Raw genomic sequence first — 117,090 nt, 5'->3', positions numbered from 1 at the left:
ATTCAGTCAGAGAGCCTAGCACATACAGGAACGGTGCAGCAACATACCTCGGGCTGCTTTCACACTGAAAACTTGAAAGCTTTTGAAGGTTCAATTTCTTCCAAAATTATGAGCAAGTATAAAAAGTAAAGGAGAGGAACAAGTCTTTCTGGCACACAGAAGTATTTTAAAAGAAGTCCTCAAAAACAGCCGCCAGTGAAAGGGTTTGTTCTCCATCAGACAATCCTTCAGGCATCCCTAAGGTCTGTCTCACAGTGGATGTCCTCAGGGGTGAGACACCTCTGTGGTTGGTGCCTCTAGTCCACTCACTACCAGTTTTTATTGCCAAGAAGTTCAACTGATTTTTTTCTTTTTAAACAAGTATTTATTCATTTTACTAATTTATGAGTTTCTGATCTGCTATATGTGTGTAGCGTGTATGTAGCTGGTGTCCACGGTGTCTGATCCCCTGCCACTGGAGTTACAGATGGTTGTGAGTCACCATGTGGGTGCTGGGAATTGAACCGGGGTCCTCTGGAAGAGCCACAAATGCTCTTAATTGCTGAGCCAACTCTCCAGCCCTCAACTGTTTCAACCAGAGATTTCTTCTCATCTTGTATTTCTTCCCTTCACTCGTAATAGCTAAGCAAGCTTCCACCCTCCTTGGTCTTTCCTTTGCTCACATTTGTGAGCTGGTATCACACCCTGCCCTTGGGAATCATCTTACCAAACCTAAGGCTTCTTAGAGCTGCCTAAGTCAACCATTCATTACAGTATCTCTATGTCCGTTTATTTCCATCCCAATGAAGTATCTTGAACAGACCTGTGTCTTTCATACTACAGGTGTCATATTCTAAAAAGTGAATTATAAAGTAACTTGGAGAAAAAAGGTTAACATTGGGTAGTTGATTAGTACTTACTTGTCTGTTTTTAACTTATGCAACCCTGTTTTCTTTAAAGATTAAATTTTAATTATTTGTATGTGGGGGGTGGGGCGGCTGGTATATGCACATGAGTGCAGGTGCCCAAGAAAGCAGGAGACACTGGATCTCCCTGGGGCTGGAATTACAGACAATTGAGATCCGCCTGATGGTGGTGCTGGGAACCGAAATTAGTTCCTCTATAAGAGCAGCCCACTGTTGTGGGAATTTGATCCTTTTAGCCAATGGTATTGGGGTGACTAGCCCCATGGGTGTGGTCTTCTCTGTGTACATGACCCCATAAGCACTGAGGAAGATCCCACTCTTCTCTTGGACGTGGAAGGTTTCCTGATGCTATAGCTCGGTGACCAGGTCCAGAGCTTTCCCCATCCTTCCCTGGTGGACAAAGAGGCAGAGGTGCCGCTTCATTCTGTGTTCGTGAATGTATTATTTCCGTTTCATCCTTTAATAAAGGGTAATCCCAGGCTTCTGTGGATTCTCGCTTTAGCCCACAACCTTAACCATTGAACCATCTCTTCAGTCCAATTTGGTTTTTTTTATTTTAATTTTTTTTGCAGTGGTGTGATCAAACCCAGGGCCTTGCACATACTAGGAAAGCATTCTATCATTAGGCTACATCCCCAGTCCCTTTGCCTGCAATTTAAATAAACAGCACAGTATAATTAACTGCCCCTACTTAATTGTCCCTAATGAATGTTATGGCCATAAATGCAGCAACTGTAGGTCAAACATTTGCCATGTCTACATACTGCTGAAAATAGTAACATGAATATTGGAAGTAAAGACTTACGAGAACTAACTTATATGACCTCCACTTTGGGCAGTAAGTTTTGGATTTTCTTTCTTTCTTTCTTTCTCTCTCTCTTTTTTTAAATAGTTCTTCAAGAAGTCTGGCTAAAATCCCATACCAGATAAAACATCCAGCCAGATGGAATCAGACTCCACACTTCTCAAGGGCCAGAAATCTAGCCCAATATTCTCTGCTCTTACCAAGAATTAAAGAGCTGTTTGTTGCAGCGGTCTCCAGACACATCTAAGATTGGACCATTCCAGAAGATTTTGTAACTCTCTATTGAGAAAAACTCTAAAATTTGGCCAGACTTGGCTGTGGTTCCTATAGCCCATAAATCTTTCAGGCCCCTCTTTGGCTGTTTTGTACAAACCCCTAATTCTTACCAGTGTGGGTCCGACCCATGGACTACATGGAGGCACAGCCTGGCTGATTTCTTCTCTGGTCAACAGTATCTGTGGACGTTGTTATGTTCAGAAAGCAGCTGTTGCATAGGTCAACTAGAACTGCAACATTTGGCAAAATCTAAGCCTCTGAATGTCATACCAAATAATTCTATATCTGTTCATTTAGTTACTGTTTAGTTATAGAGGCAATTACATTTGAATGGTTCTTAGTCAGGCTTGGTGATGCATGCCTTTAATCCCAGCACTTGGGATTTAAAGAGTTTAAAGCTAGCCTGGTCTACATAGAGAGTTCCAGAACAGCCAGGACTACATAGAAAGACCCTATCTTTAAAAAACAAACAAGCCGGGCGGTGGTGGCGCACACCTTTAATCCCAGCACTCGGGAGGCAGAGCCAGGTGGATCTCTGTGAGTTCGAGGCCAGCCTGGGCTACCAAGCGAGTCCCAGGAAAGGCGCAAAGCTACACAGAGAAACCCTGTCTCGAAAAACGGAAAAAAAAAAAAAAAATAAAAAAAAAATAAAAAAATAAAAAAACAAACAAGGCCAGGCGGTGGTGGCGCACGCCTTTAATCCCAGTACTTGGGAGGCAGAGCCAGGCGGATCTCTGTGAGTTCGAGGCCAGCCTGGACGACCAAGTGAGTTCCAGGAAAGGCGCAAAGCTACACAGAGAAACCCTGTCTCGAAAAACCAAAAAAAAAAAAAAAAAAAAAAAAGATGGTTCTAAAGGAAAGTGTAAGAATACATATGGTCAATAAAAGCAAACTGCTCTCAATCCTAAACCTAACTGGTTATCTGAACTCAGAGAATTCTCAGAATATCCCAAACCAGTAATTTCTTCATATAAAGAAACTTTTCTCAAATAACCTTACAACAATCTACTGAGTGCTAACGTACACTTGACATTTTACAGCTACAACTACTAGCCTCACACACCTAGGTCAGGCACAATCACTTCAAGATTTATTATCTGTATGCGTGTGTCACGTGTGTATGGGTAGCCAAGGAGGCCGGAAGGCAGCACTGGATCCCCAGGAACTGGAAGCCACCCAACATGGGTGTTGGGTTCCAAACGTGGGTCCTTGGTAGAGCAGCAAGTGCTTTTAACTCCAACTTAAAAAAAAAAAGTGTGTGTGTGTGTGTGTGTGTGTGTGTGTGTATGTTTGTGTGTTGCCTACATGTATGTATATGAACCACGTGTGCCTGGTGCCTGCAGAGGTCAGAAGAGGGTGTTGGATCCCCTAGAACTGGAGTTAAGGATGGTTCTGAGCCACTGTGTGGGTGTCGGGAACTGAATCCAGGTCCTTTCCAAGAGCAACAAGTACTCTTAATGGCTGAGCCAGCTCTCCAGCCCCTCAACTTTTTCTAAAAAAGATGTATTATTGTTTTCATTTGTGCATATGTCTGTGTGAGTGAATGCCACATGTGTGCACATACCCTAAGAGGTCAGAAGAGAGTGTCTGATCCTCTGGAGCTGGAGCTATAGGCAGTTACCAGCCACCAGACGTAGGTGCTGGGAACTGAGCTTGGATCCTCTGTAAGAACAGCAGGCGCTCTTAACCAATCTATCTCGTCTCCCTTCTTACAGAAGGTCAAACTGATCTTCACCTACTATTAGCTCAAGGTCATAAAGCTGTGAACTGCCACAGTGAGGACCAAACCACACACCTGACAGACCCCTAACTTTCCCAAATACCATGCTCCTCTAAATGTCTACAAGTCGCAGAAGAGAAAACCGTTAGCTACGGCTTTATGTTCCTGTTTTATTCCCTTAAGGTGACACACACACAGAGAAAACCAGAACACTTAGGAACTACCTTTTACGAAGTATTTCACACTCTAAAGAGAGCTCTTAAGCTGGATGTGGTGGTGCATACCTGTTCGTAATCCTAGCACCTGGGCTGTGGAGGCAGGAAGATCAGGAGTTCGAGGTCATCCTCAGCTACACAGTGAGTTAGAGCTAGCCTGGGCTACAGGAGACTGTCTCAAACAAACAAACAAAAACTTTAATTACTATCTAATCTTCATCACTTCAAGAAATAGTTATTGGGGCTGGAGAGGTGGCCCAATGGTTAAGAACTTATACTGCTCTTGCAGAGGACCTGGGTTCAGTTCCCAGCACCCACATCCAGTGGCTCACAATTGCTTGGTTTAAAGTTTTTTGTTTTTTTTTTTTTTTTTAATTGGCCTTAAAAACAAATTACTATTGGCTTACCTCTAATGGATACTATACTGACACTAGAGATGAGATGAGTTTCTAGAACATTCAAGATATTTGCAGTCTAAGGGACCTGGTTTCTTCTTTGTAAAGAAAGAAACTGAAAGCCAGCATAACTTGAATGCCTTATGCTAACTTGGCTTACAGGAGGCAGAGACCACCTGGTCAGGTACCAGTGTCTCAGCCCGGAGGCCTCTCTGCCTCCAGCCTCTTCCTACCCAGATTTTCCACTGTTCCTCTGCTTATCCAATGCAGATGGTAGGAATCTATGTGAAGTCATCTGGAGCAAACAGTGAGGCTAATGATTAATGCATCGACAGCCCTGGGGCCGCCACTTTTACCCCCAAAAGCGCTAATAAACTGATCTTTCTTACTACTTAATTCAGGATTCTGTTTTTGGTTGAAAGACTTAGGAGATTCCAAATGTTTTCAAAGATCAGGACAAGTCAGGCTAAGGAAGAATCCCTAATGTTTGCTTTCATCATTAGGGTTAACAGATGGTCCATTTTAACAGACTACGATTCTGTGACTAGGTTTCCACCCTCAGACATGCCCTTCTGTTGAAACTGTTGGTGAGTTAGCTTCCTCCCTCCCTCCCTCCCTCCCTCCCTCCCTCCCTCCCTTCTTTTTCTTTCCTTTCCTTCCATTCATTCAATCAATGACAGTCAAGACTGGGGAAGGGGGCATCACACTAGATGCACGAGAAGCAGATTTTGCCCCTAATGAGCTCTCTGGTGGGAGACAGGAACACATTACCATGAGGGAGTGATTAGTTCCCTTTTGTGATTCATGGGGACAACTTCCTGGAAGGATGAAATCTGAGTTTTCAAAGTGTGTATGGGGACAGGGGCTGAGTGACTAGGGGTGACACAGAGAACAGCATGAGCAACCCCACCTGGGTTGGACTTCAGTATATCAAATAACGTGCCTGCGCAGCGTGAATTCTTGGGAACCAAGCATACTACTTCCCAAGAGAACTCTCATCTTATGTCACTGAATTTTACAAAACCAATTCCAGTCTAGCCTTCATGCCTACTATGCCATTGAACCAATTTTATTTTGGTCACCAATGATCGCCATGTTGCCAAATTCTGTCAGACATCAAACTACTGGACCTCACTGACCCTTCCCAATTTTGGCTGTGCTCTCTTCTGGAACTTTCCATCTACCTCTCTGACTTCTGTCTACTTGACCTCTGGTTTACCCAAGGCTAACCCAAACCCTAATCCCCAGCTCCACACAATACCACCCATTCCTGCGACTTTAAACTCAACCCTTTTGTGCACAGGATCCAAAGGTGTCTCCGAATAACTCAGCTGACCTCATCTTGTCAGCTCAACACCTTCCCAAATATTTCTACCTGGTATTTCTTGGGCACCCCAGACTTAAGTTCCAAAGAGAAGTGTTTCAAACACTCCTGCTTCAGGTTTCGCTGTGGTCCAGCTAGGGTCCGCCCTGGGAGTAGCTAGTCACCGGCAGTTAGTCTCACCTCTGTATCTAGTTGCCAGCTTGTGCCAGTTAGCTCTAGCTCTACCTCCTCTCTACATCTGTCTCCATGCCTGACAGACGCCTTGGTAGAGAGCACCATCCCCCTGCATCTAGACAGCCACTGTGCTCAGAAGGTCGTCACACAGGTGTGAGGGTGGAAGCAGAAGCCATGGCAGTGCCCTGCCTTCAGTCCTTGTTCTGGAGAGCACCATCTGGTCACAGACACCCCACCTCCATCCTCTCCTGGTCCATGTGGAGTTTTGAAGCTAGGCGTGACACATGACTTTCTTGTTTTCTAGTCTAATAAGACTAAATTTATTCAGTATCCTAGTAAAAACTTTGACCGCAAGTATCCAACAGTTTAAAAGTACCAAACAGATCTGTAGGTTTAAAAACATGAAACAGTTCACAAATTTGTACATTATCCTTGCACAGGGGCCAGGCTAATCATCTCTAGATCATTCCAATTTAGTATTTGTGCTGCCAAAGAGAGCCCACGACTTTCTCTTAACAAAGACACGTGACCAAAAGCTTTAAGAACACTCACTACCTTTCTCTCTTCCTATGCCGTGATGGCAAGGTGGCCAGCAGCAGAGTGACAAGCACGTGAAGCCCTGTCTTAGCTCCCTGCAGCTGCAGAGAATGACATACCTTACCAATGTCTTACAGAATGAACCAGGCCTACGGTAAGAGGCTCCCGGCCCTCCCCTCGTCTCGGGCCTGTCCTTCTACTTCACTGCAGTCTGCTCACGCTGAGCCCCTGCTCACGCTGAGCCCCTGCTCACGCTGAGCCCCTGCTCACGCTGAGCCCCTGCAAGTTTTAGAGCAAGCCACCTTTTAACTCAGCACTCTTCACTTACTCCCAGCCTTCTCAACCTTCCGTTCTCAGCTTACAAATGACGTCTTCATAGCTGTCCCTAACGGCATCATAACGACTGTCCCTGCAGCCCTCTATCACGTCCCCTGACGCTTGCTGCCCAGCACGTCAGTCTGTGATCATCCCTCATCTCTGTGATTGCCTCCCTGACTGCCCTGAAAACACGAGGGGAGGAGCTCCCCAGCATCTCTGTACTGCCGCCGCCTTTTGGATGTAGTGCCTTCTGTTCCCATAGGATTGGCCCGAAGCCCATTTCTAGACCCTCTTGTCATCAGGGGGCGGAAGGGAGCGGCAAACGCAAACTACAGAGAAATCAGGCATTTTACTTCCTCCTTGGTCTTTCTTCTCAGAGTTAAGAAGCAAGCCACTCTGATTAGGAAGTGGGTCTATTCCTTGAATCCATCCATGGGACTTGAGGTCAACCTGTCGTGGTTTAATTTACCCTCAAGCACTATCACCAAATGCCTTGTTGGTCACAGAACACAGAAAGCTAATGGTCTCAGGGACCTGAGCAAGTCCTGACCACACTAACAGGGACCACGGATATTCAGGACGAATCGAGCAACCTGACTTTTTTATTAACCTTTGACCTCCTTTGTAAAGGAACAACAAAAGCTGGACCTACAGCTGGGCATGGTGTCACACACCTACGATCCCAACACTCGGGAGGCAGAGACAGGAGGATTATCACAAGTTCAAGACCAATTGGGCTATATGGAGAGTTCAGGCAAGCCAAAATTACATAATAAGACTTCGTTTCAAACCGCCTCTCCAAAAAGCAATCAATCAATCCAGGGGACAGCTGAGCTCCCAGTGAGAAGACCAGCCCAGCTGGAGACTTAGATCTCTCTTCTAACAACTCAGCAAACAGCACCCAAGCAAGCAGTTATTTACCTAAGAGAGGCAGTCTCCTGGTCAAGTGTTCTTCCCACACGTACCACCTCCCCAATTAAGAACTAGCAACTGTGTGAGAGTGACTGGTAGATCATGTCCATGTCACACCTGAGTTCTAAGGCCCCAATGTTTTCTTTGCTCCATAGACTAGAGAGCCCCAGGCAAAAAGAACATACACAATAAAAACGGAGATAGGAAGAGCTATTTTAATTTTCTTTTTAAATCTTCCAAAAGCATTATTTTTATCCAAACCTAAGTTATAACAAATAGCATTAGAATCAGAAAAACTAGGAAGAAAGATAGATGCAGACAATCAAATGTATGAAAAAGAGAATTGTGAGACTCAGTTTATGAACTTATTAACAGGAAGTTAGAATTGAAGCCTGTGTCTCTGGAAGAAACCTTATTCTATTATTTTGAGCAATGGCATCCAATGGCTCTAGTACCCTGATTTTTTAAAAGATGCCCATTAAAAAAATTTTTAAAAACAGCTCTGTTCAGCTGTAAATTCCCTCCTAAGCTCTGACCATAATTCTTGTATTTTCCTTGGGAAGAAAAGAACTATTTCTGATGGCATGAAATGCACATTTTCAAAGTTTTTTCTTTTCTTTTCTTTTTAAACTTAGTACAGAATTTTATTTTAAGAACTATTAGTGAGAACTTGATGCAGGTAATTAAGTGAGAGACACTACCTCCTGGTAACTATGGAAGTCTGTTTCTTCTCCAGTCCCCCAAGGGAACTCTCACACCAAGTGTCCCACACAATGATCCTTAAATACACTTCTAAGCAAAACAAGAGCTTTGTTTTCGGTCTTTAGGTTATGATCTGAATTTTATTCTGAAACGCAAATTTACCCCAAACCATCACTGACATAGTAGCTTTGTCATGCACAGTTGTACTCAAGTTCTCAAAGCAGCAGCAGCAGCAGCAGTCTGGGAGGCCCTATTCACCCCCAGCTCAGGGAAAACTCGATTGGCCACACCCACTTAGCAACAAATCTACCTCATGCTACCCAGGAAGTGTCAGTCTAAGCCACGACAATGAGCCGTGGATATCTACACATCTACACATCTCATCGTGTGTTCTGAGGTTGCCAGGGGAGCTCTTCACAGCTTGGCTTTGCCGGGCTGGAGCTGAAGGTTCTGCAGTTTCATCGCCAGAGCCATGTTGCCAGCAATTTTCAGTTTACCTTGAAAGAAGGCCTGTGAGTGATAAAAATACCATTCATTAGTTGGCGGGTTTTGTTCAGTATTTGCTAGTGTTTCTAGACTATTCAGGCCTGAGATCATCTATCAGGTCCTTAACTCTCTGCAAAAGACAAACCTTAGCTTCCTGGGACAGATTTAGAACAAGATCCTTTGAAAGGAAAAATTCCCAACAGCCATGCTTTATGTAAATGGAAAGGAATCCCCAAATTCCCTTCTCTTAAAAGTTGGGGCTCTCTGCCTCAAATGTAGTATACCTTGTTCAAATGCTAGGCAAAACAGATCCACACTAGATGAATTTGCTTTAAAATATTACTGGGCTTAAAACATGAAATGAAATTTTCAACAGATTGCTGGGAGAGAAAGCACACTCAAGTCCATTTGGAAAGTCCTGGGATTCAGTGGATGGTCGAAACTCCACCATTGGCTCTGCTCTGCTCAGCTTTCCCCAAAGGACTGGTCGCTGCAGAGGACAGCCCCTGTTCACGCAGTATTTCTGTTCCTCTGGCTCAGTGAGAAGCCTCAGCCACTCTGAAGGACAGAGCCACAAACTGTTCCATTTAACAAGGCTGGGGATTAGATCACATGACATTTGCTAAATTTACTGTGTAACAAAATCCTAGGGAGACTCAGAAGTAGCAAAATGAGGAATATACATGATTTCTGCTATGACTTTAGTGTTTTGTTTTTTTTTTTTTTTTGGTTTTTTCGAGACAGGGTTTCTCTGTGTAGCTTTGCGCCTTTCCTGGAACTCACTTTGGAGACCAGGCTGGCCTCGAACTCACAGAGATCCGCCTGGCTCTGCCTCCCGAGTGCTGGGATTAAAGGCGTGCGCCACCACCGCCCGGCTGACTTTAGTGTTTTAACTCAGTCTTTGAAATAAGGAAGAGCTGGCTGAGAAAGGTTTCTGGGAGTCTCAGAAGCAAGCAGGGTTGCTGGGTTTTTCCACACCCTGGTAGGGATCACCAACACTCCCATTCCCCCAGTAGGGACAAACTAAATATTTCCTTTTTATATGGCACAACTCCTTCTGTCTGATGACTTAAAGGTCAGGTGTCTCAGAACACAATATATTTAACATATGTTATTTAAAAATACAAACCAGCTGTACAACTGAAATGTACCACCTTCTCCTTTTAAAGCTACAAGAGAAAATAATGGAGAAAGCAGGAGCGTCCTCCACGAGAATCCAAGCCTGAGGACCATGTTAATCTGGCCCTAGGTATTCTTTGTGCTTCTCTGTTGGCCAGATCACTGCTTTGTTTCAACTACAGCCAAACACTGAAATTAGAATTTCCACTGCATTTAATGATTCCCAGTCAAATCCTCTACCAAGCATCAGGAAAGGCCATTAGCACATTAACAGAAAGGTCTGCTACTTGATGTTCCTCTGGGTGTTAACAGGTGCTGAAGGAAAGTAAGCTGATACCATGTCCCCTCAAAACGCTTGTTCATAGATAAACTATAGGAGAACAAGGACATCGGATGTGTGAGGGGTGAGCCTCTGCCAGAGCTGTGTGGTGTGCACAGAATGGGGGCAGCAGCTGGGAGGAATGACAGCCAGCTCCTGCGCTGGTGGCCTGTCCCATCCAGGTTTCTGGAGTGGACTGCGGGTGGTGATGTCAGTGCCAGGGTGTGTGTTGCACTGAAGCATCACAGATGCACGCTGCTCAATCATGGCATTGCCGAGACATGCTTAGTTGCTAAGAAAACCCATCTAAAAAGGAATAGGAGCGGGAGCCAGATTCAGTTTCATCCATCATCAGTTACCTGGGAATACCAGAGACAAGATCTGAAGCAGCTAAGACAACAACAGAAAATGAAGTTAGAATAGAGGGAAGGTCTTGGGTTTCTTTTCTGCTAATGGAAGGCTTGCTGTCTCCAGTCCTCTTGACCCTGTTGATAAAGAAGGTTCCTTGACAACTCTGGGACCAGGGGGAACCATATGAGGCGTGTGTACATTTTAGATAAATACACTTTTTAATCTAACAACTGTTGATAGCAACCTAAAACCACCAGGCATTGTACTGTTGTAGAAACCCCGAGAACACATGATGTGTTTGGTCTTCTGTGGCACTCGAGATCTAACGGGGATGAGACAGACTCAGGACAAGTGCTCAGCTCAGCCAGAAGAGGAACTGTACTCAACAACTCAGTCGGTCCTTGAGGAGCTGATTTGAAAAGGCAAGTCTGTCAGGGAAGCAGAGTTTAGGCAAAAAGAGCTTGGGCACCGAGAGGAACACAGAAGGCCCTTTTTACGTTCACCACCACCTCTTGCTCCCTCAATGTGTCCCTTTCTACCGAGCCTTGCTAACTCTGTATGTTAAGCCTTTCCTGAGGCTGTTCCTTCCTCCATGTGGGCTGACCACAGCCAGGAACAGTACCTTGGCCCTTACCATGGATCTTAGCAGCTGTGCTTGGTGTGTGTGCATGTGTGTGTGCATGCGCGTGTGTGTGTGTGTGTGCGTGCGTGCGTGCGTGTGTGTGTGTGTGTGTGTGTGTGTGTACATACACTAAGAGCAGAGGGCAACACTGGGTGTCTTCTGCAGTTGCTTTCCACCTTATTTTCTGAGACAGCTCTCATTGTGAGCTCCAAGGATTCGTGTGTCTCTGCTTCCCCAGCACTGAGATGACAGATGTACACGCTATGCCCAGCTTCTTTCCGTGAGTGCTGGCGATCCAAACTCAGGTTCTCATGTTTGTGTGGCACGCACTTCACAGAAATCTGTTTCTTACCACACTAAGTGCAGGGACTACCTCAGTTTCCCCTGGCACTTCTAACACACAGGATGCTATTGTTCACATACGTCTGTGACATCATACTTACCGACTGAGGATTCATTTTCCCAGTCATCAGAGCCAGCAAATCCGAGTCAGCCATGGTGATGGTGCAGTCCGCCTTCTTATCTACAGCAGACACACGCAAGAGAAAAGAAGAGAAGAAAGCATTCAGGACATGACACTTGGGGACCACTCTGTGCAGGAGAATCACGCTGAAGCAGCAAGAGGACGCCGGCACTCAGGGACACTTCCGCCGCAGTCTGGTAAGATGGGGTAGCCTTGATGTTCAGTAACAGGAACGAGTTAAGAGAGCACGGTGCACTCTTACACTGGAACACAAGGCAGCCAGGGTCTGGACGGCAAAAGTCTGGTATTTGTGACAGCAGTGAATAGAGGCAGTGACAAAGTAAACCCCAACAATGACCCCATTTTGCTTAAAAATAGTATTCAACGATAGAAATGAAAGAAAAACAACTGCCATCTTAGATACGGATATGTTATGGTTACTGTGGTTGACAGACTCAGGGTGGCCCTCATGATCCCTGCCTACCTTTGCATAATCCCCTTGGGCCAGTGTGAGCAGGACCTGTGCCTTGCTTCGGCCACAGGAAGGTGCTGGAATGGAAATCCACGGGATTTCATCTAACAAGCGCCCATCTTGCCAGCAGACTCACACTTGCGCTCCTCTTGGCTCTGACCAGCTAGCTGTACATGTAAACTTCCCACAGAGAGGCCATACTTTCCAAGGAGCTGGGGGCAACCGAAGCCTTCGTTCTCACAGCCACAGGAAAGACATTCTGCCAACAACCTGGCTCAGCTTGATGCCGAAACCAATCAAGCCTCCAGATGGGGCCCAGCCCCGGCCAATAACTGGATGGCAGTTTTATGCAACCCTGTGCAAGAGAATCGAGCTGGGCTGTCATCAGCTCCTTAACCATTGGAAATGTGAGGTGATAAAGAAATGTATCCGTTCCCCGACTATGTAGCCCAGGCTGGCCCCAAACTGGAATTACAAGTACACGCCACCAAGACTGGCTAACGTATATATTCTTTTAAGCCATTAAAGTCATGATAATTTGTTTTGCAGTCAGAAAAAATTAACATAATTACATAAATATGGGATTAATCAACATTTCTGGTAAAAGACCAGACACTAAATATTGTAGGTTTTGAAGGTAACCAGGTCTCTATCACAATTTGCCATTCTATATAGCGTAAAAGCAGCCACAGATAACATGTAAATGATAGCTGGGTCCAGCAAAGGGTTTCCCTTTTTTTTTTTTTTTTTTTTTGGTTTTTCGAGACAGGGTTTCTCTGTGTAGCTTTGCGCCTTTCCTGGAACTCACTTGGTAGCCCAGGCTGGCCTCGAACTCACAGAAACCCGCCTGGCTCTGCCTCCCGAGTGCTGGGATTAAAGGTGTGCGCCACCACCGCCCGGCGGGTTTCCCTTTTTTAGTTTTTGTTGTTTTTGCATTTATTTATTCATTTCGGGTTTGTGTGTGTTCACATACGCATGCATGTGCCCATGTATGACACAGTGTGTATACATCAGAAGACAACTTGATGGAGTAAATTTCCTCCTACTGTGAGTTCTGGACTCAAGTCATCAGGCTTGGAGGCAAGTGCCTTTGCCCACTGCGTCATTTCACCAGCCTCCCCCCCAAAAAGACTCAAAGCAGTGTCAGAGGGAGGGAAAGGCACCTACAACTCACGGATCTACAAACAATCTGTGTCTAGAACACTGAAGGAATTCCTACCACTCAGTGGCGAGAAGGTAGGGAAGGGGCTGGGGAATGGCTTGGGTGCTGCACACGTATAAGGACCTGAGTTTGGATCCCCAGCACCCACAAAAGCTGGGTGCAGCTGGGCAGCAGAGCAAACCTTTAATCCCAGCACTCAGGAGGTGGAGGCAGGTGCATTTCTGAGTTGGAGGCCAGCCTGGTCTACAGAGCAAGTTCGAGGACAGCCAGGGCTACACAGAGAAACATTCTTAAAAAAACAAAACCCCTGGGTATAACCTCAGCACTGGGGGGTGGAGGGAGGGTGGAGACTGAAGGTCACTGGTGCTTGTGAGCCTCAAACCCTGCTCCAGGCTTAGGTTCAATGACAGATTTTTGTCTCAGAGGAACAAGGCAAAGTGACAGATCAGGACGCCTGATGTCCTACTCTGGACTCCACATGTGTGCACTTGTACGTACACATACAAATGGGCAAGGCCACCCTGGAACTCTCAAGGTAGACCAGGCTGGCCTTGAACTCACAGAGATCTGCCTGTCTCCGTCTCCCAAATGCTGGGATTAAAGGTGTATGCCAGCACGGCCCAGCCTAAAGGGTTTTTGTTTTGTTTGGGAGATTTTATTGACTATAAATTATAGCCTGATAGACATGACTTTTAAAAAAACTGCCAGTTCCAAGTACTATAAAAAATATGAGGCAACTGACTATAAAACAGGCACTATAGCAAAATCCTGACTGTGACGCACTTTATGACCTAACACTCCCACCCCAAAGAAATGTCCGAGGATGCGATAAAATGTCCAGAACAGCTTTCTTCAGAAAGACCTAAATTGGGAACAAGGCAGGCGCAACCTACAACGAGTAAGTGCTGGGGTTTGGGCACGGTCAAGACGAGCCGTCAAGACGAACCGTTGCTGCCTGCCATCAGTTGACCGCATCCTACACTGCTGAACAGGAAGGAGACCAACGTAAAATGAAGCAACTCCGGGATGATACCATCGACGGCGCCTAAATAAGTAACACTCATCTGTGGTGACAGAATCTGCAACAAGGGTTCCTTTTTGGGGTGGATGGTATGAGGAGGGGCCTTAGGGAGGCTTCTGGAATGCTGGAATGCAGCAACATTCCGAAGCCTCCTGATCTGGGAGGTGTATTAATCTGCAAACATTTACCAAGAGAGTACTTCAGAGTTATGCTCTTTGCCACAGGCTAGACTTCAACAAAAGTTACCCAAGTGAAACAGAGTAAGAGGACAGGCGGTGGGCTAGACCTGGTCCATAATCTGCCACTTCCTAGACTAGACGGTGGAACTGTGGGAGGAAACATCTACCCTCACTTTATTTCTCCATCTTTTTCTAACCTTCTATACTAAGTGTCCGTTACTTAAATAGTGTCTTAAAGAGTATTTATTTGGGTATCATCAAGTATAATGATAGAAGAAGACTGGACCACCAAGATTAACATCTCATTGTTAAATTAGCCATGATGACCATGGGCAGCCAGAGGTTTCCAGCAGAACTGACAAGCTCCCCTTAGCAGTCAGTGTTTTAGGCAATCAGCCAGAGGAACAGAGGGCCAATAGTTGACTCCTCATCTTATAAGGGATTAATTAGCTCAAATAAAAGTTGACCTTTTCCCCAAACCAAGTCACCTTCTACCCTCTATTTTTTACTTATTACATTTATCTAAAACTACATTATGTATTTGTATATATTTTCTCTCTGTATTTGTACAAAGAATGAGAAACTTCAAGGGGGCAGGAGTCACCTCAGTCTTGTTTATTATTATGTCCCCAAGTCCCCAGAAGAGGGTATCACAAATAAAGAGCAGACAATAAACTGTACAGATAATCTTGACCGGAAGAAAAGAGACAGGGGCCAGGACTGGCAAAGCATGCCTGTAACTCCAGCACTCAGAAGGCTGAGGTAGGAGACTGCCCAGACTGGATGGATGCTCTCATTACTGCTCAGCAGGCCAGGGCGACAATGAGAACCAAGGCAGGACTGGGATGCATAGTAATACCTGTCTCTAAAAGGCCAGAGAGCTACAGAGATAACTCAAAGGTTAAGAGTGTGTCCTGCTCTCACAGAGGACCCACTTTCAGTTCCCAGTACCCAGGTCAGGGGGCTCAAGCTGTCTGTAACTGCAGCTCCAGGAGAGCCATGATCCTGGACTCTGCAGGCACTGACACACACATACCCACACAGAGATACAGACATGAACATATAATTAAGAAGAAAAAATTCAAAGAGAGAGAGAGAAAGAAGATGGCTTACCCAGCATGGTAGTGCACGCCTTTAATCCCAGCACTTGGGAGGCAGAGGCAGGCCAGTCTCTGTGAGTTCAAGGCCAGCCTGGTCTACAGAGTGAGTTCCAGGCCAGCCGGGGCTTTTTTACATAGAGAAACCCTGTCTTCCAAAAAAATCAAACCGGGAAAAACCAACAAACAAAACGAAGGTGCCGGACATGGTGGTACACACCTTTAATCCCAGCATTTAGGAGGGAGAGGCCAGCCTGGTCTACCTAATGAATTTTAGGAGAGCCAGGGTACACAGTGAGATTGTCTCAAAAAGAGGAAGGGGAGGAAAAGACAGAGTAAAGCATTAGAGAAGACACACCCACATTACTAAATAACTAAAGCAAGATGGAGAGAAGCTTTCACACTGGGGACTGACATCCAATGGCCATTTCCACTAGAGCTGCTAACACAACTTTCTAATTATAAGACGAAAGGTCTGAAACTTAAAAATGAAGACAATTTACTGCCTAGAAAATCAAATCCTACTGCAAATACCTAATATCAAAGAGTAGGTAGGGGGCGGAGAGTGAGGGAGCTAACTAATTGAGACAGCTGGACCTGATTCTGTCATTTCCAGTGGCTTTGGGAAGTGACATCTGCTCTGCAGTGACTACTGAGATCTCACTGTGCTGAGCATGGACAACTCTGTCTCCTCTGACTACATCTACTGAGCATGGACAACTCTGTCTCCTTTGACTACATTTACTGAGCATGGACAACTCTGTCTCCTCTGACTTTATAAAAACCTCGTGCAGGTGAGAGAGATCTAATGTCTTGCCTAAGATCACACAGTGGCTGCATCTAAGAAAAATTAGTATTTAACATATTGATTCATGAAGTCTTATGATGCTAGGTGCTTTATGACCCTGTATCACATTTAATTCCCACAACAGCTCTACTGACAGAAACTACCCTCACCCATTTTCTAGAGGAGACAATTAGATGCAGAGAAGGAATGTACCTTGCCTAAGAGACTGGGCCAGGATCTGAACCCAGGCTTGAGAGCCTCCAAAGGCTCATCCTAATGTACCTGGGGATGGGGGACCCAGAGGCTTTCTCTACTCTGTTGTCCAGGAAGGGTCAGAGTGAGAACTCAGTAACTTAGGGCAGAAGGAAGGAGTGAAGAAATAACATGTCGCGTTAGAAGTCAACTTCTGGGAGAGATGCTATGTGAGTTGTTTCAAAGAAGTCAAGGGAGAGAAGGAACTCAGAGAGAAGGTAATAGACGGCATCTAAGAAGCCAGAAAAAATGATGGAAAACACATTTACAAGTGTTTAACATAATCATGTGTATACCACTACCACACTCTTAGAAAGCAGATGAACAAAATACGTGTATAAACCTTACTTTTTAACAGTAACAAAACTCTCCTGACGCTACGTACACACCAGAGGAACGAGCAATTCTCCTCACGATGCCAGTTCAAACTAGGACATGTTACTGAGGCTTTAACATAGCTAATATCTAACAAATGGGCATTTGTTGTGGATGTAAGGGGAACTGGCAGTTTCCAGTGGTGGCTTTTACAGGCTAAGCCCACATTTCAACACGACTCGGGGCTGCCAACAGGTGTCAGGTTTAGCAGCAATGACCCTGCCCCAGGTTACCCCCTTCAGGTCTGGAAAAAGGCACCTGAAACAGGGAGAACAGGTGGCAGGTGTCCGTGCAGGGAGCAGGGCCTTTCCGACATCATCCAATAGCCTTCTATAAGCAAATCATGAAACCATCTTTCTTGACCAAACAGCCAACAGCACAGGAGAACTTTTAAGATCACCTTAACATCTGTCAGGAAATATAATTCCAAGTAACTAGGAACCTTCACTTATGTTCTAACTGCCACTGCTGCTGGATATGGTGGCCCATTCCTTTAATCCTAGTGCTTGGGCGGCAGAGGCAGGTAGAGCTCTACCAAAGGCAAGTTCCAGGCCCGCCAAGGGCACACAGTGAGCCCCCTCCACCTGCAAAGCCGTTACTGTACTCCCCAAAGCACCTCCAGTTTTTAAAAGCTGCATTCAGATGATATCTTTAAAAGCTTTTCTTCCTATACCACTTCATCGTGGCAGCTCATGGAATACGAACAGATAGTTTCTCTGCCCTCTCATTTATTTGGGTGTGTGTGGGGGGACTATGTATAATTCAGAAACCTTTGCAATAAAGCCACCCTGCCACACCTGGCAGGCTCCCTATTCGTTGGTCCTATTCCACAGTGCACAAAGCAGTGCCTCTAAGCATCCTCTCTTGCTCCAAATGCATCACACTAATCCAGGATCTCTGCCAGCCACCCCCACCCCCCTGCCCTGAGAGTCTGGATACCTAAGTACAATTACAGGGAAAGGAGCGTCCATCCCTTGTAAGAACTCTCCTCCGCCCGTGCTCCTGAGGGTGTGCTCTCCTCCAGCACCTCCTTAACTAAGGCGTCCATGAGGCAGCATCACACCTCTCCTCCCTCCAGGAGGCCTCCAGGTTGCCCTCAGCCAACCGCCCTCAGCCAACCGCTCGGGCACTCACCCTTGAGCACTCACTTTGCTCTCTGCCACACCAACCTGTCACTCAGTACATGGTGACACCATTTTCCTAAATGTTCTCTCTGGCCCTGCTCACCCCCTTTCCAGTTCATTAGGCCTATTAGAGCTTACAACATGTTGCCAGCTCATGTGGTAACTAACGGCCTGATCCCCAGCTGGTGGTACTACTGAGAGGTGACGGGGCTGTGAGGGCTCAAACTTCACTAGTTTTTCACAGATGAGTCCAGGGCTGAATGGACTGCTAGGAGGCGGGGCCTATCAGCGGAGATCATCCACTGTGGCTAATCTCTCTGAGGGTACAGTATGTTCCTGGTGCCTTCCTGACTCTCTGGTCCCAGGCTGACATGCAGTGAGCAGCTTTTGTCTAGCATGCCCTCCCACATGGATATTTTTACACAGCATGTATCGGCCAGCTGCCCTTGAATACTGTGAGCCAAAACAAACCTTTCTCTTCAGTTTTACATCATCACAGCATTGGAACTGACTAGTGCATCCACAAGCACCGGTTTCATACTCTGAAACACAGTTCTTCACTTTTTCTTAAAAAGCTTTAATGAGGTTGGTGTGGTGGTCCACAACTTTAATCCCAGCACTTGGGACACAGAGGCAGATGGATCTCTGTGAATTCAAAGCCAGCCTTGTCTACATCGTGAGTTACAGGACAGCCAGTGAGACAGAGACCTTGTATCAAAAACAGCAACAGCAACAACAACAACAACAACAAACAACAACCAAAAAAAAACCAAAAAACAAAAAAGCTTTAATGATTTGATTATAATGTATCAAATAGCTTTCAAAGTTTCTATTATGGCATTTTTTTTAAATTTAAAAAAATAAGTACTTTATGTGCATGGGTGTTTGGGCTGTACATTAAGTCTGTGTACCACATGTGTACCTGGTGCCTACAGAGGTCAAAAGAGGGTGTCTGATACTTTGAAACTGGAATTATGGACAGCTATGAGCACCATGTAGGTACTGGGGACTGAACCTGAGTCCTCTCCAAGAACAGCCAATCTTTGAACCTCTAAGCCATCTCTCCGACTCCCTATCAAGGCATTTAAATACCTTTAGTAAGTTGATCCCAGCTCTTCATCTTTCTAAAGTACCAGACTCTCTCCAGCAAGAGAAAGCTCCCGTGCAATATGGCTTCTGCAGCAAGTGCCCTCATGCTTTCCTTTGTGCGCTGCTCTCATTTCTGAGGGCCTACACGTGGGATGTGCTATTTGAATTACTGGGGGTGCAGCAGTGGCCTAAGAGACAAAAGCTCTGCTCATGGTGGCCCTGTTGGAGGAGCAGCAGGTGGCAACTGAGCTTTGGGAGTTCGGCCAACCAGGAAGCAAAGCACTGATGGGTGGATCTCGGATAGGCAAGGCCCCGTGGGTTTCAGACCCACAGTGTCTCTTGCTACTGCTGTGTCTTTGTGTGTTTGCCGCTGCCATTTTTCTCTGGTATCTGGCATGGTGTGAATGGGTATGGGGGAAATCCTCACTGCCTTTAATGTAGTGTGATTATCTCATGGAAATATCTCATTCTACTGGGCAGTTTTTACCTATGGATTACTATGAAGATGATTTCCTCCTAAGCTGTTCTTTTTAACTGAAGCAATGGCTTTATAGTTTAAACAGAATTTTGATTAAGGGTTTTTAATAAATACAGTAAGGGATTAAGATAGTGGTTAGTTTAGTAGGAAAATTAATATAGGTAAAGGTAGAATATAGTGTTGTTCCTGCCTCTGATAAAGCAGGGGCTGCAGAAGATAGAAAATAAGAAGGCAGTGTCACGCAGGTAGGACCTACGAGTTTCTCCTGAGTGGCTTAGGTTAATGACTAAGGAAACAATTGTGTCCCAGAAGTTGGGCTAGCTCAAATTCTTTTAATCTTAATGAACACGTTTTGATGAGCATCACAGCTAAAACAAAGATTTAAATAATGACTTTAGGTTAAGATGTTTTGGTTAATGGCTTTGAAGTAGAAGATCTTAGGGAACAATTTAAAGTTTAGAGAGGTGCAGTTGCTGAGGTCTAGAAACAAGAACAAAGACAGCCCAGTTATCATTAGCTGACATACCTTTCTTGCTAGGATGGGTTGGTGATCAAAAGCGATTATTAATTCCTTGTACTCATTCCTGCCCTCTGCTTCCTGATATAAAAAACTGTTGATGAGGAGAGATGGTTAACAGCACTGGCTGCTCTTCCAGAGGACCCAGGTTCAATTCCCAGGACCCACATGGCAGCTCACAACTGTCTGTCACTCCAGTTCCGGGGGACCCGACACCCATGGCAAAACACCAGTGCACATAAAGTTAAATAAAAAAAGAAATTAAAAAACAACAACAACTGATGAATAGGTGTGCACCCTGAGGATTGAAAGTAGAGCTGATTGTTTTTCATATATAAAAGCTTAGATTTGTGACTCTTTTAAGATTTTTTATGATTACCTCTTAAATAATTAAGCAATTGATCCTTTCCTTGTAGCTGCAAAATGCAGCCTCAGTAAAAGAACTGGCTGAGAAAAATACCTTGCTTGCTTACACTCTGTTAATCTATAACAAGTTGCTTGGACATGAATGTATGTGGGTTCTTGGAAATATATATATATATATTTTTTTACCTGTAACAGGTAAAATGTTTAATCACGTAAGGCATATGAAAAACATGTTTGTTTGTTTTTTTACTTGTATTCATTGTAATCATTCACTTGAAAAATAGAATGCAATCACTTTGTAATTTTTAAACTGCTTGAAAGATTTTGCTGGGGTATATAGGCTGTAAGGGAAAAATTAAGAACACACACACAGAAGGGGTACATCTAGATAGAGGTAAGAAAAGAAATAAAGAGATGAGAGAGAGATGAGAAAGAGAGACCCTGAAAGTGAATGTGTGTGAGTGTGAGTATGTGTGTGTGTGAGTGTGTGTGTGTGCCCCTTTTCACAGTCCCCAGAGAATTAAGTTTTATTCCCTCAAATAGAAAAGTCAAATTGAGTGATTAGTTCGCCGACTCCGTGGCTCCCCCTCCATCCCCGAGCTGCTGAGGGCTGGTCCTCATGGCAGCACTCTGCTTTCACAGAATGGACTCTCGGGGGTGGGAGAGCAGCAGCAAATGAGAGCCATAAGCACTAGAGAGAGACGTAAGGCAGAAAACAACAGTAAGTGTGGTTAGGGAAGGAGACTTCTGGGCAAAGACAAGGGATGAAGCTCTCTGGGGAAGACGGTTCCAGGACAGGACAGAAGCTCCCAAGTGAGAACACCCCATGCTCAAGCTACAGCAGGAGGCTAGTTACTAAAGCAAGTGAGTGAGAACACAAGCCAAGCCGGCCAGATCATCTGGTGTTGTCACGGAAACTGATTCTGCTTGAAGTTGAAGGCTGGCTTTGAGCAGAGAAGGATACAAATCTGACTCTGGTTTCTGATCATAAGGCTGCTGCAGGAAGAACTGTGAGGGACAAGGACAGGAACAGAGACACAAAGCTCGGATCCAGCGGGACGTGGGAGAAGATGGGATCATGGAGTATGAAAAGAATTGGGCCAAGGATGACCTCACAGCTTTTAGACTAAGGAACTAAGAAAACACAGGATATTGAGAAGAGGGCAGACCACAGGAGTACATGCCCTAGGGAAGCAGGGGGCCCAGAGTTCTGTTTCACACACGCTACCTTTACGGTATCTGTTAGGTGTTGACATGGTTTAATGTGCCCTCTAAAACACATTAAAATCTAGTTTCCAGTGTGTGGTGATCTATTGTGTACCCTAATAAACTTGCCTGAAGATCAGAGGACAGAGCCAGCTACTAGATTAGACACAGAGGTCAGGCAGTGGTGGCACACACCCTTTAATCACAGCACTTGAGATCTCATGTCTTTGCTTGGGAAGCACACATGCCTTTAATCCCAGGATTATATAGCAGGGCAGAGAAAGGTATATAAGGCGTGAGGAAACAGGAACTCAACTCTCATTAGGCTGAGGATTTCGTAGAGATAAGAACTAGTGGCTGGCTGTTCTGTCTTCTGATCCTCAGGCAAGTTTATTAGGGTACACAATATATCACCACACTAGTGTAGCAGTATTAAGTGGTAAAGCCTTTTAAAGGGGCTGAGGGCCATGATGTCTCTGCCCTCGGCAACAGATAGTCTATTACCTCAGGAGTAGGCTCCTGAAAAAGGTCGGCGTCTAGCTCCCATGTCTCTCCTGTTTAGCTCACCTCCCTTGTCCTTCCACTGGATCAGACCAGGGTAAGAAAGCCCTCTCACCAGATGCAGCTGTTCAGTGTTGGATTTCCAGCCTCCAAAGAGGGGGCCAACTAAACTCAGTTTAAAATTTACCCAATCTGTGATGTTTTGTTATAGCAGTAGCAAACGCCCGAAGACAGGTGTCCACAGACACTTGTCAGCTAAACAGTTATTCAGACACCTCTGGATTCAGTGGTGGGGCCATGGTGAACACATAAACCTGGGAGTCATTGTTTTTAAATTGTTTTTAAAACATGAGGCTACATGAGATCCCCAGGGAGTGAATGAACCAGAACTAAGCCTTGCAACACTCCGATGCCTAGAACTAAGGAGATGGAGAAATTATCAAGACAGGCCAAAATGAGCAGCCAGCAAAATAAAACAAAACAAACAAAACACGCCTGGACATGTGATACTAAGGCTGGAACTAACAACTGCATCCAGCAAGGTGGCAATCACTAGGGACCTTAGCAAGAACAAATTTGGAGAGACTGGATAAAAGCTAGATGGAATGGGTTCAAGAAAGAATTGGATGAGAGAAAGTAGAGCTAGTGAACACAGCCAGATCTCTCGAGGTCATCCACCATGCCCTGGATAATGAGATCTCAAACTAATCAAGAGAATGCTCTCAAGCCTCACATACACTCTGTGAAACAGGCAATATTTATGGCCATTTACAGGTAAGACAACTGAAGCTTGGTGTGCTGGCTAGTTTAAGTCAATCTACACAAGCTACAGTCATCCGAAAGGAGGGACCCTTGATAAAGAAAATGGTGCTAAGAGATCAGGCTGTAGGCAAGCCTGTGGAGCATTTTCTTAATTAGTGATTGATGGGGGAGGGCCCAGTCCATTGTGGGTGGTGCTGTCCCTGGACTTGGTGGTCCTGGGTTCTATAAGAAAGCAGGCTGAGCAACCATGGGGAGTAAGCCAGTCTTACATGGAGCCTCCTCCATGGCCTCTGCATCAGCTCCTGCCTCCAGATTCCTGCCCTGCTTGAGTCCCTGCCCTCACTGCTTCTGATGATGAATGAACTGTTATATGGAACTATGAGTGGAATAAACCCTTTCCTCCCCAAGTTGCTTTTGGTCATGGTGTTTCATCACAGCAATAGAAACCCTGCTAACACACTGTGACCAAGCCAGAAATCCAAGCCAGATGTGTCTACACCCAGTCTAAGACTAGTATCTCTTGTGTGGCGCTCCCCCAACTTTGCAGGGGTGGTCTGAACCTCCATCTCTTCCAAGGGTAGAAGAGTTCTTTTCAAGGACCTGTAAGCTCTACCACAGGTCTTTATGGGAACACCAAAGCAGACTCTGATTTCCCCAGCCTTGTGAACTTGTCACTGTCTAAGTAAAGTCACTATGGTACTGACCTGAGTTGGGAAGCACTGATCCTTTGCCGTTCTTCACGTCCACCACCCAGGTGGCTTCTCTGCCCCCAGGGCCATCCTTCACTTTGAAGGCAAAAACACCACCGATTTTCTTCACGAACTGTTCCCCTTCCTGGAAACAGAAGGAACACAGGGAGTTACCTTATGTCTCCTCCTCTGGCTTTAAATAAGTATTTTACACAGGTACATGTGAGCAGCAGGGGCGGCAGAGTCCCAAGACTCCAGCAGGATTCTACTCAGAAGTCAGAAAGAAAGCAGGGCAACAATTCTCCCATCTGTCAACTCTGAGAAACAGCTGTGTAGATGGAAAGACAGGGACAAAGGCATGGCAGCGTCCTCTGGTAAAAGAGCCTTCATTTGTCCCAGCACTTTGTGAGTCATTCTGGCCCGCCTCAATGTAGGCACACCGATCCAAAATCAGTTCCTTAACTCCTGATTTTGGTTCCCTACAATCAAAACTTAAAGTGATTCTAAAACCTGATAGTGTTGGAGCAATAATAAATAGAGATGTTGATGTTGCTAGAGGTCAAAGCAACTTTGTTCCCACTCCACTTTCTTCGCCTTTGATAAATAGAACTTTGATAAATTTTTTAAAAGTTCAATTCCTGCTTAGTAGAAGGAACTACGTAAATAATATTCCATTTGCCTCTTAATTTCGGATCTCAGGAATGCAGTAACCTAATAGAGAAGATGTCCCAGCAATCTCTGGCGGACAGACCTAATACAGAAGACGTCCCAGTGATCTCTGGAGGACAGACCTAATACAGAAGACGTCCCAGCGATCTCTGGAAGACAGACCTAATACAGAAGATGTCCCAGCCATCTCTGGTGGACAGACCTAATACAGAAGACGTCCCAGCGATCTCTGGCAGACAGACCTAATACAGATGTCCCAGCGATCTCTGGCAGATAGACCTAATACAGATGTCCCAGCGATCTCTGGAGGACAAACCTAATACAGAAGATGTCCCAGTGATCTCTGGAGGACAGACCTAATACAGAAGACGTCCCAGCGATCTCTGGCAGACAGACCTAATACAGAAGATGTCCCAGCCATCTCTGGAGGACAGACCTAATACAGATGTCCCAGCCATCTCTGGCAGACAGACCTAATACAGATGTCCCAGCCATCTCTGGAGGACAGACCTAATACAGAAGACGTCCCAGCCATCTCTGGAGGACAGATTCCCCTTTTCCTTTCCTTCCTCTTCACACCCCACTTTGTTCCCACTCCACTTTCTTCGCCTTCTTGAAACATAAATGGTCCCAGACTCTGTTGCAGGCACCCACACTGCAGTGGCGAGGGGGTCGGAACGCAGGCTGGCAGCATTCTGCACCTCAGACAAAGCCATCCAATAAAAGGGAGCGCAGGGGCAGAGTCGGCAGGGTGGGCAATGAGAGAGGACAGCGGCACATGCATGCCGCTCTAAAGAGAAGCAGGGGCTGGCCAGATGGCTCAGTGCTTGCCTGACGCCCCGAGCTTAATCCCCAGAACCTGCTATGAAGTTGAAGGAGAGAACAGGCCCCACAAGTTGTCCTCTGACCCCACAAGGGTGTCGCAGCACATACTCCTCCCCCACATCATGCACACAGACACAGACTCTAACCGTAAATAAAATTTCTAATTAAAAAAAGAAAAGAAAACCAGAGTCTGAAGAGGTGACTCAGTGGTTAAAAGGTGGCTGTTCTTCCAGAGGACCCAGGTTCGATTCATAGCAACCACATAGTGGCTCACAACCATCTGTAACTCCAGTTCCAGGGAATCCAGCACCCTCTTCTGGCTCCATGAGAACCAGACATGCACATGGTACAAAGACATGCATGTAGGCAAAAACACCCATACACATAAAATAAACTAATTCAAAAATAAATTAATTTTTTAAAAAGGAAGCCAATTAATTTTTTTGAAATACTTTTCTCTAGAAAAGAAACACATAGAAAAATTAGCAAATATTGATAAGCAAAAAGAAGAAAATACAGCCGGGCGGTGGTGGCGCACGCCTTTAATCCCAGCACTCGGGAGGCAGAGCCAGGCGGATCTCTGTGAGTTCGAGGCCAGCCTGGTCTCCATAGCGAGTTCCAGGAAAGGCGCAAAGCTACACAGAGAAACCCTGTCTCGAAAAACCAAAAAAAAAAAAAAAGAAGAAAATACAAATCATTTCTAGTTTTATCAAATCTAAAGAAAAAAATCACAACTGGATGAATTCCACTTTTTTTCTCCACACAGAGTTTTAAAAATGGATGTGATGGCTGGGCATGGTGGTGCAGTCCTTTAACTCTGTCACTCAAAAGGCAGAAGCAGATGGATCTCTGTGAGTTCTAGGCTAGCCTGGTCTACATAAGCAAGTTCCAAAACAGCCAGGGCTATACAGAGTCACTCTGAATCCAACAGGGTGGAGGTGGGAAATTAATGTAATGGCATATGCCATTCAAGGCCAGCCTGAGCTAAACAAAAACAAAAACAAAAACAAACAAAAAGAGTTCTAAAACAGCCTAGGCTACATAATGAGAACCTAATCAAAAAGAGTTGGGGATCATCTACTTTTCTGCTTCAAGCCGCAGGAAAACAGAATGGAACTCAGCTACTATCACGAAAGCTACTACTTGGAAAAGTCAAGGACTTCTCCAAAGGTCAAGCCATGGCTGAAGGGGTCTTGGTGATATTTTAGCTTTTGTATATATATCAGTTGGTTCCTAAAATGATTTTCTTGTGTGCTTCTAAGAACTCCTAACAGTGTATTTATCCAAGGCCATACGAAACAACACCTGTCTCCTAGGTCAGGTGGATAGCTTTATTTCTTGTGCAATTTACTAATACAACCTTACTAATAGACCCCTAACTTTTTACCTAACCACTTCTAGGAATGTAGACTGAGCACATAGATCCCTTTTTGATATACTGACCGGTCATTAGCACTCAGTTGACCTCCTCTTTTACCACTCCCATTTTGGGTTGTAAAAGAAAGCCTGGTGGTCACTGCCTGAGGAAAATTCCTACCTGCCTTTATGACCCTGTAGAATTCAAGCCTGGTGACCTTGCTCAACCAGGGGCTTGCTATTGCTTGGGTTTATAACTAGATTTCTGGGAGACTTAGGGGGAACGTGGATAATGGAGAGACGGAGAAAGGAGAGAGATAAGGAGGATTTTGACCAGAGAGTACGTGTGGATGAGATGGAAGATGAGAAAGAGTCAGATTGGGAAGTCCTAGCTGGGTAAGAACAAGACGAAAAGGACCTAGGTGAGGCAGAATTAAGACAAGAGAATTAGGATAGAACTTGGAGCAGTAGATGAATACAGAGAGAATCAGGCAAGAAAGGAGCTAGGCACGAGAACAGAACTGAAGCTGTGGAAATAGGAGGTTATCCCAGAGGAATTAAAGCAAGTGTACTATAGAGCTCGGTGTGCTGAGATTCTATTTCCCAAAAACAGTCCTTGCTCTTAGTAGTTCTCTCTCCTGAGCCCCTGGGATGTATAATATTAAGGCTGGTCCCTCTAATATTATACAAGACTTTTCTAGCTAATATAACCTTCTGCCTCTGCCTCCTGAGTGCTGAGATTTAAGGAATGGGTCAGCATGCCCAGTTGGCCATTTTATTATTCTATAAAGAAAAATATTTTTTACATTTGTGTGTGTGTGTGTGTGTTTTGTTTTTTGACACAAGGTTTTACTCAGTTACTTAGGCTGATCTCAAATTTGCAGCAATCCTCCTGTCTCAGCCTCCCAAGTAGTCCTAGGATTACAATCAAGAGTAACTATACCCGGTAACATTTCTATATACATTTATTCTTAGGCATTTTATAGTGCTCTTGTTAATAATATACTTTTCATTATATTTTATGGCTGAGGTATTACAGATACACAGACAACATGCTGATCTTCTTATGCTTATTCTGGAACTGGTTAGTTTTTAGTTCTCCTGTAGATTCTGTTTCCCTCCTCCTTCATTTCAGACTTAACATCCCTGCAGTAATATTTTTATATTTTTTGTATATCCAGGGTTCTTCCTCCCTATTCATTCCCTTAACAGAGATTAAAGTGTTCACTGTGTTTAGACCCTGTAAAGAGCACCTCAAATACTCAATACTCAAAGGAGGAATTTACATCAACTGACACCACACACCAACTTCTTGTTTCTATGTGTGCAGAACCACGGCCTACATTTGTGCGCTCTCTCTCTCTCTCTCTCTCTCTCTCTCTCTCTCTCTCTCTCTCTCTCTCTCTCTCTCTGTGTGTGTGTGGGGGGGGGGTGTAACAGCAATTGAGGTTATAATTTAGATCCTACAAAATTTAATCTGTTACAGTACACAATTTGGTAAATTTTGGTAAAATACAGTGTACCTTTTTGGGGGTACACTCTAAGATGTGTATGACAGTTAATCTTCATTACCAACTGGCAGGAATTAGGATTGTCTAGGAGACATACCTCACTGTGAGTGCATCTCCAGAGGTTTACCTGAGGAGAGAAGCCCCACCTCGGATGTGGTGGCACCATCCTATGTGCTGGGATCCCAGACCAAATAAAAAGAGAAACAGGCTGAACACCAGCACCTCTTTCTCTGCTAGAAGCTCCTGGCTGCAGATGTGATGTGACTCACAATCCTGCCACCAGGCCTTCCCACCATGCTCAGACTGTGCCCTTCGTAACCATGACCAAAATAAATCCTTCTCTCCTTAAACTGCGGCCTCAAGTATGTGGTCACAGATGGGGAGAGTGACTAACGTACGGTGCGCCACCCAACATCACCAACTTCAGAACATTCTCATTTTCTCATGTAAACTTACACCCCTTTGCAGTCCGTCACCATTTTCTGATACTAGCTTCTGAAAACCACAAACCCACTTTGTTTCTGTAAACCGGCTCATTCTGGACATTTCCTATAAATAGAACCATATGGTGTGTTCTCTGGTGAGTGGCCTGTCTCACTCAGCATGTGCCCAAGGGTCGTGCTGGATTGTGTCTGCTCTCCTTGCTATGGTCAGATGACAGTCTACTGAACGCAGCTTCTTTTGTTTATTTCCAGTGTTGGTGTAGTGCGTGCATGTGTGTCTGTGGGTTTGCTGTGCACACTCGGGAGAGAGTGTTCACTCGTGCAGGATCACATGGATGTGCACACATGGGAGGAGGGTGTTCACTCGTGCAGGCTCATGTGGATGTGCACACACGGGAGAGGGTATTCACTCGTGCAGACTCATGTGGATGTGCACACGGGAGAGAGTGTTCACTTGTGCAGGCTCACGTGGATGTGCACACACGGGAGGAGGGTGTTCACTCACACAGGCTCACGTGGATGTGCACACGGGAGGAGGGTGTTTACTCATGCAGGCTCATGTGGATGTGCACACACGGGAGAGGGTGTTCACTCGTGCAGGCTCACGTGGATGTGCACACGGGAGGAGGGTGTTCACTCACACAGGCTCACGTGGATGTGCACACACGGGAGGAGGGTGTTCACTCACGCAGGCTCACGTGGATGCCAGAGGCTGAGGCCTTTCTCACCTGCTTTTCTACGTTGCTTCTTTTTTAGTTTCACTTTTTGGTTTTTTGTGATAGGGTCTACATAGCCCTGGCTGTTCCGGAACTCTCTGTGTAGACCAGGCTGACCTCAAACTCACAGAGATTCTCCTGAGATTAAAGGCGTGCTCCACTGTGCTCAGCTGCCACCCTCTTGAGACAGTCTCTCCCTGGACCTAGAGCTCAATGTCTGAGTTTGTTTCTAACCAGTAAGCTCCCAGGACCCACGTGTCTTCTCCCCACAAACACCAGGATGTGAGATGTCCCACCACAGTCTGCCTTTACACGGGTGCTCAGGGAATCTCACCAGGTCCTCACGCTGTGCAGCAAGCACTTAACCCACTCAGCCCTCTCCCCAGGTCTCTCCCCAGGTCTCTCCCCAGCCCTCTCCCCAGCTCTCTCCCCAGCTCTCTCCCCAGGTCTCTCCCCAGGTCCCAGCCCTCTCCCCAGCCCTCTCCCCAGCCCTCTCCCCAGCCCTCTCCTCAGCCCTTTTTAGTTGTTTCCACAGCTTGGTTTTGACGAGTAATGCTGCTGTAGACATTTGTGTACACGTTTTTATGTGGATAGAGCTCTAACTTCTCTGAGCTGGGTAGTCAGAAGGAAACTGCTGAATCATTAGGTGCCGCCTGACTCTTCAAGGAACTAGCCAACTTTTTCTGAAGTAGTTACACCAATACTCCACCCCTACCAGCCGTGAGTAGGGGTTCAAATTTCTCTACATCCTCATCACTGATTGTTACCTCTTATTAGTCAGTCTGCTGGGTGTGTTAATCTTTTTCTTATAAAGAAAATTATCCTTCTTATTACTTCTTTCTTATCACCCTCCAGCCTACCAGCAAGTGGCCATGGGTCTTACAGCAAAGTAGCTGTTCTAAAGTATTTAGTCCGCACTCACTTTTCTCAGTAGTCACGGGTACGTTTCCCCTCAGGCCTAAAGATCACACTCAAGCCAGCAGTCAGTGAATAACGACTTCTAGATGTGTCTGCTGCTTGCACAGTGCCTCGCGGACCAGCCAGGAGCAGAGAGCCCGAGTCACAGCAGGGAAACTCCAGCACGGATTTAGAAGTTCTACCTTCCAAATGCCCACGGAATCCCTGCAGTCTCACTTACCCTCACCTGAAACAGATGTGGGCTAACCGTTTCCAAAGCCACCTGGCCCTCTCACAAGCCCACACTCTTCACTCAACACAACATTTTCATTTGGAATGGGAATGAAAGTGGGTAAGAGTTGAAAGAGAAAAAAAAATGCAGTTGCAAAACTGGAGACCATTATTACCAGGAAGTCCTAAGTGCCTCTCATGGGAGGAACAGCACTTTCTGAGCCGAGTGAAGGCCAGGGAGCAGGGGCTGCTGCAAGCACAACGGACAAAAGCTGAGGACGGAATTCCAAGAACACCAGTGGAGAATTGCGAAGAAAGACAAAGACGGAAACACAACCTCTTGCTAGGTTGCCTCCACTAAGGCGGAAAATGCATTAATTGACAAAGAGTCCGGACTTGCGCTTTCCAGCGCTGCAAACACTGAGGAACCCGACAATCGTGGGAAGGCCCAGACAGACGAGGGATAAGGGTAGGAAGGAGTTCAGAACTAGAGAGAGCAGGAGGCCCAAGCTTGCACAGCTCAAAGCACAGTGCGAAACTGAAACAGCACCTCTTTGTTAACCCCAGTAAGGCAGTCCTCCACGGTGGATCCATGGCTGACCTCAGACTCCACAGTAGGTAATCTCTGACCCAATCTTCTATTTGACCTTTGAACTAAGTCCTCACAGAGGACTTATTTTACAGTGGATACTCAATAATGAAAGGCATTCAAAACACAGTAGTGAGCTATCATTTTCTGACGCGGCTGGCAAAGATTTTTATACAATAAGCCAATATAGTATTGGAGAAGGTGCAGAGAAAAAAGCAGTTATTCTCTTGAATTGTTAGTAAGAACTGCAAATTATAATCCTCTTTCTGGTGGGAGTCTGGCAAGCTAGACTAAAATGTAAAATGCACACACTTAACTACCCAATTCTGCCCTTAATTATTTACACTACTTAGTACTTGAAGTACAAGAGGAAATTTACAACAGCAATGTTGCACTTGCAAAATTGAATGAATATAATCTGATAGTCATCCTAAGAAGCCAATTAATAAATCATGGCACATATGTGCAAACATGTACAACATGCTAAGGACCTATATACACGGCCACGAAGCATCCTACAGACGAAAACAGAATGAAGTCACCCCCCACGATGGCAGCCTGGTGGTCCTGCAGCTCCTGTCCCAGCGCCATGCCTGGAGCCATCCCCCTGGCTCTGCTCCAGCCCCGGAAGGCCCTAGGGAACACTGGTCCTTTTACAAGGCACACTAGCCACAGAGCAGTCAGATGTTAAGAAGTCCTCAGACCTACAGTAAGGGACTTAGACAATGTGCTCACCTTTCCCTCTGTGGCTTTAACCAGAGTGAAATGCCAGCCTAAAGGCCCTGACTCCTTTGTTTAGTTCAGCCCATTTTATTCACCTGCTCAGATGTGTGCGCTGAACTGAGGCTGTGACTGTAACTGTGTCTGGTTGGTCTAAAATCTAAAGTCGATAGTGAGATCCCAAAAGACCTCACATTTCAAACAATGAAACAAATACCTAACCTTGCCTAAGAGTCCCTCTTGATTGCTTCCAGGTGACTTTTATCTATCAAGAACGAATTATGGGGGTGCTGGAGAGATGGCTCAGCCAATAAGAGTTGTTCTTCCAGAGCTCTTGGGTTCAATTCCCAGCACCCACATGGTGGCTCACAACCATCTGTAACTGTAATCCCATGGCACCCAACGCCCTCTTCTGATGTGCAGACATACATGCAGACAAAACACCATATACACAAAATAAAGAAATAAATCTAAAAAAAAAACACTTGTTCTTATACAGGGCCTGGGTTTGATTTCCAGCACTCCACATGGCAGCTCACGTTCACACACACACACACACACACACACACACACACACACACACACACACACACAGCATAATTCCAGTCCATGCTGGCAAAACACCCATACACATAAAATAAACAAATCTAAAAAAATTTTTCAAAAAGAACTAATTGCGGGACGGCAGTGGCACATGCCTTTAATCCCAGCACTCGGGAGGCAGAGCCAGGTGGATCTCTGTGAGTTCGAGGCCAGCCTGGTCTACAGAGTGAGGAGATCCAGGACAGAGAAACCCTGTCTTGAAAAACCAAAGAAAAGAAAAAGAACTAATTATGATACATAAAAGTAGACTGCTGTGGGATGTTCTGTATGTTAAATGTGTTGCTCTGATTGGTTAATAAATAAAACGCTGATTGGCCAGTAGCCAGGCAGGAAGTATAGGCGGGACAAGGAGAGAGGAGAATTCTGGGAAGTGGAAGGCTGAGGAGAGAGACACTGCCAGCCGCTGCTATGAGAACATGTAAAGATACCGGTAAGCCACAAGCCATGTAGCAACTTATAGATTAATAGAAATGGGTTGATTTAAGATATAAGAACAGTTAGCAAGAAGCCTGAGCCATTAGGCCAAACAGTTTAAATAATGTAAGCGTCTGTGTGTTTATTTTATAAGTGGGCTGTCCAACTGCTGGGGCTTGGTGGGACCTGGAGAGAAAACTGTCTTGCTACAATAGATTTTCATGTATAGTGCAATAAACTCAACATGTATCATACAGGGCCATGTAAAATTCTAAGTTTATACACTTAGATGAGGGATGACAAGTAGAATGTTCACTATGCTAACATTTTAATGAACTCTAAGTGGTACAATTGGGAAAATTTGACATTTTTCTTTTCTTTTTTAAAAAGATTTACTTATTTGGTTTTACTTTTTTTAAAATAATATATTATTAATGAATTTAGATATGATAGATTTGTTAATTATTTACTTATTTTATATGCATCTGGTGTTTTGACTGCATATATGTCTGTGTGAGGGTGTCAGATTCTAATATGTATACACTGCACATGTGCCTGGTGCCTGGAGAGGCCAGAAGAGGGCGCTGGATCCCCTGGAACTGGAGTTACCCACAGTTTCAAGCCACTATGTGGGTGCTGGGAACCCAACACCCATCCTTTGCAAGAGCAGACAGGGCTTTTTTTTTTTTTTTTTTTTTTTTGCAGACAGTGCTCTTAACCACTGAACCATCTCTGAAGCTACCTAAAATTTTTTTCTTTTTTATGTGTTCTGTATAATGTGAACTTTAAAAATTAGAATTCTTTTTTGCAAGAAGGAAGTAGCAAATAAAAAAAGACTTTGAAATCTGCAAACTAAAAGCTGGGTAAGGTGGTGCACACCTGTAATCCTAGCACAGGACATGGAGGCAGGAAGCGGAGGTCATCCTTGGCCAGAAAGTTAGAAGTCAGCAAGAACTACATGAGGCACAGTTCAAGGTGGGGGAAGCCAATAAATAATTCCATTATTAAAATAATTCTGAGGAAAGGGGGATGAGGACAAGAGAAACAACAAAACAAATTTTGTTGGAAAATGACATTATGAAACCTAATATGTATATGATAATAAAAATAAATAGTAATAAAGAAGTCTGATGTCATGTAGACTTAAATTACGGGGTAAGGGAGAAACCTGGTGCTAGGGAAGTTCCCAGGAATCCACAAGGATGACTCCACCTTAGACTACTAGCAACAGTGGAGAGGGTGCCTGAGCTGGCCTACCCCAGTAATCAGATTGGTGACTACCCTAACTGTCATCATAGAGCCTTCATCCCGTAACTGATGGAAGCAGATGCAGAGATCCACAGCCAAGCACCAGGCTGAGCTCTGGGAGTCCAGTCAAAGAGAGGGAAGAGGGATTCTATGAGCAAAAGGGGTCAAGATCATGATGGGGAAATCTACAGAGACAACTGAACCAAGCTCGTATGAACTCATGAACTCTAGACCGACAGGTGTGGAATCTGCATGGGACCGGACTAGGCCCTCTGCAAGTGGGAGACAGTTGTGTAGCTTTGTCTGTTTGAGGGAACCCTGGCAGTGGGATCAGGATCTATCCACGGAGCATGAGCTGGAGCCCATTACCTATGGTCGGATGCCTTGCTCACCCTTGATGCAGCAGGGAGGGACTTGGTTCCTGTCGCAACTGAATTACCAGGCTTTGCTGACCCCCCATGGGAGACTTTACCCTTTTGGAGGAGGGGGGGAGGGGGGAGGTTGGGGGGGATCTGGAGGAGGGATGAGAGGGGGATCTGTGGTTGGTATGTAAAATGAATAAAAAAATTCTTTTAATTAAAAAAAAAGACATAAAGGAAGAATTGAGGAAATAAAAATTAAATTCATGGATCACTTTAAAACAAAGAATTCCTGAAGCATCTTCAGCATAAGCATTATTAGACAGTTTTCCTTTCAAAAGTGCTGATCGAATAGAAAGATAACCTTGAACACACTAGAGTTTTGCCAACAGGAATTTCCACATTCAATGCTCATGTGCACTGAAGTCTCAAAGGAAAGCAATTCTGTTTCCCAACTGTGTGTGTTTTCTTTATCTACCAAGTCCTGTGACTATTATAAAGAAATAATACAGTTTGGAGGGAAAACTAAAATGTCAATTTAATACATTGCCATGATTGTTTTTCCTCTACTATGTTGGGTAGGAGAGATCAAGGGAGATACATAAAGAACTAAAATCATAAAAAAATAATAATTAGTAAAAGAATTCTGATGTCCTGTAGACTTTATTATTTGAAATATCATTTGGAATGATTTTATATAAAACCTCTTTAATTCAGAAGGAAATTATAAAGCTGAGTGCGGTATTACACTGTCAAATCCAGTACTTCAGAGCTGAGGCAGAAGGACTATTGTGTGTTTGTGGCCAACAAACAATCTGTCTCAAAGAGACAAAAAACAAAACAAAACAAAAAAAGGTTATATCAAAATATGGCTTCTTACATCTGAACTATACCCACAACTGGATATCTTCCTGACAAAGAAGACTGAAATGAAAATGATCTTAAACATTATTTACTACAGTCTTTACATTCAAATCTGGAGATGTACGCCGGGCAGTGGTAGCACACACCTTTAATCCCAATTAGAGTTAGAGGCTGGTGGATCTCTGTGAGTTCGTGGCCAGCCTGGTCTACATAGAGTTCCAGGACAGTCAGAGCTACACAGAGCAACTCTGTCTCAAAAAAAAAAGAAAAAAAAAGACACAAACAAATCTGGAGATGTATACATTTTCAAAATGCAGTCTTACTAAAATTCCAAAGAAGCCTTATGAAACACTCAGGGTTCTGAAACACAGACTATTTCAGCACATGACATGCAATTTCACCTCGAGCTACCAGCAGCATCAGGTGAAAGTGTGTGCCTCCCAGCCCTGGCCCTGGCCTCTCACCTCTTCAAGCTTCTTCTCAATCTCCTTAAAGACAAGATCTGCCTTGAATCCATCCCCTGACGAGCTGGTGGGCGCAGCCTCGATCTGGTGTGCTCTGAAGGAGCTGCGGAAAGAATCAAGGTCAGCTCTGGGAGTCACAGAGGTACCTGGGTTTCCAACATCTCTGTAACGGTAACTTTCAAAAAGCCCAAGAAGGAGATGTTGCAACTCTGACCTAAAGAAAATCTTTAGCACGTATATAAAACAATTACCCAACTCTCATCCCACAACATGTACTGAGTTCTTACTGGGTGAAACTACCCTCATAAAACTTACATGCCGGAGAGATCATTAACAAAACAAACAGAAAGCATACGGTTACCTGGGGAACACACAGCAGCTGAGTGTCTAGAGAGAGGGGACATCTATGTCAGGCGTGACACTGTAGACAGTGGTCACAGAGAGCCCCTCTAGGGAGGGGGTAATATTTACGTTACACTTTCAACTGCTAAATGAACCAGCCCTGCAAAGAGTCTTGGTGGGGAAGCCAATGCTGGCCTGAAGGAACTTGGGTATAAAGGTGGAAGGAAACACAGGGACGCTAAAGGAGACCCCAGGCTGCCAAGGCTACCACAGAGGAGAAAGGCAGGTTGTGAGAAACCAAAGGGCGGAGACCAGAACGGGGCCTCCCACGCCTTAGGCAACTGGTTTAGTGGTTTTTGTTTCTTTGGTTTTCTTTTTGTCTGTTTATTTATCCATTTATTTGTAGTCCTGGGGATGGAATCCAGACTCTTGGGCATGCTAGCCAAGCACTCTGCCACTAAAGTGCCCCCAGTCCCTAACATTTCAGTTCTAAGGGTAAGCGTGCAGCTCAGTGGTAGAACATGCACTTAGCATGTGTAAGAACCCTCATCACAAAAACAAAAAAAAACAGATAAACAAACCAACCCCCACCACCAAGTTTCAGTTTTAAGCATACCCAAAACACTGGAGCATGACCTAATTTATGTCTGAAAAGAAAATCTAGCTAGAAAATGGACCTTAAAGAGACAAGCCAGGAGACAGGGATATCAACTAGGAGTCTATTACAACATCCAATGGAGAGAGGATGGGAATCAGAGCCATGACAAGAAAGTGGATGAGGCAGAGGGGCACAGGCAAGGCTGGAGTGGAGCCACTTTTACCTGTGACAGGAGGTAATGTGTTTGCAGACACATTGCTGATACCTAGGAGACAGCCACTGAAAATGGCCTCATGTGGCAACAGCAACATAGCGCTCTCTCTCTCTCTCTCTCTCTCCCTCTCTCTCTCTCTTTTAAGATTTATTTATTGTGTATATAGTGTTTTGTCTGCATGTATGCCTGCAGGCCAGAAGAGGGCGCCAGATCCCATTACAGGTGGCTGTGAGCCACCATGTGGTTGCTGGGAATTGAACTCAGGACCGCTGGAAGAACAGCCAGTGCTCTCAACAGTTGAGCCATCTCTCCAGTCCAGCACCACAGTTCTTAACACTTCTGAGGGCCTCTTCCATTCACAAGCAGTGGGATTCTGAGCAAACGCTGACGTCATCCACTGCACAATTGGAGGGAGGGGAGACAGTGTCAGTGACTCTGCAGAAGTCAAGAGAGCCTGAGAAGCACCTAGCAGTGTGCAGCCCGTGGAAAACAGTATTAGCCATGAATGTGGTGGGCTACAGGACCCCAAGAGTTAGGTCTGAGGGAGCAGTCATCTGTTAGCTGTTAGATAATTCCTGACAGACCAGCACAGACTGGTGAAGGCAGGGGAGCCCAGAAGTCACAGGAGGGAAGCACATCTACTCCCATCTCACTCCTCCCCGCCCTGCTCCTCTCCCCCACCCCCAAATACACTTCTCTCTTTCTTCTTCTTTCCGTTTCTTATCATCTGTCTGTCTGTCTATCTTCTTATCTATCTATCTATCTATCTATCTATCTATCTATCTATCTATCTATCTATCATCTCTCTCTGTGGGAACTGACCCCAGGACCTCGTACATGCTAAGCAGGACTTAACACTGAGCTACACTCCCATCCCTCTTTCAGTCATTTCAAAACTATCTAAGCTGGTATGGTGGCATATGCCTGGAATCCCAGTACTTAGGAGATAATCTGGAGGATTGAGTTCAAGGCCAACCTTGGCTACAAAGTGAGTTTCAAGCTAACCTGGGCTACCTAGTAAGACCTTGTCTCAGAAAAAAAAAGAACTAGCTGGGCATAGTGGTGCATGCTTCTGATCCCAGCATCCAAGAGACAGGAGCAGGCAGAATCTCTGGCCAGCCTAGTCTACATAGGGAATTCCAGGAATACATAGTAGGGCCCTGTTTGAAAGAAAAAGAAAGCAAGCAAAGGAAGGAAGGAAGGAAGGAAGGAAGGAAGGAAGGAAGGAAGGAAGGAAGGAAGGAAGGAAGGAAGGAAGAAGGAAGGAAACCAAACACCAGCCATTAAAACCCATTAGCAACATCCAGTGATTGCCTGCAACATTCAAGGCATGATCTGAGCGGTAAGGTCCAGCTATTACCTTATTAGAGCAAGGAGGGGATCTGCCCCCTAAAGACTAAGCTGCCGAGATCTCAAGGGCAGCAAGCTGGTACGATGAAAGGAAACAGAGTCAGATCAGAGTGACCAACACAGCACATGGGGAGAAAGTGACATGGCATGAAGGAGGAGAACTGGACAGAAGACACAAAGCTAGGAATCTGGGAACCACGGAGACAGCGGCGGGGAAGCAGAAGGGTGTGTCGTGACAATCCTCCCAACAGTGTGCAGAACAATTCAGAGGGGACATGAAAACAGGTGGAGAGATCGGAGGCTGCTGGGTGTAAGTGACAGTGGCCTGCACTGTGGGCGCAGTCTGCTAATGAAGGGAAGAGCAGGAAACAGATTCAAAACAAAAAACAGAACTGACAGACTTAGTTGCTGGGGTGAGGGACATGGAAAGAGGGCAGAAGGCTGTCTTGGGAGTTTGGGGGTGACTGGGAATGACAGTGCACTCAGGTGAAGAAGAGTGGGCTGGGAGCACAGAGGACTGGATCTACCTGGAATCAGCTGGAGTCTGTGAGGGCAGATGCAGGAGGATAGGAGAGTCCAGAACACACAGATCCAGGCTGGAGATCAAGGGGGATAATAACCTTCAACAGAATCAAAAGTGTGGGAATCCTGGAATGAACTACAGAGAAGACAAGGCAGGACAATGGCCCTTGGGAGCCAGTGAGAATTCATTCAGAAATCAGGCAAAGTGTCACAGAAGCCTGGAGCAGAGAAAGTATAGGAGATAAGAGTCAATTATGTCAAACACTGCCAAAAAAAAAAAAGTCAAGTACCTATGGGCATGTGACAATACTAACCTGTTTTCTGAGACACCCATTTATGGAACAGTGAATTGAATCCATCCCTGGAACAGTGATAGCTAGGAAGGTTAAAGCTTGTTTGGGGTGGGATAAAAATGAAATCTTTGGCCAGGCGGTGGTGGCACACGCCTTTAATCCCAGCACTCGGGAGGCAGAGCCAAGAGGATCTCTATGAGTTCGAGGCCAGCCTGGTCTACAGAGCGAGATCCAGGACAGGCACCAAAACTACATGGAGAAACCCTATCTCAAAAATAAAAAATAAAAAAAGGATCTTTGGGTAATCTCTTACAGAAATGCAGCATTTCCTTCTGGGTATAAGCATAAAACAGTCCTATAAATTTGTAAGATCTTCTCCAATAGTTTAAGTGTGTTAAGATATACAGAGCACAGCCAGATATAGTGGTACACACTTGTAACCTCAGCACTTGGGAGGTAGAGGCAGGAGGATGGAGCGTTGAAGATCATCTTCATGAGACCATATCTCAAACATGAAACAACAAAAACCCACATCACATATGCTTCATCACCCAAACCACATTTAACTACACAGTTCAGTCCAGTCAGATGTTAAATGTTTTCAGAATGTTGAGTAGTTATCAGCACCATGTAGCTCTACATCTTATAAAACTGAAACTCTGGAGCTGAAGAGATGACTCAGCAGTTAAGAGCACTTGCTGCTTTTGCAGAAGACCCAGGTTCTAGTCCCAGAACCCACATGGTGGCTCACAACCATCTGTAACTCCAATGCACTCTGCAGGCAATGCATAAATGTGGTTCACACATATACATTCAGAGAAAACAGACATACACATAAAATAAATGAATGAGTCTTAAGAAAAATATTGTCTCATGTGGTAGTACATGCCTTTAATCCCAACACTTCAGAGACATAGGCAGGTAAATCTCTGAATTCAAGGCACCCTGGGCCACAGCAAGCTCCATGCCAGCCAGGGCTACATAGTGAAACCCTGCTTTAAATCAATCAGCCTGACTTTTAACCTTTAATCACCAATGTGTCCTTTTCTAAGATAGACACTTGTTGACTCTATCTGGTAAAACAACTGATCCTGGCAGCCCAAAAGAGTACAAAGTATCTTGACTATATGGCAGGTCCAATCCTGGCAGCCCAAAAAATGTACAAAGTATCTTGACTACGTGGCAGGTCCAGACATTTCCAAAGGTCAAGGTCTCCCTTGTTGGAAAAAGCTCATCACTGATTAACCAACTTAGATTATCTAGATTAAAAAAGAAGTTAACAGAAAAACACCGCCAATATTTTCTGAACATCCTTTCTTGATACACGCCCTGTTTAAAAGAAATGAACAATAACTTAAACTCAGCTATCTCTCACACAGAAGATGTTTCTCCTGATTTCTTTTTGTTTTATCATTTACTTTTTTGTCTTGCCATGTTGCCCAGGCTAGCTCAAGTGATCTTCCCCTCCGCCTCCCAAGTCCTGGGAATACAGGTGTATGCATGCCATTGTGCCTAGAATCTCACAACTTCTTTTGATACATTTTGGTAGAAACTAAATTGTTCTTGGTTTTTATTTGACTCTGGTAAATACAAGTTTACTGGAATAAGTCTAGCAGTGCATAAAGTTGGAAGGGGCTTAAAGATTAATTTAAAGAATATTCTAGTTTGTGTTTGGATTCCCACCAGATATATGGCAAGTTTCACTGTAAGGCCTTCACAGGCTCTGTATCCACAGTGTCACAGACTGGGAGTAAAGAGAGGTAAATGAAACAGGAACTTTTATACTGTGATGGTGGCAAAGACCTTACTTCTTAATCTGAAACTTCCTTTAGCTCAACTGTCTTAACTCTGATCTCCAATTTATCTACAGTAAGTTCGGTACTACCTACCACGTGGGGTTTTTACACAAAGGTATGGGGCTGCAGACGCACTGCTTGATGATGAAGCCCTTTCCCAGCACACACAAAACATGCCCTGGGTTCAATACCCAGCACAGCCAGGAAATAAAAATAAAATGTTAATACAAAGCACCTAGTGTGTTCATGGCACAAGCCAGGCTTTTTTACAGAACTCTTACAATTCAGTAATAACCCAATTTTGCCTAAGGCTCTAATGGACAGTTCCCCAACTACGATATACAAATGGTGACTAAGCAGCCCAGAAAATGTTTAGAAAGTGACTGACTACGGAGGAGACACAAGCCAAAATTGTGAGGGATCGCTTCCCATGCACAAGGACTGCTGAAGTCAAGAAGACCAGTATGACAAGAGTATGGAGAGGCTTTCACACAAATGGGATATTAGTCAGCCCTCAAAAGGAATAAAGCTCCTTGGAAATACTACGTTAAATCAAAGAAGCCAGTCATGAGAGAATAATACCAGACGACTTCCTTTATATGAAAAATGCAGAGTAGGCAAAGAGACGGTGTGGGTGAGCAGCTGTCAACACTACCAATGAGACAGACTGGAAGTGAAAGCATTCGGGATAGTGTTCGGGGAGTCGGAGGTAATGAGAATGTTCTAAAGACTGATCATGGTAAGGATAATCCTGTAAATCACTGAACTGTGCAGCATGGAAAGTGTGTCTTAATAGTTTCAAATCATTTCTAAAAGGGGTACAGTTACTCCCAGTATTTGAGATGCACACAAAAGTCCTCCAATTCAGTCATTCAGTCTCAAATCTAATAGGAAACGGGTCATGGCTTGCTTGTTCTGATTAGAGGGCTCTGCCATGCACGACCGCACTGTGGAGTAAAGTTCACAATCAACCAGCAAGACCCTCTGACCTCCGAGCTGGCAGAGGAGCCCACGTGCCATGACAGATATGCAGCCTCAAGAGCTGGGAGCTAAAAGAAACCTCTTCAGGATATGGTGGGAAGTGCAAGCAGATCCTCCTCGACCGAGCTGTGGGCTGTGACAAGGGATAGTTCCCATTTTCTACTAAAAAGTCAAGTTTGTTTTTTCCAAACTCCTGAGTGATACCTCAAACTGTAAATCACTGTAAATGATTTCAACCACTTAGCCAGGGGAAGGAACTAGAGGCCCAGGGGAGAAGGGAGGCAAACGTGCTGGGGAATGAACTCACGGTTCACCCAACGCCTGCAGTGTGTGGCAGGCACACTCTGGAAGTCTTCTGAACTCTGAAGTAGATACCTTCAATATTTTCTAGTGACAAAAAGGTTCCCAGGCTCAAAACAGGTGACGAAAAGGTGAGCAGGGCGCTCTTTCTGGTCACCTCTCCCTTTGTCTGGAGAACAAAAGACAGACAGACAGACAGACAACAACAACAAAAAAGCCCTCACACAACTAAAGTGACACTGTCTATAGATGGTATTTAACTAGTTTTCTAAATTCCTATTCCAACTGCTAAAAACTGGTGGCTATGTGAGTACAGAGACACATAAATCACATCATATTGTCCCTAGATTTCTATGTAAAAACTAATGTAAAAAGCTATGTAAAAAAAATTATGTGAAAAGCTAAACTAATGCATGTATGTGTCCACTGTGTCTCCTGAGAAAGCCTTGGAGTGGCAAGAATGAGCACCTAGCTAGCAGCTGTATACAGTGTCTCAGCATCATTCTCCACTGAAGGAAACCAAGATTCCTTGGAGAAATGACTGATGCTAGAGATGGAAAATGCAAGAGGGGCTGGAGAGATGGACCTGAACTTGGTTCCCTGAACCCACATCACGCAGCTTACAACCATCACTCACCTGCATATGCATGTCCAAACACATACACACACAAACAAATATTAAAAATTTTAAAAAGAAAGTACAAGAAGAGGTTGGACTATCTTCTTGAGTCAGAAAAACGGGAAAGAAAGTACTACAAAGAATCACGGGACACAAGTGTCACCTTGAGGGGGTTCCCACTGGCCAAACCAGGGGCCTTCTGAGCACCAAAAGAACTGATACTAAAAGAGCGTGACCCCATGGATAAAACAAGGACTCGTGATTTCATACAGTGTATAGGAGGGAAAGTCTTTTCCTTAAAGCAGAATATCTGTTAGTAAATACAGAAGGGAAGTTAGAAAAAACATCAGTGGGTACTAAAATTAAAGGAGTGCCCAGCTGTTTGGCTTTTTTATGAACTTACTGACATTTATAAAAAGAGCAAACAGCAGAGGCAGAAAACAGAGTGGGGTTGCGAGGAGAAGGTTGGAACAAGGACTGATGAAAGGTACATAGAGAACTAAAGAGTTGGGCATGGTGGCGCACGCCTTTACTCCCAACTTGGGAGGTAGACAGGCGGATCTCTGTGAGTTTGAGGCCAACCTGGTCTTCACAGTGAGTTCCAGGACAGCCAAAGCCGCATATGGAGCTGCTGTCTCAGAAAAAAAAGAGAAGAAGGAGGACTAGAGGACTAGAGAAGCAAGCTACAGAATCATTCTGGATCTTTTTTTTTTTTTTTTCAGGGACAGGGTTGGTTTTTTTGTTTGCTTGTTTATTTGTTTTTCGAGACAGGGTTTATCTGTGTAGCCCTGGCTGTCCTGGAACTCACTCTGTAGACCAGGCTGACCTCGAACTCACAGAGATCCGCCTGCCTCTGCCTCCGGAGTGCTAGAATTAAAGGTGTGCGCCACCACCACCTGGCTCATTCTGTATCTTAACTTGTGGTTTATAGACTATACACCATCTGCATGTGAGAACTTGCAGGAATATATTAAGTTGAAGCAGGAAGATCACTGCCTCTAAAACAAAGTTAGCCTGGACTACCGTGTGAGACTGTCTAAAAAAAAAAAAATCTGTGGACAAACTTCCTAATTTTACTCTGAAGAAAATGAAGTATCTATGCCAATCACACCATTTGTGTTGGCTTTTCATAGCTGACTTTTACTAAAGGGTTTCAACTACAAGAGTAAACTGGGTGGTATTCCAAGGTGGTCAGCACAGAAGGGACGACTCAGATTCAGGAAGAACAAGATTCAACCTCCTTTGTGTGATTCAAAAGCATTTACTCACTATGAGGAAGACCCTAGGGGCAGGAAAAGCCACAACTTTAATTAAGCCTCAAGAGACCAGAACTGGAGTAGGACCTAAGGACCACAAAAAGTTGTGGCCATCTGAAAGGAGATAGTCTTCGAGATGGGACTTAACGTTGGAAACACAAATAAAATTCTGAGCAGAGAAAGAGTGAGATCATGGAGAGGAAAAACACCCAAAGTCTGTAAAAGTAAAGACTGCAATGGAGTCTGTAAGAGTGCCCTATCCTTTGTAGAAGAAAACGTGTGAATAAATGATTAAGCAATTACCAAGAATTTCAAGAGAAACAGAGCCCATTAGTGTTAAGAAGCTACAGTGTGGTTAAAGACTTTTAAGGATGGAAAATATGGTCAAGGATAATCAATTCATTTGGCTCAGAACACAACCTGACCTCAATGCAGACCCTGAGGTATACCAGCACACACAAAAGTAAAGGTGATTCACCACAGGAGGCTCATCATGGCCAGCAGGCAGGCCTCGGATCCCAGCAGAGGCGGGCAGATGTCTGAGTTCCAGGCCAGCCTGGTCTACAGCATGAGTTCCAGGACAGCCAGGGCTCCATAGAGAAACCCTGTTTCGATGAAACTAACCAAAACAAAAGGCTCATCATGAAAAGGAATAATTAAAGCAAGAAGAAAAGAAAAATAGACTGTGGACTGGGGAAGATTCGCTGGTGTTCGGCAACAGGGGCAGGGAGCCAGTGAAGGAAGGATGGGAAGACTCAAAAGAGGGTGGACATACTCTGGAACTAGTTACAGAAGGTGGTTGGAAACCAAGCACACAGAGGAAAGCTGGGCCCTGGAAAAGGAGGCGCAACCCTGAGAGGCTGCAAGGAAGCTGAGGGGTCGGAGGGCTGGGACAGAGGCACCTGAAGGGGCAGGCCCTTCACGAGAGGAAGAAAGCAAGACGCGAGGAATTCGCGCAGCAATGAGGGCTTGACTCAGAAACGTGTCCGCAAGGGTCCACGGGCACATGTATTTGGTTGCTTTCTCCGAACCACTCCAGCAACCCACTCCAGCAACCCGAGAGGCCAAAGGAGACCGCCAACCGTGGGAAAGAAAACCAAAAGGAGACTCGTCTGGATTCTGCAGGCGGGTGGGTCAGCATTCCTGGCTTCGCTGCCTCCTTCTGAACAAAATTTTCCTAAGGCTGACTGAGCTTAAAAACTAACAGTCTTAACTTTTAAAGTCACATTAGAGAAGTAATGTCATACTTTCCCTTAAATGCTTAATCAGATTGTGGATTTGTTTAAATACGCAAGCGTCACTTACTGTGGACACTCAGAAGGCCAAAAGTGACAAAACTTGAAATGCCACTTACCTGGCAGCCTCGGGAAAACCCATCCTGTAGAGTGTAACAACCACAGCTCCTCCGAGGCCTAAATTGTGCTGCAGAGCCACCTTTGCCCCAGGAACCTGCCTCTTTCCGGCTTCGCCTCTCAGCTGCCAGCAGAGCTCCGTGCACTGAGCCAGACCTGGCGAGTCGAGCACAGAGCGTCCCGGGCCGCGTTAGAGCGAAGTCTCCGCCCACCCGCCCCACGCGAGCCGCTAGTCGGGACTTCCCGCCAAAGCCACCCGCGCCGCAGGCATTTAAAGCCCAAGATTCGCAGCTAGTTCCCACGCTAAGCGCTCTAGCGTTTAAAAAAGAAATCGTGACATGCTCGCACTCTTTCTTCGACTCATTCTTTTCTGGCATGTGAAAATCGAAAACACTGCACCTAGCCGATCGATCGAGCATGGTGGCGCAGACCTTTGATGCCAGCACTCCGGAGGCAGAGGCAGGCGGACCTCTGAGTTCAAGGTCAGCGTGTTCTACATATTGAGTTCCATGACAGCCAGAGCTACATAGTGAGTTTCAAAAGTTAACTCACTTGGTTCTTTTGAGACGGGAGCATTTTGAAAAGCAATGAAGGAAGACTGAACTGAGCTCTGGAGAGGGACTAGGAAGACGTAGGTGATATTAAGTGGGAAATGGAAAAACTGGGTAGGAGAAGGGATTCAAATTGGAGAGAGGAGAAAATACAGATGGAGAGGGAGGGATCTATAACACTAAGAATGTTTGAAATGGTCATAGGGAATCATATAACTTTGTATTTACCTAAAAATACCTACAGTACATGTAAGTGTCTGTGTACACACACACACACACACGTATTTATTGTTTAAATGAAGTTATACCACTTGGGATGATAAAGACTCTCCCAAGAGCCATAGACTAACAAAACAAACCCAGTGCCAGGCATGAGAAACCTCCCTTTGAATTGCTGGTCAGGGGAGTTCAAGAGACTCCCAAAACAATGAAGGCCTTGTTGCCCTTGGTGTCATCCCAGAAGTCAGAGGTGAGTGCCTATTGCTAGAGACAGCACACAGGACACAGGACTCAGAGGAGCTGAGCTGGATCGAACCCAAAGCCTCCTTCCCGAGAACTACCTTTCATCCTATCAGAAGGTGCTGTGCAAGCTGGAAATAAAAGGGGGTGAGAAGTCAACAGTCCTACACGCCTGTGGTGCCCATGAACCACAAAATGACCAGCACGGCAAGCCATCCCTGAAGGTGCAGTAGTGACTCCTAGCTTGATGGCCATCAACTGCTGTCTAATTAGACTTAAGGCCCACTGACAGGAAGGAAATCTCACCAGTGGCTGGTGAGGTCGTGTATCTTAAGACAGACTACTGTCCCCACTTCCTGAACCAATATAATTCCTAACTGCATTCTAAATACTTATCCTCACACCCACAGAGAAGTGGAGCACTCGCCCCTCAGAATTCTCTTGCTCTGCTCACATTCCTACCCTCACCTTGAAACACTTCAAGGTCAATCTGAAGACCTCCGTCAGTAAAGCACTTGCCACACAAGCTGGAGGACCTGAGTTTGGTCGCCAGAACCCATATGAAAAACAGACAAAACCCAGATGTGGTAGTGCATGCCTGCAATCCCAGGGCTAGGGAGGCGTAGAAAGAAGGACCCCGGGGTTCCCTGGCCAGCCAGCCTGTCCCACTTGGTAAACCCCCAGCTAGTGTCTCAAAAATCAAGTGGATGGCTCTGTCTCAAAAATCAAGTAGATGGCTCGGCACCCCAGTGACACATGGCACTGTCCTCAGGCTCCCACAAGCATATGCGCTCATGTGCACCCACACACATAAATGTACACATACACCTGTGCATGTTACACACCACACATCCACACACATGAATGAACAACAGACCTAAGAAATGATACTACAGTATGTTTGCGTCTACCTTCAAAATATTTTAGAACTAAGTGCATTCTATCTATGCTCCTGCCTGTTTGGGGTTGGCTTTTTAGCACCCCTGGAAGACAACTGTGCTGGTTAATTAATTAATTTATTTATTTATTTATTTATTTATTTATTTATTTATTTATTTTGGTTTTTCGAGACAGGGTTTCTCTGTGTAGCTTTGCGCCTTTCCTGGGACTCACTTGGTAGCCCAGGCTGGCCTTGAACTCACAGAGATCCGCCTGGCTCTGCCTCCCGAGTGCTGGGATTAAAGGCGTGCACCACCACCGCCCGGTGTTATTTTTTTAATTATTATTATTATTATTTTATTGTCAACTTGACACATGCTAGAACCATCTGGAAAGAGGGAACCTCTACTGAGAAAATTAGATTTAGCCTGAGGCAAGGGGGCGGGCAGCTAGCTCACTGGGGCAGTGCCATTCCTGGGCCAATGGTCCTGGTTTAAAAAAAGAAGCTGAGTGAGCTGTGGAAGGCAAGCCAGCAAGCAGTACTCCTCCACAATGCCTGCTAAGTTCTCGCCTCCAGGTTGGACTGTGGTGTGGAAGCATAAGATCAAATAAACCCTTTCCCCCCAGGCTGCTTTTGGTCATGGTGGGTTTTTTTGGGGGGGAGGGTTTATTGGGCTTACACTTCCACATTGTAGTCCATCACTGAAAGATGCCAGGACAGGAACTTAAACAGGACAGGAACCTGGAGGCAGGAGCTGATGCAGAGACCATGGAGGGGTGCTGCTTACTGGCTTGCTCATCATGGCTTGCTCAGCCTGCTTTCTTATAGAACCCAGGACCACCAGCCCAGGTATGACACCACCCACAACAGACTGGGCCCTCCCCCATCAATCACTAATTAAGAAAATCCCTTACAGCAAGATCTTACGGAGGCATTTTCTCAATTGAGGGTCTCTCCTTTCTAGTGACTCTAGCTTGTGTCAAGTTGACATAAAAGTTGCCAGCACACCATGGCAACAGGCATACACATAGCTGTTTCCCCAAGACAGACAAGCAGCACAGTTTCGTGTGTATTGTTTTCTAGATAGTGATGGTCTTTGAACCAGCTAGGGTAGAGTGGGATCAAGGGGCCTGGTACATGGAGCTTTTAATGGTCAGTCTTGGGCAAAGCAGAATGTAAGTTACCATACTTAGACATCCTATAATGCTCAGTAAGCTTGTCTGGTGGGTGAGAAGAGAGAATTTTTTTTTCTCTTCCCTAATGGTCATGGTGTTTATCTCAGCAATAGAAAGCAGACTAGGACAAGTGAATGGCATGGCAAATTTGGCAAAATTGTCAAATTTTGTAGGAAAATCCAATGTTAACAAGTTGAAGAAAAAAACATATTTTCCCCCACTCTATAGATGGGCATGTATGCTGGTATAATTTTCTTTGGAAGAAAGTCTGGTAAGCTCAGCAAATTTGTAAGTGTGTATCTTTGACACATCTGGAATGAATCCTACAGGTGTGTGCAAGCATGCTTAGTGCCACCTGTTTGTGAGAATAAACTAACACAACCCAGATGTCTGTCACTAACGGATTTTTTTACACTAAGAATACTATGTGGGCATTAAAAAGAATAAAGAGACTGGGTGAGGAGAGGTGGCACATGCTTATAACCCTAGCACCTTCTAGGCCAAGACAGGAGTTCAGGTCAGCCTTGGCTACATTGTGAGTTCAATGCCAGCCTGAACTAAACAGCAGATTTTGTCTCAAAAAAAGGTGAAAAGGATCTAAAGATAGGTGAAAACAGCACTATACAATATATGCATTACATAAATAAAAACTTGGGGTATGGTTTTGTTTGATAGTAGAGTCTCATGTGACCCACCCTAGCTTTTCTATTCGGCCAAGGATGACCTTTTCTATGTGCGCATGCATGAGCACACACACGTAATTAAAAATACAAATAAATCTTACAAAAGCCTATGTGAGGGGTATGACACTACCGGAAGGCAGACTCTGGCAAGAGGAAGATGCATGCTGCATATCCCGGAGCACCCATGACAGACTTTTATAAAGAAAAAATTCCATAGAAGAGAGAAAATAATAAACCCCTGCCGGGTTTTTAAATGACATCATAAAAACCCAAAGAAGAGATAATAAGAACACCAATGGCAAGGTAGCACATCACACTGCAGTTACTGTGAATGTGCAAGTCTGCCCACCCGGCCCTCCCGTTTACCTTTCTTCTCGAAGGGCTTGGTACAGAACTCAGCGCCTTCCGTATCCTAGACAAGTGTTCTACCGCTGAGCTAACGCGACAGCCCTGCAACCTGTCACGTTTCTTCCTCTCTCCTCCCCAATCCATCCAGCTTTTCCATCTTCTACTATGTCATAAGCGTACAAAATCTGTGGGGTTTCTTGTTGTTGGTTAGTTTTTTGACACAGAGTACTCTAAGTAGCCCTGGCTGTCCTGGAACTCACTGTATAGACCAGGCTGGCCTCAAACTCAGAGATCCTCTTTCCTCTGACTCCCGAGTGCTGGGATTAAAGGTGTGGTGTGGAGTAGTCTTTTTGAACACTGTGAAGATGTGTCATTCTGATTGGTTTAATAAAAAGCTGAATGGGCCGGGCAGTGGTGGCGCACGCCTTTAATTCCAGCACTCGGGAGGCAGAGGCAGGCGGATCTTTGTGAGTTCAAGGCCAGCCTGGTCTACAAAGCGAGATCCAGGAAAGGCACAAAGCTACACAGAGAAACCCTGTCTCGGAAAAAAAACAAAAAAAAAAAAGCTGAACGGCCCATAGCTAGGCAGGATTTTCAGGCACACAGGACACTGGAAGGAAGAAAGTGTAGTTGCCAGCCAGATGGAGAGAAGCAGCATGGGCACTACAGAGTAAAGATAATAAAGCCACGAGACAAAAAGTAGGTTGATAAAAATTGGTTAATTTAAGTTGTAAGAGCTAGTTACTAATAACCCTAAGCTATTGGCCGAGCTTTTATAATTAATAAGCTCCATGTCATTATTGGGGAGCCGTTGGCCCTGACAAAAAGGCCAACTACAAAGGTGTGCACCACTATGCTCAGCTGAAATTTGAGTTTTAAACAGAAATAAAACAAGGTTAACTGCTTTAATAATACATTGTTATAACTTCTCTATTGTGGGAACTGCAAGAAGTTAAAATATCCCATTAATCAACACATACAAGCTAATAAAGAGAAAACACAACCCATCTACCTTTACAGAAACAAACCACAGAAATTTACCCCTAAGTTATTTTAGAAACTGTAATACTGAAGTTGTCATTTCTCAGCTAAAAACCTAAGAGTCAAAGTAATTAATTTCTAACTGGTCAGAAGAATCAAGTGGCCAGTAGGCAACAGACCCATAGTGAAATTCTTTTTTTTTTTTAAAGATATATTTATTATGTATACAGTGTTCTGCCTGCATGTGGCTTATAATAAGTTTTGGTTTTACTCAATCACTGGGCAAGCTTCAGTGAAACATTTCACTATTAGGGTAAGAATTTGTACTGTATCAAGCAGATAATGGAAAAAAATAAAATAATAATAATAAACACATAGGGGAAAAAAAGGTTTATTTATTATGTATACAGTGCTCTGCGTACATGCCAGAAGAGGGCGCCAGATCTCATTACAAATGGTTGTGAGCCACCATGTGGTTGGTGGGAATTGAACACAGGACCTCTGGAAGAACAGCCACTGCTCTTAACCTCTGAGCCATCTCTCCAACCCCATAGTAAAATTCTTATTTCATAATTTCTAGTCTGGTTTTCTCAAGAGAGGATGAGTTCCATGCATTGCTAACCAACATGTAATGTGCTCATCTGGTTAGTCCAGCAGCTCTGTTAGGAAACACCTTGCTAATTAAGCACACTGCAGGTAAAGGGAAATCACGTGACTGCCGTTAAGAAGCATGTAAAGCTCCAGTCACAGGGATGGATGGGATGGAGTGATGGCTCAGCGGTTAAGTTCACTGACTGCTCTTCCAAAGAACCTAGGTTCAATTCCCAGCACCCACATGGCAGTTCACAACTCTCTATGACTCCAGTTCCAGGGGATCTGGTATCCTCATGCAGGCAAAATCCCAATGTACATTAAAAAAAAAAAAAGAAAGAAAGAAAGAAATATAAAATAAATCTTAAAAAAAGAAAGAAAGAGAAAACAAAGCTCCAGTCACACAGACATACTGAATCATAGACGTCAGCCACTCACAGTGGCCCATACCTATAATCCCAGCATTTGGAAGGGGAGACTTAGGCAGGGGGACTGCTGAAAGTTTAAGGTCATCCTGAACTATACAGTGAGTTAGGTCAAGCTGAGTTATAGAGTTAGACTGCCTTGAAAAATAAAAACAAGAGCAAGATGGCTCAGCAAATAAACACATACCACCAAGCTTGACGACCAGAGTTTAATCCCCAGGACCCATAGAGAATTGGAAAGAGAGAGCCGATTTTCTCAGACTGTCCTATGGTCTCCACATGTGTGTACTACAGAACATGAGTGTGCACTCTTACATATACAATATATAAATAAATAAGTGTAAAAAAGAATCAAAAACCAAATCAGGGTATAAAGTATAATTTTGACAAAAACAATTGAAATTTCTGAGATCTGTATGTGTTGTTACCTGTCGCTCCCAGCGGGTGTCCCTTGGAAATGAGTCCCCCACTAGGGTTTACGACCCACTTTCCTCCATACGTGTTATCTCCTCTGTCAACCAGTGCTCCGCCTTGCCCTGTGGGAAGAAAAATCAACATTCACAAAAGTTAAAAACTAACATTAGACTGGGGAGGCATGTTTGCTTAACTTTTCCATATAGCCAAAGATTTCTTAATATAAACATTTCTTAAGAGCTTAATAATTTATTGCAAATGCTTTCAAGTGTTGAGTAATGATATTGAGCAATAAAGGCTTATCTTTCAAAAATGTTCTGCATGAAACAAAGCACTTACTAGTTGCTAATAGCCCTGTAGCTTCCAAGTTGACCCAACTGTTAACAGAGAGGCAGAAAAGAACCAATACGGCCAGAACAAATGCTCTGCAGCACTTTAGCTGGAAATTACAGTTTCAGAATTCCTAAGTTTCCACAATGCATTTATTTTCTCTCTGGCTTCAGCTGTATTACTGTGTAATATATATATATTTTTTTTTTAATTTAAAAAAATTGTGGTGGCACACACCTTTAGTCCCAGCACTCAGAAGGCAGAGGCAGGCGATCTCTGTGAGTTTAAGGCCAGCCTGGTCTACAAAGTGAGTTCCAGGACAGCCAGGGATACACAGAGAAACCCTGTCTCAAAAAACAAAACAAAACAAAAAACAAAGAGCAGGACGGGAGGTGTGGCTCTGTGGTAGAGTGCTTACTTAGCATGCTCATGTTCTGGTGTTTGATTCCAGCACCACCAAAAACAAACAAAGAAAACAAAAAAAAAAACCCAAACAAACAAAAACTCACTTTCATGAAATTAAGAAAGACCAAAAACACTGTTGAACCATAAAGGTTAAAAAAAAATTATTTCACAGTCACAGGAGTGGTGCACAGACCTATTATCATAGCACAGGGGCAGGCAGATCTTTGTGTGTTCGAGGCTAACCTGGTCTATATTATTGAGTTCTAGAACAGGCAGAGCTATGTAGTGAAAACCTGTCTCAAACCAAAACCCAAACAAAAACAACTACAAATTTATTTCACGTGCTTGGTGGCCTCACATTGCCTGTTAATGATTTGTTTATTGTTTGGTGGCGGTTACAAAATAAATACAAGTGTATGAATTATAGAAAATATTCTTCCAGATGCTTTTCTGATCAAATAATAAGATCTGGGAGCTTCAGATGTGCTGATAATGGTACGGGTGCTGTCCAGATGGCAGTACACAGAGTAGCCACAGCACCATGGAGAGAAGGAAGGAAAAGACTTTGCGGAAGTGGGAACAAGGAAGAGAGCCCTGGACAAACCATATGGGGTTCTGGACACAGGACCTGAGGGGAAAATGAACCTAGAGTGGAAGACAACATTCGGCCTGTGCCTCTCTGTGAGTGAGAAACTCGTAGGCGTGGAAGAGAGGAATCACACGACCTGATTCTAACAATCAAAGAGCCTGAAGGAGTCCAAGCCACCGAGGGCAGCTGTGAGATGACCACAACCTACGAAACCGTGCTGGCAGTGACAAAGCCAGCAAAAGTGCTAGTCTCAGCTTTCTCTGAAGGAGGAGTCCAGCGCCAACAGGACTACTCAACAATGGATTGGGGGGCGGGAGATGACTCAAGACTGATTCTGCAGAGGCTGGGAGGATGGCTCAACACTGAAGAGCGCCTGTTGCTCTTGCAACAAGTTTGGTTCCCAGAAACAAACTTGGGTAGCTGACAACCTCCTGTAACCAAGGACTCCAACAGCCTCTTCTGGCCTTTGTGTGTACTCCTACACACACACACACACACACACACACACACACACACACACACACACTAATAAATATTTAAGAAGAATGATTCTACAGTTTCCAGTGTGATCAACTGGAGGATGTCAAAGATGGAAGGTTTGAGATGATGACAAGCCATCAAAAAGCAAATCAAAACAGCACAGGATCCTGTAACACCCTGAAAAGTAGGCAGCTTGCTCACTGAATCTAGATTTCAGGGACGCATTCAGAGCTGAGATATGAACCTGAAAGTCATCATCACATAATTTAACTGGGTTCTGATTCTGCTACCAAAGCATGTTCTCCATGGTGCTCCTTCCCCATGGTGCTCCTTCCCCATGGTGCTCCTCCCCTCACAATGCTCCTCCCCCCTCAGTGCTCCTCCCCTCACAGAGCTCCTCCCCTCACAATGATCCTCCCCTCACAGTGCTCCTCCCCTCACAATGCTCCTCCCCTCACAGTGCTGCTTCCCTCACAGTGCTCCTCCCTTCACAATGATCCTCCCTTCACAATGTTCCTTCCCTCACAGAGCTCCTCCCTTCACAATGATCCTCCCCTCACAGTGCTCCTCCCCTCACAGTGCTCCTCCCCTCACAGTGCTCCTTCCCTCACAGAGCTCCTCCCTTCACAATGATCCTCCCCTCACAGTGCTCCTCCCCTCACAATGCTCCTCCCCTCACAATGCTCCTTCCCTCACAGAGCTCCTCCCTTCACAATGCTCCTCCCCTCACAGTGCTCCTCCCCTCACAGTGCTCCTCCCTTCACAATGATCCTCCCCTCAAAGTGCTCCTCCCCTCACAATGCTCCTCCCCTCACAGTGCTCCTCCCCTCACAATGATCCTCCCCTCACAGTGCTCCTCCCCTCACAATGCTCCTCCCCTCACAATGCTCCTCCCCTCACAATGCTCCTTCCCTCACAGTGCTGCTTCCCTCACAGTGCTCCTCCCCTCACAATGATCCTCCCCCCTCAGTGCTCCTCCCCTCACAATGCTCCTCCCCTCACAATGATCCTCCCCTCACAGTGCTCCTCCCCTCACAATGCTCCTCCCCTCACAATGCTCCTTCCCTCACAGAGCTCCTCCCCTCACAATGATCCTCCCCTCACAGTGCTCCTCCCCTCACAGAGCTCCTCCCCTCACAGTGCTCCTCCCCTCACAGAGCTCCTCCCCCCTCAGTGCTCCTCCCCTCACAATGCTCCTTCCCTCACAGTGCTGCTTCCCTCACAGTGCTCCTCCCCTCACAATGATCCTCCCCCCTCAGTGCTCCTCCCCTCACAGAGCTCCTCCCCTCACAATGATCCTCCCCTCACAGTGCTCCTCCCCTCACAATGCTCCTCCCCTCACAATGCTCCTTCCCTCACAGAGCTCCTCCCCTCACAATGATCCTCCCCTCACAGTGCTCCTCCCCTCACAGAGCTCCTCCCCTCACAGTGCTCCTCCCCTCACAGAGCTCCTCCCCCCTCAGTGCTCCTCCCCTCACAATGCTCCTTCCCTCACAGAGCTCCTCCCTTCACAATGATCCTCCCCTCACAGTGCTCCTCCCCTCACAATGCTCCTCCCCTCACAGTGCTCCTCCGCTCACAGAGCTCCTCCCCCCTCAGTGCTCCTCCCCTCACAATGCTCCTTCCCTCACAATGCTCCTTCCCTCACAGTGCTCCTTCCCTCACAGAGCTCCTCCCTTCACAATGATCCTCCCCTCACAGTGCTCCTCCCCTTACAGTGCTCCTCTCCTATGACCACCACTGAAGGCATGTATACAGCGCTCCACACAGCTAGCTACCTGATGACTGGGAAGCAAACAGAGACAAGAAGATTAGCAAGGGAAATCTCAGGGAAGCCACTGCACAGGGTGAACTCCAGTTTGAACTTCTCAGGCTGTCCTTAGCAGTTCTGCACAGGGGAGCAGCATCCTGAGACAGCCCAGCACGGCAACACAGGCAGTGTCAACACTGCAGAGCTAAGCCTTCCCCACTTCCTTTCCACTCCATCCCACGTTTGGCTTTTTCAGACTAGCCTTGAACTCCTGACCCTCCTGTCTCTGCCTCCCAAGTGCTGGGATTACAGGTGTGCACCACCATCCCACTGAAACCCCACCTTTCCACCCAACAGAATGAAGAAAAGAAACCCCATAGGCTGTAAGCAAAGATGGCCACAGTAGAGAGAGCCAGAGCAGACGCCCACCCCCATTCCAAGTGCAGACTTATGTACATCTGAGGCTCACTCCTGAGCCATGGATGCACAGGATGGCCCCAAACCAGCACAGCACAGGCTCAGGAAGTAAGCATGGGTATGTCGTCACCTCAGAAGGCAAGACAGAACTTGTCACGACAAACTGGACTGACTGCTCGCTAAATCACAAACGGTGTGGAGCTGGGGAGATAACTCAGTCAGTGAACTGCTTACCATAGAAGCATGAAGACTGAGTTTAATCCCCAATACCCACATCAAAAGCTGGATTTGGTGTGTGTGCTTATAATCCTAGTGCTGGAGAGGCAGAGACAAGTGGATTCCTGGGGCTCACTGGCCAGCCTGCCTAATCTAAATCCAGGAGCCCCAGGTCCCAGCAACAGACTTTATCTCAAAAATAAAATGGGGAGGAGATAGTCCTGAGGATTGACACTGGAGGTTGATGCCAGGCTTCCCCACTGTCCACATTACACAGGCCCCACCGTTCCTCTCCAGAGGATACTGGATAAAGTCACATTCATACTATCCAGGATGCAATCTAAAATTATTCAACCTGCAAAGAATCTGAAAAGAATGTAACCAGCTCCCAAGAGGGAAAGATCGTCAGTAGATACCAAAGCCCAAAGTCCAGATTACAAAGTTCTCAAGGACTTTCAAACTGATGCAAGAGCTGCAAGGTGAAGGAAATTCTCAACAGAGAATTCTCAACAGAGCCAAGAAGCTAGAAAACAGATCCAATATAAATTTGAAAAGTGAAATGTTTGAAATAAAACACTAAGTCCAGATGCGGTGGTCACGCCCAGGACGATAGCACACACCGTGCAGAGGCAGAGGCTGCAAGGTCAAAGCCGGCTTGTAATAGTGAGCTCCAGACAAGCTGCACAGAACAGCCCTGTCTCTTTGTTCCTTGGTTTTTATTTTTTTCAGTACTGGAGACTGAACTCAGGGTCTCCTGCAGGTGAGGTGAACACTGTGCCTACTGAGCCTGATCCCCAGCCTGAGATCTGTCTCCAAAAAGAAAGAAAGGAAAGGAAGACAAAGGAGAAAAGAAGACATCCTACCACTCTGGAGGCTGGAGCAAGAAGATGGTCATGTGACCAAGGCCAGCAAGACCCTGTCTCCAAAAAAAAAAGAGAGAGAGAGAGAGAGAGAAAGAAAGAAAGAAACAAAAAGAAAAAGAAAATTCTTACTCCAGTGGCTCAGACCAGAAAGGGATTTAAAAATGAACAGATGTGCATGGCCCCAGGTTTGGTCACTAATTCTATAAGAACAAACAAAACAAAAAAGAAAGTGTTTCACAGACTTGTGGGTAATATCAAAACTCTAAAGCAGACATCACTGTAATCCCAGATTGTGGAAAAGGCAATCAGGGCAGAACAAGCATTAGAAACAGGGAATGGTGGCACATGCCCAGAGCCTCAGCACAAGCAGGAAGGTCAGTAGCTCCAGACAAGCCTGCAAACCACAGCAAGACCCTGTTTCAAATAAGATACATACACACACACACACACACACACACAACCCATAAAACTAAAAAGAAAGAAAAAAAATTACCAGGGCCGAAAGACTCAAAAGACTAAAACAAAATACTTTCAAAGCTATGAGAAAATATATAACATCTCAGAAATCTAAGTGCAGCATATATTTCCTTTAGGAATTAAGGCTTACTACAGACATTTGCAGATGAAACGAAAAGATGATCTTTCATCTGTAAGACCCGCTTTATAAGGAATGCAATAAGAGGGGTGAGGATGTGACTCAGTTGGTCGAGCATTTGCCTTAGCACGCACAAGTCCTTGGGTTCGATCTCCAGAACTGAATGAACCAGGCATGATGGTGCACACGTATGTATGTAATCCCAGTGCTTGGGAGGAGGAGATGAAGACGTGAGGATCAAGAGTTCGGGTTCATTACACACTATCTCAGGAAGGGAGGGAGGGAGCGAGGGAGGGAGGGAGGGAGGGAGGGAGGGAGGGAAGGAAGGGGAAAAATGCTAAAAGAGTCTTCAAGCTAAAAATATCATGGGTGCTCATGGGTGCTGGAGAAATGTCTCAGTGGTTAAGAGCATGTACAGGCTGGGTGTAGAGATTCACGCTTTTTTTTTTTTTTTTTTTTGGTTTTTCGAGACAGGGTTTCTCTGTGCAGCTTTGCGCCTTTCCTGGAACTCGCTTTGTAGACCAGGCTGGCCTCGAACTCACAGAGATCCGCCTGGCTCTGCCTCCCGAGTGCTGGGATTAAAGGCGTGCGCCACCACCGCCCGGCTGAGATTCACGCTTTTAATCCTAGCACTTGGGAGGCAGAGGCAGGTAGATCTCTGTGAGTACAAGGCCAGCCTGATCTACATAGTGAATTCTAGGTCAGTCAGGGCTATATATTGAGACCCTGTCTCAAAGGCAGGTGTGGTGGGGGGGGGGGGGGGGGACAGAGAAAGGACCTTGAAACATTCAGCCCTAAATGGAATGTCTCTATCAAATCCCTTCCATCAGGGCAGGGGAACCCATCCACCCACCCACCCACCCCCACCTCTGAGGAAGTGGAAAGAGTGTAAGATCCAGAGGGGATGGAGGATGCCAAGAAAACAAGGCCCTCTAAATCAATATGATCAAAGCTCATATGAACTCAGAGAAACTGCTGCAGCATGCACAGGTCTGCACAGGTCTGCACCAGGTTCTATGAGTATATAGTATGGCTTTCAGTTTCGTGTTCTTAGGGGATTCCTGAGTGTGAGGACGAGTGGTCTCTGATTCTTGTGCCTTCTCTCGGGCTCTTTTCCTTCTGTTGGTTTGCCTTGTCCAACTCCAATGTGATAGTTTTTGTTTTATCACATTATATTTTATTTTGTTTTATTAAAAAAAAAAAGTGTACACAGGTCTTGCAGAGGACCCGGGCTTGGTTCCCAGCACGCACATGCAGTTCCCAGCAGCTTTCACTCCAGCTCCTGGGGATCCAGTGCCCTCTCCTGGCCTGCTCAGGCAAAGGGCACATACTTGTTACGCACACAAACATGGGGGTAAAACACATCCAGAGAATAAAAATAAAGAAGAAACAACATGGGTCTTGTGTTGGAAGCCAGGCCCACCCAAGGCTTCCTCAGAGGCCCCAACGAAAGGACCAAGAAAATGCTAGTTCTGTGTCCTTGCCCAGGGTAGACTTGGCAGGTCCAGTCTGGGACTGGAGACAGGCCCCTTAAGGGAGTTACGGGTTTGGTTCCTGGAAACCTGGCCTTTTCCCCAGGAAGAGACTGGAGTCATCAGTCTCAAAGATGCTGTGTGCTTGGTCAGTGACGCGTTTCCTATGTTCCTTTTGTGCAACATGGCTTGATTAGCTCCCTGATGGCTTTGTCCACTGTATGGTAGCTTTCTGCTGACTGTGTTCATTTTCCCTGCACACTGTATATAAGATGCTGTACTTTTCAATAAACATCTTTACATGAGCCATGCTTGTACGAGACCTGATCCTAAACTTTGTCTTCTTATTTATCATCCTTTGGTCCTTCTCTCAGGAACTTGTCACTGAAGGAGAATCTGCCAGTCCAGGTCAGTCTTGGGCTGGGAGATGGCTCAGTGGGTAAAGTATTGCCACTCAAACATGAGGACCCAGATTGGAAACCCCAAAACCCATGCAAAAGGTTTTGAATTCATGCCGGCATGAATTATAACCCCAATGCAAAGTGGGAAGTGGAGACAGGAGAATCCCCGGATGCTTGTAGAGCCATGAGCAGTAAGAGAAAGATATCTCAAACATGAAGACTGTCCTCGACCTCTACAAGCATTCTGTAACACACATACACACACACACACACACACACACACGCGCGCGCGCGCGCGCACATAATCTTTAAGAATGAAGAAAGTAACAAAAAATTATAAATATCTAGGTAAATATAAAAGACTTTTTCCTCTTAATGTCTTCAAAATATGATGAAAGCAAAAATTATTTCATCATGTTAATATTTTCAATATAAACAGGTGCAATATATATGATAACTACAACAATGGGGTCCATGAAGGCAAAGAGGAGTCAGTTGATGGGCCTGTATGGTGGCTAGGCTTTTTCCTTGCATGTGAAGAGGCACAACGTTACAAGGTCACTGAAGGTTAAGTACACATCATGACCTTGGAGCAGTAGTTCCTAACTGGGGAGATTTTACCCACAGGGAGAGATTTGGTAACGTCTAGAGACATTTTTGGTTGTCATAACCGTGGGAGGCATTTGTGGCATTTTGTATGTAGAAGGCCAAGAACACTCACCGCTGAACACCCTAAAAAGCTCAAGCTCTCCCACAGAATAACAGGGCTCAGGTGCCAATAGCGCTGAGGCTGTCTTGTTAGCAGCCTCCAGAGAAGAAAAAGAAACAGAGGGGCTAAGGATGCAGCTAACTTTGTAGACTGCCAGAACTTGGAAAATAGAAGCAGAAGAACCAGAAGTTCACAGTCATTGTCAGCTATGTAGCAAGTTAGGGCTAGCCTGGGGAAAAGAGAGGGCCTATGGGATGGCTCAGCAGAAAGTGCTCACGGCACAAGCCTGATGGCCTGAGTGTGATCCTGGAACCCATACAAAGAGCAAAAGAGAAAAGTAGCTCCAGGATGTTGTCCTCTGACCTCCTGACATTCACTATGCCATGTGCACATCAATGACACAATACACACAATAATCATAACCAATTCATTTACAAAAATTTTGAAAAGAGATCAAGCCAAAAAGCCAGCAGATACATTAAAATAGTATATTACAAATGTTCAAATAATGCAAAAGAAAACAAAAGGAGAATGGAGAAGGAAAAGTACAGAACAGAAGCAGAAAACATAATAAAACAGTCAATCTAAACCATATGGACAGAGGACTACGTTCTTGGACTAGAAGAGAATGTTCACAACATAAATGATTATCATTGACCTGTATCTAGAATATATATATATATATAGTATACATATTAATATTATGTTGTATATATGTATGTGTGTGTGTGTGTATATATATATATATATATTCTTGCAATACAATAAAGACAAATAACAGACAAACAAAGGGCAGAGATTTAAATAGATATACAGACATGACACATGATACATAAAAAGAAGGTACACAAGGCCTGGAGAGAAGGCTCAGCCGTTAAGTACATGCACTACTCTTCCCCAGAGGACCCAAGTTTGATTCCTAACACTCCACAGGGTGACTCACAACCAGCTGTAACTCTAGCCCTAGGGGATCCAACGCTCTCTTCTGTACTCCGTGGGCATTGGAAGTCACATGTTCACATACCCACACACAGGCACCGACATATACACATAATTAAAGATAATATAAATCTTTTTTTAGAAGAAGATAAATGAATGACCAATAAGCACATAAAAAGATTTTCAATAGCATTAGTCATGAGGGATATGCAAATTAAAACTAAAATAAGATGCAATTCTATTCCCTTGAGCATGCCAGAAACGTAAACAACTGCCATCGAGTGTTGACAAGGAGGAGAGGCAACTAAAGTTCACTCACTGAGAATGGTGCGCTTTCGAAAGGGAAAGGAACCTTACACCCACCCATCAGTTGTCTGCTTTCCTTTCTGCAAGTCTTTCCCAATAAATCCTCTTTAAAATGTAGTTGTACATTCTAAGTACTGATCTGCATGATGTGAATGAGGTATACACTCTGTGATGCCAGTGTTGGTGTTGTCCAAGACTGGATGTTCTAAAAACTCTCCTACCAAAACTTCTTACATCCCATTTGCATGGTGTGGCAGAGCCAACGTGCAGGGAAAGGCAATTAGTGACTTCTACTGTTTAATGATGAAAGGGAATCCTTCTCAGTGGGCTTTACCCAGGGCAAGGAGCCCTCTTCAGAGACACTACCTTCTGGACAGAGCCCCAGTGCTTCGTAAGTCAGGAGTTCATTGACGGAAAAGCAGTCATGAAGCTCTATCACATCGATGTCACTCGGTCTCAGGCCAGATTTCTCATAGCACCTCCTGGCGGCTTCTTTACTCATATCAAAGCCAATCTAGAACCAAAAATCCATTCAGGAGTAAGGAAGGGCACCAACACTTGGCCTTTTAGCCAAGGAGTTTAAGAGAGTAATACACACATAACATTAAAAACACAAAATACCACATAGATTGAAATCTCAGCTGATTCTACATTATATAAAAAGTCTAAATAAAATAATACCCAAAAAGAAGAATGCACACATTGAATTTTATACCAGAAAGTACAAAAGTTTAAATAAGATATTGAAAAAGGACTTAGCATCTCTGAGGTTCTATTCATGCTGTTATGAAAACTATGGAGTCATGACATATAGTTGTACTGATGAAATCAAAATGTACAGTTGTACTGGTTGAAGAGAATTTTTAATACATCATTATGAGTCACTGAAAAATATGGGACAATTTCTACAGGAAAATATGCAACCTTGTTTTAGAAGATCATAGAGGATTCAAACCACTTTTGCACAGACCATGTTCAATTTCTATTCAAGGGACAAGACAGAAATAACATAAAATGTGCTATGAGAAAACCGGAATATAACCTATGTGCTATAACCTAATTTTATGATCTTAGCTTTGCTGGTCAACATCCCATTGCTGTAACAAAATACCTAAGAGGACAACCAAGAGCAGGAAAGCTTTTTTTCTTCCGTTTGTTTTGTTTTGTTTTGTTTTTTTAGACAGGACTTCATGTAGCCCAGGCTAGCCTCAAATCCAGTGTGTAGCTGAGGATGACCTTGTGCTCCCGTGCTTCCTGCCTTACTTCTCAAGTGCTGAATTATAGGTATGTGCAGCCGTGCCCCACTGGAAAGAGTTACTTTGGTTCACAGTTTCACAGGTTTCGATCCAGGGTCACCTGGTGCTATCACACCAGACCCACTGCAAGGTTTAGAAAAAAAAAAGAACTTGCAGAGAACACATGGTCGAGCAAGGCTGCTCCCCTCCTGAAGGCCAGGGAGCAGACAGGGCTAGCTTTGTCCACAAAGCCTCTTCCCTGAAACCTATTAAACTATGAATCCATCAACCAATCAATCTTTTGATTGGGTTGGAGCCCCCATGATCTGATCACCTCCCAAAGACTCCACCTCAAATCATTGCTGGATCAGGGATTAAATATGTAACATATGAGCTTGTGGGGAACATTTTAGGACCAAACTAAAGCACAGGTTAAGTTATGTGGGCATTTCAAATTTGTAGCATGTTATAAAAACTATTTTATAAACTCTATATACTATCACAATTGTTTCTGTAGTTGAGGGGTGAATCTTCAATTCTTCAACTCACTATAGGTCTGAAATCTTCTATCTTCCTTTTAATAAAGGCACATGCCTTTAATTCCAGCACTTGAGAGGCAGAGGCTGGCGGATCTCTGAGTTTAAGGTCAGTCTAGTATAGAGAGAGTTCCTGGACAGCCAGGGCTATATGGAGAAGCCCTTCCTTAAAAAAACAAAAACAAAAACAAAAAAATAAAAAACGAGCATGTCTAATAAATTGAAATATTCATAGCTCCGTCCTAAGTAGCATCTGGTTAGCAATGTAGCTGAGGCTGGCCCTGAATTCCTGATCCTCCTTCCTCCGCCTCCCAATTACAAGAGTACACCAAGCCTGTCTCCTTCACAGGTCCTTAAGGATGGGTGTGGTAGTCTGAAAGAAAATGGCCCCAAAGGGAGTAGCACTATAAGGAGGTGTGGCATTGCTGGAGGAAGTGTGTCGCTGTGGAGGCGGGCTTTGAGGTCTCATATATGCTCAAGATACTGCCCAGTGTCTCAGTTCACTTCCTGTTGCCTTCTGATCAAGATGTAACTAGCTCCATGTCTGCCTGTATGCCACCATGCTCCCTGCCATGATGATAATGGACTGAACCTCTGAACTGTAAGCCACCACCTCAATTAAATGTTTTCTTTTATAAGAGTTGCCATGGTTGGGCTGCAAAGATGGCTCAGCATTTAAGAGCACTGACTGTTCTTCCAGAAGACCCGGGTTCAATTCCCAGAACCCATATGGCAGCTCACAACTGCCTGTAACTCCAGGGCCCAACCCCCTCACACAGACATACATGCAGGCAAAATACCAATGCACATAAAAATAAAAATAAAAATAAATATTTTTAAAAAAAAAGTTGTCATGGTCATGGTGTCTCTTCACAGCAATAGAAACCCTAAGACAATGGGCTCCATAAGAACCTTTCTAGATCAAGTTTTTATAATACCTTCTAGAGCTAATGACAGCAAAATGTCAGGTTGCAATTTAAAATAATATTTCCTTAATTTGATTTAAAAAAAAAAAAATGAGGGCTGGAGAAACGACTCAGCGGTTAAGAGCACTGGCTGCTCTTCCAGAGGTCCTGAGTTCAATTCGCAGCAACCACATGGTGACTCACAACCATCTGTAATGAGATCTGGTACCCTCTTCTGGCCTGCAGACATACATGCAGACAGAACACTGTACACATAACAAATAAATAAATCTTAAAAAAAAAAAAAAGGAATCACACATACCATTTTAATAATGCTTTTTTCTTCAAACGTGCTTGGCAAATCGGTCATCATCTCCTGTGCCACGATTTCCACAGCTTTGGCTTGCAGGCCATACTTGTGCACAAATTCTTCACTAGCCAAAACTGCCGCCGCAGCACCGTCTGAGGTGGGACTAGAAGGAAGTGAAAAGAGTGACTTACTCCAACACCTTCTCCTAGGGGTTCGGACTGGGAGAAGAAAGACCCGGGGGTCTCCTGGCCAATCCAGTCTTCGCTGTGATGTTTACTGTTAAACTGCACATGCAGCCTACTGAAGCTGAGCCTCCAGCAAGTCTCAAATGTGCCTCACTGCTCAGTCCGCAGCCTCTCCCTCAAGCTCTCACTGGAAGAATCCTGGATACGCCTCCACTGATGCATGAGGCAATTTCTGGAGACTTTCTGCGGAGTGAGTCTAAAAGACTGTTTCCTGTGTTAATACTATGAAGACACTGCTATGAACTCACACCACTCCAGCTTTGCTATTTCCCAGAAAGCTCAGTCTGGAGATCTTTTTGAATCTGGGGCAGAATGGAATGGGGACACTAAAAATCCAGAGGTAAGACCCTTGAGATCGCAACACAGGTCTACAGTGAGCTGTGAAGCGAGGTGGCACACACAAGAGGCCCTCAATGAGTTGGGAAGGGTCTTCTAAGTGGGCTGCCCCTAAGACTGGAACAGGTAATAACTGACCCATTTTTTCCAACTGCATCCCAGAAAGTATCTTGAGAGCTCAGCCAGGAATGTAGGCAGGACTACATAGTACTCAGTCAATGTTCGAGGAACAAGAGAGTGACAGGTAAGTCTCAAGGTGTGACTGAGCACCATTAGAGCTAGGATCCCTTCACTTCGCTCTTATCTATCACAGAGAAAAATTGTCCGTATCAGAAGTCTACAGGGAGAACAAATGCTCCGAGAACCTTGGGGCTGCACTGGCCTCCTAAAGCATGTTTTTAATGGATAAACACAGAAAACCCAAAGCAAGTAGCAGTTACTAGAGAAGGAAGAAGTAAAACATACTTTGTCATAACAGGAGGGAGATCTGCCTCAGAGCAGCAACAGGAAATAAGGGCACATGCATATGAAGTAACCCGGACTGAGGTGACATTGGCAATTCTATAAAAACTACAGACAAAGTCTAACAGGTACCCACGGAGGGGCGGGCAGGGGGAGGGCACCTATGTTTAGGAAAATATTAACTGCTTTTCTTACCAGCATTGCAAGACAGTCAGAAAGTCGAAAACCGTTTTTGATCTCATTATTTCGTCTAAGTTGTATTCATTTTGGAACTGGGAATACCTAAATACAAGGTAAGTAGTTACAAGATGTAAGGAAGCAACTGCAATTTTTGCTGACGATATCTTGGTCCACTGTTACAGAAATTATGTGAATTTTCTTTTCACAATCCACAAACTTACATTAAGAAGTTTCAACCTTGAATAAGGTCATTTGAGTGAAGTTTTAAAAATAAAGGACCCTAGCACTCGGGAGGCAGAGGCAGGCGGATCTCTGTGAGTTCGAGGCCAGCCTGGGCTACAGAGTGAGTTCCAGGAAAGGCGCAAAGCTACACAGAGAAACCCTGTCTCGAAAAACCAAAAAAAAAAAAAAAACAAAAAAACAAAACAAAACACTTTACTCCAAACTCCTATGTTGTGTATTAAAACTGTCTGTCCTAGTCAGGCATGGTGGCACATGCCTGCAACCCCAGAACTAACACTAACTATACTTGGCATAACACTCAGGAGGAGGCAGGAGGGTTAGAAGTTCAAGGTCATCCTCAGCTACATTGTGAGTTCAGGGCCAGCCTAGACTTCTTCTTGAAACAGTCTCACCAACAACAATAATAAACTCTGCCTGGTTTTTGTCACAGATTCTAGGTACAGAGCTTCTAAAAGCATTTCCTAACTGATAGGCCTGGCTTTGTTATGCTAATAAGCCGGCAGAAGCAGGGCCGGCCCCTGGTCAATCATTTCCTCCCCACTCTTCTTTCTCCTCCCTGGCCCTCCCCTAGGAGGGTCTCTCTCATTATAGCCCAGGTTGACCTTGGACTCTTCATTTTCCTGCCTCTACCTCCTGAGAGTTGGAATTACAGGTGTGCACCACATACTGCTCCCTTTGCAACCCTTACTATAGGTACCTGATCACCAAAGAGACCAACCCTGTAGATTCAGGGTATGACGTGAGCCTGTTCATCCTTTGCTGAGGAGAGGAAGGCGGGACATTAGGTTCAATCATGTGGCCAGTCATTCATGAAGCATGCCCATATAACAAAGCCAATAAAAATTCTAGACACAGAAGGTGGGAACATCTGATGTGCTGAGGAAGCAACAGTGGGAAAACAGCCCCTCTCCATCAGGAGAGAGCATAAAAAAACACAATGGGACTCTCCAGTTAGGATCCCATGAACTCCAGACTGGACTCAATCTCTCTATCGGGAGAGAGCACAAAAATCACACTAGGACTCTCCCAGTTAGGATCCCAAGAACTCCAGACTGTGCTCAATCTCTCCATTGGGAGAGAGCACAAAAACCACACTGGGACTCTCCCAGTTAGGATCCCATGAACTCCAGACTGGACTCAATCTCTCCATCGGGAGACAGCCCAAAAACCACACTGGGACTCTCCCAGTTAGGATCCCATGAACTCCAGACTGGGTTCAATCTCTCCATTGGGAGAGAGCACAAAAACCACACTGGGACTCTCCCAGTTAGGATCCCATGAACTCCAGACTGTGCTCAATCTCTCCATTGGGAGAGAGCACAAAAACCACAATGGAACTCTCCAGTTAGGATCTCATGAACTCCAGACTGTGCTCAATCTCTCCATTGGGAGAGAGCACAAAAACCACACTGGGACTCTCCCAGTTAGGATCCCATGAACTCCAGACTGGACTCAATCTCTCCATCCGGAGAGAGCATAAAAACCACACTGGGACTCTCCCAGTTAGGATCCCATGAACTCCAGACTGGACTCAATCTCTCCATCCGGAGAGAGCATAAAAAACCACACTGGAGCCGGGCGGTGGTGGCGCACGCCTTTAATCCCAGCACTCGGGAGGCAGAGCCAGGTGGATCTCTGTGAGTTCGAGGCCAGCCTGGTCTACAGAGCGAGATCCAGGAAAGGCGCAAAGCTACACAGAGAAACCCTGTCTCGAAAAAAACCAAAAAAAAAAAAAAAAAAACCACACTGGGACTCTCCCAGTTAGGATCCCATGAACTCCAGACGGGACTCAATCTCTCCATCGGGAGACAGCCCAAAAACCACACTGGGACTCTCCCAGTTAGGATCCCATGAACTCCAGACTGGGTTCAATCTCTCCATTAGGAGAGAGCACAAAAACCACACTGGGACTCTCCCAGTTAGGATCCCATGAATCCAGACTGGACTCGAACCTGCCCTGTAGCCGAGGATGACTATAAACTTGTGATCCTTCTGCTGGGATAAGAGGCCACCATGCCCTGTTGCATTTGGCTTTTTTCTGACTAACATCTTTTATAATAACACTATAATCACAAACACAGCACTTTCCTGAGTTCTGTGTTATTCTAGAATCATAAAATCTGAGGGGGTCATAGGAATCCCTAGATTGTAGCCAGTGAGTCAGCAGTGTGGGTGGGCTGGCCAACTACCAGCAACTGGTATCTGAAGCGAGGTCAGTCTCCTGAAGGACAGAAGCTGAACCATAGAGAGTCTGCTATCTTTGGGTGGCTCATGCCAGCCCCAAGTAACAATGTACCCAGCTGGTGCTAACACCAGTTAGATGCTGTAACAGAATACCTTATTTTTCCCCTGGTCAGTTATAGAATGCTAGTCATTAAAATTAAATGACTTGGGGTCAGTGAGATGGCGCAGGTAGAGGTTCATGCCACTCAAATCTGGTAACATGAGTACAATATCCAGAGCCCATATAAAGATGAAAGGAGAGAACGGACTCTACGGAGTTGTTCACTGAACCCCACACACATGCCACACGCATCATGCACACAGCACACAATAGTAGTAAATAAATAATTTTTAAATCAATTAACTTATTGGCTAGGAATGTAGCACAACTGGAAAAGTTAAGGTGGGTTTGTTTGTTTTTATAGACAGTGTCTCTTTATGTAGCTCTGGCTGTCCTGGAACTTGCCTTGTAGACCAGGCTGGCTTCCAACTCAGGTATCTACCTGCCTCTGCCTCCAGAGTGCTGGGATTAAAGGCATACATTACCACACCCAGTTAGAGTACTTTTCTAGGATGCTTGAAGCCCTGGGTTCCCAGCACCACATAAACTGGGTGTGGTGGCACATGCCAGTGATTCTGACACTCAGGATGTGGAGGCAGAAGGACCAGACGTTCAAGGTCATCCTCAGATACATATCCAGTATTTGAGGATGGCCTGGGCTACATGAGACCCTGTTTCGGGAAGAAAGAGAAAAATCCCTTGCCTAGCCTATGTGATGCCCCAGGTTCCATCCCTGGCACCACAGCGTAAGTAAACTTGGACCATGACTAAGTTTCAGAAACTACCTTATTTGAGCCATACCCCATGCTAGGCAAAAGAGACATGTATACAGTTCCTACCCTCAAGGAATTCTGTATGATCCCACAGTAAAGAAATACATTCTGTTCTAATATTTACAATATATTCCATACTATGACAGAAATGTTATGTGGGTGCTATGGGAGCACACGGCTGTACATTAAGTCCAGATGCCCCAAAACAACTAACAAAGGGAGAGAGGGTTCCTGGCAGAAGTGGGCAGCAAACGCAAAACATCCTGAGGCGAAAAAAACAATCAAGACAGGCAGGAGGGCTTGAAGTCTGGGAGGGGTGAGGAGGCAAGAGGGAAAAGGTAGGGCAGGAGAATGACCCAGGATTAGAGCAGGAAAGCCCATCTTATGATGTTCAGACTTCATACTGAAAACAGGGGGCATGAGGTACCAAACTGGGCTATGGCATGGTGAGATCCATAAGTCAGCAGAAAGACTTGATATGCAAAAGGGACAGAACAACAACATCACCAAAGCAAATCAGCAAAGAGATGGGGCAATTAGTTAGGGCCAGAGATGAAAGGGCCCGACGTGGGAATCTCGAAGTGGAAGATGGAGAAGAGGGATAGATTCCAAAGGACGGTCAGGAAGGAGGTAGAAGCTGTGAGTTCATCCCCGGCTGCATATGGAACACTGTGGGAGGCAGATTCAAGGACGGTCCAGCGTTCTCTCTTAGACAACAAGGTATACATTGGTGTCAGTGACCATGATGAAGAACAATGAAGGGACCCCAGGGTTGAGGGAAATGACAAATTCAGAGTAGACCCACCAGCTCTGAGAAGCCTGTAGGACATCTGAGTGGAGCCAACCAGGAGAAATGTCAGACGTGAGTGCAAAGCCTCAGGTGGTGTAGGCTAGCCCCAGTCCTTCCTACTTATCACAGATCCTCAGGGCCTTGCAATAGCCTTATATTTTGTGGGAATATGCTCAAAAACAGGGGTTTTGGTTTGTTTGTTTGTTTTTGTTTTCTCTTTTGCAGGCAGGATCTCATGGAGCCCAGGCTGGCCTCAAACTAGATTAGTAACTGAGTATAGATGACCTCGTGCTCCTGATCCTCCTGCCTGAGTCTCCTGTGTGCTTACAGGGATGTGCTAACAATGTCTGACTCAAGAATAGTTTAAGTCAATCTGACATAGACACATAATACTTACTAGACTGGTGAATAAACATAGAATTCTTTCCTGGTCGAACAAAACTTAGCATGAGACATGACCGGCTACTCTTTATTTCCTTATTTAAATATTCATTTATTTCAAAACAAAGTTGGCATTCATAAGGAGAGATGCCTTGGGCATCTCAAGAGAGTGCTTTAACAGTGGGTGGTTATCTATAAGAATTTGATGGCTACTGAGGTATTTTGTTTAAAGGGTTTTAAAAATCAAGTGGAGATGCTTTGGGTTTATTTGTTTGTTTCTTTCTTTTGACAGGATCTTGCTGTGCAGACTTGTACTCACTACATAGCCCAGGCTGGCCTCAAAGTCACAGTAATCCTCCTGCCTTAGCATCCAGAGTGCTAGGATTACAAGTGCACCACCACATCCAGCTGTGTACTTACTGTGATGGAAAGGCCTTTCTTTGGTAAATGAGATTGTAAAGGGGCTTTTTATAAGGGGCAGTGTACACCTTTACAGATGGATGAGGAAAAGGCAGGTCAAAAGCTGTCAGAGGAGAACTGAGGACATGACTCGGTTGGTAAAACACTCTCCTGCTCAAGCATGAGGACGGAAGTTCAGCTCTGCAGCACCCATGCCAATGCAGAGCAGGCATGGCAGCCCACCTGGGATCCTGGCAGTAATGAGGCAGAGACAGGGGATCCCAGCAACAAGCAGCTGGCTAGACTAACCAATCAGCAAGCTCTGAGTTCAAGTAAGAGACTCTGCCTCAATGTGTAAGATGGAGAGTGACTGAGGAATACCTGACATCAACTTCTGGCCTTCACACACACACACACACACACACACACACACACACACACACACACACACACACACTGTGCACCCATACACATGATAACACCCATACCCATCATACACATATAAATATACATGGAAAATGTCAAAAGAATTTTTTGTTGTTTTTTTTTTTCTTTATTTCTTTCTGTTCCCTGCTCCCTGCCCCTCGAGATAAAGTTTCTCTGTGTAGCCCTGGCTGTCCTGGAACTCACTCTGTAGACCAGGATGGCCTCCAACTCAGAGATCTGCCTCCTGAGTGCTGGGATTAAAGGTGTGCACCACCATTGCCCAACTGTTTTTTTGAGACAGGGTCTCACTATGTAACTCTGGCTGTCCTGGAACTCATTATGTAGACAAGGATAGCCTTGAACTCACAGAGATCCACATGCCTCTGCCTCCTGAGTGCTGGGATTAAAGGCGTGTGTCATCGCAGGGCTTTCTGAAGCTTCTTCATACAGAAAGACAGATAAACTCTACCTATCCACAGATGGAATCCTGACCTGACTTCAGGGTACCTCAGAGATAAGAGAATCATCATTTAACCATCTACATACAATTTCTGAGCCAAACCTGGAAGGTATTTCTAGGCTATCAGTGAGTTTTACATAATAAAAACGACACCTAGAGACTTGGGTTTGGTTCCCACCACCTTCATGGTGCCTAACAACTGCCTGTAACTCCAGGGGTGGGAGATCAGATGCCTCTCCTGACCTCTGTGGACTCCTGTATGCATGGCATTCATGAAGGCATACACATATAGACATAAAATATTACTTTTAAATAAAATATATTTATTATTTATGAAAAAACATCTGGAAATAATATTTGCCCATTCAACAAAACAGCATTTATTATGTAGCAGCAACAGAAGGTCCATAGGGACAAGGAATGCACCTGCCTTGTTTACGACCTCACTGCTAGCTTAAGCAATACCTGTAGGAGGCTACTAGATAAATATTTATGGAACAAATAAAATGTCTTAAGGAGAGTGCTGTGGTAGGTGCATAAATGGGTTGGTGCCTAGTTAACCAGGGGTTGAGATGAAGACTTGGGAGATGTGTGTGCTTGCGACTTCCCTTGTCACTGTGACCAAAATATCTGACACACACAACATACAAAAGGAAAGTCTGGCCGGGCGGTGGTGGCGCACGCCTTTAATCCCAGCACTCGGGAGGCAGAGGCAGGCGGATCTCTGTGAGTTCGAGGCCAGCCTGGGCTACCAAGTGAGTTCCAGGAAAGGTGCAAAGCTACACAGAGAAACCCTGTCTCGAAAAACCAAAAAAAAAAAAAAAAAAAAAAAAGGAAAGTCTGCTTTTGCTCATGGTTTTAGAGGGTTCACAGCTGCTGAGCTCCATGCACTGAGGCAGGACATCATAGCATCGGGAGCATACGGAGGGGGGACTTTACCTCCTGATGGACAGGAGACAGAAAGAGGAAAAAGGGCAGAGGCTGGAAGCAGGATGCCTCCAGTGACCTACTTCCTCCAGGCTGGCCCACCTCCTAAGGTTTTCAGAATCTTGTAAAACAGCTGGGGACCAAGAATTCAACCCACGGGGCTGCATGGGGTATTTTGTCCCATAATAATTTGATTCTCTAGAAGAAGCCAAAATCTGCCTTTTGGAGCCCCAAAGCCAGAAAAATGCAGTGCTGTTAATTCCTCCACATTCCAGGAAATCAGAAGGCTCTTTAGTAAGTCTCCAAGAACTAAGGATACGGATATCGCGTCTACGCATCTTCACAGGCTTCAGGAGGCTCATCCTAGCTCTACTGCTCGCTGCCAGCATCTCCGCTGCATGCTTACTCTGTCCCAAGTACGCTGCTAGGATCAGCCCGGAGGAAGGGGAAGAGGAGGAAGCAGGAGGAGGAGGAGGAAGGGGGAAGAAGAGGAGTGAGGAGGTCCCTGCAGGAGTCACGGCAGGCAGGGCAACGAACCATGGAGAGGTGAGAATTACTCTGCCAGACTGGACCAAACTTCCAGGAAGTTTGATGTCAGGCGGTTAATTGCCAGCATATTTAAATACAATATAATGCAAAAAAAAAAAAAATAGTTTCCAGGTATAACACTATACCTGGTGCACAAGGAGGCAATAACTATATTGAAACTTAACTCAAAGTACATGTCCTTTCCTCCAAGAAGATGAGTTCTAGAGATAGGCTACATGTATTAGCTTAAGGGTCTGGCATGGTCTCAGTCATACAGATACTATAGAGGTCATCTGGGCTATTAGCCACCTCCCGTCCTGGATGTGGGAACTTAGGGGGAGCCCCTGGCTGTACAGGCAATATAATGTAAAGGTCACTAGCCACCTCCAGGCCTGGTTGTAGGCGTTTGATATGTCGTGGCCCAACAGATATCACAGATTACCAGGCTATTAATCACCTTCAATTCCTAGCCTTCTGGAAAAACAGGTTCTACATCTTTCCCTTTGAAAGGACAATTCTGGGTGCTTAACATTCCTGGTCTCTGGAGATCTGTGGGTACAAGGACCTTGTGCTCCCCACAGAGGAGGTGGAAAAGGTGGTAGAGGAGGTGGCGGCTACTATACATCACATAAAAGAGTCTGGATTTACCATATAAGCAATGGGATTCACCAGGGCTTTCACAATAGCCTTTGATTTTCGATAAAAGACCCTGGGATTGTGGGGATGGGGTTTGTCTGTTTCTTCTCCAGGTGCTATGATAAAATAACCTGACAGAAGTAAGGAGGGAAAAGGATTTACTTTAACTCACAGTTCAAGGTGTAATCCATCCCGGCAAGGCAGCCAAGGCTGCAGGTTTGAAGCAGCCCATCACATTCCAACCGAGGTTGGAGAGAAGAAAGGGGTGAATGAACGTGATGGGATCAGCACCCTCAACTTCCCGCTGCTGTACTTCTCTGCAATGATGGGCCTGGAACTGTGTGTGAGCCAAAATAAAATCTCCCTTAAATCGCTTTTGTTCCAGCGACACAAAAAGAAACTTAGGACAGAAGTAGGTGTGCCCTAAGGAAGCTAACAGCAGCATGAAGTATTACAAATGTTCGATGATGTGTGTGTGTGTGTGTGTGTGTGTGTGTGTGTGTGTGTGTGTGTGTGTGAGAACACAACCCTATTACAGGGTTACATTTAGTAAATGTGGCAAAGATAGTTCAGAAACAATTTTCTGATTACTTCCGTGCTAAGCATTAAGGACATAAGGATGAGAAATGGCTGTTGCCCTCAAGGAGTTTGTAATCTAGGAGGAAGAAATCGATAAAAATAATGTCATTACTCCTCAGGATGAAGCAGGGGGAAGAAAAGGGGGAAAGAACTAATCTGACTATGGGGTTCAGAGTTGGGTCCTTGGGAGGTGATCTGGATTAGACAAGGTCATTGGGGAGAGCCCCCATGATTGGATCCAGGAGGCTTTATAAGAAGCACAAGAGACCAGAAGAAGCACAGATCTACATACATGGCCCTAGTATGTTATTATATATATGTGCACTGTCCTGTACCTCCTTAGAATTCTGCCAATTAGAGTCCATTAACAAGCTGGACATGGTAGCACACGTCTTTAATCCCAGTACTAGGGAGGCAGAGGCCAGCAGATCTACAGAGTGAGCTCCAGGACAGCCATGGCTACACAGAAAAACCCTGTCAAAAAAAAAAAAAGAAGGCGGCCACTGTGAGGTTTAGAACTGTGACTTGCATGTTTAGAAGCACAAGGCAAAATAAATTCCTTTTCTTTATAACTCATCCAATCTGATATGGTGTTATTGGTAAAAGAAAATGATCCAACATGTGTGGCATTGCTTTCATAGAGATGCTAGTCACGTGGCATCAGTTTAGTTCCCATGGACCACTTCCCCGAGCAAACACTGAGTTCATGCTATGAACCGGGCATTGCACCACCACTAAGCATTCAGAGATTGCTGATGGACAATACACCTGAATACATCTGATATCATTTCCTTCAGATTATTATTATTATTGTTGTTGTTGTTGTTACTTTATTTTTTTGAGACAGGGTTTCTCTGTGTAGTCCTGGCTGTCCTAGAACTCACTCTGTAGACTAGGCTGGCCTCAAACTCACAGAGATCCACCAGCCTCTCCCTCTTGAGTGCTGGGATTAAAGGCATGTGCCACAAACGCCCAGCCCTTCAGATTATTTTTAGGATATAAATAATTATATTGTTCTTCCAAAATGAGTTAATAATACTAGAGTGACTGAAATTCATCTCAGTTATAAAATTAATATTAATTAAAAAAAGTTTTTCCTGTGCAAAGAAACAACTTAAGACCTCATATGTGCTAATCACTAGCTCTAGCATGAACTTACATCATCAGACCCAAGGAAATTTTTTAATACCTGTCATTTTTATTCTTATTTAAAAGAATCAGGGTCTGGAGAGATGGCTCAGAGGTTAAGAGCACTGACTGCTCTTCCAGAGGTCCTGAGTTCAATTCCCAGCAACCACATGGTGGCTCACAACCATCTGTAATGAGGTCTAGTGCCCTCTTCTGGCCTGCAGTCATACATGCTGTATACATAATAAATAAATAAATCTTTTAAAAAAAAAACATAAAAGAATCATTAAAGCCAGGTGGGATAAACCATGCCTATAATCCCAGCACTTAGGAGACTGATGCAGAAGGATTGCCACAAATTGGAAGCTGGCTAGGGGCTACACTCTCAAATTCTGCCTCCCCTCTCCAAAAACAAATAACCCTCAAAACATAAATAAATTTTAAAAAGCATCATTAAGCTTTAATAGTATTTTAAGTATAAATAAGCCAAAAACTAGAATGGCCAAAGCAGACAACGTACGATTTGGGCACAAGCCTTTCTTTTATAAAAATCAACATCCAAGCCAATGTCTTTGAGATCTTCCATTTGTTTTCCAAGGATACAATTGCACATTACAGTGGGACAGACCAGATTTTCATGTCCTGTCTCCAAAGTACTTACGGGTTATTAACTGAGTGTTTGTGATTTTTCCATCCAATTTTTGCAAAGTGTTCAACTTTTGTTCCTGCAGAGAAAGCAAACATCAATCAATGTGCTGTTTTCTTCGGTTCATTATCAAATGTCACAGCGGAACTCAGTGTTTTGCTAAATATTTCCATAGTTTCTCTTGCACTGCTATCAGGGTTAAAGACAGCAATCACTCATATGATTTGTTACAATTAAATCCAAGCATCACACGAATTGAATCAAGAGACACATGAGATAAAAACAGTTCAAATCTATTTAGTATAATTAAGATTCAGTTTCAAAAACTAGAAAATACAGTCTGGAGCCACAGTGCTTAGCTGGAAAGTTTTGCCAGCAGTGACCCAGTGCCTGCCAGACATTCCCAAGCCCCAGAGTGAGTAGGTGTACAAGTCACATCCTCCATGGCCTGATAAACAACCCCACAACTTCCCTTTATGATACAGCAGAAGGGTCTTTAGAAAAGTTACAGCCAGTGAATTATACACACTTTGCAGATCTTTTTTGGTTTGTTTGTTTGTTCTGTGTTTTGAGACATGGTCTCACTGTTTAGCCGTTAGCTGGCCTGGAACTCAATATGATGAGTATGACAGCCTGGAATGTACAGAGATCTGCCTATATCTGCCTCCAGAGTGCTAGGATTAAAGGCATGTGCCACCACGTCTGGCTCCCAGTTCTACTTTTAACCCCAAATAACCTGGGCAAAGGACACAGTGGAATATGTTCTATTCTGAGGTTCTACTTAACTACAGACTAGGTGAACTTTAACGGTGTGGTATACCAGAGATCTGTGGCCACAGTATAGGACTTACATTGTTCCAGGAGTGGTGCCAAACACCTGCAACCCCAACACAGCAAGTGGAAGCAAGGAGGATCAAGATTTAAGGCCAGCCTGGACTACATTGAACCTTATCCCAAAATACAAAATTAAACAGGGCCAGATGTTGTACTACACATCTTTAATCTCAGTACTCAGGAGGCAGAAGCAGGTTCTGTGAGTTTGAAGCCAGCCTAGTATACACTTTCAAATTCCAGGTCAGTCAAGGCTATACAATGAGATCTTGTCTCAGAATGAAAAAAATAAAGACTGTGGGATGGCTGGAGAGATGGCTCCAAGGTTAAGAGCACTTCCAGAGGTCCTGAGTTCAATTCCCAGCAACCACATGGAGACTCACAACCATCTGTAATGAGATCTGGTGCCCTCTTCTGGCCTGCAGGCATACATGCAGACAGAACACTGCATATATAATAAATAAATAAATCTTAAAATAATAATAATAATAATAATAATAATAATAATAATAATAATAATAATAATAATAATAAAAGACTGTGGGTAGAAACTATAGGGAGACAAACTTGAGGGTTTGTTGTTGTTTCTTATTTGGTTTGGGTTTTTTTTTGGTTGTTTGTTTTACAATATTATTTTAAGATGTGTTACATTTGTTTATGCTGTGGACCATTTGTTTAATGATGCAAAGATGTGTTGCATTCTTTTATGTTGCATTTGTTTAACTCTGTGAGGCTGTGTTACTGTGCCTGTCTAAAACACCTGATGGTCTAATAAAGCGCTGAATGGCCTATAGCTAGGTAGAAGAAAGGATGGGTGGGGCTGGCAGGCAGAGAGAATAAATAGAAGGAGAAATCTGGGAGGAAAGGAAGAAAGATCAAGAGAATAAGGAGAGGAGGAGGCTAGGGGCCAGCCACATAGCCAACCACAGAGTAAAAGTGAAAGTAAGATATATAGAGGTAAGAAAAGGAAAAAGCTCAGAAGCAAAAGGTAGATGGGACAATTTAGGTTAAGAAAAGTTGGCAAGAAACAAGCCAAGCTAAGACCCGGCATTTATAATTAAGAATAAACCTCTGTATATGATTTTATTTGGAAGCTGGAAGGGGGGGGGGTTGGCAAAGACCAAAGAGTAAAGGAAACAACAACAGTTGTTTTTTATTTTGTTTTCATGGCTTTGTGGCTTTCCATGGAATCCAATTTCACATATAAAAGACCATCTCCTGGAAAAGGATTCTGCCAATCACTTGCCACGTATTTCTTAAGCCTGACACTAATCAAAGGCTGATGACTACTAAATCAGAACTGCCAGCTAATCTTTTTGGCTGTTGCCAGGCATAGAACACACCTGTAATCCTAGTACTTAGGAGGTGGAGGCTGGAAGATTAGGAGTTCAAGGCCATCCTTAACTACATGAATCCCTACCCCACCTCCCAAAAAATGTTCCACTAAAAAAATAAAATAAAATAAAATAAAAGAATTTTGGCTGTTCAAAGAGTATGCTTAGTATAGAAAGATTCAAATCTCCTAGAATCAAATTATAAAACCACAAAAATCTGCTGATTCTATCAAGTTAAGTTCTAAGATGTGGTGGTTCATGCCTATAATCTCAGCACTTTGGAGGGAGACTGAACCAAGAGGACTACATCAGTTCCAGGATAGCCTGGGTTACACAGTGAGGCCCAGGCCAGCCCAGGCTACAGGGTAGACCCTGTCAACAAACAAAAACAAATTCAAATATTTCAAATTTTAGACTAGAAAATTATTGAGCTATTCCAAGTAATACAAAACTTAAAAAAACATGTAAGTTTAAAAATACATCACTACCAGGATTTCCAAGGCCAATGGAAGCTGCCACATCTGTCTCTAGAGCCTCCAAAAATAATACAAATAAGAAGGAAAAGCATGAGTGTACAGTACCATATAATTAGCAAAACCAGAAAAATGGTGATGCCCAAACCTCAAAATCTCTGTAAGTTAGGAAAAGAGAAAAAACAAACACACAAAAAGGCCAAATCCCAACCACAGACCTTTGGAGAAACAAGAGCAGCCTGAAGGAAAACAGTCCAGAGGAGAGAGGGCAGCCCACAGTCACTCAAAAACCACCATGGGAAGAGAACAACACTCTCTCCAAGTGGGAACTCGGAGAAAAAAGTTCCTATAATAGAAATAAAGGACTTGTTTTTAAATCTTTATTTACTGTGTGCGCATGTGTAAGTGCTATATTTGTGTGTGACATGTGGGTCCTGGGGATTCGAACTCAGGTCCTTATGCTTGTACAGCAAGTGCTCTTCTCTGAGCCATCCTCCCAGGCCTCCAGAAATAAAACTGTAAATTGTAAATGATTTTTTTTAAATCACTCAATAAATAATAGACATTAGTGTTTAGAGTCCTTATCAAGCTGATTATCAAAATCTAAGTGAAATGGGTAATTTCCTGGAGAAACAGAGATTTACTAAACTTGATCCCATTGGAAATAGAATAAGTAATCTAAAAGGAATACAGGAAATTAGGCTGAGGACGTAGATCAGTTGGTAGGGATCTAGCATTTGGAGACCCTGGTTTCAATCCCAAGGACCACAAAAACTGGATACAGTGACGCAAGCCTGTAATCCCAGCACTCAGGTGATGTTGGAATCATCAGGAGTTCAAGCTCATCCTCAGCTACTTAAGAGTTAGAGGCCAGCCTAGGTGGGCTACATTAAACCTGTCTCAAAAAAAAAAAAGGTGGGGGGATGAGGGGAGGGGAGAAAAGGGAAAGAGAGGAAGAGCAAGGAAAGAGGAAAGAACACAGGACAGGGAAGGGCCGGGCAGTGGCCGCTGCGGCACTCACCTTTGATCCCAGCACTCAGGAGGCAGACGCAGGCAGATCTCTGTGAATTTGAGGCCAGTCGGAAATCCTGTCGCAGAGAGATGAGAAAAAGAAAGAAAGAAAAAAAGAAAAAGAAAAGCAAAGAGCACAGAGACAATTGCCAGGCAACAACCCAACCATAAAAGAAAAAAAAAAATTGGATTCAGACTGTGTCACACCAAACTCTACCAAATCTACAAAGATCCTGCCGTCCCAATACTCCAGAAATGGCTGCAGAGCGTTAAAAGTGAAAATCAATCTTCTTTTTATGAGGCAAGTATAAAACTAACCCCCAGGGCTAGTGGGCTAGGGCCCAGTGATAGACAGGCCCCAGTGACTGGGCACTTGACTAGCACAGGCCCAGAATCCCCAGCACCACAGGAAATAATAAAACAACAACAACAAAAAACTTCCACATGATTTCAATGTGTCAAATGAGGCCTAGCTAGTGCAGCCCTAAGTTCAAAAACAGAATAAATTAACATCAAACTTGATGAACATAACCAAAATGGGGGTGGGGGTACAGCAGGGCATGGTGGTACACACCTGTAATGTGGGTACTTAAGAGACAGGGGCAGGAAGATCAGGAGTTCAAAGCTAGCCTTGAGACACACAGTTCAGGCCAGTCTGTGCTGAATCAGACCCTGTCTCAAAAAGTAAATAAATAAATACAAATAAAAACAAAGAAAATATTGAAAAATAACCAACAGGGGCTGGGGAGGTGGCTCAGCAATTAAGAGCACTAGCTGTTCTTCCAGAGGACCCGGGTTCAATTCCCAGCACTCACATGGCTGTTTGTAATTCTAGTTTCAGGGGCTCCACCGCCCTCTTCTGGCCTCTGTGCAGCTGGTGCACAGACACATATGCAAGCAAGACAGCCACCCACGTAAAAAGTAAAAATCTTTAAGTTTTGTTTTGCTTTGAGACAAGGTTTCTCTGTGTAGCCCTGGCTGTCCTGGAACTCACTCTGTAGCCCAGGCTGGCCTCAAACTCACAGAGATCCGCCTGGCTCTGCCTCCTGAGTGCTGAGATTAAAGGCATGCACCACTACCAGTTAGCAAATTTTTTTTTTAATTTTTAAAGAAAAGTAAACAACAAACTCATGAGGGGCTTTGGAGCCAGAAAATGGTATTTGTGGGATAAATTAGTGAAATTAGGAGTACGCCCGCAGATTGGGTAACATGTTAACATTAACTAATTTTTTTCTTGAAGTAGGGAAAGAATGGGGTTTTGCTATGGTGTCCAGGCTGGCTTTGGAGACCTGGACTCAAGCAATTCCCCTACAACAGCTCAGACACAGACATCGATATACTTGACTTGATATTAATTCGGGTTTTTTTTCTTTTTTCTTTCTTTCTTTTTTTTTTTTTTTTTTTTTTGGTTTATGAAGACAGTGTTTCTCTGTCAAACAGTTCTAGCTGTCCTGGAACTCACTCTATAGAACAAGTTGGCCTCGAACTCCTGAGTGCTGGGATTAAAGGTATGCAACACCACGGCCCGGCTGATGTTAATTTCTTGATTTTGATTTTTATAATTTAGCTGTGAAAGTTTGTAATTTACTCTTTTTTTTTCTTTAGACAAGGTCTCACTATGCAGCCCTAGCTAGTCTAGAACTCACTATGCAGATCAGGCTGGCCTTGAACTCACAGATATCCTTCTACCTGGGCTGGGATTAAAGTGGCCTGCTCTCAAACATTTAAGTTACATAATAACATAGATAAAAGATACTAAAAAAAAAAAGGATAGCAAAATATAAATGATCTAGGAAAAAGATACTAGGAATTTTTTGTACTATTTTGTGCCACAGTATCATGAAGTCTGAAATTATTTCAAAACAAATGTGAAAACTACCAGGCAGTGGTGGTGCACACCTTTAGGCCAGCCTGGTCTACAGAGCAAAGTTCCAGGACAGCTAGGACTACATAGAGAAACCCAGTCTCAAAATAAAATAAAAAAATAAATAAAAAAAAAAAAAAAAAAAGGAGCCGGGCGGTGGTGGCGCACGCCTTTAATCCCTGCACTCGGGGAGGCAGAGCCAGGCGGATCTCTGTGAGTTCGAGGCCAGCCTGGGCTACCAAGTGAGTTCCAGGAGAGGCGCAAAGCTACACAGAGAAACCCTGTCTCGAAAAACCAAAAAAAAAAAAAAAAAGGAAAAGGAAAAAAGTGAAAACCGCTAGGGCAACAAAACTTCCTAAGTCCCTAAGTCTAAAAGCGAATCATACTATCTTTCAAAACTGATAATCTCTCAACTGACAACCATGAACAATTTCAATTTTTAAATTACTGGGCCAGGGAGAGGACTCTGTGGGTGTAAGAGCTTGCCACACAAGCCTCATGACCTGGGTTTGATACACAGAACCTAGTTAAAAATGCAGATGCAAGCCGGGCAGTGGTGGCACACGCCTTTAATCCCAGCACTCGGGGAGGCAGAGGCAGGCGAATCTCTGTGAGTTCGAGGCCAGCCTGGTCTTCAGAGCGAGTTCCAGGAAAGGTGCAAAGCTACACAGAGAAACCCTGTCTTGAAAAACCAAAAAAAAAAAAAAAAAAAAATGCAGATGCAGAAGCAAATATCTGTAACTCACAATGAACCTATGAGAGAGGGAACAGAGGCAGGAGAATCATCTGCATGCCCAAGGACCACTAGCCTGCAGAACACAGCGCAGGGCAGAAGCAGCAGGAAGAGAGACCGTACCTCGACAAGGCAGAGGGTGAGAACCGATGTGCATGGCATGGCACATGAGTGCCCACACTCACGTTCACAGATGCACACAAAGAAGAAGAAACAAACAAAACTGTGATCTAGTCACATCCATTGTCTAGAAAGCAAGGAAACTTAAGTTCTATATGATAGTCAATTTGTTGCAAAACTCCTTATAACTTCATTTGCAAGACAGTTTTTTTAAAAACCACCCAAGCTGATTACTTAACCCAGTGCTCTACTGAGGAATCTTCTACACACAGTGCTTTGATATCAACCACAGAGAAACACCTTCCATATATTGGAAGGTAAAGCCAGGAGATCATTCATGGAAGAGGAATCGCTAGACTCCCATTTCATGTCCACCAGCAACATCTAACAGTTCCAACTTCCTGTACTCTGCCCACCTGTGTTGCCAAGCTTACCATAACTGGAGAGAGAGTATTAGCATGATGGCTTTCGCGTTTTTCTGTTATTATTAAAGACAAGCATGTTTTCATGTTTAAAAAAACAGAACTGAAAGCCAGGCTTGGTGGACTCGATCCCCAGTGCTGTGAAGGAGGAACGCAGAGCCTGTGGGAGCACCCGTAAATACAAACACATGAACAACTAAAAACGACCCTCCTTGCTACACAGTAAGTTACTGGATACACCAGGATCTCTCTCCACTTCCCAATGAGATGTTAAGCTCTCATCTGTGACATTATCAAAGAACCTCAAAGATATTTCTATTATCTCCCCCGCTAAATTCTAATGTTAAACCTGGCCTCAATGACTGGAAGATGGGGCCTTTGGAGGAAGGCAGTGAACTGAGTGCTCATGTCCCCACCAAAATTCACATGTTGAAATCTAATTCCCAAGGTGCTAGAATTAGTAGGAAGGACCTTCATGAACAGGGTTAGTGTCCTCATAAAAGATCCCCTGGCAGGGCTGGGGGTGTGGCTCAGTTGATAGAGTGCTTGCCTGACATTTATGAAGCCCTGGGTTCAATCCCCAGCACCCATGTCATGGCTGACAACCACCTGTAATTCCAGTTCCAGGGGACCTACCGCCTTCTTCTCATCTCCAAGGGCACCAGGCATGCATGCAATGCACAGACTAACACACAGGTAAAACACCCAGACACAGTAAAAATAAATTAATTAAAGAGAAGCTATTTCATTTACATCTTATATATTCCAGTCTCTTCCACATGTCCTTATCAAAAACCTGTTATTTCTTATTGCACGAATATAACTAGTAATAAACCTGAAAGGTGATGCTGTTGCTATTATTTTGAGGCAGGCTGGTCTGGAACTCACTATGTGGACCAGGATGGCCTTGAACTCAAACAGATTCAACTACCTCTGTGCAGGAATTAAAGGTGTGTGCCAGCAGTGGTTCTCAACCTTCCTAATGCTGCAACCCTTTAATACAGTTCCTTATGTTGTGGTGACCCTCAACCACAAAACTATTTGCAGCCGGGCGGTGGTAGAGCACACCTTTAATCCCAGTACTTGGGAGGCAGAGGCAGGAGGATCTCTGTGTGTTCAAGGCCAGCCTGGACTACAGAGGGAGTTCCAGGACAGGCTCCAAAGTCACACAGAGAAACCCTGCCTCAAAAAAACAAAAAAACAAAAAAAATATTTCGTTACTACTTTGTAACTGTAATTTTGCTACTGTTGTGAATCATAAAAAGCATCCTAATATGCAGGATGCTCTCAGGTGACCCCTGTGAAATGGTCCTGTGACACAAACACACACAAAGGGGTCACAAACCACAGGTTGAGAACCACGGCTCTAAAAGGTGGTTTGTTTGTTTTTTTGTTTTGTTTTGTTTTGTTTTTTTAACATACCATATTTTTCCATATGCTCTTTTCCAGCAGACCCAAACATCTGTGGAGCAATAGGGTGGGCAGACAATCCATACTTATTGATCAAGACATCAAGATGTTTGTCAATTGGATTGGACCGATCTGGAAACTTAAAGAGAAAAAATAAAATTAATGAGCAGCTGATATAAAAGTGTTTCTTGCAACTTACAATATTGCTAGGACATTTGTTTATCCTAGGAGCACAGTAAACAAAACATGGTTCGTCAATAAAATCATCGAGAAATACTTTGTCACAGGAAAACACGAGAAGCTGGGTATGGTGGCACATTCCAACACGCGGGAGGTAGAGGTAGGAGGGTCAAGAGTTTAAAACTAGCATTAGCTACATAGCAAGTTGAAAGAGACCAGAACCCTCTTCCCCGCCGCCCCCCAGGGTACTCTTGAGCAGGGAGAAATGAGAAATATGTAGATAGAAATATAGAGGAGAGAGACAGACAGAAACCCAGGATAGCCTCGGGAGAGCCTGGGTCAAAACCCACCAGCCCCTTCTGTCTCTACTAAAGGGCTCTTAAAGGAATGCCAAGGGGTGGAGCAAAAGACCTCCCCCCAGCACAGCCAAGTGCAGACCATCCCAACCACCTGGTGACCATGCATGTGGTCAAGCCATCCCCTAATGCAGCCCTGCCATGTTAAGTAAGCTCAGATCTCACTAGGAAACTTTTGTGGGCTCCCACAGCAAGTCAGAGGCCAGTTCAGGTCACACGAGACCCTGTCTCAAAAAATATATATACTTCCTTGACTACTATTTTTTTTTCTTTCTCCCAGGTTTTGTTTTTGTTTTGATAAAGGGTCTCTCGACATAGCCCTGGCTCTCCTGGACCTCACTATGTAGACCAGGTTGGCCTAGAACTCACAGAGATCCTCTGCCTCTGCCTCTGCCTCCCCAATGCTGGGATCACTAAGCTTGGCTTACTAATTCTTTTAAGGAATGTTTGCAGGGCCAGGGAGATGGGTTAGCAGGTAGAGGCTCTTCCCACACAGTCTGATGACCTGAGTTGGATCCCTGGCACCTACATGGTAGAACAAGAGAACCAACTCCTGCAAGTTGCCTCTGACTTCAAGCTATGACATGTGAAGACACTCACAAGGACACACACACAAAACAAATATATGTGAATTTAAGTTTTTTTCCTTTGGTTTTAAAAATATTTTGTTATTTTATATGTATGCATGTTTTGGCTGCATGTATGTCTTGTGTACCATGTGTTGCCCCCCAGACGGTTGAGAGCCACCATACAGATGCTGGAAATCAAATGCAGGTCTTCTGGGAGAGCAGGCAGTGCTCCTAACGGCTGATCCATCTCTCCACCCAGTGAATTAAAAAAAAGAAAATGTTTATCAAATATTCGCTATCCACAACTCAAGCAGTAACTATTCAAGACTATTCGGGGAATAAAGGCATGAACATGTCAGCTTAAGATTCTGCTCATTGGGGCTGGAGAGATGGCTCGGAAGTTAAGAGCACTGGCTGCTCCTCCAGAGGTCCTGAGTTCAATTCTCAGCAATGACATGGTGGCTCACAACCATCTGTAATGAGATCTGGTGGCCTGGCTTTGCCTCCTGAGTTATATTCTTTTATCAAATTAAGTCATCAAAATGCTGTGTATAAGCCAAATGTGGTGTCGAATGAATGCCTTTAATCCCAGCACTTGGGAGGCAGAGGATCTCTGAGAGTTCGAGGCCAGCTTGGTCTACAAAGCGAGTTCCAGGACAGCCAGGGCTACACAGAGAAACCCTGTCTCAAAAAACAACAACAACAAAACTGTATATTTTATTCCTATGATACACCCCAATTTAGAAGTAAATTTTCTTTTTTTTTTGTTTTGGTTTTTCGAGACAGGGTTTCTCTGTGTAGCTTTGCGCCTTTCCTGGAACTCACTTGGTAGTCCAGGCTGGCCTCGAACTCACAGAGATCCGCCTGCCTCTGCCTCCCAAGTGCTGGGATTAAAGGCGTGAGCCACCACCGCCCGGCTAGAAGTAAATTTTCATCGGGAATATTTAATACACATTACATTTAGATTTCATGAAATCACAGTTGTAAAAATAGATTTATGGGCCCAAGTTATTCCAAATACACTCAAAACGTTTTCAATGATGGAACAGAGTATTAATTGAAGCTTAAATTAGTTAAAATTAAATTTAAAATTCAGTTCCTCAGTTACTCAGCAGCAAAGTGTACTAATGGTTCCCTGACAGGTACTGCTGCTGTGACTAGTATTCTCAGTGAAGCAAGCATTTTTGTTTTTTTTAAAAAAAAAAAAAAAAAACTTATTTGGTGTGTGGGGTGGGGGGGTGTGGACACGAGCACTTCAAGGCATGTCTGTGGAGGTCAGAGACCAACTTGCAGGAACTAGTTCTCTCTACCACAAGTGTTCCAGGGATCAAGCTCAGGTCAGGAGCTTGGCGGCCCGGTGAGCCATCTCCCCAGCAAGCTCTCCTTCCTGCTCAAATAGTAACTCTTGTTTCTATTAGAAGGAAATGTTGCTTCAGTGCATGGCAACCTATAGAAAGTGAAAAGTTGTACTACGTTATCCCCGTAGGACAAACATGGAACTGAGGCCAAGCAGGAGCTTCTCCACAGAGACCCACCTGGGGCAGCACACATAAACAGCCTGTTGTTTTCCTTCAAGTACCAAGGAACCTGCCTTGAACCAGAAGTTCAAGGGCATCCTCAACTACAAAGTGAGGCTGAGGCTGGTCTAGGCTCATGAGACCCTGTCATAGTAAAGTAAAATGTCAAATCACGGGCTGGAGAGAGAAGGCTCAGCCATTCAGAGAACTCAAGCAGCTCAAGCTCTGTTCCCTACATCCACACTGGGAGGCCAGGGGATCCCATACCCCGCTCTGGCCTCTGCAGGCACCCAAGCACACATAGCACAGAATCACACACACACACACACACACACACACACACACACACACACACACACACTTGTATAAAGAAATAAAAGCAAGTAAATCTTAAAATATATGTATTTTTTAAAACATCAAATCATATTCTCTGTTGCTTACTAAGAGACTATTTATGATGGTCAGGTGGACAGTTTTCTCATAGTGTTAAAACAATTCCAAAATAATAATAAATGAGACTCACTTTTATTCCAAGGGACCCCTTCTCCATCTTCTCAAACCCAAGAGCCAACACACAATCTGCCACACCTTAAAGGAATAGTAAATTTTTGAAATTTTAAATTTCTAGGCACCCAACAAAATACTATTAAATACTTCAATATAAATATTAATCTACTCCATTTATGTGGCACACACCTTTAATCCCAGCATTTGGGAGACAGAGGCAGGTGGATCTCCGTGAGTTTTGGGACAGCCAGAACTACACAGAATTTGTCTCAAAAACAAAACAAAACAAATATAAGTAAATAAATATTAATTTGCATGAAATAAACAGGCATACCATAACCCTATAGAATTATTTATTTATTTGTGCTTGTGTATGGTGCACATGCAGGTGTGCATACTTGTGCATGCACGTGGAGACCAGAGGTCGATGTTAAGGGTCTCCCCCAGTCACTCTCCACCTTGTTATTGAGACAGGTCTCTCTGAACCTGAAGGTCACTGCTTTGCCTACACGTTGGACAGCAAGCTCCAGGGACCCTGCTGTCTCCACCTTCCCGGCACTGGGATTACTGGTACACGCCACCATGCCTGGCCCTTTTATTTTTATTTTTTTTATTTTTTTTTGGACAGGGTATCACTATGTACCTCCTTGCTAGCTTGAACTTAGTGTTGGGATTGAAGGCCTGTGCCACCACTCCTGCAAGACAGGATTTTCTACATGGGTGCTAGGGATCGGTACTCAGATCCTTACATGAGCATAGCAAGTATTTTGCCTAGCCATCCCCCAGCCCCCTCAGATGTAATCACTTAAAAACTACAGTGACGATTATTTTTCACATCTATTGAGTTAGTTGGTTGGTGTGTGTGTGTGTGTGTGTGTGTGTGTGTGTGTGTGTGTGTGTGTGTGTTCGAGCAGCGCCTGTGGAGGTCAGAGGGAAATGTGGAAGAGCTGGTTCTCCTTCACCTATGTGCATCCCAGGGATCAAACTCAGGCTTGGCGGCACACACCTTTACCCATTGAAAAATCAAGAAGGAGCTTAATTCCGCCCCTGAGTCTCATTATACTAAGAAAATTTTCTATTAGTGTGAAATGTTTCAGTAAAAAACAAATATAAAAAGCTATTTACAGTAGCTGGAGAGATGGCTCAGCGGTAAAGAGCACTGACTGCTCTTCCAGAGGATCCAGGTTCAAGTCCCAGCACCCACATGGTGGCTGACAACTGTCTGTAACTCCAGTTCCAGAAGATACAACACCTCTTCTGGCATCCATGGGCACCAGCCATGCACTTGGTACACAGACATACATGCAGGCAAAACACCCATACACATAAAATAAACCAAACAAAAAAATAATAAGTTATAATTTTTAAATATTTTAAATTTAACTATGATTTTAATTAAACTTAATTAAGGGGATTCCAAATAAAGTCTCAAAAGAATTGATCGAGGAGGAAAAGGACATCTAAAAATTATGTTAAAGTTCAAGTGAAGAGCAAAAAGTGACAAAAAAACTACCAAAACTTTTCTTTAAAAAAAAAGAAGAAAGAGCTGCTGGAGGGTGCAGCTTGGGGGTCGAGCACTTAATCAGCAGGCATGGAGTCCTGAGTTCAGTCACCAGCATGAAGGAAGGGGGGAGGAAAGAGAGACAGACAGGGAGAGAGAAACAGACAGAGAGACAGAGAGAGAGAGGAGGGGGAAGGGGAGCGAAGAGAGAAAGAGGGGCATCAACTTTATCAGACAATAAGACGACAGTACCAGGAAGAGGTTGAGGCACCGGCTTCCGCAGTAAGATTACAAGCTCCAAAATCAGAACCCTAGGCAGTAGAACAATCATCAAATCGGTAGACTAGAAGAGGGCTCAATAAAAGGCCCAGTATATTTGGAAATGAGACTATGATACATTAATATATACTTTATATAGATATAAATAGATATAGACATATGCATGCGCACATGAAAATATTTGGCCAACAAAACAAAAACAAAAACCTGTGCACAAATGCTTATGGCAGCATTCTTCATAACAGCCAAAAAGGAGAAACGATAATGTCCATCAAAAGATGAACACACAGATAGGCTAAAGCTTAGCCATGAAGCAGAATGCTATTTGTCCATAAATGGGAATAAATACTGGCACATGCTCTAAGAATGAACTTTGAAACAACAGACTGAGTGAAGTGACATGGCCTATGTCTCATGACGCCACCGAGAGGAACAGATGAGTTCACAGCGACAGGAAGCAGGTAGCGGCAGCGAGGGCCCAAGGTGGGTAAGAAACAAGGAGTGACAGCGGCTGGTTTTCTGGGGCTTGTGATCTTACTGCTTGAAACAAGGTTTTCATCACAGTGATGGAATGCTCTAAAACACACAGTGACGATGGCTGCACCTTATGACTATGCCTCGTCACCGTAAACTTCATGACATGGGAACTTTATTTCAACAAAGCCTTTGGGAGGCACTGGGGACACCGCCTGGTGGTATGGTGCCTGCCTGGTGTCCTCAAGGCCCCTGGTTTCATTGCCAATACCACAAAAACAAATAATAAAAGGTTCATTTTGAAAGCAATACATTTTATATGTCAATCTGTTACAGAGCAATCTTTCCCTGGTGGCAGCACAGAGAAGTGATTAAAAGGAGACGTTAACCCATATTCATTTAAGAACCCGAGACAAGGACCAGCAAGATGGTTCCGCAGGTGAAAGTCCTTGCCACCAAGCCTGATGACCTGAGTCCAATCCCCAGGACCCACACGATGGAAGGAAAGAACCAACTTTCACAAGTGGTCCTCTGGCCTCAATTTATGTATGTGCCTTGGCGAATTTGGACACACACACAAACAAACAAATAAATATTTTAGAAAACTGTTTTTTTTTTTTTTTCGAGACAGGGTTTCTCTGTGTAGCTTTGCGCCTTTCCTGGAACTCACTTGGTAGTCCAGGCTGGCCTCGAACTCACAGAGATCCACCTGGCTCTGCCTCCCGAGTGCTGGGATTAAAGGCGTGCGCCACCACCGCCCGGCTAGAAAACTTTTTAAAAGAACGTTAGAGCAATAAGCAAACACTCGGGGCTGGAGAGAAAGCTCAGTGGTGAAGGGCACTAGTTGGTGGCTCACAGCCATCTATAACTCTAGTCCCAGGAGATCTGATGCCCTCTCCTGGCTCTGTGGTCACAACATGTGGGGCAGACATATATGTGCAGGCAAAACACCCATACATAAAATAAAATAAAACACTAAAAAGTAATAATAATAAAGATGAGTAAACACGCCTTACCTCCTTGAATCAGTTGCCGGGCCATAAACAAAGCAGTGGAACCAGTGGAACAGTTATTGTTGACATTGATTATAGGAATGCCGGTCAATCCCAAACTGTGGTAGATAGCCCTCTGCCCACAGGTGGAGTCCCCTACAGAGAAACAAGACAGAACGTTAACACGCACAGCACAGAAATCGTAGAGCTGCAGTCCAGCATGCCCATGTGACAATGCTTTCACTGTTACAGACTGTCCTAGTGTCCGACACAGGCAGGATGGTGATGCACTATGACCTCTGAGTCAGAAACGGCCATAGCACTGACTACCTCCGATTGTGCAAACATAAAAAGCAGTCACAACAAACCTCTACACGCACTCTATTTTTTTTTTTTTTTTTTTTTTTGGAGACAGGGTTTCATGTAGTTCAGGATGGCCTGGTGCTCACAGCAGCCCTTCTGTCCTTCTGTCTTAGCCTCCTGAGAGCTGAGGTTCCAGGCCTGACCCTCACAGAGGGCAGTAAAGAAGCATGCACTTCGGATGTCTTTCTCTTCCTGTCTCCTCCTGTTTCAGCCAGGATTGGAACCTGGACCCTAGTACTTGCTAGACGGTGTCCCTGATCACAACCTTGCACCTTATACTTCCTTTATATGATACAGAGGTGGGGAAGGAAGTAAACAGCCAGGTAACACAGTTAGGGTTTCTACTGCTGTGAAGAGACACCATGACCATGACAACTCTTGTAAAGGAAAACATTTAACTAAAGTGGCAGCTGACAGTTTCAGAGGTTTATTTCATCATCATCATGATGGGACATGGCAGCGTACAGGCAGACACGGTGCTGGAGAAGTAGCTAAGAGCCTTACAACTTGCAAGCAACAGGAAGTTGACTGTCTCACTGGGAGTATCTTGAGCACAGGAGACCTCAAAGCCCACCTCCACAGTGACACACTTCCTCTAACAAGGCCACACCCACTCCAACAAGGCCACACCTCCTAATAGTGCCACTCCCTTTGGGGGCCATTTTCTTTCAAACCACCACACCAGGTAACAGCAAATAATTCACTCTCTCAGAGTTGTAATAAAAGAAATGATGGTTCATGGACACTTGATTCTCACACATAAATTGTTAAAGGCCATCACAAGGCCACTGTTTACTTTTCATATAAACGTCCCACGATTTAAACCACGTATGGTAGCACAGACTATCAGTTTTGGCTTCCCAGGCTAAAGTGGACGGAGTGCTGGAGTCCACAGGTTGGAAACCACCATGAGAATAATGTGAAACTGCACCCAAAAAAAACTTCAGGAAGCTTTGTGGCTAAGGATATAGCTGAGTTAGTAGAGTGCTTGCCTAGAATGCAAAGGACCTGGGTTCAATCCCCGGCACTGCATAAATCGGGTGTAGTGGTGCATCCCCATTATTCCATCATGCAGTAGATGCAGGCAACAGGATCAGAGGTTCAAGACAACCCTTGAATCTGAGGCCAGCCTGGGCTGCGTGAGACCCTGTCTCAAAAAAAAATTTTTTTCACTAAGTTGTAGAGATTCTGTATGCATCCAGGCCTTACAGAAATATGACCCACACTGATACAAACATGACCTCCCAACCGCCCCCCCAAGTAACACGGCCCACAAGGCAGGAACGTGGGAACAGCAAGATGACAGCAGCTGGGGGTTCAGACTTGCCAGGAGTCGTCTACAAAAATGGCAAGGCTCACCAGTGCCATGGTAATAAACGCATGGATTCTCCTGGTATCTTGAAAAGTAAAGCAAATAAATGATGGCTATGCACAAAGACTCATCAATAGTATCATACATTTTAGTTACTTTGACTATCTAAGAACAGGATACCACTACTTCTAACATATAAGCTAGTAGCTTTCAATGGTAAAAATACCATTTTTTTTCTTTTTTTTTTTATTAATTTATTTTGCAATACAATTCAGTTCTACATATCAGCCACGGATTCCCTTGTTCTCCCCCCTCCCGTCCCCCTCACCTTCCCCCCAACCCCCCCCCCCATTCCCATCTCCTCCAGGGCAAAGCCTTCCCCACAGACTGAGGTCAACCTGGTAGACTCAGTCCAGGTAGGTCTAGTCCCCTCCTCCCAGGCCGAGCCAAACAATCCTGCATAGGCCCCAGGTTTCAAACAGCCAACTCATGCAATGAGCACAAGATCTGGTCCCACTGCCTGGATGCCTCCCAAACAGATCAAGCCAATCAACTGTCTCATCCATTCAGAGGGCCTGATCCAGTGGGGACCCCTCAGCCATTGGTTCATAGTACTCACTCATAGCAAGATACTAGACATGAAACAAGGATGACTTGTCTGCTACTCACATCACCAGGGAGGCTACCTGGAAAACAGGACCCCAAGAAAGACACAGGGATCACCCAATGACAGAGAAATGGAATGAGATCTACATGAACAGCCTGGACATGAGTGGCGGTAATGAAAGGCGAGGGTTGAGGGAAAGAGAGCTTGGGGGAGCGGGAGATCCCAGCTGGATCAACAACAGAGAGGAAGAACAAGGAATAGGAGACCATGGTAAATAAAGACCACATGAGAATAGGAAGAAGCAAAGTGCTAGAGAGGCCCACAGAAATCCACAAAGATACCCCCACAACAGACTGCTGGCAATGGTCGAGTACAGCCTGAACTGACCTACTCTGGTGATGGGATGGCCAAACACCCTAATTGTTGTGCTAGAAACCCCATCCAACTACTGAGGGATCTGGATGCAGAGATCCATGGCTAGGCCCCGGGTGGATCTCTGGGAGTCCAATTAGCGAGAATGAGGAGGGTTTATATGAGCGAGAATTGTTGAGACCAAGGTTGGATAAATCACAGGGACAAATAGCCAAATGAATGGAAACACATGAACTAAAAATACCATTTTTAATTGTATAATTTAAATTCTAAATTGTATTAATTTAAATGTATAATTGCCAAAATGCAGCAGTGGGCTGAGGAAATGGCTTGTCTAGTATGTACAAAGCTCTAAGTTCACTCCCCAGTATTTAAAGTGGAGTAGGTTATGAGAAATGGGTAGATATGAGTCAAAGGGTACAGACTTTCTTCTTTTTCTTTCTCCCCTAGACAGGGTCTCGCTATGTAGATCTGACTGTCCTGGAACTCACTAGGTAGACTAGGCTGCCTGGAACTCACAGACATCCAGCTGCCTCTGCCTCCCAAGTGTTGGGATTACAGGCACAAACCACCATACCCAACTAAAAATTTTTGCTTGTTTTGTTGTTTTGAGACAGGGTCTCACTATGTATCTCTGGCTGTCCTGGAACTCACTTTGTAGACCAGGCTGGCCTTGAACTCACAGAGATCCTCCTGCCTCTGCCTCCTGAGTGCTGGGATTAAAGGCGTGCACCACCATGGACAGCTAAGAATTGTTTTTTAAGTGCTATGAAAAAGCTTTTACCAACTGAGCCATATTGCCAACTCCCAAAAACCAGTATTGTAATTTGCCTCCTGTTTTGATAATACCATAATGGCGAGAACACTGAACCAGCACACAGAGGTAACCTTTGAGTTCTGTCCTGAGGGTTAACATTCACATGAATTTGCTGCTAGATTTTATGAGCATAACTTAGAGCACTCTGCTTACATACCGTACACATAGCCAACGCATGCCTGCTCCACAGTGGAATAAGGGATCTGGGCATCTGCCAATGCCTTCTGGCCTGTAAAAACAAGACAAGTTCATCAAAAAGCACTGGACAAAGTGGCTTCCGGTAAGGCACATTCAGAGCAGGCTTCTTCAGACACCATTTACTTCTTTGTCGTCTGTCCAGTTCGACTGACAAAGTCACTCCCGATCCTCTTAGCGCTCCCCTTCTTCTGAGCCACCGTACCACTTTTCCATATCTTCCTTCTGATGCCTTCTCTCCTAACTGTACCCCAAAATAAATATTCTAAATTCTAAGAGTCTCTATCTGCATGCAGCCCAGGCTGGCCTATAACTCACCATGTAGCTGAAGCTGACCTTGAATTGCTAATCCTCCTGCCTCCACCTCCCAGTGCTGGGGTCACAGGTAGAGACCACCGTGCCCGTTTTCTATGGTATGGGGGTGGTGAGCTCAGAGCACAATAGGTTAAACAAGTGCCCTAGCAACTGAGCTACATCCTAGTGCAGAACCAACTATACATGACCATGTTGGAGGAGGTGGGTCACTAGGGGTAGGCTTTGAGGTTTCAAAAGCCCAGTTAGCTTTCTCCCTGTCTGCAGATCAGGACATACGCTCTCAGTTGCTACTCCAGCGCCTGCCAGTCTACTGCCATGCTCTCCACTATGATGGTGAGGGACTCACCCTCTAAAACTGTAAGCAAGCCCCCAGTTAAAGGTTTTCTTTTATAAATCGCCTTGGTCATGGTGTCTCTTCATAGCAAGAGAACAGTGACCGAGACAATGACCCTGCTTTCCTCTCCCCAGCTGCCTCTGCCATCTGTCCCAGTTACCCTCTGTTGTTGTGACAAAACATTCTGACCAAAAGCAACTTAGGGAAGGATGGGGTTTATTTAGCTTGCACCTCACTTCACAGTCTGTCACTGAGGGAAATCAGGGCAGGAACCATGGAGGACCACTGCTGGCTGGCTCCCTTTCTGTCTTGTTCACAAGCTCATGCTTAGCCAACTTGCTTACACAAACCAGGACTACTTGCCCCAGGAATGGTGTCACCCATAGTGGGCTGGGCCTTCCTACATTCATGAACAGTCAATCCCCCACAGATATGCCCACAAGCCAATCTGACCGGGCCACCCCTCAATTGAGACTCCTTTTCCAGGTGACTCTGGACTGTGTCAAGACGACAATTAAAGTTAAGTAGGACAGCATCCCTACACACAGCTTAGCAACACATGAAAGCATAGAATGGTGTCTGCTTTAGCTGCTTAGCTGCTCAACATGCCCATATGTCTTTTCCTTCCCTTTCCACTACACCCCGGACAAGCTCCATGGAAGTTCTTCCCCACGATGGTGGTTCATTTGTGCTTGCAAGGCTGATCTACTCATGGAGTGAGCACAGACCACACAATAAGCTATTCAATGTTCAAAAATATTATTCTATTACCTGCTTCCTTTGCCATATCAGGATAATCCCTTGAATTGTGACCTCCAGGCTTCGTGAACTAGAATACAGAAGAGGATGATAAATAGAAACAGGTACAGAGCGTTTTGTTTTGTTTTGTTTCACAAGAGTATCACAGAAATTCATTCAGTTATTCATTCAACAAAAACACTGTACTGGACTAAGGCTATGTCCAAGTGGGTAGGGCAATGAGGCATGGTAGCCAAGGCCTGTAATCCCTGCAGGAAGGTTGCTACACACCAAGTTCTGGGGCAGCCTGGGATTTATAACACACACCATCCCAAGACAAAAGAAAGGAGGGGGGTGGGGCAGCAAGTGAAATGCTTCCTGTACAAATCTGAAAATCTACATTCAAGCTTCATTCTCACCATGGAAGGAGAGAATTAAGTACCAAAAGTTGTTCTTCGCACAGTATTCATGCATCACAGGGCTCGTTCTCTTTCTCTCTCTCTCTCTCTCTCTCTCTCTCTCTCTCTCTCTCTCTCTCTCTCTCTCTCACACACACACACACACACACACACACACACACACACACACACACACATATGCAGGCGCAAGCATCTGCCACGTTCCTTTACTCTGAAGATAAAAACACCCAGTCCTTACTCTTAGGAGCTTCCAATCTAACACAAAATAGGCAATAACACCAGCATCGTAAGTATAGATTAATCTGGCAAAGACTAATTTAGGAGACAAAATAAGAAAGCTTCCCAGGGAACCATTTTCCCCCATTTATTCTGTGTGCACAGTCAGAGGACAGCTTCGAAGAGGTGTTTCTCTCCTCCACCTTCAGGTCGGGGATCTAACTCGGGTCACCAGGAGTGGTGGGACGCCCCCACTGAACCATTGCACAGGCCCCACGTTTCTGTTTTTCCTGTCGATCTCTGGTTTACCGAGAGGCAGATTCATAGCTGATACTTGCCCCTACCTTCAGTGTTACATTGTTTTGGTTGAAGTCTATGAAACAAATCTGACCTGACACAGAGATACAATTAGAAAAATATTTAAATACTCTTTCTCTTTTTCCAAGTCTGTGTGCACTGTGCATGTGCATAGGCCTACATACATGTGCGCACACACACATGAGGGCCCAAGGTTGATACAGAGATTCACCCTCCTTTGGTTGCCCACCTTATTCCCTGAGGCAGGATCATTCGCCCAAATGCAGAGCTTTCACTGGATAATCTTGGAGGCACGCTTGCTCTGGGGATGCCATCTCTGCACTCCATTGCTGGAGTTAGAGGTTGGCCACCTGCCTGGCATTTGCATGGGATCGAGCAATGCAGACTTGTGAGTGACAAGCATCTTAGCCGCTGGGCCTTCTCCCCGGCCCTACTCCTTCTTTCAAACGGTGCTAGGCATTAAACCCAAAGCCTGGCCAGGCGTGGTGGCACACGCCTTGGATCCCAGCACTCAGGTGCAAAGAGGCAGGCAGATCTCTGTGAGTTCTAGGCCAGGCCAGTGTACATAGCAAGCTTCAGGCTAGCCAAGGCTACACAGTAAGACCCTGTCTCAAAAACAAGAAAAGCCAAACCAACGAAAACCAACAGCAAATGGCGCCTTGATGTGTGGTAGGTAAGCATTCTGCCACTGAGCTACAACCCCTGCCATGGATAGCTCTTTGTAAGACTAGGTAAAACTTAACAGGTGGAAATTATTTTAATGTGGAAATTGGATATGGAATTGTAATGTGGACACTGTAATGAGCAATTGAAACCATACCAATGACCTCTTCATAATGTGTTATAATAAAATCCTGTACTTTGATCTAGGCATGGTGTTGAGGAAGGCTGAGGCAGCAGGGTCACTTGAGTCCAAGAAGTCTGGGGACAACCTGGGCAAAATGCAGAGACCATATCTCAACAAAAGGGAAGTGGAAGAGAAGACTGTGAGATGGCTTGGTAGTAAAAGCACTAGTTAAAGGCCTGATGTGAGTTCAGTCCCCAGATCCCACAAGGTGACAGGAGAGAACTGACCACAGACACACAGACACACACACACACACACACACACACACACACACACACACACACACACACACACGCATGCCCAGAGAGAGAGACAGACAGACAGACAGAGAGACAATCAAATCTTTATTGATCCAATCAACAGATCCATAAACAAATGAACCATTTATTTAACAAACGTGTCTTTTGGCACAAACGTTATCCATTGGCCACCTACAAAAGAGTGGTTCCAGGGCTGAGACTACAGCTCAATTGGTAGAATGTATGCTTTCTTGGCATGCATAAAGCTCTGGGTTTGATCGCCAGCAGTGCACAGACCACGCGTACAGGCTCCCACATGCAATCCTAGCACTCAGGAAGTGGAGGGAAGGGGACTGAGCATGGAAGGGTCATTGTTACATAGGGAGTTGGAGGCCAACCTGGACTACATGAGATCCTGCCTCAAAGTAAAATAAAATTAAAACATCAGTAATTCTAGCTAGGTGTAGTGGCTCACACCTTCAGCCCCAGCACTCAGGAGCAGAAGCAGGCAGATCTCTGAGTTCAAGGCCAGCCTGATCTACATAACCAGTTACAGGACAGTCAGAGGCATGTCTTAAAAATCAAACAAAATGGTAGTTCTGCAAGTTATACATCTCTTCCAAATTTGATACTATATAATTTCCCAACCTCACCACTCACCTCATCAATAATATTTATTTGTCCAGCAGATACAGGATTCCTAATTTTCTCCTAGGAACTTGAGTTTTATCATTGATAATAACTACAACTAGGTGATTGTTTCCTTTTATTTACCAGTTTTTAAGGAAATGAATAGGTTCACTAATATCCTACGAAGATTTGCTTTTAAGGTATAAATGAATTATTTGGACACAATGTACTGGCTTTAATTCAATTAAAACCATTATCATGTTTAAAGGTCAAATGGTTGGACTGGGGAAGCAGCTTAGCTGGTAAAATGCTTGCCTTGCATGAGGATGTGAGGGCATACTTTAAAAGTCCCAGTGTGGCCACCTACTTATGACTCCAGCCCTAGGGTTAGCAGAGACAGACAGGTCACAGGGGCTCACTGGGCAGCCGCCTACCTACCTGGTGAGTTAGAGACAAGGGAGAATCCATCACAACAGGACAAGGTAGACAGAGCCTGAGGAATGGAACCTGAGGCTGTCCTTTAATCTCTTACACACGCACACACACAAAGTTCAAATTGTCCTAGCTTTGGTCACTGAGAGCTTTGTCAAGTTGGCACCTGAATCTTGACATAACCCAAGGGGACCCTGATTTCTTCACAATTAATATGACAAAATTCTCCAAACTTATCTTGATCATCTCTTACCTCACCTAGACTTTGCAATTTCTCCAACCAACATGTTCTCGTAATAGAATAAGATTTCAGGGGTTGGGGGCCTAGGAGCCTGGAGGTATAACTCAATTGGTAGAGTATCTAACATGCATGAAGCCCTGGGTTCCACCTCCAGGACCACACAACCAGGACAGGACACTCACATCTGTAATCTGGATATTCAGGAGGTAGAGGCGGGAAGGTTAGAAGTTCAAAGTCATCCTCAGCTACATAGTGAGTTTGAGGCCAGAATGGGATAAATAAGACACTTTCTCTGGAAAAAATAAAAGGTATTTCAGAACCCCAGTCTTAACATCAAGAGTACCACTGATTTGGCTACTTTTCTAGGCCTCTTCAAGTGACAGAGCTAGGAATATTTTTAAAAGGTGAAAGGTCTCATAAACTCACATTAATACCTCCCACTCACCGTTAGTATTTCAGTGTGTTTTACCTGTTGGTTGGTTGGTTGGTTGAGGTTGTTTTTTTGAGACAGGGTCTCTTATACATTAGCTCAGGCTTGTAGCCTCAAACTCACTATCTTTGAAGATTAGGATCTTGTCTCCGTGCTACAGCATTTTCTTGGCAAGCTCAAGGCACTGGGCTGGATACCCTGTACCAACAACTAATTTAAAAATTAACAAAGAGTTTGGACAGGGCTGGCAAGATGATTCAGCAGGTAAAGGGACTTGTCACACGAGGCTGGTGACCTGGGTTTCCCATAGCCCACAAAAAGATGGAAGGACAAAATCAACTCCATAAAGTTGTCATCTGAGCGCTCTTTCTCTCTCTTACACATACACACACACACACACACACACACACACACACACACACACACAAACTTTTTGTAAGTTTAAAGGATGCTTTCTGAGCATGAGTAGAGCTTATCATCTACTAAGCTTCACTGGAAGACAACATCGTAGCAAGTTGACTTTTCCCTGGAATCGTTTCAAATAATTCCCCCAACCCATGACAGGAAGGTAGTGTATTTTTGGATGTGTTTTCTAAGAACAAAGCTAGGAAGCACCGTATCACATTGAGAATTTTTGTGGTAGTTGGGTTTTGTGATAATTCTGCTACCACCTGCAGAGGCTAGAATTATAGGAGTGTGCCACCAAACTGGCTTCGATCCGCTTTTAGTTTTTTTGTTGTTGCTAGTTTTTTTGGGGGGAGGGGGTTGTTGTTTGTTTGTTTGGGGGGGTTCGAGACAGGGTTTCTCTGTAGTTCTGGAGCCTGTCCACAGAGATCCACCTGGCTCTGCCTCCCAAGTGCTGGGATTAAAGGCGTGCGCCACCACCGCCCGGTCTTCTATCCGCTTTTAATCTTCTATGTATTTTCTGGCATCTCTGCTTATAATTTCTGCTCCAATGCACACTGTTACTTATTGATTTAATGAGATTGGGGGAGGGGAGGACCAAGATATAAGTTCAAGTTTTAAATCTTCCATGCTTAACTAAAAATTCCAAATTATCTTTTTTTTTCTTTTTTTCTTTTTTGTTTGTTTATGTGGGTTTTTAAAAATCTAACTTCAGTTTGTTAGTGTGTGAGCATGTGTGTGTATGTGTAGGGGCCCACCTGCTCTGCAGTAAGCATGTATGTGTATGTGTAGGGGCCCACCTGCTCTGCAGTAAGCATGTGTGTGTATGTGTAGGGGCCCAACTGCTCTGCAGTAAGCATGTGTGTATATGTGTAGGGACCCACTTGCTCTGCAGTAAGCATGTATGTGTATGTGCAGGGGCCCACTTGCTCTGCGGTATATGAGGAGTCAGCACTCTCCTAGTAGTGCATGAGGACCAGAGATCAAACTCAGGTTGTGAAGGCTGATGGAACGAACTTTTACCCACTGATCATCTTGCTAGGCCTTGGTCTTTGTTTAAGATAAGGTCTTATGTAACCCAGGCTGGCTCTGAACTCGCTATATAAAGTCGAGGATGACCTTGAACTTCTGATTCTGCTGCCACCACCCACTGAGTGCTGGAACTTTGGTGTGCACCACTACGTCTGGTTTACCCAAGAGTGGGATGGAATCATGCCTTCACGCATGTTTGGCAAGTACTCTACCAAGTGAGTTAGATCCCCAGCCCAATCTTGCTTTTTTCCCTCATCTTTGCTCACATATAACACAGAGCACCCATACTGAATAAATGCTTAATGATGAAACCATTTTTTATTCCTTTCCTCTTCCCTAAGGAATTTTTTTGTTTGTTTTGTTTTGTTTTTTGAGACAGGGTTTCTCTATGTAAGAGAGTCCTGGCTTTCCTGGAACTTGCTTTGTAGACCAGGCTAGCCTCAAACTCAGAGATCCTCCTGCTTCTGCCTCCCGAGTGCTGGGATTAAAGGCATGTATCACCATGCCTGGCTCTCCCTAAGGAATATTAATGCCTCTTTCACCTCAACCTCCTAAATGGAAAAAAAAAAAGCATATCCTATTTTTTTCTATACAGTCCATATAAACAGACATTAGACAACCAATGGAAGACTGTTTAAAATGGAGCATACTAGCAGGGGGCGGGGGTGGGGGGATGAGAACACCTGCAGTCCCAGGGCTGGAGAAGTTTAAAGCCAGCCAGGTCTATATAATAAGATACTGTCTTTTTTTTTTAAAGCTAGAAAACACTTTTGAAATTTTTACTATCCACTTGTATCAAAAGCTCCCCCTCTAAAAAACAGTACGTTGCTCTCTAAGCTTTACAAGATATTAGTCAACTTTTCTATTTACATGTTTTGAATGAATTGCATGCTCTCAGCCTGATACTAAGATAATATAAAATTTGCCAGGAATGGTGGTGAACGACTTTAACTCCAGCACTCAGGAGGCAGAGGCAGGAGAATCTCTGATTCTGAGGCCAGCCTAGTCTACAGAGCAAGTTCCAGGACAAAGCTACACAGAGAAACCCTGTCTTGAAAAAATAATAATAATATAAAATTTAAGGCTGTTTTTTCACAGAAAAAAAATTCTCTCAAGTAACTTTCACGAAGTATATCCATCTAATATTGATCAGCAGGGATTATCATTGTGGGGGATACAGTAGTGAATAATCCTGGTACCCACCCTGTAGTAATACATTAGGAGACTATAGACACCTAAACAAAAAATTTCAGTGCATCAAAGTAAATTAGAGCTAAGCTCAAGGCTCCGTGAGAAAGCCAAGATAATCAAGGGTTTACTAGAAGACAAGATCTGTCCCTTTAAGAGCACAAAGAAGTTAACCAGGGGATGCCAGCTGATGTAAGTAGTGCCACTAGATGCAAAGCAGCAGAATGTTAAGTCAGAAGCTCCAGGTAACTTGGCATTACTAGGGCACGGAGGGGAGTCAGGGTATTGAGAGAGGTGGCTATGGGAGGTTCTGGTCGCCTCAGTACCAGAGAAACAGCAATATGGTCAGAAGATGGAGGGAACTGCACCTGCATTAGGAGCCAAGCGTCGCTTGTTTCTACCCACATCCGCACCTGCTGCTGCTATCTGAGAAGGGCACTAATAGCCACTACAGAGCTGGTGGCATTCACAATCTCCTCTTTTTCTGTCACACAGCCCTGGCCTCCGTCCAAGCTCCCAATGTTTTTCTGTCGTTTTGGTTTGCTTTCTTTGGTGAAACAAGGTCTTGCTACATAATCCTCTATGACCTCGAACTCCTGGTCCTGGCTGCACCTCCGAAAGCTCACACTACAGACAGATGTGAGCCGCCCGGTCGGCCGGCCTACCTCGGGATTTAGAATCTAAGGAAGTATGAGGTCTGGGTTATCTTGGGGGCGCCTTCACGGGCTCAGCAGAGAGAAAAGGGAAACGGGAAGGGGAAGAAAACAATAGCTGAGGGAACAAACCCGAGACACGGCGACCCCAGGAGGAGCACCATAAACCCACGAGTGGCCTCTCTGCAGCCCACGCGACTCTAGGAGGGATGGGACGGCAGTGCAGACGGCGACCGTCCCCTGACCACGCTTCCCTGTCACCTCGGGGCTGCGGGCATCACAGGGGCAGACCTCCCGCGCCGCGCCTCCCAGCTCTGTTTACCTTGGTCATGCCCACGCCGACCACGAACACCCGGCGCAGGCGCGGAGACGTCAACGCAGCCGAAGACATGGCTCCAGAAGCGGACCCAAAGGAAAGCGCAACGGGAACCGGCTCCCACCGACTGAAGCCTGTGCTGAGCGGGAGCGCTTTGTGGTCCGGGTACCCAGCCCCGGGCGTCGGGGGCGGGGCCGTGGCGTCGGGGGCGGGGCCGGGTTATGGGGACCGGAGGGAGGAGGCGGCGTAGAGCGTCTGCGCGTGCGCGGCGATCCTAGCGGCCAGTCGTTCATAGGGCCTTTGGAGTGCCTGATCGAGACCTAGGCGAAGTTTCTCAAGCAGGAGGAAGGAAGTCCTATAACCTGGCATCTGCACCACTCCATGTTTGTTTCTGTGCTTCCGCCCTTTACAGTGAGAGCGGGAAGGCCTGGAATGGAAGGGTCGGCCACAGTGGAAACTCAGAAGCCTGAGGATTCTTTGGAGTGTCAGAAACGTTCTGAATCTGTTAAGAGAGGATAGTTTCAACAATCGGTGTGTGAGCTACAACCCGAGGTACACTAGTAAAGTCAGAATTCTACATGTGGATAACGTGTTTGTTTTTTTTTTTTAAATTAAGTCAGAGCCCGGCTTAATGGCTCATGCCTTTAATCCCCTCACTCTGGGAGGCAGAGGTAGGCAGATCTCTAAAGAGTTCAATCCATCCTGGTCTACAGAGCGAGTTCCAGGACAGCTAGGGTTACACAGAGAAACCCTGTCTAAAAACAAAAAAACAAATGGCATGACAGTGAGCTCCTGTAATCCACTCAGGAAGCAGAAGCAGGTGGGTCTCTGAATTTTTGCAAAGCCCCCCAGACATTAGCCCAACTGACCGCATGTTAGAGGTGCCATTCTGACCTTAAACCCAACACATAGGACTCAACACCTGCCAAAAAGGGTAAAAAGACCTAAAACATCAAAGACCTGGCCCCAGTGCCAGGATCCAGGAAAGCACCTAAATGTGCTCACCTTGCCTTTTGGCTTCTGTAGTTCTGCTTCTTGCTAAATTGTTCTTGCTAACTGAAGTGTGTCAACTAGGATCCAGTTTTTTTGTTTGTTTGTTTGTTTTTGTTTTTTTGAGCTGAGGATTGAACCCAGGGCCTTGTGCTTGCTAGGCAAGCACTCTACCACTGAGCTAAATCCCCAACCCCAGGATTCGGTTTTATGCATAAAAGACAAAGAACTGTGAGGATCAGGGCTGCATGATTTGGGCAAATTCCCTGTGTGGCCTCAGGCCAGTAATACAGACTATCTATTCGGCTTTAGGGTTGTCTGTGTGTTGTTTTCTGATGGATAGATCTTGAAACAAATTCAAGTCCAGTCTGGTCTATACAGGAAGTTCCAAGCTACAAAGTGAGACCCTGACCAAAAAAAAAACCTAACATAACTCTCCCTCTCTCTCTCTCTCTCTCTCTCTCTCTCTCTCTCTATATATATATATATATATATATATATATATATACACACACACACACACACACACACACACACACACACACACACACACACACATATATATATATAAACTGGTTTTTGGTGGGTGGTTAGTTTTTTGTTTGTTTCTCGAAACAGGGTTTCTCTGTTTGGTATTGGCTCTCCTGGAACTCACTCTGTAGACCAGGCTGGCATTGAATTCACAGAGATCCTCCTGCCTCTGCCTTCTGAGTGCTGGGGAATTAAAGGCATATGCCACCACACATTAACTATGTATATTTTTTATAACAGCCATATCTCAGTCAATCATAAGCATTTTCCAGTTGTTCAGACCATGTCCAAATAAGGCAACTGCTTGCCTGTCACTATTTATGTACTTTCTTTCAATTGTTCGGTCTATAAATATTGTTGAGTTCTCTGAGCCTCTTTTGATTATGAATGATACCTGGCTTGTGAATCATTCCTCGTGTGGAGGTGCACACCTTTGATCCCAGCTCTTGAGAAGCAGAGGCACGTGGATCTCTGTGAGTTTGGGGCCAGCGTGGTCTATATAGTGAGTTCCAGAACAGCCAGAGCTATGTAGAGAGACCCTGTCTCAAAAAAAAGAAAGAAAGAAAGAAAGAAAGAAATACACTGTTCGATGAACTGATCTGGTGTTCTTCTCAGCATAGTCTGTGGGCTGTTCTTGAAGAGTCTGTGTTTGTCAGCTAGCCTACTCACATTTACTTGTAACTCCAAAATCAACACTTCAGGTTGATAGAACAGCTTTACAAAATAAAAATCTATGCAGAAACCATAAATGAAAATTGATAAAGATTAGATCTGGAAACTCCCCAGATCTAATGGTTGGGGAAGGGTTTTGTTTTTGTCTTTCAGGAAAATAAAAACATCCAGCTAAGGAATCTGAAGAACACTGGACAAATGAGACATCTGAAGAAAAAGGACAAATCATCCAGAAAAAATGTCCCACAAAAAAAGGTTTTCTGCAGTGAACCATGACCATAACTAACAGCGACCTTTGAAGTCTCCAAAAAGATGATGGGACCCCACAACAATGATTCCACATTGATTATGACAATGCAATTAAGCTGACAAACACCACCTAAAGATCAGCTTTGGACTACAAACTGCTCAGGACAATTTCAAGATGGCTAGCTGAGATGATCCAGCCTCACAGATCACTTGAGCAAGGACTTGAGACAAGCTCTGCACTTTCCCATTATGCAGAGACTGGACAACAAATGATACAGCTACCTCTCCCAGGACTTGACAACCAAAAAACTTCCTATTCAGGATTCCCTGAAGATGCCTTTGCCCCCAGACAGCAGGAAGTAATTTTAAGAACATGTCGCCCACATTCCCAAGAGGTGGAGTGGGTGATTTTGGTCATTCAATGGGTTATGGATAATTGTCATTGTTTAGGATGGTTGGTTACAAGTTGTTAATTGATAATGGTCAGTAAAAAAGCTAAATAAAGGAGATTAGATTCAGGGTTCTTGTTTGAAAAAGGAAAAAGAAAAAAAGAGGATATAGATAAAAGGTAGATTATTAAATCCACTCTGAAAAAATAAGAAATGATAGGATAAAAGGGAAGCTTATTGAATCTACTCCGAAAAGAAAAAAAAAGAGAATATGGATATGATAAGATAAAAAAGGTAGATTATTAAATCAACTTTTAAAAAGCAACTACTAGTTTTAAATATTTTACATTGGGTTGGATTTTTGTATATTGTATACAAATTTTGTATATTGATACAAATTTGAGATTGATTTTGTTAGAAAATACTGTACATTTCTACTCTTGTTCAAGATATTGTAACTATACAGCTCATTTAACAATGTAATACAATTTTCTAGTCCTTGAAAGTTATTACCAACTATTTAGGATAATAAAGAAATGCAAGTTAGTAGTTAGTTGTAGCTTGAGTTTTTCTGCCTGGCCCACAGTCAGGACAAATCTCTCTCACCTGCCAGTCCCACAGCAGTTCAGACCCAACCAAGTAAACACAGAGACTTACATTAGTTACAAACTGTATGGCCGTGGCAGGCTTCTTGCTAACTGTTCTTACAGCTTAAATTAATCCATTTTTATAAATCTATACCTTGCCACGTGGCTCGTGGCTTACCAGCATCTTCACATGCTGTTTCTCATCGTGGCAGCTGGCAGTGTCTCTCTGACTCAGCCTTTCACTTCCCAGCTTTATTCTCCTCCTTGTCCCGCCTATACTTCCTCCTGCCTGACTACTGGCCAATCAGTGTTTTATTTACCAACCAATCAGAGCAACACATTTGCCATACAGAACATCCCACAGCAGTTAGTCATTACAATCAAACTTAGGTATGTTTTCAAGGTCAAACAAAAATATATTTTAGATATACAGATCTTCAAACACTTTAGATATCTGCAGAATATGGTATTTAAGATGTTTTAATACATAGATTTTTTTTCTTTTTTATGACAATGAGACATGTCTGCTCCTGGCAGCACCAATCAACTTCAGAGAAGATGATGGGCATTAAAGAAACTCCATATGGAGTTTACTTTCTTTGTGACAAGTTAGCCACCTGGTAAAAAAAAAAAAAAAAAATGCCCTTGCCTTGACTGCTGACAGTATGCTGTTCAAAATGGACAAGCAGGACACAAAAGAAAGGACTGCCGAACTTTGCCAAGACAAAGTAGGAAGACCCTTCAGAAAATCCTGCTTCACAGATGAGTCTTTCAGATATGCTAGGTCTGTAGGCTGAAGATGGATGCCCCAGTGTTGCAGAGAGATCTTGGGTGACTGTCCAGGCAGCCAGCTGTTTCTGTAATTTCTCACATTTTTTGGAAGTTGCTTGTTTACACTTCCTACTTACTTAGGTAATATTATTTCCTTTTTGGGTCTCTAATGGAGTTGAAGATTAGATAGTTATAGTTTTCCTTGCTAACAAATTCAGAAAAGAAACTCACTAAAGAGGTGTAAAGTGTATAAGTTTGAAAGACATCAAAAGATAGTTTTGGGTTGGTAATACAAGTTAGGATAGAAAGTGAATTAGGTATATAACATTTTGGACTCACCAAAATAGAACAAATAATGGAGTATTTTCTCTGAATCTGTCAAATGTTAATGGACTGGACATTGTTAATATAATTCTTGACTATATATATTGCATATACTTATTGTACTTATATATAGTTTTTCTTATATTAGTTATAACCTTTTATTATTTTAGACAAAAAAGGGGGAAATATGGTGATATATTGCATACTCTAATAAACTTGCCTGAGGATCAGAGGACAGAGCCAGCCACTAGATTAGACTTAGAGGTCAGGCAGTGATGGCACACACCTTTAATCCCAGCACTTGAGATCTCATGCCTTTGCTTATGAAGCACACATGCCTTTAATCCCAGGAAGTAATATGGCAAGGCAGAGAAAGGTATATAAATGGTGAGGAAACAGGAACTCTCTCTATTTAGCCTGAGGATTTTGTAGAGGGAAGAACTAGTATCTGGCTGCTCTGTTTCTCTGATCTTTTGGCTTTCACACTGATATCTGGCTCTGGGTTTTTTATTAAAAGACCATCTAAGATTTGAACAACAGCTGCTCTTGCAGAGGACCTGGTTTCTATTCCCAGCATCCGTATGGACACTCACAACTGAAGTCCAGTTCTATCCAAAAGTCTAGTTCTGTTGTATCTGATGCCCTCTTCTGACCTCCATGGAAACTGGGCACACATATGGCACACATACATACATGCAGCCAAAACACTCATACACATAAAATAAAATAAATAAATCTTTAAGGGTGGGTATGCATAGACCCCATGTAACTATGAGAGGAGGGTAGCTGAGAAGCAAGCAGGGGAACTGGGGACACTTGTTGTAGGTGCAATGGAAAGCAACCAGGAGGAGACGGAGCAGGATGGCTATAAGGGAACACAAAGAATAACCTTTGAGTTCTGGGGTTGAACACCAAGCAGGCTCGGGAAGAACTGACTCCACTGTTGTGGGGGTCCCTGCCAGTGTCACAGCTGTCAGGGAAAGGGTCTGGGTAAGGTAAGAAGGGAAATTCAACTTAGTCCTGGTTCATCTTCTAGAGTCTGACACCAGGTCAGTTTATTTCAGACATAGTTAAGTACAAAATAATTTTGAAAAATAGTTTCCTAGTAGTAATTATCTCAATCCCATGTGCACAATAAAGCTCAAGGCATGACTACATGGAAACATTTTTGCAAAGTACATGTGACCTCTACCATAAAGATGGGTTCTATAGAGTAAGGGTCTAGGACAGTAGTTCTCAACCTGTGGGTCACAACCCCTTTGACAAACCTCTATCTCCAAAAATATTTACATTGAAATTCATAACAGTAACAAAATTACAGTTATGAAGTAGCAATGAAAATAATTTGATGGTTGGGAGTCACTACAACATGAGGAACTGTATTAAAGGGTCACAGCATTAGGATGGTGTTGTTGGTTTGTTTGGGTTGTTTTTTTTTTTACTCTTTTGGGGGCCCTGCTACCCAGCTTCAAATTTCTGTGTGTGTGTGTGTGTGTGTGTGTGTGTGTGTGTGTGTGTGTGTGCGCGTGCGCGCGCACGCATCTGTGTATGCATGTGGAGACAAGAGGTGAAGGTGGGATGTCTTCCTCAATTATTCCCCACTTCATTGTTTTGTGCCTGAGTCTCTCACTGAACATAGAGCTGAACAATTTGGGGAGACTGGGTGACCAGCAAGCCCCAGGGACTGCCTATCTGTGCCTCTCTAACACTGGAATTATAGGGTTACTGCACCCAGTTTTCACATGGATGCTGGGAAGCAAACTTGGATCCTCATGCTTATGCTTCTGCTGCTTCCTCCTCCTCCTCCTCTTCCTCCTCCTCCTCCTCTTCCTCCTCCTCCTCCTCCTCCTCCTCCTCCTCCAAGATAGGGTTTCTCTGTGTAGCCCCAGCTGTCCTGGAACTCTCAATGTAGACCAGGCTGGCCTTGAACTCAGAGATCCATCTGCCTCCTGAGTGCTGGGATTAAAATTGTGCACTACCTCTAGGCAGTGGTGGAGCAATGCCAAAAAATAAATTGCAAGGGGCCAGGTGTGGTGGCACATGCCAGCACTCGGCAGGCAGAAGCAGGAGGATCTCTGTGAGTTTGAGGCCAGCCTGGGCTACAGAGTGAGTTCCAGGAAAGGCTCCAAAGCTACACAGAGAAACCCTGTCTCAAAAAATCAAGAAAGAAGAAAAAAAAAAAGAGAGATCCAGGAGAGGAGGCAGCCAAGAGACCAAGAGAGCCCATGTCCAAAAATGGCTGCATTGTATTAGGATCAGAAGCTGGGAGAAGGGAAGGGTAGAGAGTGGAGTGAGAAGGGCTGGGAGGGACTACACATGGGTACTGAGTGATGCTGGGGGAAGAGCAGGACAAAGGTCACTTTGATATGTCAGTAAGCACCTCAGCCAGCCATTTGTCCTGGGCTCTTTGAGACCTGACATCTCAGCCCATAGGTAGGGAATAGTGTTTTATTAAATTAATACCTTCCTAAAGTTTAGATTTTTTTCCTTATATGTTTATTATTATTATGGCTGGGTGGTAGGCAAGCAATAGCTCTTTGTGAGCAGGAGGCTAAGGACACTCTGAGAGAAAGTTTAATTAATTAAATCCCAGACCTAATTCCAAACCCCCACATCCGTGGAAATTTTGTTTTGGGTTTTGTTTTTGTTGTTGTTGTTGTTATTGTTTTGTTTTTGGAGACAAGGTTTCTCTGTGTAGCCCTGCCTGTCCTGGAACTCATTCTGTAGACCAGGCTGGCCTCGAACGCAGAAACCCCCCTGCGCCACCACCGCCCGGCCCGAAGTTTTAATCAGTACACCAACCTTTGCGCGCACACAGCTCCTTTCCGGGAATTCTCTTTGACAGTAGGAACTTGACTAAAGACAAATAAGGAAAAACTGAGTAAAGTCTCCCTTGAGCTCTGCTTGTTTTTAGCTTTAAAAATCCCTAATTTCAAAGTGGTGGTGCCTACCTTTAGTCCCAGCACTGGGGAGGCAGAGGCAGGCGGATCACTAGTGTTAGGAGCCGGGGAGATAACTCAGTGGACTGAAGGCCACAGTTTGGATCTCCAGCACCTGCAGAAAAACAGAGCAGGCACACCAGCCCACCTATAATCCCACTACTCAAGAGACACCCTGACGTGCTAGATTAGTGAATCAGGAGAGCTCCCAGTCCAGAGAGACCCCGCCTCAATAAATAAAACGAGAAGCAGTTGAAGAAGACAGCCGATGACAACCTGTGGCCTCCACTCTTGCAAACAGGCATGCACACATATCCTGCGTGCGCGCGCGCACGCGCACACACACACACACACACACACAGAGAGAGAGAGAGAGAGAGAGAGAGAGAGAGAGAGAGAGAGAGAGAGATCACTTGTTTCCAAAGGTCACCCATTAGGATCTCACTAAGTTGGCCACAGATTTCTCCTCTGACTGAAACACCCACTGCTTCAAAACTCCGGTTTTCACTGTCTCCACCAGGTCCACAGTGAAAGACGTCTTCAGCATCTTAGGTTTCAACACAAGAAACACACCTCTCATCTCAAAGAGAACAGGAGATAGTTTATTCTAGAACCAAATTCGACTGACCATGGCTCAGAAAGCATGGAACTAAGTTATCCCAGGTTCCACGTTCCCTTTGAAATTAGTCTCATGACATTTTACAATAACTGAACAAAGTCATAACCCGAGTTTTGAGAGTCAGGTCATTCTGAGCCTTTCTCCGAGGCCCTGGTGAAAGAGAAGTGGAACCTAGTTCTGTGTCCTTGCCCAGGGCCAGGCTTGGCAAGGTTCAGTCTAGGGTCAGGGCCTTAAAGGAGTTAAGAATGGAAATGTGGCTTTTCCCTGAAGAGACTGGATTTATCAGTCCCGAGACCGTTGTGTGCTGGTCCCTGACACGCTTGAGATGCTCCGTGTCCCCCTTATGCAACATTACTTGCTTAGCTTTCTGCTGACTTTGGCCCATTCCTGCCCCTACGGACTGTGTACAAGATGCTGCACTTCTCACTAAACATGCTTGCCTGAGCCATCAGCCTGGGTGAGACATCCTAATCTCAAATTTGTTGTCTTCTTTATTTTCTCATGCCATGGTCATGCCATGGTCCCATTCCACGATCCCCATAGGACTTGTCGCTGAAGAACGACCTGCTGGCACAGGTCAGTCAAGGCAAGTTTAAAACACGTTGATGGATACATCAGGTTACAGAAATATGGGGTAATCTCTCCTCTAGGCCTCAGATACATACGAGCGTTTGGGTTAGTGGAAGACAGTGGTCTGCTAAGTTAATAGGTTCCGAAAGGTTTTTATCTGTGTTATCTATTAACCATAGTTCTGACACACAAGCGGGCAAAGAACGGCTGTTTAGGAATAAAGCTAGCCCCAAATACGGTAGTTAGGCTCCATCCCTGCCGCATTTCAGCCCCCTCACCGCACTTCCAACCAGTCAGCCTCTGCAGACACAGCTTCTTTTCTGTTCACAGAGGCAAAGATACAGCTTGTTAAACTTATTAATCAGTAACTTTTTCCCTAGATGTGCAGAACTCGATAGGACAGGCTTCAGATAACATCAAAATTTGTACCCAAAACTTGCTAATCAGGGCTGGAGAAAGGACTCAGCAGTTAAGACCACGTGGATTTGCAGATGACCCTGGTTCAGTTCTCAGCACCAACCTGGTGATTCATAAACATCCTTAACGAGTTCCAGGAAATTCAACCTCCTGTTTTGGCTCTAGCATGCCCCTTTTCAGCTAAGGTACACCCTTCCTTGGCCAAGACCACACAGACGCTGTAGGGTAGAAGTGAACGGCTGCAGCTTAGTTAATAAGGTCACTTTCACCCATGTGGAAAACAGCTGCCTAGGACAAGATGAAATTTCAGAGTGGTTTGAATCTGGGGGCTAGAGAGATGGCTCAGTGGTTAAAGCACTGGGTGCTCTTCCAGAGGACCTGGGTTCAAATTCCAGCCCCCACATGGCAGTTAATAATTGTCGATAGCCCCAGTTCAAGGGAATCTGATCTGATCACTCCAGTCCCAGGGGATCTGGCCTCCTCAGGCACTACATACAGGTAGGCAAATACTCATATACATAATATAAAAATAAATAAAAATCTCAAAAACATTTAAGTGGTTCTAATACACACTTTCCTAATAGCTAAGCACGTTAAACACAAATATTTATTGGCCATTTGTATTTCTTCTTTAGACAACTCTGTAGGCGAGTGTGTTGCAACTCTGGGGGAAAGGTATCCTGACTGTTCAGGAGTCAGGCTATACCTGGTGCAGTGGGGGATGGTCTCCCCCCACCCCAGGATATAGCAATCCTGCTCCTCTCCTGAAGAGCTGCTACAGCTGAGTTTTGCTTAGCCCCCACTTAAGGGGGCTTCCCAGCAGAGCTCTGCTTCTTCTCTGGCCCAAGATGTTGCTGCTTTTGCTTCACTCTGCTAAAGGGGAAACCCCTGCAGAAATGTAGCAGTCTCCTCCAGCTCTGATAAAAAGTTGTTAATTTTTCTGCTTCACCTTGCTCAGTCCCCTAAGGGACTTCTCAGCAAGATTCTTCCGTTCAGCTCCGCCTTGCTGAGCCCCCTAAGGGAACATCTCTGCAAGGATTTTTTTATGCTCAGTCCCCTAAGGGATGTTGTAGCCAGGTTCTTCTTCTCTGTGCCAGCAAGTGAAGATCTTCACACTCAAAACTCTTTTGAGAAAGAGAATTTTTTGGGAAGGAGGAGTGCAGGAGAGTGGCTGCCTCTGCCAGGGTGGAGAAGAACGGCCCACAACTGAGCAGGCAGGGTGGTTTATATAGGATTTTTTTTTTCTGAGACAGGGTTTCTCTGTATGGTTTTGGTACCTGTCCTGGATCTTGCTCTGCAGACTAGGCTGGCCTCGAACTCACAGAGATCCACCTGCCTCTGCCTCCCGAGTGCTGGGATTAAAGGTGTGTGCCTCCACTGCCCAGCATATATAGGATTTCTTATGGGTAGGTTTCTCCCCAAGGATTGGTTAGGTTTTTGTTTTTTTTTTTCTCCTCAGTGATTGGCTAGTTTTGTGTGTTAGGGGCAGAGATGGCCTTGATTTCAGAGTCAAACTATGTTTCTTTCACTGGCCTTTCTTAGCCTTTTGGCTCTAATTATAATGCTAGGGAATATTTCTTTCACTGGCTCTGATTCCAGGGACAAAGTGTGTTTCTTTGTCACTGGTTTCATTGTCAGTGCATGTTTCTTCGGTTCTGGGTTTGGGGGTAAATTGTTTCTTTCTCTGGATCAGGTCCCAGATCCAAGGTGTGTTTCTTTCCCTGGTTCTGGGCTCCAGGGTCAGGGTGGGTTTCTTTAGCAAGTCCCCTTTCCCTACACCATATTCTGTAGGTCTTTGAAAGATTTGAAGACCATCTGTCTATCTAGACTATATCTCTATATGATCTGGAAAGCATAACTAACATATCCACAAATTTGGTTATTATAAATGACTAACCACTAACATATATTTTCTGATTATCCTTATAGTTTATAGTAACAGCTTTCAAAAACTAGAATTTTACCTTACGTTTTTAAATAAACTGCACAGATACAATACCTTAAACAAGAATAGAAACATATATACAATATGTTGTAACCAAAATAACCTTAAATTTTTATCAATATATAAAAACTCTTTAAACTAGTGTGTGTGTGTGTGTGTGTGTGTGTATATATATATATATATATATATATATATATATATATATATATATATATATATATATACATGTAGCTAGAGTTTTCCTGCCTGGCCCACAGTCAGGACAAATCTCTCTCACCTGCCAGTCCCACAGCCACTCAGACCCAACCAAGCAAACACAGAGACTTATATTGGTTACAAACTGTATGGCCGTGGCAGGCTTCTTGCTAACTGTTCTTACAGCTTAAATTAATCCATTTCTATAAATCTATACCTTGCCACATGGCTCGTGGCTTACCGGCATCTTCACATGCTGTTTCTCATCGTGGCGGCTGGCAGTGTCTCTCTGACTCAGCCTTCCACTTCCCAGCTTTATTCTCCTCCTTGTCCCGCCTACACTTCCTGCCTAGCCAATGGCCAATCAGTGTTTTATTTATTGACTAATCAGCAACACATTTGCCATACAGAACATCCCACAGCATATACATACATACATATATATATATATATACACACACACACACACACACACACACACACACACACACACACACACACACAAAATTTACCGGGCGGCAGTGGTGCATGCCTTTAATCCCAGCACTCAGGAGGCAGAGCCAGGTGGATCTCTGTGAGTTCAAGGCCAGCCTGGTCTACAGAGCGAGATCCAGGACAGGCACCAAAACTACACAGAGAAACTCTGTCTCAAAAATAAAAAATTTTTGGCCGGACGGTGGTGGCGCATGCCTTTAATCCCAGCACTCGGGAGGCAGAGCCAGGCGGATCTCTGTGAGTTCGAGGCCAGCCTGGTCTCCAAAGCGAGTTCCAGGAAAGGCGCAAAGCTACACAGAGAAACCCTGTCTCGAAAAAAAAAAACCAAAAAAAAAAAAAATTTTTTGTATCAATATTCTATAGTCCCTTAAATGGTAACAAACATCCATAACCCACCAAATAACCAACAGCCACCCATACCCCCCAATTCTTGGGAATGTGGGCATAATTTTGTCCATAGTGCTTCCTGCTGTCTGTGGACAAAGTATCTTTAGGTTCCCAGAGAGAAAATTTTGAGATAATGGTCAAGTCCTGGGAAGACTAGCAATAACCTTTGCTGATTGAGATCACCTGTCAAGTTTCAGGAGGTCTTGCCTGATCAAATCTGATCCACATTAACCCCAAAGGAATCCACAACCTCTCATCTCATGTGGGAACAAAACTCCAAAGCATTTTTTATTTCCATTTGACGAACATATTTTTTGACTTTTTAAAAGTTAAGGCCGTCCTAAAGCATATAAGCTGATTTATTTCAACAGTCCCTCTTTCAGTTCCAGGTTTCTTTGCAGCTGTCCTTTGCTTTTCAACAATCAAAAGATTCAAAATCGACACAATAACATATAGGATCCAATCTTCCTGTGTATTTCCCATCTTTCGTGGCTTTTTTTCTTTTACTCTCTCTTTAAAGATTTTATTTTATAAACTATTCATTTTTTTCCCTATGACTATACCTTTTTCCTTTTCTTTTTTTTTTTATTTTTTGGTTTTTTCAAGACAGGGTTTCTCTGTGTAGTCTTTTACTCTCTCTTTAAAGATTTTATTTTATAAACTATTCATTTTTTTCCCTATGACTATACCTTTTTCCTTTTCTTTTTTTTTATTTTTTTTTTTTATTTTTTGGTTTTTTCAAGACAGGGTTTCTCTGTGTAGTCTTTTACTCTCTCTTTAAAGATTTTATTTTATAAACTATTCATTTTTTTCCCTATGACTATACCTTTTTCCTTTTCTTTTTTTTTATTTTTTTTTTTTATTTTTTGGTTTTTTCAAGACAGGGTTTCTCTGTGTAGCTTTGCGCCTTTCCTGGTACTCGCTTTGGAGACCAGGCTGGCCTCAAACTCACAGAGATCCACCTGCCTCTGCCTCCCGAGTGCTGGGATTAAAGGTGTGCGCCACCACCGCCCGGCCCCTTTTTCCTTTTCTTAAGCCTTATATACATTGTTAACCACACTGTAACCTGTTTAGAGGTTTTTCCATCTGGGCCTCTTTTATTGTGTATCTTTTGACTGTATGAGCAAACCTTTAAACTGCTAACCCACACCTGGATTCTCCTCATGCAGCTCTCAACTGGCTCTGCCCACTTCTTGGGTCATGAAAGCCAAGCGTGAAACTGGCAGCCAGTTGGAGGTTTGTCTGACCAGGAACTGCATTGACCCTTCCTAGAGCTCCAGAATGCTGATGCTTGCACTGTGGCAGGCATTGTTACTTAGTTTTTTGTTCCTACTTAACGTACTGGCTGCTCAAGGGCCCACTGACTGGCAGAAACTGTCCAGACAAAACTCTTAAAGAAGCCATATACTCTTTTTGTTGTTGTTGTTGTTGTTGTTTAGCTCTCTCAGGCTCTAGATGGATATTCGAGCACCATGTTGGGTGCCAAAATGTTGTTGATTGTTTTATTACTCTTTTTGGGGGGGGGGGGCTGCCACCCCACTCCCAAGTAAATCACACATGGAGGCTTATTCTTAATTACGAATGCCTGGCCTTATCTTGGCTTAGTTTCTACCAGCTTTTTTTCTTTCTTTCTTTCTTTTTGTTTTGTTTTGTTTTGTTTTGTTTTTCGAGACAGGATTTCTCTGTGTAGCTTTGCACCTTTCCTGGATCTCAATCTGTAGACCAGGCTGGCCTTGAACTCACAAAGATCTGCCTGCCTGTGCCTCCCAAATGCTCTACCACCTGGCTCTACCAGCTTTCTTAAATTAAATTATCCCATCTACCTTTTGCCTCTGTACTTTTCCTGTTCTCTTCTGTAAATCTCACTCTGTGGCTTGCTGTGTAGCTGGGTGGCTGGGTGACTGGGTGACTGGGTGGCTGGGTGACTGGGTGACTGGGTGGCTGGGTGGCTGGGTGGCTGGGTGACTGGGTGGCTGGGTGGCTGGGTGGCTGGGTGACTGGGTGGCTGGGTGGCTGGGTGACTGGGTGACTGGGTGGCTGGGTGGCTGGGTGGCTGGGTGGCTGGGTGGCTGGGTGGCTGGGTGACTGGGTGACTGGGTGGCTGGGTGACTGGGTGGCTGGGTGACTGGGTGACTGGGTGGCTGGGTGACTGGGTGGCTGGGTGACTGGGTGGCTGGCCCCTGGAGTCCTCTTCCTTCTCTTACTTCTTTTCAATTCTCTCTTCCCAGATTTCTCCTTCTATTTATTCTCTCTGCCTGCCAGCCCCACCTATCCTTTCTCCCGCCTTGCTATTGGCTGTTCAGCTTTTTATTAGACTATCAGATGTGTTAGACAGGCACAGTAACACAGATTCACAGGGTTAAACGAATGTAACATAA

General features: G+C 44.6%; 1 protein-coding gene, 2 long non-coding RNA genes and 1 other non-coding gene across 6 annotated transcripts; 1 reads left to right on the top strand and 3 right to left on the bottom strand.

Annotated features, from left to right (window-relative positions):
- Positions 1–6,209: 6,209 nt before the first annotated feature.
- On the bottom strand, positions 6,210–6,315 carry LOC128098007 (U6 spliceosomal RNA). Its single transcript, XR_008214058.1, has one exon. It is a non-coding gene; the product is annotated as a U6 spliceosomal RNA (small nuclear RNA).
- A 1,467-nt stretch (positions 6,316–7,782) lies between these two features.
- On the bottom strand, positions 7,783–102,836 carry Scp2 (sterol carrier protein 2). 3 transcript variants are annotated; one of them, XM_052715102.1, is made up of 16 exons: positions 102,639–102,827; positions 95,300–95,357; positions 93,842–93,913; positions 90,238–90,369; positions 86,984–87,048; positions 83,851–83,977; positions 75,656–75,719; positions 65,456–65,542; positions 64,230–64,380; positions 61,598–61,745; positions 51,774–51,881; positions 45,255–45,408; positions 35,630–35,732; positions 23,736–23,865; positions 11,624–11,703; positions 7,783–8,793 (listed from the first exon to the last, which is right to left on the bottom strand). In XM_052715102.1, exons 1-16 carry the CDS (start codon positions 102,705–102,707, stop codon positions 8,698–8,700), a joined length of 1,644 nt encoding a protein of 547 aa, XP_052571062.1. In that variant the 5' UTR covers positions 102,708–102,827; the 3' UTR covers positions 7,783–8,697. The 3 variants fall into 3 exon arrangements, with proteins under 3 accessions (XP_052571062.1, XP_052571063.1, XP_052571064.1); XM_052715103.1 differs by lacking the exon at positions 65,456–65,542; XM_052715104.1 differs by lacking the exons at positions 7,783–8,793; positions 11,624–11,703; positions 35,630–35,732 and having other exon boundaries at positions 23,737–23,865; positions 102,639–102,836.
- Positions 78,496–80,678, bottom strand: LOC128096033 (uncharacterized). The gene is made up of 2 exons (XR_008213505.1): positions 79,300–80,678; positions 78,496–78,624 (listed from the first exon to the last, which is right to left on the bottom strand). It is a non-coding gene; the product is annotated as an uncharacterized LOC128096033 (long non-coding RNA).
- Positions 102,684–107,634, top strand: LOC128096032 (uncharacterized). Its single transcript, XR_008213504.1, has 2 exons — positions 102,684–102,797; positions 103,045–107,634. It is a non-coding gene; the product is annotated as an uncharacterized LOC128096032 (long non-coding RNA).
- The last annotated feature ends 9,456 nt before the right edge of the window (positions 107,635–117,090 follow it).

This window comes from Peromyscus californicus, unplaced genomic scaffold (genome assembly GCF_007827085.1).
Source record: "Peromyscus californicus insignis strain IS unplaced genomic scaffold, ASM782708v3 Scaffold_5__1_contigs__length_169319896, whole genome shotgun sequence".
NCBI classification, from domain to species: domain Eukaryota; kingdom Metazoa; phylum Chordata; class Mammalia; order Rodentia; family Cricetidae; genus Peromyscus; species Peromyscus californicus.
The sequence above is the reverse complement of the archived record's forward strand: the minus strand, read 5'-3'. Positions and strand labels throughout refer to the sequence as shown.

Bases quoted from the DNA above. Each gene is read 5' to 3' on its own strand.
- Scp2 (XM_052715102.1), bottom strand. From the start codon at position 102,707: ATGTCTTCGGCTGCGTTGACGTCTCCGCGCCTGCGCCGGGTGTTCGTG. The intron at 90,370-93,841 runs GTATGTAAGCAG...GTTTCTCTGTAG, and splicing joins ATGCGTTGGCTATGTGTACG to GGGACTCCACCTGTGGGCAG. The intron at 83,978-86,983 runs GTGAGTCTCATT...TTTCTCTTTAAG, and splicing joins AGGGGTCCCTTGGAATAAAA to TTTCCAGATCGGTCCAATCC.